This window comes from Schistocerca nitens, chromosome 2, assembly GCF_023898315.1.
Source record: "Schistocerca nitens isolate TAMUIC-IGC-003100 chromosome 2, iqSchNite1.1, whole genome shotgun sequence".
Classification (NCBI taxonomy): Eukaryota; Metazoa; Arthropoda; class Insecta; order Orthoptera; family Acrididae; genus Schistocerca; species Schistocerca nitens.
In genome coordinates, this window is record NC_064615.1 from 124699380 (window position 1) to 124843558 (window position 144179).

General features: G+C 40.2%; 1 protein-coding gene across 4 annotated transcripts; it reads right to left on the reverse strand.

Moving 5' to 3' along the window:
* Positions 1 to 59292: 59292 nt before the first annotated feature.
* LOC126235818 (transport and Golgi organization protein 11) lies at positions 59293 to 118211 on the reverse strand. 4 transcript variants are annotated; one of them, XM_049944667.1, is made up of 5 exons: positions 118088 to 118211; positions 117298 to 117502; positions 93907 to 93998; positions 74024 to 74157; positions 59293 to 60129 (listed from the first exon to the last, which is right to left on the reverse strand). In XM_049944667.1, exons 2-5 carry the CDS (start codon positions 117500 to 117502, stop codon positions 59919 to 59921), a joined length of 642 nt encoding a protein of 213 aa, XP_049800624.1. In that variant the 5' UTR covers positions 118088 to 118211; the 3' UTR covers positions 59293 to 59918. The 4 variants fall into 4 exon arrangements, with proteins under 4 accessions (XP_049800624.1, XP_049800622.1, XP_049800623.1 ...); XM_049944665.1 differs by lacking the exon at positions 118088 to 118211 and adding an exon at positions 117915 to 118081; XM_049944666.1 differs by lacking the exon at positions 118088 to 118211 and adding an exon at positions 117768 to 117905.
* Positions 118212 to 144179: the final 25968 nt, after the last annotated feature.

Consider the following 144179-nt stretch of genomic DNA (forward strand, 5'->3'; position numbering starts at 1 on the left):
TGTGTGTCTGAGGGATGACAGTTGAAACACCACACTCTTCACAATTTACACACCCAATTGAGGTCATAGACTGTGGGGATAAAATATTCATTATTGAGAAAAATGGGAAGCAACATACTCTATCTGTTGAGTGTCTCAAGCCTACTTACTCAGAAGACACTCCATCCACAGTAGTGAGTGACCCAGTCAGAGCTGTTCCTTCACCATAAAATTTAATGCATGATGCATCAGATGCGAGACTGCAGGTGCCTATTCCAGAACCTTCTAAAAATAAGTTAATGTATATGCACTCTGGCATACAAGTAACTTTTATCAGTTGGTTAGAGTAGCTCCTGGGTTTTCTAATTCTATCAAGTGAGTAGCTCCTAGGTTTTCTAATTCTGTCAAGTTAAGGAGTTAACTGCATGGGTGGAAAAAATGGGATATACTGCAAGACCTTCCAAGCCACAGCTCTTAGGTGACAGTCCATATTCTGGTCATGGTAAAAGTGTTCTACTATGTGCAAAGTCTGTTACTCCAAATTAAGGGTTTTCGCTTATAAACTGCATACATATTTGTTGTGTAATCAAATGTTCATAAAAGAGCACCCTCCCCTACACAACACTGGTGTGAATCACCCTCTGCCATAAGAAACTGGTATGAAACACCTTCTGCCAGAAAGCACCACATGAGCAACCATGAAACGAAGGAGGACATTTGCCACTAATGGCAAAGCATCGTTTTCACAATGCTAGGAGACTTTAATTTATCATAGTTCAGGCAATGTGCACAAAATATTTATAAATTACACTCAAAAACCTTTCTTGTACATCAGTCTATCTATTAGCAAAAACTGTATCAAAATCCCTACAGTGCTTTTTGACATTAGGGCAAAATACACACAGATATCTATTTATATATGTATAGAAGATAGAAGTAGTATATAAAGGACATTTCTGGCACAGATGAGTCAGAGGATTTGCTCATCTACTATCCCTCTCTTTCCTGACAAAGGCCAATTGCCCTATGTATTAAATGGTGGGAAATTTAAATTTTGATGGGCATAAATTGTCAGGATTAGATAAGATTCAGTTTTCGTTTCATAGCCCTAAAAAAAAGATGATCCTTGTGGGTGTGGAATTTGGCAGAAAGTATCACATAGAAAACATAGAAAATTTAAATATAACACTCACTTCGCTGATAATTTGCCAGGAGATTGTCAAGATACGTGAATACATTACAGTAAACTGGAACTGCTAATAATGCATTGGCAGAATGAAACAGTTACATACTTTTAATAAATTTTTTATACACAAAATACCTAATGTTGACTGCTGTGACCAGGTGCTGACAAACTGAAATCTAACAGACATTTTTTGAAGCTGGTCTAACAGTCCCTGTTAAGATATTGATCTATACAGCAGAAGGAGTTGCCTATCAAAAAGTCTTTCAAACTCTGTTTAAACTGTGCTTTATGTGAAATCAAGAGTTTTATGGTTGTTGGCAATTCATTGAAAATGTGTGTTCCTGAATACTGGACCTAAATCTATGTTTGACTTGCTATTTGTTGCAATTTTTGTATCATCTGCAAACAAAACAAACTTAGCATCTGGCAATGTAACAGACGAGAGGTCATTAATATACACAAGAGAAAGCAACAGACCGAAGATGGAACCTTGAGGAACACAACATGTAATTAATTGCCAATCAGATGAAGACTGATTGCTTACTCAACAGGTATTTCACAATGACAGCCTTTGTTTTCTGTTAATTAGGCAAAACTCGAATCATTTTGCAGCACTGACAGTGACACCATAATATTCTAATTTACTTTTGAGGTTGCTGTGATTCACAGTCAAAGGCTTTTGAGAAGTCACAGAAAATGCCAGTAGCCTCTAATTAATTATCTAATGAATTAAATACATTCTCACTGTATGTATACATAGCCTTCCTTATATCAGAACCTTTAAGGAACCTGAACTGTGAGTTGGACAATATCTTATTTGCAGTCAGATGCTTGAAAAATCCAGCAAGAGTGAAATTGGTCGTAGTCAGACAGTACCTCGTTACCCCCCGCCCCCCTTTCTTGTAAAGAGCTTAGCTTCAGCATATTTTAATAAGTCTGGAAATGTTCAGCTGTTAGGCGATTGATTACACAAACAACTTTAGATAGAATGTAGCTCACATGAGCTCTCTCTGATTAACTTCCTTAATATGTTATCACATCCATTAGAATACTTTGATTTTAAGGATTTTATGATGAATGCTGATTTATGGGATGAGTGAGAGTTATTTCCGTTATACTGAAGTTAGACTGGTCTCAGATATTCCATTGCACTGTCTATTGAATCTGATAACCTCCAGCTGCCAGTAAAGAAACAAAATACTTGTTTAAGAGGTTTGCAACACTACAAGCACTTGTTACGAATATCTCATTTATTTTTAGAGGTATTTGTTTCTTTTCCTTTCTGGCTCCACCCATACCTGTCTTCAGTATATTCCACACAGTTTTTACTTTGTTGTCCAATTCAATTATCTTTTTCTCTTAATAAAGCTGCTTAGGTTTCCATATTACTTGCTTCAATGTTTTGCAGTGTTCTTTGTAATTTGTTACAATGCTAACACCAGACCTGTTGCTACATAAGATGCAGTTTCCTTTTGTCCCACATAATACCTGGGAATACTGGGATAAGCTCTGTGGTGTCAGAATCCAAGACTTGGAATATATTGGGAGAGGCTCTATAATATCACAATCCAGCTCACACCTGTTTGGCTACTTATAACAGAGTAGAAATCTGGTATACTGCTGCAGTATTGGAACACTGGCACTAGCTCTATGACATCTGTCAGGCTATTTGTAATAGTTTGGAATTCTGACCCAGTCTTGAGACACTGAAACAGGTTCTATGTTGACAGGATCCAAATTCTGGAATACTAGCACTATGATGTCAGAGACAAAGGATGTTTATGCAGGTCCAGGCCTATCTACTGGCCTTGATGACATGTTTCTGACACCAAGCTGCTATTCAGCCAATGGTGTATGGTCACTGCTTCTCCAAACTCTAAGTTTGGAAGCCTCTTTATTTAAACAAACACTAAGAAGGGTGATTTGCACCTGCTGCTCCTGTTACCCTTCAGTAACTGACTGGTGCTGGCCTATAGCATCAATGGCTGGACTGTGGTGCGATGAGTCTTGGCATTGCTCTGACTTTGGGGCTGCTGACACTGCCAAATGCTGGGCAGGTCACAGCCACCACCGGACACTGGACCACTAGCGCCACGGCACGCCAGGGCAGCCATCACCACTAAAGTTGGGAACTCTTAGCAGAATGAGTGGCTTGTGCCATCACCACTGCCGCTGCTGTGACATTACCATCGTGCAGCCAGTCTCACCACAACAAAGGGCTTGCCGTCCAACTGCGAGTAGGCTGCATAGTCAACTACTGATGCAGTGCATGATGTTACACTAATGGCCCTCTCTACCACCATCCTGTCACAGACCGTGCATGCTGGTGGCCTACAGCTGCTACATGAAGCCACCCGGCACACTAACTGTCACGCGGCGATCACAGCAATGGTTGCCAGACTCATCAGTAACTAATTATACCCTTCAATGCCACACTGCGGCGGTCACAGCATCTGTGTAACCAGAGAGACATTCATGTAATTGGAATCTCTGACATATCATATCCTGTATGCTCAGCTTTCACCTTATTTATAGTTAGGTGTCGAGACAGAGGGTATTTGTGCAACATGCAAGTTACTGCCACATATTTACACCCTACAGTACGCGTTTCACAAGGATTCGCTATTTAGGCATTAACCAGCCTGTTGTATATGTAGCAACCATGCTTTTACTTTCCATATTATTCACTCAAAAGTAATTCCTACGCTATTTGTATCAGGCTCACACGAAAATTACACTTCTCAGGAATCTGAACAAATATTTCACGTGACTGATGAAGCCTGGCAATATCACACTCAGATGTGTTGATGAAAAAACACATCGATTCTAAGATGGTAGAACACAATCAGTGAACAAAGAAGCTTGAAGATGTTAATCGTACGTCAATAGTGTCTGTGTTAGGTCATCATCCAACAAAAAAGAGATTTAAGCTGTGTAATCAGTGTAGTGCGAGTGGTTTACTCATTGATTCCACACAAAGTTGTGGTAGCATGTGCACTCAACACACATAATCTTCTATCCTAGCAAGGATTCTAACATTAGGTTCCTGCCCCTATATATACAGCTGCAAGACATCAATCACACACTTTTTTTCCCTGGAGTTACCGACATTGCATTGCGAAATAAGTATATATACAGTCGATAAGTATTGCCTTTACTTTTCAATGTGCAATCAGGGAGGTAACATCGGCTTCATGAATTGCCAGGCCCCACCTAAACAGTAAACATCATGTACACATGATCAATTTTCTTGGGTAAATGTGTAGGAGTAGTGTACTGTGGACCTGTGGCTTAACTCGTTTTATTTTCCCATTTCCAGATAATGTTGAGGTGCACCTTCTAACAAAAACATCTCAGCAAGAGTACATATTGATTTTCAGTATGTCTTTCAGCCTAAACTCGAGTGTGTATAAACGTGTTAGCTTAGGAATGCTATCTGATAGTGAATTCAACCCAGTAGTAATTTATGTGAATCCACGTATTGCTGTAAAAAGGTATTACTAAACCCTACACAGTGGAGCAAGCTGTATGACAACTCAGTAGCCATTGCAGGCACGTTAACTCCAAGTACTCAAACACCACCTACACCATATTAGATGATCACAAGATCAATGCTGCTAACTTTGTACAAACGATAAAAACTGAAAACAGAACGGAATCGACTCATATGCTGCAACAGATCTTCAAGAATTTGATGAACAGCAGTTCTGCCACACAGCACACACTCGACCAAAGATTGAGCAGTCGGCCTTACGTTTATAACTTCTAAGACATATTAAGGACTATTTACAGGCACTTTTGCGGCAAAATTAGAATCCCACAAAAGAATGTGTAGCTCAGTATTTCCATACATGTAGAACATTAAAACACAGAACTTTATATGACTTTACAAGACTCGAAGTAGTCATAGAATTGTGATCTCATTTGTTTACATACACACTGATCATCCAGAACATTATGACCACTGACCTACTATCGATATAAACCCGTCCAGGCGATAGTAGCGTCATCTGGTGAGGAATGACTGCTAGTCAGACACACATATGATGCATGTAGTATCAGTGAGCATGTTGTCTGTGGGTAGGATGAGGAAGGAGCGATTCATCTGAGTTTGAGTGAGGGCAGATTGTTCAAAATGGCTCTGAGCACTACGGGACTTAACATCTGAGGTCATCAGTCCCCTAGAACTTAGGACTACTTAAACCTAACTAACCTAAGGACATCACACACATCCATGCCCGAGGCAGGATTCGATCCTGCGAACGTAGCGGTCGTGCAGTTCCAGACTGAAGCGCCTTCGGACTGCTCGTCCAGACCAGCCGGCAGGGCAGATTGTGATGTCCCAGAGGCTCGGCACGAACATTTTGGAAACTGCACGACTTGACACGTGTTCATGAAGTGCTTAGGTGAGTGTCTCCAACACGTGACGAAACCAAGGTGAAACAACGTCCAGACATCATGGGGTTGGGTGGCCACTCCTCATTACAAATGTCAGACATTGTAGGCTGGGCAAACTGGTAAAACAGGACAGGAGACGGTGGGGTGGAATTAACATCAGACTTTAATGGTGGACAGCGTAGATTTGCACCTGAACACACAGTGCACTGAACATGCGTAATGATGGGCCTTCGCAGCTGATGACCCATGCATGTGCCAACGTCAACATCATGACATCCACAACTACAACTGAAATAGGCATGTGACCATTGACACTGGACGTTAGCACAGTGGCAGAGCGTTGCATGGTCTGATGAACCCTGATAAATTCTTCATCATGCCGATGGCAGGGCGCGAATCCATCGTCTTCCTTGGGAACAGCTCCTTAACATCTGTGCTGCAGGATGGAGACAAGATGGCGGTGGCTTCATTATGCTCTGGGGAACATTCACATGGGTATCCATGGGACCAGTGAAGCTCGTGCAAGGCAATATGACGTCCAAGGAGTATCGTACACTGGTTGCATCATTGTACACCCATTCATGACGACCATGTTTCCCAATGGCAGTAGCATTTTTAAACAAGATAATGCGCTATGTCACAAGGCTTATAGTGTGATGGCGTGGTTCAAGGAACGCAGTGGCGAGTTCTAATTCACATGCTGGTCACCCAGCTCGCCAGATCTCAGCTCGGTCGAATACATCTGAGCACTGTTCGCAACTGGGGTGCGCTCAGCTCTTCTAAGGTAAACTGAGGAGCTACTTGATTGAGGAAACTGACAACGGCTGGAGAATGACACAGCAGATGGTCAGTAATTTTGGGCCTTCCGAGACCTGTTTGGACAGAGTTTAGTTTTTTAGTTTAGTGATCCAAACAACCAATGAGTTTTGATAACTTCATGAAAAGAAGTGTGTGATCGATGTATTGGAGCTGTATGAGAGGGGCAGGACCCTGCAGTTAGAATGTTTTCCACAATAGAATATTGTGTCTGTTGAATGGACATGTTACCACAGCTCCTTGTGGGTCAATGACTAAACCACTTGGGCTACACTGATCACACAGCTTAATCACCTTTTAGGTGGATGATGGTCTAATAAAAACACTGTTAATGTACGATTATCGTCTTCAAGCTTCTTTATTCGCTGATTCTGCCAGCTTTGAATCAATGTATTCTTCGATCAGTATATCTGAATGTTCATGACGAATTATCTTTCTCTGATGTCAGTAGAATTTGTGAATCATGTGGAACAGATTTTCAGATTCCTGACAAGTGAAATTTTCGTGTGGGCCTGCTACAAATTGCGCTGGAATTCCTGCTGAGTGAACAATATGAAAGGGAAAAACATGGTGGCTATATATACTGATCAGCCAGAACATCATGACCAACGACTTACTGTCGATATAAACCTGTCGAGGCGATAACACTGTCACCTGGTGATAAATGACTGCTGGTCAGACACACACACGGTGCCTGTAGTATCATTGCACATGCTGTCATGAGTGGAATAGGAAAGGCGCGATGTGTATCTGATTTGAACCGAGGGCAGATTGTGATGGCTTAGAAGCTTGGCGTAAGCAATTCGGAAACTGCAAGACTTTTCGGGTCTTCAAGAAGTGCTGTGGTGAGTGTCTTCAGCATGTGGCGAAACCAAGGTAGAATCACGACCAGACGTCATGGCATTGGGTGGCCACCCCTCATTACAACTAGGCTGGGCAGACTGGTAAAACAGGACATACAGCGAAATGTGATGAAGCTAACATCAGATTTTAATGCTGGGCCAAGTATAAGTATGTCTGAACACAGCACACCGAACAGTCCTAACGATGGACCTCCACAGCCGATGACCCATACATGTCCCAATGTTAACACTACAACATCTTCAAGTATGACTGAAATGGGCATGTGACCATCAGCACTGTATGTTGGTGCAATGGCAGAGTGATGCATGGCCTGATGAATCCCGATACCCCGACGGGGGGCGGGGGACTTGAATTTGTCGATTCCCAGGGGAACAGCTTTTTGACACCTGTACTACAGGACAGAGGTAGGCTGATGGTGGCTGCATTGTACTTTGTCGAACAATCACATGAGCATCCATGGGTCCAGTGGAACTCGAGTGAGGCACCATGATGGCCAAGGAGTATTGTACACTGGTTGCAGACCTTGTACACCTCTTCACGATGATCATGTCTCCCAATGGCAGAGGCATTTTTCAACAAGATAATGCATCATGTCACAAGGCCAGGAGTGTAATGTCTTTCAAGTAAATCAGTGGCGAGTTCCAATTGATGTTCTGCCTCCCCCCCCCCAACTCTCCAGATCTCAACAACATCTGGGACATAATTGCAAGTGGCTTCAGAGCTTATCGCCACCTCTCCGGAATTTACTGGAATTAGGTGACTTACGTGTGCAGATGTGGTGGCATCTCCATCCAGCGACCTACCAAGGCCTCATTGGTTCCATTCTGTGACACGTCGCCACTACCATCTATGCAAAACGTAGATAAACTGGCTATTAGGTAGGTGGTCATAATGTTACGGTTGATCAGTGTATATTGCACGCTGGTTACTGCCTAAGTAACGAATCCATTGTAAGGTGGACATAGCTAGCACATTTATATGAACATCCTCTGCCTCGACACCTATCTGTAAATAGGGTGAAAGCCAATCAGACAGGTTGTAACACGTCAGAGTGTTGTGTCACATGAATACCTGCCATGTCGCCCACTCACTAAGACCAGCACAGTGTTGTTTCAAAGACTACTTTTAGTTACTGATTGCTCTCGCAGCCATTTCTGCTACAGGAGTGTCATCACACAACAGCTAGCTCAAGGGGTTTCTTTGTGCACCAGCTGGGGGCGAACAGCGTGCACAGCTGGCAGTGGGATGGTAGGGGTAGGCTACTAGAGCTACATCATGCACTGCATGAGTAGCAGACTTTTCAGCTTGCCCCCAATCAGGCAGTAAGCTCATTGTCATTTTGGAGCACCTGCTCGATGGTAACACCACAACAGGGGCAGCGGAGATGGTGTACACTTCTCACTGAGTTACTGAGCGATGAGCTCTGAGCCGGAGCGATGATAGCTGCCTCAATGGGCTTCAGCACTAGTGGCCCAGTCTCCAGCAGTGGTTGCAGCCTGGCTGGCATTAGATGGTGGCAGCAGCCCTGACCTCAAAGTGACGCCAAGACTCATGGTCCGGTGCCAGTCAGTTACTATGGGATGTGCTAGTGGGGAGAGTGGAGGACAATTCTCAATGTTTGTTTAATTAAAGATGTGTCAAAACTTAGAGATAGGAGAAGCAGTGACCATACTTTTCTGAATTAATAGTAACTTGTCAAGTAGACCTGAAGACAGGCCTGTGCAGACATCCTTTGTCTTTGACATCATAGCTCCAGAACTTGGACTCTATTGTCACACAGCCTGTCCCAGTATCTCAAGTCTAGGCCAGAATTACACACTGTTATAGATAGTCCAAAAGGTCTGAGCTGGATTATGACGTCATAGAGCCAGTGCTAGTATTACAGCTCTGGTGGAGTATGCCAAAATTTCATACTGTTATAAAAAGCCCAACATTTCTGAACTGAATTGTGACGTCATAGAGCCTGTCCCAGCATGCCAAATATTGGAGCCTGACTTCATAGAACTTATCTCAGTATGCCCTGTTTGGCATCTTGCACTTTCAATTTCCCGTCAATTTGTTCTTAGTACAAAAGTCCCGCTTCCACAGGAAACAAAGTGGTGCAGTGGGACTATTATTGTTTTTCCCGCCAAAATTTTGAATTTCCCGCCAAAATTAGAATTTCCCCTATTTTATGTATAAGGTAGTTGGCTTTTGATTGGGGAGGGAGGGGTGGGGCATGAGGAATCTCATGACTCGCCGACCATGCGACACATTCTGTGGCAGGGCTCTGTTTAACTACTGATAGATAGTAGATACAGAAATACAAGACAGCTTTGAGGATTTTCCGATTACGCTGGAACTCACAATTATTTTCGTCGACAGCTAATATGCAGCATGCAAAACAGATGTCTCACATGCCTGTCAACTACAAAGGACCCAATTAAAATTGATTTCATGCTCTGGCACATGCTCATTATGGCAAACCGAACATTTCTCCTTACTAACAATGGAGACTAACATCAGGTGGTAACTCCTGGGGTTTTCTGACCAAAAGTAGAGCTTCATTTGTAGTGAATCAACGAAGATAAGTTGCTAGTCTACAGTTTCAAATTCCAGAAGTGGAAGAGTTTGATAAACTGGAGATGGGTTGCTTTATTTTATTTTGTCTTTTCTAGTTGGACAGTAACTTCTGTATATACTAGTACCGCAGACATTTACCTGCAAACAAATAAACAATTAATTATGCAACTTTATTTTTGTGAGGTGATAATTAAAACTTTATGACTACCCCTTGTACAACTAGAAAGCATGTTTATCAGCATTGAAATCGCAAGACAAGTTTGATCAATTTTTGTTTGAGGGTCTCTCCGACTTTGATCTTAACGTTTTTTGCGAGTTTTTCTGAAAACTGATAAATCTGATAAATAATGTGGTTTGTACTATACAGGATGAACATTAATAAAACCCACAAACTGCAGGGACGGATTCCTGACCGGAAATGGAGGAAAAAAGATCCTGTTAACATGTGTCCAGCAATGAATTGTTGCCATGATAGATGGTGCTGACGAATGACATTTCCTCTGGCGACGTGCCGTGTGTTGCTTGTGTGTTGCAGACTGTGTGATTGACGCAGCGTACTGTTAGCAGCAGAATGGTCCGGTATTAATGTCGGGAACAAGACGAGATGGTGTTTGTGAGCGGCCAAGCAGATGGAAACGGCAGAGAGGCACCACAACTATACTAAAACAAGTACCCTCACGGACACCAACCACATCACACATCATTGCAAGTAGAATTATGTCCGTCTTTGTGATGATGGGTGCTTTCAGACAAGCGAACGTGGAAGGAGGCGACAGACTGTGCGTACACCAGACTCGGAGGATCAGGTTCTACAGCAGGGGTGGCCAAGATTTTGCTCGCGGCCCATGCCCGGACCCGAGTGACTAAGCGTTCAGCCACGCTTCACATTTCCTCCACCGCTGCGCTACGCTGTGCGATTTCATTTTATGTTTCACATAGATCACAAACAAAACAAGTTTTCAGTATTACTTAATTCTTTTTGGCGCACTGAAGACATGAGACAATTTTTATCTGGTACAAACTGTCGGCAGACGGACAGAAGCAGACAATTTAACTGGAGTTTCGCACTCGAGTTGCCACGTAATCGTGAATTAGTTTCATAATCGAAAAAAGGTCTTTCACATAACTATGTCGATCTAAATATTATAGCACTTCCGCGACCTCATTATGGAGACGTGGAAAATCTACCTCAGGAAAGCAATGACAGTTTTCATTCAAACTGGAAGCATTTTGCAAGTCAGTCATTTACGTCTGTCCATGCACGGTGGTGTTTTCACCTGAAACGGCAAACGGTCTCGAAAACAGCTCGAAAAGAGACTTAAGACTGACAGTGTCCTCAAAATCTTTATAAAACTGTCCTTTCAATTCTTGCAAGGCTACAATGAGTGGTTTCTTTAACGCCAGTGCGCTTAAGGAACTTGCTTCCTTTGTGAGAATGTGTCCCTTCTACAACGCGATTTGCTTTATAAATGCATCCCCATTAAATCAGAAAGAAGTTACCTTGCAATGTTTTACTTTGGGCGGTGTGCAGTCAAGTTCACTTGAAATGTGAAGTCTGCAATTCATTCTGGATGTTCTAATGTTCGTTCCTGCACTAATTTTTCCTTCATAAACTCAACACTAGCCAGTTTTAAACAGAAAAATTGCTCCAGCCATGCCTCTTGACTTAACCAACGTGCTTTGCAGTAATACATGAAGTCTTCACACTCTACGTTTATTTCCACTGAAAGCTGTTGCAACTGACAATGGAATAATGGGTGCGAATTCAGGAGTTTTACTACTCGTTCCACCACTTTTTTCAAGTGCTCCTTGCCTGCAAAGTTAGGACCAAGTGCTTCTGGATGTACAGAACAATGAATCCCGTCTGTCAACTGCTGTAATTTTTTGCTCTTTCATTGTCATCTAAATGTTTAAATTGTGACAGACTTCTGTTGGCTTCTGTCTCGGGTTCTTTGGCCGACGTCTGTTTGATGAGTTTTCTGACGTTTCACCAGCGCGAGTGGCTGGCATTGTCGAAGCTTAACCCTCCATCGCTGGTGGTGAGCTCGAGTGGAGCTCGCGACCGCAGATTATATGAACCTGGCGTGCCCATGTCCAATGGCAATATCAGCCACTCGTGCTGGTGAAACGTCAGAAAAATCACGAACCAAACATCAGGTGACGAACCTGAGGCAGAAGCCAATAGGCAGTTCGTCAACAAGTGGCCACAGAAGCCTCAACAAAGTTGTGTTTAAATTCTCTCTGCGTAAGTCGTTTCATAGCAAGTAAGCACTGCCCGTTACTTAAGCAGATTGATAATTCTCTTCCCTCTCTTTGTCATTCCCACTCATTTTAAAACATAGTGTCGACAGATCGCTTGCTGCTTCTTTATGCGCAAACAGCCAGTGGACCTGTGAACGTCCTTCATACCACGAACAAATAGCGAAGATTAAACAGCGCCGACACCACGTTTCTGCCGAACTGGAGAGTAGTGCCGACCGAAAAATGCCGCACTGCAATGCTAAATGAAATGTCGCGCTGTTCTGGGTATTCCCGAGAGGGACCAAGCAAAGCTGAGTGACAGGCCAGGCCTTGGTCTGCACGTGGTTCACAAACGTTGCACTCGTGGAGTTTGGCATGCCGTGGCCAGCCCTATTCTACAAGATATTGAGACGAACCCTAGTACAAGCTCCAGGCAAGCGGCCCGCCAACGTGGTGTAAACCAGAGTATGAATATGTGTAGCCTGCATGACAACAGCTACTATCCCTATGACGATTGCAAGGATTATCAGTACCGGATTTCCCTCTATTTAAAGGATTTTGTCATTGGTTTTTGCATGAAAATCGTCCATTTCACAACCCATGTTCATAGGATCTTTTCTGCTCCATTTCCACTCAGAAATCCGTCCCTGCAGTTTGTCGGTTTTATTTAATGTTCACGCTGTATATATCCTTACCAATTATTCTAATGAAGAAAATCCTTTCCTCCCTTTCAAGAACCCCATAGTCTGCAAATACCTAGAGGACACTTCACTGTGGTAATGGGCATTGTACTTAAAAAACACATTACCACCACCAGTATCCACTTTGAAGCATTCATATCAAAGCAAAAAATAACCCACTGCCACCCAGGCATATAATAAACTGTAATCTTTCCTTAGCAATGACAACTACAACAATTTATCCCCAGTATGGATCATATTTCATATTTGTTAGAGCGACTCATGAAAAAGGTTGCAAAATTTGATTATGATATACCAGTGGCTTTCTTTCATTTCGCAAAACTGTCAGAAATATCCTAATTTTATGACTGGTAAGCCCTACACTCACCACTAAGGTAGTGGGGCTACAAGGTTGCGGCCCCATATTCCATTGTTGCCAGATGTATCCAAGATAGCGGCGATGACGTCATCTAAGATGGCGGTGAGTAGACTTGGCAACACTGCATGACTTCATCCAAGATGGCGGCGATGACACCATACAAGATTGCGAATTTTGGTGGGAAGATAAGTCAATTGGGTGACCAGAATAATGCATCACACCACAGTTATATCTACTAACCTAAGAAAATCGCAGGAAGACAGGTCACTTGGCATACCTCCATTAACCCAAGTCACACAACCACCAGCTCATCCTAGGAACCGGCGGGGAAAGGACTTGTCCTGTGCGAGACTAAGTCTTTATTATTATGCACGCACTATTTATTAAAACAATTAGAGACAGCACCACCATACAATGTGTTCACCACAAGGTCCGGACTCTAACTTTCCTAGTATACAGTACCACCACCAGAGACATTGTTGTCTGTTCTGTGACGTAATCCTAAGATGGCGGCCATGACGTCCGCTGATGACGCAAGTACCATTATCCAAGATGATGGCAAACAGTGTGTTCACCACAAGGTCGGGACCTAGTACACAGTACCACCACCAGAGGGCGTTGTCGTCCATTCCATGACATAATCCGAGATGGCGGCCATGACAACAGCTGGTGACGCAAATACCGTTAACCAAGATGGCGGGAAACAGTGTGCTCCCACAAGGCCTGGACCTAGTACACAGTACTGCCACCAGAGGGCACTGTCGTCCATTCCATGATGTAACCCAAGATGGTGGGATAAAATGGTGGGAAACAGTGTGGTCACCATGAGGTCTGGACCTAGTACACAGTACTGTCACCAGAGAGTGCTGTCTTCTGTCTGTGATATAACCTAAGACGACTGTCTGGAGGGGGAAATGACTTAGCCTGCACTGGGATGCTGGAGAGGGGAAGGAGTTGTAACCTCCCAACAGATAAAAAATATATACAATATCCTCCCAATAGTAAAAAATATAATTATATCCAGAATGAGATTTTCACTCTGCAGTTGAGTGTGGGATGACATGAAACTTCCTGGCAGATTAAAACTGTGTGCCTGACCAAGACTCGAACTCGGGACCTTTGCCTTTAACGGGCAAGTGCTCTACCACCTGAGCTACCGAAGCACGACTCAGGCCCGGTACTCACAGCTTTACTTCTGCCAGTACCTTGTCTCCTACCTTCCAAACTTTACAGAAGCTCTCCTACGAACCTTGCAGAACTAGCACTCCTGAAAGAAAGGATACTGCGGAGACATGGCTTAGCCACAGCCTGGGGGATGTTTCCAGAATGAGATTTTCACTCTGCAGCGGAGTGTGCGCTGATATGAAACTTCCTGGCAGATTAAAACTGTGTGCCCGACCGAGACTCGAACTCGGGACCTTTGCCTTTCGTGGGCAAGTGCTCTACCATCTGAGCTACCGAAGCACGACTCACGCCCGGTCCTCACAGCTTTACTTCTGCCAGTATCTCGTCTCCTACCTTCCAACAAGCTGTGGCTAAGCCATGTCTCCAGAGTATCCTTTCTTTCAGGAGTGCTAGTTTTGCAAGGTTCGCAGGAGAGCTTCTGTAAAGCTTGGAAGGTAGGAGACGAGATACTGGCAGAAGTAAAGTTGTGAGGACCATGCGTGAGTCGTGCTTCGGTTGCTCAGATGGTAGAGCACTTGCCTGCAAAAGGCAAAGGTCCCGAGTTCGAGTCTCGGTTGGGCATACAGTTTTAATATTCCAGGAAGTTTTATAATTATATCATTCACATTTAGTGTATCCTCCCAACAGAAAAATTTCGTAACCTACCAACAGATAAATTTCGTAACCTACCAACAGTTTATTATTCTGTAACCTCACAATAATTACGTGACTAACCTCTCAATAAAAAACGTGACTCACTTATAACCTTTCAATAACTGTGAATTTAAACTGGTAAATTTTGGACATCAGCAGTGCTGCATCATGGCCCTGAAAGATCATACTGAATAAATTGAAAATTCTTACCTCCATAAGGTCGCCGGGTAACGCATATATATATCTGCTCCTACAAGAAATTTTCTGGCACAGCCCAGTCCAATGATGGCCGATAGATTTGTCATGTATAAAAAGAAACAACTGATTTTTCTTTACAATAATCGGGATGACCTTGGATTGGAGAAATTAGTAAATTCTTTAAATTGAGATGAATAATTGTCAAAAGTTAATTTTTATAAAAAAAGATTATTATTAAGAGATTTTTTTTAAACATTTACATGGAACTTAATATTACAATTGTACATATGCGTGAGGCTGCTTTTACCTTATACTACAACGCTCAGGCACTGCCATCGCTCCCCACGACCGGCCCAGCCAACTCCATACACACGACTACTCGCTACTACTTACTCCTACTGCTACACAGTTCCTACTGCTGACAACACTGCTCTCTAGTCTGCAATTCTCTTATAGTTTACATATCGCAGGCAGTGCGTGAACAATCCATCGAAATGACATCTGCTCAAGTGCACTAGCAACAAATCCCTTAATCATGGACCTCTTACAGAGTGTACTTTATTTATTTTGGAACAGTTTATTTAGGGATGGAAATGATATAGTATATTTATCACACTGATACAAAACACATGTTCTGACATGCTTGGGATCACGCCACACAGCCCACAACCTGTAAACTACTCCTAAATAACGCACTACAAAAACTCCTAAATTACTGAAATAATTTTAGTACAGACATGCAAACTCCTCCTAAATAATGCAGTAAACTGATATGCAGAAATGAAATCAACTTATAAACCGTCCAATTAACGCATAGAACAGCCGACTCACCTGCTCACAAAATAATGCAACAGACACGCAAACAACATACGCAGACACCGCCAGCTGCCCCCTGTTCATTGGACCACACCGGAGGCTATCGCACACGCTCCCAGAAGTCAGGATGCACGGGCACCCCCCACGAAGTGACGCACAGGTGCCCTTTCGGGTCCCGTAAGCATGAGGCGACGATATCCCTTTTATACTTGACACCTGAGAAATACGTTGCTGATGGGACCGGACAGGACCAAAGACCTATTTGCAGAGCGCGCCATCGCCGCCGGAGCCACCGCTGGATGCAAGCCATCACGAGCCACCACTCTCACGTCACTGCTACCTGCAGTGAGCAAGGGAAAGCTGCTTCTGTTTTCGGGTATACAGTTAGAGTTCTCCCAGTGTTATACTGATGTCACAGAACTCCAGTGTGCTCACACCAGTCCCAGAATAACCTCAAATGCATTCTTCCTATGCACCGATGCTGGCGCAATGGCGCATAGCTGCGGTGGGGGTCCAGCGCGGAGAGAGAGATGTCGCAGTGCGTCCAAGAATAGCACAGGGTACATTTCTCCTAGCAATTCTAACGGCACAGCCCGTCCGTCAACGAAATCACCCGCCAAACTGCTGCTGCTGCAGCTGTTGGTGTGGGATGATCCTCTTAATTACACAGGTATTGATCCACTACAGAGGTCAGTTTAAAGTTCCATCACCTGTACTTTAGAAGGATGATCGTATCCTGCAGGCTATGCTGTAAATCGCAAGAGATGCTCCCTGTGGCCCTGTCTCATTCTTTCAAACATTATTTGTTTCTGTTGTAGCACACTTTGTTTATTGCCATATATTTTGTTTTTCTGCTACGACTTCAAGGTCTGTATCAGGTTCTAAACTGACATTAAGATGTTCTGATCCATGGCCTCTTGCAGAAAACTAGACATCACACGATGTATATCATATTATTACTGTGGCTGCCATAACATGCCAGACACACACACACACACACACACACACACACACACACACACACACACACAGAGGATGATTTTACATAAAAGAGAGTTACAACATAAGCAAATTGGGGGAACTTTTGCGGAGTTATGGAGAGTTTCTGAACTGCTGTCCAAAAGTGATTCACGAGCCCTACATTTAAACTCATCTGTCACAGTGACGGAGTACCTGATGGCTCGGCGTTCCATTTCGACTGATTCCTCACATTGCAGTCACATATCCGACTGCTGTTTCAGTGCTATCCATCCCCAGAACGTGCTGTCCCTCCAACAAAACTTTTCTCCAACTCAAACAATGTCAGTCAATCATTATGTGGTAACCAACAGCGTGCCAGTGGACGGATGGGATGGAAAAGACACCATGATTGTACTCTAATAATAGGCATCACAGTTGATAGTGCGAACAATTTTAGCAATTTTACAGTAATTTCAATACTGACCAATGCTGCGACAGCAAGCTTCCAATTTCAGTATCACAGCTAAACCACCCCTTCTCCACTTTGCGAGTGTCATTGCGAACGTGGATAGATGACTGTGCAGTATGTCCATTCAATGTTAATTCTCGAACACAACAGCACTCTACATGTTTCTAATACCTCGAGCATAGTGATTAATTTACGATCTATCTCTCTGCGTATGGGAGTCACAGAGCATTCTCGCTGTGTCGGGGTAAAATTAGAGTGTGAAAGACCCTCCTCACAATGTCAATGACCAACCCGCCCTGCAGCACCATTACCGATTTAATCTGCAACCGACCAGAAGTAGACCACCACTTTCCACGTCTTGCGAATGAATGGAGCTTAGCCGGCTGCTGTGACCAAGTGGTTCTAGGCGGTTCAGTCTGGAACCAAGCGACCGCTATGGTCGCAGGTTCGAATCCTGCCTCGAGCATGGATGTGTGTGATGTCCTTAGGTTAGTTAGGTTTAAATAGTTCTAAGTTCTAGGGGACTGATGACCTCAGATGTTAAGTCCCATAGTGCTCAGACCCATTTGAACCATTTGAATGCAGCTTGCTGAGTCCTCACCCATCCAAGTGCACAAGATTTCTCGAGATGCGATCATGTCGAGGAGGTTAGCACTCCTTATCAATTTATAGTAACAGATTTGAAAGTGTCGTGATGTAATAGCAGACGGTTAAGAAAAACAAGAAACAAATGATTTTTACGTGTGATGGACCTCCAGACGAATGGAGTTCGAAGCATTTCTATGTAAATCAACCAAGCTATCGATTTTAAAGTATTATTTCAGAGTCTAGGATCTGTACCTGGAAGGCACTGGTAAGAGCAAACATAAACACACGCACTCCTAAGGCTACAACGTTCTGCACTTGAAATGGGCTATAATGTTAGATCGCTTGCATTTTCTACCTATCAGTCGTATGGCGTATGGAATGTAGCGCTGTTAATATTCCAATGTAAGAAATATATTTAAAGAGAAAGACATGCATCCTTCTTCCCAGTTTCTCTACGATAAACTATGTTATCGAACCATAACGAAAAAACTACTTCCGTAAAACATTTGCTCTACTTGATACGAGCACAATGTAGCATTCGGAGATGTGTAGCATCCACTGTTCACATCTGATCACGGTTCAGAAATTATACTATGCCTGCATCAGCCCTATATAAAATGATCATTAGTAATGGGGGGTACCTCTGACAAGGAAACAGATAAACGCATAGAAGTAGCGCCAGACGTGAAAATTACGAGTAATTCCGCAACTAACTCTGTCAGGTAAATGTATATACGGGAATCGATGTGCCTCACAAGCACCTATAACGTACAGGTTTACCGTTAACGATCGTAAGTAGACAGTGCTTTAAATCACATACAGAACACATGGCTGTATACATGTCGAACACAGGCTATGTCACGTGACTCATTCATCCTGACAGAACAGTGGAAAAATCGACCTGCAGCAACTTCTCCCTCTCTAGAACCTGTCATCAGTCTACAATTAAATCGTACCTCGTTACAGCTCCATCTCGATTCGATCTCCCAGTCCACTCTCTGTTATCCTTAAATCAGATGCACGTACGTTTAGGGGCGGATGGTTCTCTGTCTTCCTGAAAAGTGTCAAATACAGTAATCAACTCGCGTGTATCACTGGTAACTCAATAGACATACAGTATAATGCTGCCTCGACAAAGAAAAATTGACTGCTTCCCTGATTCTCTTCACTTTCATGTTGATGTCTTCTCGGATTCCTCTTGTTGCCACATGCTTGTTCCCATGTACAAATTGTTCTGCGCCAACCAGAAGATATGCAAGTAACTCCTCAATTTTCCTGCATTTCGGTGTATACTCGGCCAATTTATACCTCTTTCCGCATCATTTCTTCGCATATCTATCCATTTTTTTTACGTCAGTTCTATCCATGCGATCATGACATAACCTCTCGTTCTGTATTCTAAAACTGATTGTAAATACAGCACAGCTGCCAACACCTAGCCCAAATGCACTGATCGGGAGGTGTAGTATAGCACTGTACTCGATTGTATCCAGTCACCTCCACATTTGGAGAGGGTTTGCTCTGTTTTCTGTATGTCTGAGTATATTCATGTGTTGCAGTAGGGTTGAAGATCAGTTTCACGATCTAATATTCAAGCTCCTGTTCTCAGTGGGAGAGCAGTGTAATTGAGTAAGAGTCTTTCCATATTTGACGATATGTAGGGGCACTTTGCTGGGTTTAATGATCAGTGCAATATGGCGATCTGAATAAAATTGTTTTTTCTCCACAGAAAATCTCGTCTGCAGAAAGTCCACACCAGCGGCATCAAGAATTTGGAGGCTAAATTCGATAAGAGCCAATCAGAATTATCGATTTATTCGCACAACATCCTTTGTGCTGGGGTATAGCAGTCTCTACAAAGCAGTGAGAACATTTGCGTATGTTGAAAGCAGGAAGGGTAACAGGTGTTTGATGGGGTGCTACGTTAGGACCTCGAGAAAGAATGCATTTGAGGTTACTCTGCGCTATTTTCGTAAACAGGTTCTGTTAGGGCAAGAATTTCAGTGCATACAAGTTGAGACATCAAGAAAGCGAGCGTCAGCTATTTCTGGGACATTCGGTTCTTATTTTACATAGCCATGTGACATCAGTATAGATTGAGAACCTTGTTAGTTGCGATGGTTTGTAGCAACCCGCGTGCACTTCGCGGCGTTGCTTCAGTCACGCTGGGCAGTTAAGCACGGTTAGAAGCGTCTCGCATTTCGCTCTGGGAACAATGCACCCTGTGCTATTTGGTGACGTCAGTATCCCCAGGTATCACATCAGCAATGGTAAAACACACATGTTGCCTAGAGATGTCTCGCATATGGGACCGGCTGAGTGCACGTTGGAGTTCTGTGATATCAGTGTAACACTCGGTGAACTCTAACTGTATACCCGAAAATAGGAGCAACTTCCACCTGCTCGCTGTTGGTAGCAGTGGCCTGAGAGTGGTGGCTTGCACTGGCTTGCGTCCAGCAGTGGCTTGAGGCTTCGGCGCGCTCTGCAAATAGGTCTTTGCTCCCGTCCGGTCGCTTCAGCAACGGTGCATAGGTGAACACATATTTCTCAGGTGTCAAGTATGAAAGGGATGTCGCTGCCTCATGTTTACAGGCACCTGTGCGTGGTTTGACAGCTGCTGGAGCATCTTGGCTTCTGGGAGCATGTGCGGTAGTGTCCTGTGCAGTCAAGTGGACAGGGGGATGTGGGCAGTGTCTGCGTCCGTTGTTTGTGTGTCTGTTGCATTATTTTGCGAGCAGGTGAGTCGGCTGTGCTATGCATTATTTGGACAGTTTACGAGTTGATTTCGTGTCTGCATATCAGTGTACTGCATTTTTAGGAGTTTGCATGTCTGTACTGAAAATTTTTCAGTAATTTAGGAGTTTTTGTAGTGCATTATTTAGGAGTAGTTTACAGGTCTGTGGGCTGTGTGGCGTGATCCCCAGCATGTCAGAGCATTTGTTTTGTATCAGTGTGATAAATATATTATATCAAATCCATCCCTAAATAAATTGTTCCAAAATAAATAAAGTAAACTCCTTCCTCTCTCCAGCAGCCCAGCGCAGACTGAGTCATTTCCCCCTCCAGACAGTCATCATAGGTTATATCACAGAACAGATGACAGCACTCTCTGGTGGTGGTACTGTGTACTGTGACAGTTGGAGTCTGAACATCACGGTAAACACAATGTATGGTTGTACTGCATCAAATTGCTTAAATACATACAAAATAATAAAGACTTATATCCAGCACAGGATAAATCCTTTTCCCGCCATTTCCTAGGTCGAGGTAGTGGTCAGATGACTTAGGTTAGTGGAGGTCGCTCAAGTGACCTACTTGGTCAATTGATTTCCCTGACCAATTAATTTCACTGTTTGGCCTATGGTTGAAGTTCATGGAATACAGCATGGTGAACACAGAGGTGAGGCTTAAGTAATTATTGGTGTGCTATTTATTATTGTCTTCTACCACTCAACATGTCAATGCTAATGCCCTTTCCCACTTGTCTGTGGTGACTGACATTCAACTATAGAAGCATGAAGCCAGGTAATTTCAAAAATAAATGACACTTCCATCACACCTTAGAATATTTACCCACTACAGCCCCTGTTTATTACATGAATTCCTTAGTAGTGCAGAAAGAGTGGGCAGAGGATAATTAGAAACAGATGAATTTATTTCACACAATTGAACCTACAGAGAGGTTGCATCCATCAATTGTTCACAGTGAACTGAGGACAACTCGAATGAGTAAGATATTCTTCCCTATGGGATGGCTAACGAATATGACTCAAAAAGGGTTTCATTTGTGCGATACTTCGTGTCATCTATGGCGAGGTCCTCAAAAAGCACCCCACCCCCTCCACTTGCAGTGTTATGCACTGGCAGGAGGAGGCCGACGAAGGTCCCAACCACTCATGTATTCTTTACGAAGTTGTACATGAGCAGCCATGCCATGGCTAGTTGCCAGGCGGCACATGGCTGGACTAGTTCTTGGTGAAGGAGAGTAGTAATGGTGCCAACCCCCTCCCCTCCTCCCGTTAGTCCAGGTGATACCGATTAACGTAGAATAGGGCCATAGCAAGATTGCTGGTGGGTGCCGAAGTTCTTGAGTTGTGGTGAGGGAAGGGCTGTTCATGGCGGTGATGAATGAGTTGGTGTGTTGTCACCCCCTTCCTTCTCTGTGATGTTCTCTCTCTGTCTGAGTGGTGCTTGTGTTGCCTGTGCTGGGCGCTCCTTGCAGAATACAGGCAGGGTTGAGGCGATGAGTGGAAATGGTTACTGGCTTCCTGTGTATTAGTATCTTGAATGTGTTTCCTCCCCATTTTGTTACCTGATGTAGTCCAGAATACGGTGGCTTCAGAGCTTGTCTGACTGTGTCATCTCATAATTTAACATACTCTTAGTCTGCTAGAGCCTTGTGCTCGAAAGTGTTTTGTGAACTATGGGCATGAGGTGGCGTTGTTCTTATGGATGTAAAACTGTATGTCGTTCCACCCTCTAGACTAGAGCTGGTACCTCTGTAGTGGCTGGTGGTTGTACTGGAGATGTGAAATCTGCTGGTAGGGCGAATGACTCACCATATAAAAATTCTGCTGGCGAAGCTTGAAGGTATTCTTTGAAGGAAGCCCAATAGCACCCAGGGTAAGAACTCTGTCCACTGGCCCCCACGGTACATAATGTAAGTGCTGCCTTGAGTGTTCAGTACCACTGTTCCACAAGTTGGTTGCTCGTGGGTAGGCCGTGGTGTGGTACTGCTTGGCACTGTGAAGGTTACATAGCTCAGAGGACAATGGGGACTTGGACTGATGGCCTGTTGATTGTGGAAAGAATATGCTGGTAACTTTCTGATTCCAGTAGTGGGCCTACCAGTTCGAGGTGCACATATTGTAACCATCCTTTCGGTATTTTGTATCACCCGTGCTTCGAATGTGCCGTCGACTGGTCTTGTAGGACTGTCAAACTGTGCAATTTTCGTCCGCAGTTTAGCAGTCTTGCTTCACATCAGGCTGGACAACACAATCTGGAACAAGCTTAATAGTAGATTGTATCCCCAGGTGCGACAGTTGGACTTCCTCATAGTTAGCAATGGGCAGAGCTGGTGTTATGATACATCGCACCAGACTTACATGGAGAGACTGTGGATGGTGTGTTGCTCCAGTTTCAATCTTTTAGAGGTTCGCAGATTTGCAGATCCAGTTGAGCTGTAGTGAGATCTTTGTAAATGATGTTAACCGACAGTACATTGACTTGAGACAGGTAAGAGCAACATAATCGAGCTATTGGTGGTTCCTTCACCACAGGAGTTGACAGATGAGCTCTTTCTGCTGAATTGTAACCTAGCACAATTGACGGAGCGTCCTAGAAACTGTCCTTCCTTTGTCGAATCTGGCATTTGTCTTCATTCATAAATACTCTGCTATGATCAAGGGATTCAAAAATAGGTTTAAGACGTTCCTCAAGTTCGTACAAAGGCGCCAAAAAGACCAGAATATTTTCTAATACGAGAAACAGAACAGAATTTTGAAGAGAATTTTATCGACGAAGCGGTGCCAAATCTGGGCTGGATTTTTAAGCCGTAATCCATGAACAAGAATTGATAGAGCCCAAACAGTGTTATTATCGCTATTTGGGCTATGTCTTCAGAAGCCATAGGAATTTACAGCTACGGTTTTTTACAGTCTAGAGCACTGAACACGGGAGCGCTTGACAAAGTGTGAATAAATTCTTGGATATTCCGTACTGGGTAACAATAACGTAATGTGCAGGCATTCAGGGCTTGGTAATCACCATCCAGTCTGTATCTTCTGTCTTTCTTTGGAACTAGATATGTGGGTGACGTCCACGGACTGTCCAATGGCCCGACTACGCTTAATTTCAGCAATTTGTCAATAGTGGTTTTTGACGCTTGTAGTCTGTCTGATGACAGTCTGCATGCTTTATGGTAGATTGGTGGGTCTTGTGTGGTGTTAACTTTGTGCACTGTGTCATGTCTGATGTCTCTCTGTTTACAAGTTGTACACATTGTATGGAGAACAAAGGGAGCACAAATAGTATGTGCATGCACACTGTTGAAAGCTCATCATACTAACCTGTATTTTTAGTGAGTCATGTGGTGCAGCATACACCAACTGTCTGTATGTGCAGCCTGTCCACATGTAGGTGGGTGCTGTCTCATTCATGCCAGGAATTTGGGGACAATGGTGGTATTCCCGCTTTAACTGCCTTAGATAACATTATGTAGCATCCAGCTCCCTACATAACGAATGTACCTGAGCTCCCATCTCGAAATTTTCGTTGTGTAACCTGAACCTCTCACTTTTTGTTTCTTTGTAACTACTCATCTCCACTTTTAGCTCAGATTCCAAAGCCCACTGGTCGTTAAGTAGTTGTATGCAGATAACATATGTAAGGTTTGAAGGAAATGTACTGCATTAGCCCCATCTGAAGCTGCAAGTGAATGTGCTAGTGGACTGCCAATAATACTGGGTAACGACTCTCCACTGCTCATTTGCCTGAGGATCCCTAGTTTTAGGTTAGGGTACAGGTGAAATCAACCGAGGAAATCAGCACCCCAGATCGGTTCACAAAACATCTGCAATCAAAAGCTGCCATGTCAATTACTCATGCAAACTGTGTGTGTGACGGTTCGCAACAGCCTGATGCAAGTGTTTTTGTGGCACTCAGTTGGATGACATACATTGTATGTACCATTTGTAGCGTTTCCCCAAGAATGGTGCTCACTCCAGAGCCAGTTTCTATAAGGAAGTATCGACCTGTTGCACTGTCTAACACATACAGTATACCACTTTCATTTGTAGAGGGGGCAAAACTAGATTGGCCCACTTTCTTTAGCTGTAGGGGCAGTGTTGTGGGTTGTTGGTTTGATTTGACTTGATTTGATCTTATCAGAGAAGCAAAAACAACATTGGTCAAGCCCGCTGCTGCCTGCACTGAAACATTTTATTGTGTGGTATCGTTCCCTGTGTCTCTAGTATAGCCAACCAATGCTCTTGAACAGTGCAAGGAGATCCTGTACTAGTACTTTGCAGACATAATTTCTTTGGGTCTGATTGATCCAAATATTCTGTGTCTTTTGATCACCAATGTCTCACATTCAAATATCAAATGTGATGTCGTTTCCTTGCCCACACCACACATTCTACTTTTGGGTTCTTCTTCTGTTATCCCCATTATATGTAGGTGTTTTCTGAAATTCACATGGCCTGTCAATAGTCCAACCATGAGTTTCATTTCTCTCCTGTTCAAGCCCAGGAATGAGAGACTTCTCTTAGGACATGGCTTCGGCATCTATACCTTGCCATGTTTTTGCTTTTGGACCTTAGCCCAATATTATACATGCTGTCTCCTTGTCCAGTCTCGTAGTTTTATTCTGATCATCGCCTTGGTGATTGTCAGGACAGGTTCTGGTCCAATAAATGGTATCATCGTCCCTATCCTGGCCAACCTATCGGTTTACTCATTACCACTAATTCCTGTGTGACCAGGGACCCACAATAGGTTTACCCTATTGCTTTCTTCTAGCTCCACAAGGACTTTGTGGCATTCTGCCACGACCGTTGATCTTGTTGCAGAGGCTGCCAGAGCTTTCAGGGCTGCTTGGCTGTCTGAATAAATGAAAATGCTACGACCTCTGTAGCACCTCCACTAATTCTCCTCCACACACACCCTGATAGCAGATTTTTCTGCTTGAAACACAGTGGCCATCTTACCTAGAGAGATTACACTCCCCAGTCCCATCACCTTGGTCTGTTTTCGAACTGTCAGTGAACCAGACTATGTCCCCATTATGGTGTCGAAATTTGTTCTCCCAGATGTCTCTACTTCCAATTACTAGATTGAAAATCTTGTTGAAGCAGCTGGGAGTTATTATATAGCCGGCAGGTATTTCCCCAACCATACCTATGTCTATCTTACTCAGTATTTTAGTGTGAGATCCTGGATACCCCAGTAAGTTCCAGTTTTTGCCAGTCTTTAACCTGTGTGCTCCAGCTGCTGTCTCAGTCTTTACTCACAGGAATAATGGGGGCGTGTTCAGCATTGTTCCCATCTCAGCAGTGGGTGTGCTGCTAATTCCGCCTGTAATGGCTAAGCAGGCCAATCTGTGCACCTTAGCAAGTTATTTAGCAGCTACCTGCTGTTTTACCTTTTTACACCACACTGTAGCCCCATAAGCGATCATAGGTTTTACTACCATGGTGTATATTCAATACATACTCTTGGGGCTTAAGACCCAGTTTTTACCACAAGCTCTCCTGGTACTCATTAGAGTACCTTTCACCTTGGAACAGGTGCTCCTTGCGTGAGGGGTCCACGATATTTTCTCATCCAGGGTTACCCCTAGATATTTCACTATTCCCTTCATTGGTAGAGTTTCATTGAGAAGCTTGAGATTCCAGTATGTGTGTTGGATCTGCTTCCTTGTAAATGGTACTACAACCGTCTTCTTAGGACTGACCCTTAGATCCTGTTTCCTGCAACAATTTTGCACAATGTTCAATGCTCAATGTGCTATAACTCTGACTGTACTTGAAAACTTGCTGAGTATTACTATGTCAAGATCGTCTGCATATCCCTGGCAAAAGTACTGTCTAGACTCTAGAGTTTAATTTTACAATGAGTTCATTCACCACGAGGTTCCACAGTGGAGGGGACAGGACCGCTCTCTGTGGACAGCCTCTGGTGGTGTTGATTACAATTTTTTCTTCCATCATGGTGGTTTCTAACTTTCTACCACTGAGCATGGCTCTAATACACCTGCAAAAGGTGGTCTCCAAGCCATGCACCTCTGCTGCCTTAACTGTAGATTTGAAGGTCGTATTGCTAAAAGCCCCTTTGATACCCAAGAAGATACAGAGGGCTATTTCCTGAAAGTGTAGTGCTTTTTCCACCTTCCCAGCAAGTTGGTAGAGTGCAGTTTTACGCGATTTTCTTGGTTGGTATGCATGTTGGTTTATGTGTAGCAGGATCCTAGTTAATCTCCTCTCCCTAACATGCACGTTGATCAGTTTTTCTGTTTTAAGAAGAAAGAAGGACAGACGGATTGGTCTCACATCCTTGGCCTTGGTATGATAAATTCTCCCTGGCTTTGGAATGAAGGCAACATTCACTGCCATCCAGACATTAGGAATGATTTCTGCTGCTAGGCTAACCCTAAATAACCTGCATAGGAATCTTATTAAGTTCACTCCTGCTTGTCGCAGGAGCGCTGGAAAAATTCCATCTGGGCCAGGTGACTTGAACGGTTGGAATGTTCCCACCATCCATTGGATTTTATGGTCAACACATTCTCTGGCAGATTCCCAGTTCTCCCTTCGAATACCTGAAAACCGATATCTCACAGGGATTTCGTCATGGTCTATGTTGTCTGCTGCAGTACATTGAGGAAAATGAGTCTTGAGGAGTAGTTCCAGCGTTTCATGCGCTGTCCTTGTATACTCTCCATCCTCTTTCCTTAAAATTCCTCCTGAATTAGTTGGTATCCTACTGAGGATTTTGTGAAGTCTGGCCTGAACAGCCGTACCCTCTAGCTCTTCACAGAGTACCTTCCAGGACACCGGCTTTGCTTGCTTACTTGCAAGATTGTATTTGACAAGGGCCTCCCAATATTCTGCCCATTGTCCTTTCCTTCTTGCAAGGTTAAACAGTCTTTGTACCTGTTTCTTCTGTGATTCCAGGTTGTTGTTCCAAAAGGATACATTCATATTCATGCACTTCTTGGTGACTGAGCAGTTGTCATGGCATGAAGTCATGATGACAGGAGTCACTGCCTCTGCTACCTCCTCAAAATCTACTGGATTCCTTATCGAAGTACTGACTTCCGATAAGGTCGAGTCGAGGTCCCTCCTATATGCCTCCCACTCCGTTTTCCTGGGATTCCTATAGGACACGGTCTGTCTAATGACCATTTCAATCTCGAACTTAATATACATGTGGTCTGAAGAGGATGGCTCTAAAGCCACATGCCATTGTTTGACATAAATACCCATCAAAGAGGAACCAAAGGTTATGTAAGTTACCTCTTCCCTTCTTATATTCCTAAATGTAGGTTCCTTGTCCCTATTGAGGATCTCTAAGTTGTTAGCTAGGAGAAATTCTAGAAGGTACTCATCTCTACTGTTGGTGTCAGTGCTGCCCCACACTAAGTTGTGGACATTAGCATCACATCCAACCAATAGTTGGTCGCTCTGTTGTCCACAGGCCTCTGTCAGACTCCTCACCTCCTGAGAAGGAGGAGCACTGTCCTCGTAACGAAGGTATGCTGAGGCCATTACAAACTCCCTCATGATACCTTCCTCACGAACAAAAGACTGCCATCAGCATGAAGGGAATTCCATATTTTACATAAATGTATGTTCTAGAGTTTCTAATATTTCTAGCATAAACCATCTTACCTGCAGTGTTGCTGAGGCCTGATACACCTCCTTTATACAAATAGGGTTCCTGAATCAGGGCCCTGTCCACTTCTTGTTTTCCCAGAAGATGACATAGGGCAGCAGTGGCCCTTTACTGTGTTGCAGATTTATCTGCAGCACATTCAGTCTTCATCTTGCCGCCATTGTCGCTTCTGGCGTCTTTGATTACCCTGATGGGGACCTGCAAGAACCCCAAGGATAGTCTCAGGTCCTGTTTCCGCATTGCTTTCAGGGACTTCTCTCTGACTTCCAATCCTCTGTGGAGACTTTCGGGTTTTGAGACCCTACTTTCTAAGTCAGAGTTTCTGGAGGTTCCTTGTCCCTTGTCTCTGGAGAGGTTCCCTTAAGGAGTTTTGGCACCCAGATTAATATCTTTACAGCCTTGAGAAGCTCAGCTGCTGTCTTTACCAGGGGCTTCACATCCTCTTATGGTAATATTAGGGGCACCTTTTCCTTAAGTCCGTCCACTGTACCCACCCCCTCACAGACAAAGATAAGAGCACTGTGATCCAGGTGAACTCTCCTGAATTTGGGTCCTGGACCAGCGCTCCCCCCCCCCCCCCCAGGCATCTCAAAAAAGCCATCTGCACGACCTCCTCCTATAGGTCTGTTTCCCTATTTCTTGCCTTGGATTTTTCTGGATATGCTTATCCTGAGAAGTGAGAGTCTTAGAATCGTCTCTTGTTCTCTTACTGCCTGCCCTTAATGTAGAATGGATTTGTACACCCCGTTCGCCCTGGGAAGTCTTTTCTTGGAGGTCTTGGGCTCAAGCACTTTTAATTCCCTCGACTTTTGTTTAGGAGGCCACTCTTTTCCTTCCTTTAGCTTTTTCTCTCTAAGAAGTATCCTCCTCTGAGCCCCAGACAAGTCTTTGATCTTAATTTGGCCCAACTTCTTAGTAACCATTTCCACTTTTTGAATAGGTCTGTTCCCTGTTCAGCTTAGGGGATGTTTTCCATCGGTCCCACCGCCAATGTTTGTGTGTCTGATGTCTCAACTTGCCCCTCAGTATTGCTACTTTCTTGCATATTCATTTTGGTCCCACGAGAGTTAGGGATCTACTTGGTCCACACTATGGAAATCCCATGCGGTGCCAGGCTCATTACTCAGGGAGGTCGCTTGGTATCCCTGAGGCTCCATTCACGGCACATCTTCCCATGTGCCATGCACCCCTTGGTATGGATCGCATCACACCTTGGGTTGGGTATTGAGGAGTTGGGAAAGGACAAGGAATGGACGTGAGATGACAGGTCGTTGTGGGACACACTTAGTCTGGTCCATCGGCCAAGACCTTACTGACCATACATTCCTACAGCCGCCTTAGCCTTTACGTTCAAGTGAACACACAAGCCTCTTTACACACATAGACAGTGCTACTTCAAGGTGGTGTCCCCCAGAGAGGAGAGCGCCTGTTCCTGAAAACATCTTGCATTGTGGTGATAGCATGAGGTGGAGCAGCTGCATGCCTGGTTGCTGAAACATGAGTGAAATCAACACAGCCACAGCTCTTAACTGCTGTGGATTATGTTATTGTGTCCCATAGGAGTGGCAGTCATGGCTGGCCAAAGGTCATCACTCCAAGAGTGGTCACTTGTGACACCACTCTCATGCGCGTATGGGTCTTGGCGTCTCCTTGGAGCTGCGGCAAGCATGTCAGCCAGGAATTTATTGGTGGTGTTCCTTGTTGTACTTCATATCTGAGTATTGTCACTGCTGTGGGACTGCGAAAAGTCGGTCAGCCAGAAATCATTTGTTTTTCCTTGTATCGTATTTGTGTGAAATTACTGAGGTGGTAATTTAATTCACCAGAGCATGTTGTCTGGCATGACAGTTGGTTGTCAATTATGTAGATGTCTCCACAACTGAGTGGTGTTCTATTGCCCATTCTTTCCTTGTAAATTATTTATCATAGCTGTTCCTCCAGCGTCTTGATGAGTCGGTGGAGCAACACTGTCTTTGCAATGTCGAATTTACCTTTGTCTGGAGGTGCTTGTACGACATCAGTAGCAATGTAGACATAATTCCCTTTGCTGTTTAGTAGGACCTGAACTTGAAAGTACCATCAGCAGTTACATACCTGTATAGTATGAATTCGATGATTGTGAATCATGTAGCCAGGTGTTCAGATCGGAAGATAGGTAGTTTAGGTTGAAAACCCAATCGTATATGTGCTCCACAGAAGTACTGTTCGAGGTCGATGGTGGACAAGATCCCATGGTTATGTGGGGCGGCGAGTAAGGTTCCTTCACTGGTTTAAAGCTTTGATGCCGTCTTTATTCACGTGAGGCTGGCAACTAATTTGGTGGTCAGCCAGAAAGCGAAGGGAAACATACTGACTTTAGTTTCCAGTGTGCAAGGCCACATTCCGGTCCAGCCCACTGAAAGAAAAGTGTCTATTTCCCGTTTCTTTGCGGGATCAGGACTATGACTTCAGTAAAAGTTTAAAGTTCCAATCAAGATTTAATTTAATTAAAGTTTCTCACAAACAATACTTAAAATTGCGTTATGTTCAATTGAAAACAAGTCTTTCTAATCTAACAGCACCTTTAGCAGTTCAGAGGTGACCTCTATGGTAACTTCCTACCAGATTGTTTTTCGCCCTGACTAACATCACTCAACTGAAAGTTCGCAATAAATGTTCAAAAATTAATGCTCGCAATAAAAGTGGAAATAAATTCACCACTTGCCACACGGAATTGAATTTCCCACGGACGGCACACTAACAGTTATTTTATCGAATTCTAAACGATCCAGGACGGTGTACAGTCTTCGCGAGTTCACTATCCGTTTTCACTGCCAAATACGCTCTTGTCACAGCTCGGCTCTGACGTCATCCGAGGCAGAGCGCGACCACCCCGTTTAACTGGCGTGGACCTCACAGTGCCTGAGAGCGAAGTGAACCTTTCTACTGCTTCAGGGGCTGTATTTATAAGGTGCCGGTGCGGACTGCTGAGAAAACATCTGTTGTCTCTGTCTATTTGCATACTGCGGCAGTCTACAAACGACCGCTATCTCGGGCACATAATCTTTAATAATATAGTTACCAATTACTTCAGAAGCTTCTTAATTTTTGCTGGTATGCAGATAAGCAGTATGAAAGTACATAGAAAGTTTCAGCTCGCTAGAATGAAAACTTTGCTTAATAGTATTTATTTAGTGGATCTAACGGTAAATTGTTCCTTCTGAACCATACCTTTGCTAAGACTTATATCAGTTGCTATTTATGTTACAAGTCTTAAACTTGGTGTAGCTCTATTATTTGATATATTTGATCATCTGGTTTAACCAAAATCCTCTATCATTAAAATTTCAAGTACTTAGTCTACAGCACTTAGGTACATTTTAGTTACAAAATTAGTTTTTATTTAATTACTCAAAAACCATACGAGGTAGATTAACGTGGACTCTCTGCTATTATTTTTTGGGTGTACTGAGGCATAAAACAAATTTTCAAGTTTCTACGTCCATTATTTAGCGCCTCTGATTTTTCCAAAAAACGTGGATTCTGGCGTTAATTTTTGTTTTATGGTTTTGGAAACCAGCATCACTTATTTATAACTTCTGACTGCACCTTCTGACCAAATTCTGGCTTCCTAGCGTCATTATTTAGCGCCTCTGATTTTTCTCTTAAAACGGCATTTTTCCGTAAACTATTGAGTTTAGGACATTAAGACTTGGTATTTGGAACATTATTACATTAAACTATAATTTAACAAAGTTTTAAACACAAATTTTGATTTTTAATTTCATACTAAATGGTCGTGCAATACTTGTGCGCTACATGCAGACGCGTTAAGGTGACGTGGCGCTACTGGCAGTCCCGGCGCACTCGCTCGCCTCTGTATCTCACACATGATACAGCGCTTGGTTTGCTTCAGCTCGTAATAGGCGCAGGCGGAAAACCTTAGAGTTTCTTGCATGGCCCAGCTGGCTGGGCTCCGCACTGAATTACGAAAGGATCTGCCTCGGTCATTCCTGTCACTGATAGACCAGTAAAATCAAATGAGGTATTGTCATTCAGACATGAATTAGTTGCCAGAATACCGTTTTGCGAGGAAAGATTTGCCCTATCATCGAAATCACCAAGGATGTCAAAATGTATTTACCATTGTTTGAGTACATGTTCATCTTTTTGTTGCTGTTAGCAGTAAGACAAAACATAAATTCACTTCCATGATTCACACCAATTGTTGTCTGATCATGTCAGAAAAGAAAATTATATAGGTCACTCTTAAACTGCCATTCTGCACAAATTGCTCGAGAAAATGGCAGTCGTGAAATGACTCCATTGTTGAACCTAACACTTGATCGCAAAGTTCACCTGATATGTCAAAATAGGTGCTGCTAACTATTTCAGAGTCACCACTGTAGGAATTCTGGTGTAGCAGCTGGATGCTGGATGCTAGTGAGTGGGGTTGACACGAGTTTATTGCTACAACAGAGTGTACTGACAAATGAGTCGTATACAATACAATTGTTCACAGTAGTGGTGGGCAGGAAATCGCGTATCTGTTAGAAATCACAGTGACTGAGAAGTCACATATATCACAGTAGCAACTTTACAGAATCTAACTGCGATTTCAGTCACAGTTAGCAGTCGCAATAAGTATTTCACATTCAAAGACGTGAGCCATCTATTGGTCGAATTTAGCACTGTTTTCTGCGATTTCAGTGACAAGTCGCAACTAAGAGTCGCAAGTAGCATCTAAGAAGCGCGGTTAACAGTGGCATATGTTAGCCAAAGTTCGTACTACGTCCATCTCTGCGGTACGCTATGGAGTCCAACTGCGATTTCCGTGACAAGTCGCAACTAAGAGTCGCAAGTAGCAACTAAAAAGCGCAGTTAACAGTGCCATCTGTTGGCCAAAGTTCGTACTACGTCCATCTCTGCGATACGGTATCGAGTCTAACTGCGATTTCCATGACAAGTCGCAACTAAGAGTCGCAGGTAGCAACTCGAAAGCGCGCTTAACAGTGCCATCTGTGGGTCAAAGTTCGTACTACGCCCATCTCTGCGATACACTATTGAGTCCAACTGCAATTTCCGTGACAAATCGCAACTAAGAGTCGCAAGTAGCAACTAAAAAGCGCAGTTAGCACTCCCATCTGTTGAGCAAAGTTCATACTACGCTATTCGCTACCGAGTCAAACTGCGATTTCTGTGACAAATCGCAACTAAGAGTCGCAAGTAGCAACTAAAAAGCGCAGTTAACATACTTTTCCTAGTGTCATCTGTTGACCGACGTACGTACTTCGCTATGAGAGCCTTGTGCCTCACGAGATCGATGTGCTGTGTGTGCATATGAAGGGCTTATTTCAATAGTGGTACAAGTCCATTTTTGTTCATTTTGAGATAAAGAGTCGTAAAGTTAAATGAGCGCTGAAAAATCTGCAGTTGAGATACCAGAAATATTCAAGCATATGGCTTCTTGCTAGAGATGTTTGTTTGGATCACTAATTTCAGAAGCATTATAGACAGAAAAGTGGAGGTAATGGACTTGTACCACTAGTGAAATAAGCCCTTCATATTATATGACGACATGCACATTCAGCATCAGTTATGGTTGGTCAAATACTGCTGTGACTCTGAATGTATTATATTAATAAGAAGCAACATTGCCCTTTTCTCCTGAAAATATCAAGTAACGTAACAAATGTGTTTGATTCTGCTTCCAATATGACAGTTTTGGTTAATACTCCACATGCCTACAGGACTTTGCAATGTTAACACAGCAGAACTTAGACATCTGTATAAGTGTAGAGAAATGAAAACAGTCATATGAATGCCTCACTTTTGTTCCGCCACAGTTCAAGACTCGGGAGAAAAGTTTTACACCTGGTGTTCTACATGGCAACTTCACACACAAGAACTTTTTGCCGACACTACTACCACCTACATAAGTAAGCTTTTCCTGTGTTACTTTCAAGTAATGCACTTAAGCTATTCCTGATTTAACTGGAAGATCTGTACTTCCCACTTTTATATCAACAGCCTCAAAATGCATATTGTAGACTTCGGGATATGTTACAGGTCAGTGTCACACCAAGATTGTGGAGAAAGGGGGGGGCGGGGGGCGGCATGTCGCTCTCCAACAAGTGTTTACCAATAAGTAAGTGGCGGAAAATTATGGGTATAGGACGGCTTAAACATGTGGAAAATGAGATTTTTATTATTCACTCACTGTATTTGACATTTATTATTCCTTTAAAATCGCACAACAACTTCAATAAAACAAAGTTTAATCATTCACACACTTATTTCACAATTATTTCACTTTTAAACTGCAAATCCTCTAAGAGCTGCCTTGAATCTTCACGAGTCTCTCCCAACAGCCTTGATGTGGATAGATACGTACAGCAACCAGTAATCAGAGTCAGAACTGTGTCTGCAAAAACACAAGGATTATTAAACAATTTTTGCTGATATATAATTGACAGAGTAGATTGCTAATATTTGCTATAATGAATATCACATTTGCAAGAACGATCTCACTGAAGTACGAGGGTCAGTCAAAAAGTAATGCCTCCTATTTTTTTTCTACGTTTAATTGTCAGGAAATTTAAATGCAATTACATAGGTTGAAAACCACAACATTGAGGATCATTTTGTCATTTTTCAATGTAATCTCCGCCCATCTCTACAGTTTTGGTCCATCTTTGAACAAGGGCATGTATCCCAGCACGGTAAAAATCACAGCTCTGCTTCCTAAGCCATTGACGCACGGATGTTTTGACGGCCTCCTCATCTTCAAAATGAATCCCACGATGAGCTTCTTTTAGTGGCCCGAACAGATGGAAGTCTGATGGTGACAGGTCAGGGCTGTATGGGGGATGAGGCAAAACTTCCCATCCAATTTTGACAATCTCGTCAGAGGTGTGACGACTGGTGTGTGGTCTTGCATTGTCATGCAAAAGAAGAACATCTGCCATTGATTTTGTTGGGCGAACTCGCTGAGGACGTGCTTTAAGTTTTTTGAGGGTTGTGACGTATTGAACAGAATTTATTGTGCATCCCTGCTCCAAAAAATCAACCAGAATCACACCCTCTGTATCCCAGAAAACTGTTGCCATAACTTTCCCTGCCGATCGCACAGTTTTGAATTTTTTCTTCCTCGGCGAGCTTGTGTGACGCCACTCCATTGACTGCCTCTTTGATTCGGGTTCAAAAAAATGCACCCATGTTTCGTCCCCGGTCACAATTTTTTTCAGAAACTCATCTCCCTCCAAACGGAAGCGCTGCAAGTGTTGGGAGGCTATTGTTTTCCTTGCCTCTTTATTCTGATCGGTTAACATTCTTGGAACCCACCGTGCACAAACTTTTGAGTACCCCAATTGTTTAATAATCGTGATCACACTGCCTTTACTAAGAGAAATAATGCGACACACTTCATCTGCAGTCACCCGACGGTCACCACGAATGATGTCATCAACTTGCTGAATGTTGTGTGGAGTCACTGCACTCACCGGCCTGCCGCTCCGCTTTTCGTCAGTCAACGGTGTTTGCCCTTCAGCTTCCTTACAACGACGAACCCATCGTCTAACAGTGCTGACATCCACTGTCACAACACCATACACCTTCTTCAGTCTTTCATGAATGCGTATGGGCGTTTCACCTTCTGCATTCAAGAATTCAATCACACAACGCTGTCTCAAACGAACATCGATGTCGGCCATCTTACAAACTTCTGCTGTGCAGCCACCTGTTGACACAGAAAGTTACTACTGCAGTGGATTGCAGAAGAAGGTTTGAGGAATGGCGCCAAATTCAAATTTTTCACTTAACTTAATTTCTTTAAGTAGAAAAAAAATGGGAGGCATTACTTTTTGACCGACCCTCGTACTTAAGTCCATCGAAACGGTTAGAAACTAACCTCTCGTCTGACGAAAACGGTCTAAAGACGCAGTCGCAATTTCTTCAGATCTGTTGACAATGATATTTTGAGTTATCACTTTACTGAGTGACTGAAATGTAGTTCAGGTACCTGTGAACATAACAATATGTTAGAATTCATTTTCTAAATACGAACTATTACGGTACTGTACGGCTACTTACATATTAATTACACTATTAATATTTTCACAGTTGTTTCTTTAATACAAAATTAAAGCCAACGGAAGAAAAAACGTAAAACATACTTGCCAATGACAGGTTGTTGCGATGCAATTTTCTGTGTTGATAGATGTAACTTTTTCATACAGTGGTAAGTTGCAGAAATCGCAGGAGTCACAGAAATCACAGAAGTAGCAGAAGTCACAGAAATCGCAGAAATCGCAGAAGTCACAGAAGTAGCAGAAATCGCAGAAGTCACAGAAGTAGCAGAAATAGCAGAAATCGCGGAAGTAGCAGAAATCGCAGAAATAGCAGTGGCGGAGGGATACACGACCTATGTTCCTTAACTGCGACTCTTAACTGCGTCAAATCGCAGTTAAGAATAACAGATACTGAAAAGTAGCATTCACAGAAATCACTGATATCGGAAAATCGCAGTTTAGCCCATCACTAGTTTACAACAAACTGAGGTCGACTTCAGTGACAAAGATATTCCTTCCTGCAGGAGGACGAAGTAATATCGCTGCCAAAGAGTTTTATTTGTGTAATTTTTGCATATCGATGTTGAGGTCCACACAAATTTATATGGAAACATAAAAAGATTGCTTTGATTAAGACATTTTGATGTTGGAGGCTGTGTGGGAATGAATTACTGTGATAGTATCAACATACAGAGAAAGCTTAAAGCTCAAAACTGTGACTTATTTATAAAAATAGACACAGAAAACTTAAAAACCGTGTGTGTGGTACAGGATATCATACCAGCCCCAATGTAAATAGATGTCTCGATCTTTCTGGTTAAATACTCTTTAAAAGCATTTATTAACTGAATCAGTTTCAATGTCTCCACTGTCGATTTTTTGCCCCACATTTCCAGAAGTGATTCGGTCATAACACTTTTATTTGCGTATCTCTTATAGGGACCAGTTTGCAGTATTTGTGGCAGTATGCTTAGTACCAGTATCCTTTCAAAGAAACAGTTGTATTCATTTACATCTATACGATACTCTACAATCCACCGTGTGGCTTGTGACAGACGATACTTCACGTGTCACTGTCCTCAGTTGAAACTTTCCTTTTGTGCACTCACACAAGTTTGTCTTCGGTATATTGATATTTCATGTTGTCCATTATACCTTCATTAAAGTGCAGGTCCAGAAGCAAGCCAAACTTATTAATCACCCCCTAATAAACACTGATTCATCTCCATAATTTATTATGGGAATTACACTTCTGGAGTGCAGCACACACACACACACACACACACACACACACACACACACACACACACACACACACACACATATATATATATATATATATATATATATATATATATATATATATATATATATGAGATAGGTGATAAGTTAAAATATGAGGACTTCAACAAACTAAATAATATGCTTGATACAGGAAAAACATGTTGTTTTCATTAAGCAATGAATAAATTGTATTTTTATATTATTTATTTTATTTTGTTGTAGATGTCATGTGCCAGAATTTGTCTGCCTGCAATCAAGATTTTTAAAAAGCTGTTCTCATTCATGTTGAAACTTTTCTGGATTTCCTTTAGCCACACTATCGCGAACAACTTCATAACGGTGTTAAAGACGCTGATGATGTGCAGTCAACTCAAATCATAATCATTATAACATTAAGATTTATTCTGTTAATCTTAGCATGTTTTTTACGACTAAGCAGCTATGATTTTGAATAGAAAGTTTAAAACTGTGGGCAGCAAATCGTCTGTTGCGTTTTATTGATTATTGATGTTGCCTCTGAACTTCAAACAAAGTAATGACATATATATATATATATATATATATATATATATATATATATATATATATATATATATATATATATATGTATACACACTCCTGGAAATGGAAAAAAGAACACATTGACACCGGTGTGTCAGACCCACCATACTTGCTCCGGACACTGCGAGAGGGCTGTACAAGCAATGATCACACGCATGGCACAGCGGACACACCAGGAACCGCGGTGTTGGCCGTCGAATGGCGCTAGCTGCGCAGCATTTGTGCACCGCCGCCGTCAGTGTCAGCCAGTTTGCCGTGGCATACGGAGCTCCATCGCAGTCTTTAACACTGGTAGCATGCCACGACAGCGTGGACGTGAACCATATGTGCAGTTGACGGACTTTGAGCGAGGGCGTATAGTGGGCATGCGGGAGGCCGGGTGGACGTACCGCTGAATTGCTCAACACGTGGGGCGTGAGGTCTCCACAGTACATCGATGTTGTCGCCAGTGGTCGGCGGAAGGTGCACGTGCCCGTCGACCTGGGACCGGACCGCAGCGACGCACGGATGCACGCCAAGACCGTAGGATTCTACGCAGTGCCGTAGGGGACCGCACCGCCACTTCCCAGCAAATTAGGGACACTGTTGCTCCTGGGGTATCGGCGAGGACCATTCGCAACCATCTCCATGAAGCTGGGCTACGGTCCCGCACACCGTTAGGCCGTCTTCCGCTCACGCCCCAACATTGTGCAGCCCGCCTCCAGTGCTGTCGCGACAGGCGTGAATGGAGGGACGAATGGAGACGTGTCGTCTTCAGCGATGAGAGTCGCTTCTGCCTTGGTGCCAATGATGGTCGTATGCGTGTTTGGCGCCGTGCAGGTGAGCGCCACAATCAGGACTGCATACGACCGAGGCACACAGGGCCAACACTCGGCATCATGGTGTGGGGAGCGATCTCCTACACTGGCCGTACACCACTGGTGATCGTCGAGGGGACACTGAATAGTGCACGGTACATCCAAGCCGTCATCGAACCCATCGTTCTACCATTCCTAGACCGGCAAGGGAACTTGCTGTTCCAACAGGACAATGCACGTCCGCATGTATCCCGTGCCACCCAACGTGCTCTAGAAGGTCTAAGTCAACTACCCTGGCCAGCAAGATCTCCAGATCTGTCCCCCATTGAGCATGTTTGGGACTGGATGAAGCGTCGTCTCACGCGGTCTGCACGTCCAGCTCGAACGCTGGTCCAACTGAGGCGCCAGGTGGAAATGGCATGGCAAGCCGTTCCACAGGACTACATCCAGCATCTCTACGATCGTCTCCATGGGAGAATAGCAGCCTGCATTGCTGCGAAAGGTGGATATACACTGTACTAGTGCCGACATTGTGCATGCTCTGTTGCCTGTGTCTATGTGCCTGTGGTTCTGTCAGTGTGATCATGTGATGTATCTGACCCCAGGAATGTGTCAATAAAGTTTCCCCTTCCTGGGACAATGAATTCATATATATATATGTTCTTTGCAGCAGTTGTTTTATGATATACACTCCTGGAAATTGAAATAAGAACACCGTGAATTCATTGTCCCAGGAAGGGGAAACTTTATTGACACATTCCTGGGGTCAGATACATCACATGATCACACTGACAGAACCACAGGCACATAGGCACAGGCAACAGAGCATGCACAATGTCGGCACTAGTACAGTGTATATCCACCTTTCGCAGCAATGCAGGCTGCTATTCTCCCATGGACACGATCGTAAAGATGCTGGATGTAGTCCTGTGGAACGGCTTGCCATGCCATTTCCACCTGGCGCCTCAGTTGGACCAGCGTTCGTGCTGGACGTGCAGACCGCGTGAGACGACGCTTCATCCAGTCCCAAACATGCTCAATGGGGGACAGATCCGGAGATCTTGCTGGCCAGGGTAGGTGACGTACACCTTGTAGAGCACGTTGGGTGGCACGGGATACATGCGGACGTGCATTGTCCTGTTGGAACAGCAAGTTCCCTTGCCGGACTAGGAATGGTAGAACGATGGGTTCGATGATGGTTTGGATGTACCATGCACTATTCAGTGTCCCCTCGACGATCACCAGTGGTGTACGGCCAGTGTAGGAGATCGCTCCCCACACCATGATGCCGGGTGTTAGCCCTGTGTGCCTCGGTCGTATGCAGTCCTGATTGTGGCGCTCACCTGCACGGCGCCAAACACGCATACGACCGTCATTGGCACCAAGGCAGAAGCGACTCGCATCGCTGAAGACGACACGTCTCCATTCGTCCCTCCATTCACGCCTGTCGCGACACCACTGGAGGCAGGCTGCACGATGTTGGGGCGTGAGCGGAAGACGGCCTAACGGTGTGCGGGACCGTAGCCCAGCTTCATGGAGACGGTTGCGAATGGTCCTCGCCGATACCCCAGGAGCAACAGTGTCCCTAATTTGCTGGGAAGTGGCGGTGCGGTCCCCTACAGCACTGCTTAGGATCCTACGGTCTTGGCGTGCATCCGTGCGTCGCTGCGGTCCGGTCCCAGGTCGACGGGCACGTGCACCTTCCGCCGACCACTGGCGACAACATCGATGTACTGTGGAGACCTCACGCCCCACGTGTTGAGCAATTCGGCGGTACGTCCACTCGGCCTCCCGCGTGCCCACTATACGCCCTCACTCAAAGTCCGTCAACTGCACATACGGTTCACGTCCACGCTGTCGCGGCATGCTACCAGTGTTAAAGACTGCGATGGAGCTCCGTATGCCACGGCAAACTGGCTGACACTGACGGCGGCGGTGCACAAATGCTGCGCAGCTAGCGCCATTCGACGGCCAACACCGCGGTTCCTGGTGTGTCCGCTGTGCCGTGCGTGTGATCATTGCTTGTACAGCCCTCTCGCAGTGTCCGGAGCAAGTATGGTGGGTCTGACACACCAGTGTCAATGTGTTCTTTTTTCCATTTCCAGGAGTGTATTTAACTACTGTATGTTATGTTTAATAAATTGTATTTATACACCATATTTTGTGATCCTGAGTTTCTGGATAAGGCGCTGGAACAATTGCAGTGCATGCCAATTAAATAGAACTGGTTAGAGAAAGATAAAATGGATGTTATTCAAAATTTTGCGACAGCTACATTGTGTAATTAATGCCTACTATAATGCAGGATTCTGCAAGCATGACTTTCCAAAAGCACACACAATCCTTAGTCTGATTGTGGTGAAACCCCACCCTTCTGGTAGGACAATCCAGTATTGTGCTTCACCCAGCCTGAGAGCCTGTTTGCCTTCGCCTCCATCACCTTGGACGAAATTAAATGTACTTATGTGGTGGCTGCAATTAACAAACAAATGGCTAGAGAAGTTTTAGCCACAGTGTAAATGAATTAGGTTCTGTGACTCTGCCATGCCTGCTTCAGAAATGATGCATACACCAGAATATGTTAAACTAAACGATGGAGCTATATTTTTTCTGTGTGGCGCTAAAATACAGAGCTCACGATTTTAGTATTATGCAGTGGTCGAGGTCAGTGAGCTCCTCGTTGCTAGCGTTACTAAACACATATGAAAGGTACACACACTAGAAAAAGAGAGATAAAAAAGCATGGAATAATTAACATACAAAAGGTAACAAAAACAAGGAAAAATGGTCCGCGCTTCGCGCGAATAAACCCAGCGCCTCTGGCGGCGCGCGCGGAACTACTGATCCATGCGCGAATATTTGACACACACACATGGCAGGCGGCTGCGGATCACTGCATCAGCCCCCTCAGCGGAACCGGAGCGCCATCCAGAAAACGTGCTGGGAAATGAACATGACGGCCAGATCTCGTGTTGCATTGTGTAGCAGTAGCTGCTGGCGTAGTCGATTTGGGTGACAGGGTCATTTCTGTTGCTTGGTTGGCGCTGGAATAGGAGGTGGCTGAGGCAATAGTTGTCTGTTCACTGGGGGCGGCTCATGGAAAACGTAGACCGGCTTGACTCCGTCGATAGTGACGGTGGCACGTTTCCCGTTCAGGACAATGTCCAGTGTGCTGTTTCCTCTACTGACAACCTGGTGTGGGCTGGTGTAGGCCGGCTGGAAAGCCAGTTTGATGCTGTCACTATGTAGCATCATATGAGAGCATGAGCTGAGGTCCTTGTGCACAAACAGTGGGCCGGTGCCATGCCTGGATGGCTGTGGGGGTCGTATCTTCTGTATGTGCTCTCTGAGATGCCCAATGCACGTAGAAGGATCCACTTCTTGTCTTGAAGCTGCTTCTACGAAATCACAGGGTAGCCTCAGCATTTCGCCATATACTAGCTCCACTGAGGAACCACCCAGGTCGGATCTGTATGTGTTTTGGAGTCTGAGTTGGACGACTGGTAAAACCTCAGTCCACCCAGTCACATGGCACATCAGGGCTGCTTTTAGGTTGCGATGCCATTATTCCATTGCTTGCCGGGTGGTAGCTAGTTGCCCAAAGATGGTTCATGCCACAAAGTACTGACAGTTTAGCAAACATTTTGGACTCTAACTGTCTGCCTCTATAGGTGGTGACATGGAGAGCGCAGTCAAACCGCAATACCCAATGTGACACAAAGGCATGCACCAAGGTTTCAGCCAAGATATTATGTATTGGTACTGCTCTTGGCCAACGAGTAAATCTGTCGATGAAGGTCAGCTGGTAGCATTGGCGGTCTGAAGGCGGCAGTGGTCCGACGACGTCAACGTGAATATGTGTGAATAGCACTCTGATGTCAGGGAAATTACCTACTGGCGCATGAACGTGTCTGCCGACTTTCCTGTGTTGGCACTGGAGACAATGCTTAGTCCACACTCTGTAATCCTTTTTCCCTCCCCTCCACACAAAGCGACCTAGAACCAGACAGAGCATAGATGTCGTACCTGGGTGGCTCAGGCTGTGTATGGATGCAAATGCTTGCCGTTGGAAGTTTGGAGGCAGGTATCTAGGTGGCTTGGCCATGGACTCATCGCAATACAGTTGCACACTGGCGCCAGAAATATCTATGGGATGCAGTTGCAATGAAGTCTGTGCATCTTGTTACAGGTCTTGCAGCTCTTGGTCTGATCTCTGTGCTTGTGCGAGAACTGCGTAGTCCAGTGTGGAGACGCTGCTGGCGCGAAAGAGACAGTCCATCAAGATGTTGTCGATCCTGGAAATGAGTTGAAAGTACACTCCTGGAAATGGAAAAAAGAACACATTGACACCGGTGTGTCAGACCCACCATACTTGCTCCGGACACTGCGAGAGGGCTGTACAAGCAATGATCACACGCACGGCACAGCGGACACACCAGGAACCGCGGTGTTGGCCGTCGAATGGCGCTAGCTGCGCAGCATTTGTGCACCGCCGCCGTCAGTGTCAGCCAGTTTGCCGTGGCATACGGAGCTCCATCGCAGTCTTTAACACTGGTAGCATGCCGCGACAGCGTGGACGTGAACCGTATGTGCAGTTGACGGTCTTTGAGCGAGGGCGTATAGTGGGCATGCGGGAGGCCGGGTGGACGTACCGCCGAATTGCTCAACACGTGGGGCGTGAGGTCTCCACAGTACATCGATGTTGTCGCCAGTGGTCGGCGGAAGGTGCACGTGCCCGTCGATCTGGGACCGGACCGCAGCGACGCACGGATGCACGCCAAGACCGTAGGATCCTACGCAGTGCCGTAGGGGACCGCACCGCCACTTCCCAGCAAATTAGGGACACTGTTGCTCCTGGCGTATCGGCGAGGACCATTCGCAACCGTCTCCATGAAGCTGGGCTACGGTCCCGCACACCGTTAGGCCGTCTTCCGCTCACGCCCCAACATCGTGCAGCCCGCCTCCAGTGGTGTCGCGACAGGCGTGAATGGAGGGACGAATGGAGACGTGTCGTCTTCAGCGATGAGAGTCGCTTCTGCCTTGGTGCCAATGATGGTCGTATGCGTGTTTGGCGCCGTGCAGGTGAGCGCCACAATCAGGACTGCATACGACCGAGGCACACAGGGCCAACACCCGGCATCATGGTGTGGGGAGCGATCTCCTACACTGGCCGTACACCACTGGTGATCGTCGAGGGGACACTGAATAGTGCGCGGTACATCCAAACCGTCATCGAACCCATCGTTCTACTATTCCTAGACCGGCAAGGGAACTTGCTGTTCCAACAGGACAATGCACGTCCGCATGTATCCCGTGCCACCCAACGTGCTCTAGAAGGTGTAAGTCAACTACCCTGGCCAGCAAGATCTCCGGATCTGTCCCCCATTGAGCATGTTTGGGACTGGATGAAGCGTCGTCTCACGCGGTCTGCACGTCCAGCACGAACGCTAGTCCAACTGAGGCGCCAGGTGGAAATGGCATGGCAAGCCGTTCCACAGGACTACATCCAGCATCTCTACGATCGTCTCCATGGGAGAATAGCAGCCTGCATTGCTGCGAAAGGTGGATATACACTGTACTAGTGCCGACATTGTGCATGCTCTGTTGCCTGTGTCTATGTGCCTGTGGTTCTGTCAGTGTGATCATGTGATGTATCTGACCCCAGGAATGTGTCAATAAAGTTTCCCCTTCCTGGGACAATGAATTCACGGTGTTCTTATTTCAATTTCCAGGAGTGTACATTGGGCAACGTATTGCAGTTGATTGTGTTGCCTCGGCGAGCAGTTCAGATTATTTTGTCGGAAGGCAAATGTCAGCGGCATGTGGTCTGTAAATATTATGAAGGCGTAAGCCTAGATGTGAGTATGAAAGTATTTGATAGCCTCGTACATCACCAGCAGTTCCCAGTAATACGCACTCCATTTCTTTGGCGAGTGGTCAGCTTTTTAGAGAGGAAAGCTAGCAGCTGCCAGACCTCATCAGCGCGTTGTTGAAGTACGCCCTATATCGCAGTCTGGCTCGTATCTACAACCACAGCCAACAGTGCATTTGGCTCGACATGTGTCAACAATTCCGCATCCGCTATCGCTTATTTTGTTTTCTCAAATGCCGTGATCATGTCGTCCTTTTAGGTAATTGTCGAATTGCCTTTAGCCTTCAGTCCCGCCAGCGCAGCTGTCAGTAGCTCTTGAACTTCAGCCTCATGCGGTAGATGCTGCTGATAAAAGTTCAGCATGCCTAGGTAGTGTCTTAATTCCTTACATGTGGCTGGGTGGGGCACTGACGGATAGCCTATATTTTGTCCGGCAACGGTAGTGAGCCTGATGGAGTAATGCAGTGGCCTAGGAAGTCAACTTGCGACTGTCTGAAGATACACTTCGCCACGTTCAGCACAATTCCATACTCACTTAGTTGTTGAAAAGCGTCGACGAGATGCTGTTCTTCTGGCGAGAGTAAAAAGAACAAAACTTCGTCCAGGTAGCGAAACAGAATGACAGGCTTCGCAGCACTGAATCGACGAACCTTTGCCACGTTTGCGCCGCATTCTGGAGACCGAAAATCATAAATTTTCTTTCAAATACGCCAAATGGCGTAATAGTGGCTGTCTTTGGTATATCTTCGTCGGCCACTGGAATCTGTGTGTAGGGCTTGGCGCAATCTAGTGCACTATGCACACAAGTGTTGCTCAACGCGTAGTTGAAGTTGCACAGCAGAGGTATTGGGTACCTGTCAGGTATTGTCCAGGCATTCAGTGTTCTGTAATCCCCACAAGCCCGCCACACACGATAAGGTGTAACAGTGAAGACCAGGGGCTGTCAAAAAATGGCTCTGAGCACTATGCGACTCTACTTCTGAGGTCATTAGTCGCCTAGAACTTAGAACTAATTAAACCTAACTAACCTAAGGACATCACACACATCCATGCCCGAGGCAGGATTCGAACCTGCGACCGTAGCGGTCGCTCGGTTCCAGACTGTAGCGCCCAGAACCGCACGGCCACTCCGGCCGGCGGGGGGGGGGGGGGGGGCTGTCAGATGGATACATGATGCCCTCTTTGCTCATGTTATCAAACTCGGTCTTGGCTATCTCCAGACGGTCCGGCGACAATCGATGTGGTCGGCAGGATTCGGTGGCCCCTCAGTTGTCTTGATATAGTACACGGTGTTGTGTCTGATGTCCTTCGGTATGCCAGGTGGTTTGTTAACTCTGGAAAGTCCTTCAGTAGCGCAGCGTATTCATTGTCAGTGGTGGTAATCAACCAGACAGATTGGGTGGATATCTGGCGCCAGAAGCCCGCAGCCGTCAGCCTGGTGGTCTGGTCTTCAAGACGGGTGTTGATCATATCTGGCAAAAGGTTATAGTACACCAAGAAATCCGCTCTTATTATTGGTTTGGCCACGTCTGCCACCGTGAAATTCCAAAGGCACGTGCAGCGGAGGCCAAGATCTAGATCTATTCCGTTCAAGCTGTACATTGCAAAAGGCGAGTTATTTGCGGCCACCAGGCAGAACGATGTACACAGTCGGCATTGATGTAGCATTGTACGTGGGTATGGAGCCAGTATCAATCAAGTACTTACAGCCGGTGTGTCGATCACACAAATAGGTGCTGTGGTGTTGCCCAGCAATCGGACGAAGTGCCTACGTTCAATTGCCTCTGTCATTTGAGAACGCGTACGGTTTGGTGCAGTATTGCATACGTTCCTCAAAACGGCGGTGGTACCAGCACACGTCCTTCTGTGCATCAAGTGATGGTGCAGGCGAGCAGGACGTGGCCCTGCTACGGGTGTCTCCTGTACCTTGGCTGGCTGTGATCTCCACCAATGCTGCAACACGCTACTAGGTGACTAATCTGCTGCATCAGTTGCAGGTTCGCTGTTAATGCATCATACTCAGCTTGTGGTGGCTATACCCGTGCACTGTGCGGCTGGCACCATAATAGGCTTGGGTGAGATGGCAGTCAGCACATTGTTGGCCACTTCTGCCATGGCGTCTAATGACATCTCTGACTGCGTCTCTGACTTTTAAAGCTGGAGGAAAGCGACTGCTCCAGGTTGTACACAGCAAATGATTGGGTATGGAACCAGCGTCAATTTTACTTCTAGGATACCACAGGTGCTGTGACAGTCATCAGTCTCCAATACCTTCTTCTTGTGATGCAGATATGTGGCGGACAACATGGCTGTCATCCTAGTTGCAGACGGAAAATTCATGTCTATTTTGGCATACCATTTTAGTCGACTCAATTTCCAAATGTTAGTTACGTTTTTACATTCATGGCCACCACTATGTATGTACACTGGCGGAAAAAAATCTCATCAGCAAGGAGTTGTGCAATGTAAACGAAAGCTGGTTGGTGTGTTTCTACATGATGCTTTTCAAATTTCGCGCCAGTCACATAGGAGTTAGGATGCTAATCAGGTTTGCCTTAAATACATGCTGTAATGGTAGTGAGTGTTAGTTACTTTTTGACTGGATGTGGTGAGCTGATGTTAGTCATTAATGCCTATAAGGCGATAAAGACGCCATTATCAACATATCATTGACTTTGAACAAGGTCATGCAATACGGCTGTGAGAAGCTGGATGTCCCTTCTGCGATACTGCAGAAAGACTTGGCAGTAATGTAGCTGCTGTACATGTTTACTGGCATTGGTGGTCATGAGAGTGTACAGCCGCAAGATCAGGCTCTGTACAACCATGTGACATTGTACTGCATCTACAGCAACAATATGAGCAGCAGTTGGCACCACAGTGACACAACAAACTGTTACAAATTGGTTATTTAAGGACAGCTCCAAGCCAGACACCCTGTAGTGTGCATTCCACTGAGTCCAAACTGCCGCCATTTGCGACTTCAGTGGTGTCAAACAAGGCCTCATTGGAGGGCAGGGTGGAGGTCTCTTGTGGTTTCTGATAAAAGCTGATTCAGTCTCAGTGCCAATGATGGTCATGTGTCAGTTAGAATGATGCCAGTTGAGGGTCAGCAACAAACCTGTCTGCATACTAGAGACACTGGACCTACACTTGGGAGTTATGGTCTGGGGTGCAATTTTGTATAACAGCAGGAACACTTTCGTGGTTATCTCACATATCCTGATAGCAAATTTGTACATCAGTCTGGTGATTCGACCTGTTGTGCTGCCATTCATGAACAGCATTCCAGGGGGTGTTTTCCAGCACGATAACACTTGTCTACATACCTCTGTTGCAATATAACATGCTCTACAGAGTGTCAACTTGGCCTGAACGATCACCAGATCTGTTTCCAATTGAGTACATATAGGACATCATCGGACAACAACTCCAGCATCATCCACAATCAGCACCAACTGCTTCTGTGTTGACTGACCAAGTGAAACAGACATAGAACTCCTCCCCACAAACTGACATCTGGAAGCTGTACAACACAATGTGTACACGTTTACATGCTTGCATTCAGCATTCTGGTGATTACGCCACGTATTAATGAACCAGCATTTCACATTTGCAATGGCTTATCTTGCACTTACATTGATCAGTGATCTTGCAAAGTTAATGACTTAAATATATTACCTAGACAAACGCATTCCCAAAATTTCAATGCTTTAGATTAATTATTTTTTGATTTGCAATTTTTTCCATCACAGATAGATAGATAGATAGAGAGAGAGAGAGAGAGAGAGAGAGAGAGAGAGAGAGAGAGAGAGAGAGAGAGGGGGGGGGGGGGGAGAGTTTATATATAACAGGTAATCAAAAAAACATGCTATTTATCAGACATGTGCTAAGTTTACACAGAAGTGTGATGTTTGGTCTGCAGCAGGCCAACTTCTTGTGAATGTGTTTTTGGTAACCTTTCAATGTTTAGAATGTAAGTACTGTTCATGAAATTGATTGTTCCAGTCAAATGAAAATCCTTGAGACAACTCCTAGGCTTTCATTTCATTAATCTCAGTTTTGGGGGGGGGGGGGGGGGGGGAAGATGAGGATCTGAACAGGTGTTTTAATCAACAGAGGGAACTGTTCATTATGAAAATTCTTGTAGAAGATTTAAAATCTCTCCACCACAGAGATTTAACACCGAAAATCAATGTGCTCCTACTGAATTAAGAGGGGCACCTTTTTAATATACACTACCAAAGGAGTTGCAAAAATATTATTCGAAATGGTTTAAATCACTAAATTTGTTATCATAGTTTTCTCTCAGAGCCTTTAAGCACACTAACAAATCCATGGAAATATCCAATCAGTAACTCCTTTTCCAATTTTTTTTTAACTTGCAGTGAAGGTAACATTTGGGAAGGGGGCATAAAAACTTGGAATGTTGCTTGACCGACAATAGTAATTTTTTCTTGCAACTCCTAAAGGGTGACAAATACAGACAATGGTAAGGGTCATTTCTGATGAAGAAAGAAGGATGAGAACCAAGAGAGTGAAGAAGTACTGGGCTGCCAGGAAACTGAAAAATTCTTTCTATGAAGTTCGCTAGAGTGGTCCAATGAAGATCATAAAATGGTATAATAATAGTGATTAGAAATGTTGCTTCATATTATATTTCTCTAGCGCCATTATTTTATATTACTAAACAATACTGTAAGGTGTACTTCATATTTCAATTAAAAAAGTGAAAAGTGATCTTCCTCCCATTGTGAGTCGAAATGCAAGGATTCATTAGATTTTTGCTTTGAGGATCTGTAATTCTCCATGGGCACTTGATTTTCACTGTATTATTTCCACATCTGAGATCTTAAAAACAGACAAGGTTAGAAGACCTCGTTAATTTGAAATGAGTAGGGCAAAGAAGGGCTAGTGAAGTGGAGGAAAAGGCTTGGGCAACTGATGAGAACACAGATGTCTGGCCCCAACAAATATGGGCATCCTGGTTAACCAAAGGCACTGATAAACGTCTCTGTTTAGTAATTATTTTACACAGGTCCCATATACTTGAGCAATATTCTAGAATTAGGTGCACGAATGTACCGTAAGCAGTCTCTTTTTTTTTAGATGCCCTATAGTTTTAGGTGCATCCTGCTTTAAAAATAAGAAATTAGTGTCCTTTTCGACTTGAGTCTTCAGTTTTCAAATATTGCACTGTCGTCTCTCTAATTTCAAACTATTACATAATAGTCACTGTTATTGGAAATGTTCTGCTTCTATTATCAAACTGGTATCTGTAAACTTGGAACAATTTAATTCTTTCACTGGCATTGGCCTTTAATGCATAGAAAATATATGATGCTTCAATATGTGTATGCCTGGAAACTTGTGAAACACTTTCAGAACTTCTTGCACTTATCTAATTACTCCATTTTTGAATAATACCATTGTGAAGGATTACAGTATCTGGCCTTCTTTACTTATCATTGGGGAGCAGATTTTTTGTTAGTTTTTCTAATGTGCATGTAAATAATGAGTACGAAGTTGGCAAGTTCTTACTTTCAAAGAAAGAAATGGCATCAATCACTTCCAAAATTGCAATGAATGTACCAACTGAAGATATAATGAGCTGCTGCTTCAATTCTTCCACTAGAATGGCTACCACAATGTAGTGTGAGTAACCTTCATTTCACATGACATGCAGCAAAGCCAATTCACATTGGCTGCCATACCACGCCACAGTCACATTAGGGTGCATTTACACTGTCTGTGACACCATGTTGACTCACTCAGCCTAGTACCACAAGGTGAAAATGAGGTTATGAGTTACCATGTGTGATACGAAAAGTCTGCCTTTAGTATCAGAATTGAGGATCTAACAATGATAAAGTTTATTAATAGCCAACACAGACCTCATTACATATGTTCTTGATCTGCTTTGTGTGGTCAAGTGCTGAGAAGTGAAACAACATTGAAACATCAAAATTTATTTGTTAGAGAAAAATATAAGCTATATGCTCATGCATCAGACAATATTTGTAAGGGAATAAATAGAGCCCGTTTACCTTACTCATTACATTTTTTCCTCACATAACTAATAATGTCATAAACAACTGTACTTTCTACTTCATTACAGCTATTTCAGTTAAATTGTAATTTAGTGAAAATTTTATATTCTTATTTACATACAGTGTGGGTGTCAACACTGTTCTGTCACTGTCTTTCAGATATCTAACCTTGCTTAAGGCAGAACACTCAGTGTGTGTGTGTGGGGGGGGGGGGGAGGGGGGGGGACATTTGTAATTTGCCATGGAACATTTGTAATTTGCCGTGAAAACAAAGTGCAATAATATAGTAAAGATAAAGAAAAAACAAAAGTACAAAATTCACTGCTATAACATGAATCTACGCAGCGAAAATGTGTTAACTTCGATGTTAGGAGACGACGATACCATCAAACCTCTCTTCCCGGGAAATAGGCATGACTTGGTGGTCCGTTGACAACACGTGTGAATGCAACCATCTGAAATGTATTGTGGGGTATGTTATGATGTGATATGACAACCAGTGTGAACTGGCCTTCATGATGTGTACAGATTGTAACAAAGATGACAGAAGCCGTGTACAGACTTCAGTGATCGTTCGAGACCATGAACAACCGTATATATCTTTGATGACATGGTGTTGTGAATCTAAACTGCAGAAGCCATTCTAGCAGATGAATTATTAGTTAACTGTATCTTCAGTTAGTACATTCACTGCAAAATTTGGTAGCGATCTTTCTCGCGGAGGTTGCAAGCTTTGGTAAATCCATACACTTCACTATTGTTCAAATCATACCTCTAAAAATTTTCAGCGGTGCATGGCACAAATAAAATTCAACCTTATACCTACCACCCTGCTAACGGTCTCGTCAAATGATTCTACTGATAAAGGCCTCACTCAGATGCTATACTGTAGAGCACTGGACTGACAGCTTCTGTATTTCACAGAGTCATGATTTCTCTTGTTTTTCAGATTAGAAACAACTTTTGTAGCACAAATTTCATTAGGTTAAATTGTTGTTTGGTGTTACTTACAAATTCCAGTGTTTTTAGTCCACATGTCTGGTCCTGGAGATGTGTTCACTTGATCCCCATGCTCCAGCTGGCATCATTTATTACAATAAATGTAAATGGAAAAGCTATGATAACTGCGACAGAATTCTCTTGTTTAGAAATATTGCCACCAGGGAGCAGGGGTTGGAAAGTTGCGTCACTGAAGTTGCACTACTAAAAACTGGGGGTTCACACATGCAATTGCAGTATGCCACTACCTGTGACGACACTTTTGTGGCGTGTGCAAACACGGCTTAACAGACTCGCAATTTACAAAGATGAAGATGAAGATGAAGAAGAAGAAGAAGAAGAAGAAGAAGGTGGTGGTGGTGGTGGTGGTGGTGGTGATAATAATGTGGAACTCGGCTTTCAGTTTCTTCTAGGGTGCAGTTCATACGTAAAAAAAAACACCACACAGCAATTTTATAAAAAGGCATGACATTTGAAACCTCTCTGACTGATAGGCAGTATTGATACACCATGGCAAATTTAATACCAACATTAATTGTTCATCTGTTGCGTCATACATCTACACACTTATGCCAGCCATTACTCCAGCTGACATTCATTGGGTCTGAGACAGTGTCTAGCATCCAACATGCTACCTATGGTTGATTCCGCTACGACAGTGGGTACACTCAGCCTTCGACCACCACAGCCTTTGCTTTGAGTAACAAGTGAACAAACCTCCATCTACCCAAATATTACTGACACTTGGATAGGGGAGGGGGAGATGTTGGCATTATCATCTGTTATATTTTATGTGCAGTGATTACTGACCTTGCATCGTTTTTGAACAAATGAACGATATATAGACTTTCTTTGCAGTTTCTATGCAATATAACTAATGTATGTTGTGTGGACTGAATTTTATTTCACATGAATGCCATCCAAACTGGGTTTAATTTTGTAATTTCTATTTGTAAACAAACTTGTTTCTATTAAGTTCTGGCAGATTAAGCATGAATACTGCCACAAAAAACACATACTGATATGAACTCCTGGGGATTACTGAAGAACGGGATACAACCCATTGGCTTTGACCAATGATGTCAGAAGTTACCAGATATAATGTATTGTGCAGATTTAACAGCAAAGACGAATGTTGAGGAACAAAGGAAAGCAGGACAGAGAAAACAGATTTTAGACATATATCACGTACATCCATGCATATTTCGAACATAATTTTGGGTATATCACTTCTTTGAATCCTAGTATCCTATTCTTCAATTGACCTATATAGCTCAACTGAAGATTGGGACAGTAGTCAAAAAAAAAAAAAAAAAAAAAAAAAAGACAGATGTAACGTTAGCATAGACTACCTCAGTTGACATACATAAGTTGTATCCTGAATTTTGGTTGATATTTATAGGTTTACTGCAGTATGGGATACAAATTTAATGTATGTCAACTTTCTCGCCTTTGCTAGCACTGGTATCCTATTCTTCAGTTGAGCTATGTAGGTTAATGAAGTACGGTATACAAATTTTCCAGTTGTTGCTTTTTTCACCTCTGTTTCTGCTAGCATCCTATTCTTCAGTTGATACTAGTACTAGCGAAGGCGAAAAGACCGACATACGTAAAATTTGTATCTCTTACTTCAGTTGACCTATACAGGTCAACTGAAGAATAGGATACAAATTTTTCATATGTCGCTTTTTTTTTACTTTGCTAGCACTGGTATCCTGTTCTTCAGTTGACTTACACAGCTTAAATGAACAGGATACTGTACAGGATGCCAATGTTATGTATGTTGGTTTTTTCATCTTCGCTAGCAGTAGTATCCTATTCTTCAGTTGACCTATACATGTCAACTGAAGTACGGTATACAAATTTTACATACGTCGAGCTTTTCACCTTCGCTACCACTAGTATCCTATTCTTCAGTTGACCTATATAGTACTGGATCCAAATCTTATGTATGTTGGTCTTTTCGAATAGCGACATATATAACATTTGTATCCTGTACATACTACTTTCGTAGTTCAACTGAGGCAAAGGTTGCCAATGTTACTTTATCACCTGTACTGGAGTACATGATACAAATTTTTCGTATGTTGGTCTTTTTGCCATTGATAGTACTAGTATCAACTGAAAAATATCTTAGTAATACTAGTACTAGCAAAGGTGAAAAAACCGACAAGTGTAAAATTTGAATACCATACTGCAGTTACGATAAGTAAACCCACACCTAGAAACAAAAACTTTTATTTCAATTTACAATAACGACACATCACTACGGAAGATAACCGATTTATTACCTACGACTCAAAAATAAAGATATTAATATCCATGAGTTAACTATGATGTCATTGGTCAAAGCAGACAGTTTGTATCCCATTCTTCATATCACCCAACACCTGTGTTGTGTATCTTAGTTTTGCACATGCACAACAACTACTTCTGGGCCTGTGACAGCTGGGGCTAGTTGATATGTAGCTTACGCAGTGTGTTAAAGTGGTTAGCAACCAAGAGAGAATTTACTGTACTGGCACACACTGAAAATTTTGAGCCCAAGTTGTGTGTTGTATGGTCAGACTCTTTTTAGGTCTGTTTTTGGTTTTAAATGCATGCTTGTCCTGTATGACAACAATGGTAAAATTCACTGTGACTCATTGCTTTTCAACTTTCTGAGGCGGTGTTCTATCCTATGTAACGTCTTTCCAGTGGGCACACAGCAGTAGAGACCCCTACATTTAACAGCCATTGTAAATAGTAGATCATAATTAAAGATGACACACACTGCAAACTACCTCCTCAGAGATACTAGGAAAGACTGTGTATACACAACACCAACTATTCCCTTAGAGCAGCTAAATTATGGGTGATAGCTGGTTTTCTGCCTATCTAACTAAACAGTGTCACACTAAGAAACCTGGGGAGTCCATAATGAAACAGGAACTCCACAGTGCAGAATACTTACTATATAGTACCACAGGTATTGGTACTGGTATGCTCTTATGTGTGTGTAAATGATCTGCCATTGCATACCCAAGAAACTAAAATGGTCATCTTTGCTGCTGATGTAAGTAATATGTAATCAAACCAATTGTAGGAGCTTCAAACTTGAAAATATTAATACAATTTTCTTGAAAATTAATAACAGGCCTTCTTTAAAGTGACTGTTACTGAATTTAGATAAAACACAAAACTTGTAATTTTTTACTGTGAAATGCCTGAGTGCACTGTTGGAAATAATGCATGAGAAAAAACCAGTTAAACATACTATTTAAATTACTGTGTGTTTTTATTTATAAGAACCTGAACTCTAAGTAACAAGTTACAGGTTGTCTTATCCATCAAAGCTCTATTAATTTTGCATTGTGTATAATAAACTTTGAAGATGCAAACATCAGAGTGGAATTTTCCTATTCAATTTGTCAATGATGAAAGTTTTCATAGCACAGAAGTATGGAATGAAGAGAATATGAAGTGTCCACATTGGAGCTCATTGACAACTCTTTAGACAGCTGGACATACTAACAACCACCTCACAGTACACTTAGCCCCTTATGAAGTTTGCTAACAACCAATCACAATTTAAAAAAAGTCTTCAACATAATACAAAATGAAGAAGTGACCAACATTATCCATCACACAACATTAGTGACATACAAAGGAGTAATTTATTCACACACAAAAATCTTTGACTACTTCCTTATGGATGGAAAGAATGTAATATATATTAAAGGAGACACACGCACAGAGAAGGGAGGGGGGAGAGGGGGGGCAGAGGGAGGGAGGGAGGGAGGGAGGGAGGGAGGGAGGGAGAGGGAGAGAGAGAGAGAGAGAGAGAGAGAGAGAGAGAGAGAGAGAGGTAGGTAGTTTTGGGGGGGGGGGGGTTGCTCATGCATTTTTCCACTAACAAATGTTAACAAGGCTTCTTATGCAAATTAGTAGTTTTGTTTACGGTACTTTGCTACACTTTATTACACCCAATTAATTTCTAAAATTTGAAATGAAATTAACATTCCCATATGTAAATACGACCTTAATGTAAACACCACTGGTGGACTCCTCCTCAAAGTGTGAGAGCCCTGGAATTCCCCATCCAAACCTCTAAAAACTGGCATACATACCGAACATAAAAAACAATGGAATGAATTAAATGCACATACCACACCACTTCAATACACTGGAGGAAATCAATAATGACTCAACAGAGCACCACACAAAATGTCTTCTGCAGTTTTAGGAAAGAATGACAAACTCCAAGTACATCTGCCATCCAGATGTAACACTTGAGACCAACCCAAAGGATAACCATGACATCCTGGAGCATTACTATGAGAAGTTTCACAACTGTAAATGTCATGCAGAACAGCTGCAATTCAACACTTTCATCCCTAGCCAGAAATCATATAGCTCGATTCACAAACAGACACACATTAAAAATAAAATCCCTTGGAAAATTGTACAACTGTCCTGATGCTGAAGATTGGAGGCAACTTTTAATTCACTAATTACAAACCGTTATTGTTAATGGCTGGCACAGAAGTTATAGCTGTAGATTGGAAAACAGTTGTGAATTACCCACTATACAAAAAGGTCACAATGCTGACCCAAACAATTACCAAAAAATTTCTTTACTGTCATCCACAAAGAATTCTTACTTCCCCTCCTTAGGACTTGATTTGTCCACACCTTCGAGTTCATTGTGCTATGTTAATATCTAGTACTAAAAACTATAGTTGTAATCAATCCTGAGATTGGTTTGAACACAATGTTTTACTACGCATGGTCATTGTGGAGGCGGTATGCTGCTGTCTTCCTGTCACCTTTGAACTCACTGATCCAGCCAGTTATAGGGGGACCTACAGTTTAATGAGGACTCCAAACCACAGTGCAGTTCAGCATTTTTCACTACAAACGTTTCCAAAGGTGAAAGAAGTGATAAGTGACAGATAATCCTCAGAGTAACCAGAGATCGGACCTGAGGGTTTTGGATCAATAGTCTGGTATGAGATAATAAAAAAGAAAAAGGTAGAAAAAATTACCTGAAATAAATATAGGAACTCAAAGTATACAAATTAACAACACATTCTTTGTCTTTACTGATAACATAGCAAAAATTTCCTAGACTCCATTGAACCAAGACACATCCTATAAAAGCCTCATGAGATCATTATCAAAACTGGCCTACAGACCTGTTACACAGTACATGCACAGCTGGAGTCACTTATGATGAGTAGTGGCATCATAATATAGGTGAAACGCTTCAACTATTTAGGTAAAATTATTAGGAACACTGGAAATATCGGAATCGTCAATAAGAAACACACAAGAAGAACTGTGTAACGCCTACACAATCATCTGGAATATACACAAAAGGCAAACATTTACCACTGTCAGTCAGACATTCTCCAGGAAGTTCTATGCAGTTGAACATCATTAACTTTAAAAGCAAATGCCATCAAGAAAGTGGAACAACAGATACTGAGGAAAATCTTTGGAGACAATGTCCATGACAGTATATGGACACTTTTAAGGCTCGGAAGAATTGTATTTTCTTACTGGATTATTTTGTTTAATTGCATGGGAGATGTCTGCAATCTTTAAGAACATACACCAAAAACATAAGACTTAAGATTCACCATCGTAAAAGGAACTCAATAAACCAAGGTACAATGGCTAGCTGACAACCAAAATGATCTTACGGAAGGTGCTGTAGATCAATTGGTAACAACACTGAAAAAATACAGACATGAAAGTCCAAATAATTGAAAGAAAGGAGCCAAACTTTAGAATGATTTATGCATATTTAATTTGAGAACACAAAGTAATTAGACTGAAGAGCCTAAGAAACTCGTACACCTGCCAAATATTGTGTAGGGCCCCCGTGAGCACGCAGAAGTGCCGCAACACGATGTGGCATGGACTCTACTACTGTTTGAAGTAGTGCTGGAGGGAACTGACACCATGAATCCTGCAGGGCTGCCCATAAATCTGTAAGAGTACAAGGGGATGGAGACCTCTTCTGAACAGCATGCTGCAAGGCATCCCAGTTATGCTAAAAAATGTTCATGTCTGGGGAGTTTTGTGGCCAGAAGTGTTTAAACTCAGGTGAGAGTTCCTGGAGCCACTTGGTTGCAATTATGATGTGAGATGTTGCATTGTCCTGCTGGAATTGCCCAAGTCCTTTGGAATGCACAATGGACATGAATGAATGCAGGTGATCAGACAAGATGCTTACATATGTGTCACTGTCAAGAGTCATATCTATATGTATCAGGGATCCCATATCACTCCAACTGCACAAGCCCCACACCATTCCAGAGCCTCCACCTGCTTGAACAATCCACTGCTGACATGCAGGGTCCATGGATTCATGTGGTTGTGTCCATACCTGCACACATCCATCCACTCGATAAAATTTGAAACGAGACTCGTCCGACTAGGCAACATGTTTCCAGTCATCAACAGTCCAATGTTGGTGTTGATGGGCCCAGGCGAGGCGTAAAGCTTTGTGTCGTGCAGTCATCAAGGGTACACGAGTGGGCCTTCGGCTCCGAAAGCCCATATCAATGATGTTTCATTGAATGGTTTGCACACTGACACTTGTTGATGGCCCAGCACTGAAATCTGCAGCAATTTGTGGGGTTGCACTTCTGTCAAATTGAATGATTCTCTTCAGACGTTGTTGGTCCCATTCTTGCAGGATCTTTTTCCTGTCATAGCGATGTTGGAGATTTGATGTTTTACCGGATTCCTGATACTCGCAGAATATTCGTGAAATGGTCGTATGGGAAAATCCCCACTTTATCGTTACCTCGGAGATGCTGTGTCCCATTGCTCATGTGCTGACTATAACACCATGTTGAAAGTCATTTAAATCTTGGTCATCTTTCATTGTAGCAGCAGTAACCGATCTAACAACTGTGCCAGACACTTGTTGTCTTATATAGGCATTGTCAACCACAGTGCCATATTCTGCCTGTTTACATATCTCTGTATTTGAATATGCATGCTTATAACAGTTTCTTTGGCCCTTCAGTGTATGTGAAACCCAGTGAAAGGATGAATTAGTTTTGCGAACATAACAGGAAAGTTAAAAGCTAATTAATAGTTCACACACTCTTTTAATGGTCAAACACACAAAAGTGGGTGGTGTAATAAAGATATCTGTATCTAATACAACAACACACAATATCAAGTGAAGTATTTTCACAACAGTCACTGTTTATGGTGTCATCAATACAGCCATACTTAATAGTCGAAACTGACCAATGGCAATTTTAGCAAGGATTAAAATTCTTTAATTATTTGATTAACGAAATTCTGCAAGGAAAAGTTGCCATGTTGCATTAGAATACATAAAAAAGTTTATTTTTCAACAATTGTCACTGACATTGACTTCATATTTACAAAGATTTACACACATTTCTGATACACAATGGAATGAAAACATTTTATATCAGAAAACATTATAATTATTTGTGGAGCTGCTGTTTTGGCTTGGCCCAATGTATTCAGACGTAGAAATCCACAAATAGTGTTTCTTTGTAAGCATAAAGGTATTTTCCCACCAAGCCAACTGAGCTCAGTTTTGTCATGGAAAGGCTAAATACACAAATTTATCATTAATGTTCAAAGTCTAAGAACAAAACTACTGCAAACTAAAATGCACAAAAATATAAAAGCTATATTTCCAGATTAATAAGCAGACAATGTTTGGAGTCAAAGTCAGCCTGATCACAGGTGCTTAGTGTCATTATTCAGAATCACAGAAACCAACACGGCTTACAAAAATTAATACTATTTTATTACAGCCTTAATTTGCATAAACTGTCACAAGCCTCATGGATATTTATTTGGTGATACATTAGCACACTATATTCACACCACCTTACAAGTAATGCACCTTTGGATTTACATAGCTTATTAACAAGAACAGTTTCATTCTTTAACAGATTATTTACAGATTACTACTGTGAGCGATTTAGCCATATTAATGTTTTCAAAACAATGTATGCGAGTCCACAAGCCAAAATAATTTTTTCACGCTGCTGCCTTTTAATATTATCCAACTCTATGGCCATGACACGACGATTTAATTTAGCCATTTGTCGTCTTAAGTGGGTGATTTCTTCATTGTAAGAAAGACCTTCTGCTGGTCCTATTGGTGGTGTGGCCTCCCTGGAAATTATTTTATTTGTACATATTTTTCAGTATTTGTATTTAAATACAAAATTTAATGCAGTAGGATACTCTATCTCCAATAAATTATCAGTTAACAATGAAAATATTTTGGAATAAATAACTTTTAAGTCATTAAAATAATTAAAACTAGGCTATGTCATCCACTTACTAACAAAATGCTGCCTGTATTCATTACAACTGTGAATTCTGCATATTGGATTACAAATTTGTCAATAGTAAGATTCACTCCTTTGGTAACTACATTACCCAGATTAGTTTTTATTTATCTGCCAAGAAGGTGATTACATGCAGAGTATAATTTCAAACTAGAAAGAAAACTGGGAGTGGCGTTTTCTTTTTTTTTTTTTAAAGCATACTAGGATAACCTTCCTCTGACTTGTATTTAAAAGGTTTGTGCATGTGATATCAGGTCTACTCATTTTATCAGTCTGATGAAATAAAGAAAAAAATATGAAACGGTTTAAGCATTTTATCATCTGACTATGAAGCAAGTCAGTTTTGCTTATTGTGTAACACAAGCCAAATTCATAATTAAATACTACTTCTCAAGAATGAATTTTCACTCTGCAGCAGAGTGTATGCTGAACTGAAATATCGTTGCATGTTAAAACTGTGTGCCAGACCGGGACTCTGTCTAGGACCTTTGCCTTTCACAAGTAGGTATTGTACTGACTGAGCTATCCAAACACGACTCACGAACTGTGTTCACGGCTTTGCTTCCGCCAGTAACTCTTCTTCTACATTCTAAATTTCACATTTCTCTTACATACCTTGCACGACTATCATTCCTGAAAGCAGAAAAAAAAATGCAAAGAAATGCCTTTTCCACCATCAGCAAGATAGGCAGGAGGAAAGGTACAGGCAGAAATAATACTGTGGGGGCAAGTCACAAGTTGCGACTGGATAGCTCAGTCGATAGAACACCTGCCTACTAGAGGCATTCATATCAGGTCTACGTCTTGCCTGGAACTCAGTTTTAATGTGTCACATAGATTCAAATTCTACTTTACATTATATTATTATCACTAGAGTCCCACAGCTTTCATTTTATTCACTGTCTCAAGATTTAACGTATGCCTGGTCTTAAGTAACTAGAGGTCTCTCAGGAACCACTAAATTTTAAGTTTAATGATAAACGAGAGTGTTCTAGTACAGTCATGATAGCTTAAACAGAATAACTGTTCAACATAGTAATGGTTGAGCACAATTCCTTTCCTTGGAATTCTCCAAAATGGCTTGCAACACTGGATTCAGTAGTTGTTAGTCAACAGAACCTACCATGTCATTCTTAAAAAGGGAGCAATCATCAGATGTAAATTTAACTTGAGGTATATCACATGGAGTGTTATACATTACAGTTCGCAATATACATAAATAAGCTGGTGGATAACTTTGGAAACTCCACAACACTCTTTGCACATGATGATGATGATGTGAATGGGGGGTCGCAGAATCAAAATTTTGCAACACTAAAAATCAATGAGTATATGTGCGAAGGGATTTGGAGTGTATCACACACACAAAACTACCAATTTGAAAGGCAGATGCCAGTCTGACAGTCACTGGAAAAATCTGGTGGAAATTTAATCCACCCACTAAGGAAGTAGGTTACAACACCTAAATATGTTGTCTTGCTCAGCAATTTGGATAACAATTAATAGTAAAGATTAATACATGATCTAGGAAATCCGAAAGAAAAGTGGTGCATTTCATTTCATTACGGGTATATTTAGAAAGCATAAGAGCAATTCATATTTATCGCAAATTGGTCCAGAGTGGGCCATAATGTTGTGTAATGTGTGTCAAGTCCTACTGTTGGGTAGCACATTGGCTATTACATTGTGGTCGTGAGTGAAGGCATGACTATTCACTTGGAACCAGCATCTCAACTTTTCATTGGTTGATGTCCACCCATGGTAGCTGAGTGGTCAGCGCGACAGAATGTCATACCTAACGGCCTGTGTTCGATTCCTGGCTGGGTCGGAGATTTTCTCCGATCAGGGACTGGGTGTTGTGTTGTCCTTATCATCATCAATTCGTTACCATCAACATGCAAGTCACTGAAGTGGTGTCAAGTCAAAGACTTGCACCAGGCGAACGGTCTACCTGACGGGTGGCGCTAGCCACACGGCATTTCTATTGGTTGATCATAGCATGGTCTTATATGGTAGCAGCTGCCGATTGGTGAAAAGCTAAGAAACAGAAACTCCACTGCAGCCAACATTGATTTCAGTGACTTCCACCACTGTGAGCAATCATTAGTGCAAGGTTGTGTGTTGTTATGAATAGTATTTTGAGCAGAAGTGTGTTCACCCTACAGATTGGTTATTATGCAACATCATTATTGATTCAGTAGCATTTAAATGTGATCTCTGTCACATTTAATGAGTTTTAAGCTCATGACTTACATAGCAGTCAATCATAAGGAATACTGCATAATATTTCATGACTGTATTTTGTGTTGTGGTAAAGATTTCAAAGCTGAATAAATTAATGGCACTCCTTAAAAAGAATTTACATGTTCTTTACTGGAAAGCAGATTTGCATTTTTCCCAGAACTGTTTCACTGCCAAATCATAAACAGTACCTAAACCACACATGATCTTCAGCGAGAGGGACAGCAACTTCAGGAGACACAAGGTGAGCAAATAGCATCCCGTAATGTAGGTGTGACGTACACATCCAACATGGACTGTTTGGCTGTTGCCACCGGTTACACTGTCACAGCTTTTAGAGTAGAGGTGTTACAAATACCATGGTGATGTTCAACCACTATAGTGGTACATGGTGTAAGTGAAATCCTCACAGGTCCTGCAAAATCAATTTGTCAGCAATACGGCAGATCATCTGTGTAATACTGTAGACTGTCAAGGTATCTGAATATGGTGAGGCAGATTCCTAACCTCCATCTGGTATTACTGACCACGCATGTAAGTTTACCCTAGAAACCTTATAGGCTTAAAAGACAGACAGCAAAATGGTGATAAAAACACACAGAAATGGTTGTGTCAACTACAAGCATCAGCTATGCTAGACGGAAAAAATGTATCAACTGTGTAAAACGACTTACTGTCAGGGCATGAAGGTGTTATCTGCATCCATTTGATCAAACAAGCCCTAAGTTAAAAGGTGATCCTCCTGGCGAGAGGATCCTTGTCACAAATTTTAACTTATATGCACAGATTTTCTTAACCCTTAAGTAGTTGCATAGGGTCTATGAGCACACAATACTCCATCACACCATGTGATAATTATTTAACATTTTATGCCATTTTAACATCATGATGATTTCAGTGATATTTTGATCATCTTTTATTTTCAAATAACCAATTTTTTATCATGTAGTTTTAGTAACCTTTTAAGATAGAGATATGATACTTTACACATTACCTGGAATAAAATGTTCAGTCTTTGTCATCTTTATACGGCATGGTTATCACTTTAGTATACTTTTTACATCCATGTTTGGAACAAATTGCAGACACTGTGGAATGCTTACTTTCATTTGCACTTGGGCACTCGTGACACCTCCTCTTATTAGGTAGTGGCAGCTGGTCTTCTTGTTCACATCTTTGTGTGCTGGTACCAATTCCTCTCTGCTAGGTAAAGCTTCATTTTTTGTCATAGAATCTGATATTTATATGAACTGTTCATTGTTTGGACAATATAGTCCACTAATAAGTCCTCAGGCACATTCTGCAGAAATTCACTTCTTGTAACTTTATTACCAGGGCTCAATTTGTACAGGATGTGTGAATTCTGAGCAGGTATGTTTACCAAATGCAAAAACACTGCTAATAGCCATCTTTTTCTTGTTCTGCCACCACTGTAATAACAACATAACTGATGACAAATGCCTACTCCACCTTTCGTATAATTATAAAACATTATAACTTCCAGTTTTTTTTCTAAAGGCCTGTATCTTAATTGATTTTTCCATCATTATGGATCATAGAGATGAGTACAACAGATAGAAATATTGTTGGAACATATGACACCATTGCTACATTTTTTTTTTTTTTTTTTTTGTAAAACTGCACAGGTGTGAAGCTACAGTTCTTTGTTTATTGGGCAAAAATTGTAGGGAAAGACCTGGTTTGTTCTCTCATAATACTCCTACTAATGTCAACCTTTTTTTCAATAGAATTCTTGCAAGTGGCAGGCTAGTGTACCAGTTGCCAGTAGTTATATTTCTGCCAGTACCTTCTTAAGGAATAATAAAACTGTGAACTATTTTTGCAAAATTGTTTGGTTTGTTGAAAGTACCATCAGGCTTTGTGCCTACATATATTTCAAAGGCCATTATGACAAATTACTCTCGAGTCCACTAATGTAAAAAAGCTTTAGGTCGCATTTCTTTGGCTCTTCTGGCAAATTTTGACATATTTTGACATATTTACCTTCCAATGGTGTGGTAAGTTCACGCACAGCAGCTAACCTGTCTAGTCTTTTTCCTCTCATCTCTAATTCTTTTGCCATCTAAGTGAATACAGCAAAGTACAAACAGGAATCTTCTATATGGCATAGTAACTGTCCACCCGTATCCCACATGTATTTCAAATGGAGATGAGAAGCTGCATATAGCAGGAGAGCTAGAAACACACTCATCTCCATACGGTGAGTATCTTGTGCATCACGAGATCCATCAAACTGCCTACAAATGTTCATTATATACATGTTAGTGTTCATAAAAATATCATCCACCAACTTATCATGAAATTAAAGAGAGATGATTTCTGCTGGAGTCTTCACCGCTGTAGTCAGCACTAAAGCAGCCGGCTTGGCTTTTGTGTCTTCCCCTGTGACTAACTGGTTTCATATGCCATTAAGTCTGCCCATCTTTATTCATACTGAAATCATTGCTAGCAATGAATTCAAAGATTTGTCACTTGGAGAGGCAACTACATCTGAATCCGTATCGTGCCAATTTATTTCGATGATGTCCTTTCTATCTTCTGAACTACCCTCAGATATAGACTGTTCATCATCAGTTCGTAACAGCTCTGACAATCTCCTCATCTATGAGAAACTTGGACTTTTCTGAAATGATGTGAGAAACAACAATGAAACCTTCCATGTATTCAATGAACACTTCCTAAAACATGCAATTGACCTGAAAAGAAGTAACAAATTTACTTCTGAGTTGATGCACATCAAAGACTATGATGGTGATCTTGCGCTCATGTCTGGTCGCTTCTCTGAAATATTGAACAGCACAAGTGGTCGTGTTGGGTTACTTCACTGAACACTGGAGCGACACAGGTAGTCCAGTCGGGTCAAAACACGCACAAAAAAAAAAGACAGTGACAGTGGTATTCAGCAGAGCTCAAGACACGATCATATAACAATGGAATTTACGTGGGACTGGCTACCTTTGTTTCTCACCACGCCAAAGACCAGGTACAAAGAAAAGACTCAGGTCAAATTAATCTGACGCGAGCACCTATGACTTTCTGTGAGAGAAAAGCTAAGTGAATGATTCCTTAAAGAGTTCTAGGGGACTTTTTCCAACAAGATTTCAATATGCAGATGAATAAATAAATAAGAAAAAGGCTACCAGATTTCCTTCTAATATATTGTTAACCATTCCCAAGTACAATTCTATCAACAAAAATGAGAAAGACATGGAGAGAGGTAGAGAGAACAACTATGAGGTATCCTAAATGTGTTTTGTTTTGCCTTCCTTCAGAAAGTAATTGTTTCAAAAAGTTTACACTCGGCAAAAAATTACTATTTTGTAAGTTTTTAAAAACCGAATGAATTTTTTTAAAAATCATATGAATATTTTTATCATTTTTACATGATAGATTGCAACTGAACACACTATCTTAGCAGATTATTGTAATGAGAACAATGAACAATATTGTGCACTATACAGCACAATGGAGTAATAGTAGCGGTAGTGGTTGTTGTTATGTTCATAAAGTAAACATTAACATTTGATTATTCACATATTTTTTTCATTATTAACAAACTGATGTGTTGTATGGTACATGTGCTGCAACAATGTTTATGCACCTCTAACAATTATTCATAATTATCTAGGGTACAAAAAACTGCACTAAAGGTGGTTTGCTCCAATTGACTGTATAAATCTAGCTACAGACCCTTAAAAGCTATGGCCAAGCATTTTCCTGGGAATTAATATTAGCTATAAACCTACAACCATCTAAATGCACGTTTTAATACCTAAGTTCACACTGAATCCCACAGCAGTGACATTTTCCATAGCATAAGGTTATGTAATTATCGCAGTTTCAATGCTTCAGGCGGCACCCTCATCTCAGACCTACTTACCCTAGGTTTACTGGTAATTTTTTACAGGTTGTAGATCTAACAAATTAATTTAGTGTATTAGTATTAAATCAATTATGCAGGTAGATCAGTAACAAAGGAACTGTAAATAATCAGAATTTTTGTTAAGCGTAAACAAAAGTACCTTGCAAACATTGGCCTTCACCAAAATTTATTTAAGACGGGGCAAAATTCTGAAACTATCTTTATTGTTTTATGTGTCTCGTGAGTTTGAACACTTCGTAATATTTATTTATTGGGACACAACAGATACACAAAACCTTAATGTTTCTCAAAGGAATGATAGGCATCCACTCAATATTTTCTGAAGGTATATTACTTTGATATGTAAAGGGTAAGTATTTCATCAGCACATGCACAGTGCTTTTTGCTACTTATTATTGGCACCACCATTTTTAGTTAGTGATCCTAAATGATGCCTTTATATTATTAAAATGAAGTGTATTGAACCCTTACTGAACTGTTTGCTTTGTTTTAGGGTGCAAAAATAACTAGGGTCATAAGTGCCAGTGTCAAAACTGTAGAACATGAAGATGAAAAAGAAGTTAAAACCAGCTACACATTAAGCCAAATCAATGGAAGGAAAGAGAGCTAAAAATAGGGTCTTGGAGAAAGGTCCATGCCACAGAGACAACGGAGGTCCTGAGCTAAAGATTAAATCTCCTTCGCCATATTGATACAACAGATGGAAAGTAAAACGGTCGACAGCCTGTGCTTCATTGCTAAAACTCCTGATAATTCACAAAGCAAACATAAATGAGAATGTAAGTGGTTAAAAAAAGGGCATTCTGTCATGAAATGGCAAACTGTCAAAGGGTGAGGGCAATGAGCAAAAAGTGGTAGGGGATCACCATTTAAACAGCCATGGGTAAAAAGGCTGTGCCCAATACACAACGTAGATAAAATGATTTCCTCACAGCAAGAGAGTTGAGAAGAGGTGGGGAGAGGTTTAAATCCCTGGAGTTTGTTCGCATGAAAGGAAGACCAGTGAGGATGCCAAAGTGACACCATCTGCTGACAGAAGCAAAACACATGAGATCAGAGGTAATGGAAGAACTAGCAAGTCAAGGAATGAGGACTACAGCCTTCGCAGCAGTGTCAGGAGCCTCATTTCCTGTCAGACCGATGTGACCAGCGACCCACATAAATATGGCAGTTGCTCCATCAAGACTGAGCAAGTGAAAGCTTTCCTGGACCCGTTGCACTAAGAGATGGACAGTGTGCAGTGCGCACAGGCTCTGCAGGACACAGAGTGTCTGAACAGATGAAACAATTGAAAAGCCTGTGTCGCCGGATGTACTGTGTGGCCTGATAAAGGGCGAAGAATTCCACTGTGAATACTGGGCAGTGTTCTGGAAGCAGATACCAAAAATCGTCGGTACTAATAATGAAGGCACATTCAACGCCAGTCAGTCCAAGAGCCAGCATTGTACACAAAGGTATTATCGCAAAGTTCCATGCGAAGCTCCAGAAACTTACGGTGACAGAGCGAGGCTGGAGTAGTGTCCTTACGGAGCAAATGAATTCAAAGGTGAATACGGGCCGCTGCATGAAGCCAAGGTGGTGAAGGGTTCACACCCTTGGGAAAATGGCAAGGCAGCATGCAGTTAAGCTGCTGGAGCAATAGCCAAAAATAAACTCCAGGATGTAACAGAAGAGGCATGCACCCCATACTGGTGATCAAAGGAGTCATTGAAGGAGGCGGCACAGAATGGGTGGCCAGGCATTGTAGACAAACAGTATACGTATCTGCTGAGGAGAAAAATCATGGCGGTACGACAGCAGTAGTTCGGCAGTGACTACATACAGGCACTCAACCGGGCTAGTTTAACAGGAGCCAGTGACCAAATGGATGCCATGATGGTGGATTGTATTGAGAGAGGGTAAGATGGATGGACGTGAAGATGCATAAATGAAACACCCATAGTCCAGTTGCGAATGGACAAGGGACTGTTACAAATGGAGAGGATGGTCCGATCCGCTCACCAGAAAGTATCACTGAGGTCACTTAGGACATTGAGGGACTGCATACAGCAGGTGGCAAGGTAAGACATGTGGAAGGACCAAGAAGGTTTCCTATCAAGTATTAGCCTCAGGAATTTCATAGTTTCAATGATTGGAAGAGCAACAGGCAGTGGAAGAAACCAACTGCACCGTCAGAAATTCATACAAAAAATTTTGTCAGTGGAAAAGGGAAAGCCATTTTCAATGCTCCATGAGTAAAGACAATCGAAACGAGGCTGCTGACGTCGCTCAAGTAGATAGGTCCGTGGAGAACTACAACAGATGGCAAAATCGTCAACAAAAAGGAGCCGGAGATAACTGGCGGGAGACAGGCAATAATAGGCATAATGGCAATACCAAAGAGGACGATGCTCATGATGGAACCCCGTTTTCCTGGATAAAGGTGTCCGACAAGGCAGAAACCACATGCACCTTGAAAACTTGGTCTTTTAAAAATTTCTGAACGAAATGGGGCATGCGGCCTCGAAAGCCCCACATGTAGAGAGTACAGATGATACCAGTCCTCCAGCAGGTGTCGCAGGCTTTCTCCAAATCTAAAAACATGGCCACAATCTGGCATTTCCACAGAAAAACATTCACCACATGGGTTGACAAAGTGACAAGATGGCCAACTGCAGAAGAGCGCATTCAAAATCCACACTGTGCAGTGGTTAATAAAATGCGAGACTTGGGCCACCGTACCAACAAGACATGACTCATACTTTCCATCACCTTGCAAACATAGTTAGTGAGGGAAACGGGGTGGTAGGTAGAAGAAAAGTGTTTGTCCTTACTGGGCTTAGGTATGGGTATGACGGTGGCTTCACAACAACATCTGGGAAATGTGCCCTCTGCCCTGATGCGATTGTATGTATGAAGGAGGAAGTGGTTGCTCACAAGAGAAGTTTCGCAAAATCTGAATGTGTACATCTTCTGGCCTTGAGGCGGAGGACTGGGATGAAGTGATAACATGAACGAGCTCCCTCATAGTGAAGGCAGCACTGTAGCACTCTCGATTCTGAGAAGAGAAGGGTATTGCTAGAGCCGCCTCCACTCGTTTCCGATGGAGGAAGGCAGGGTGATAGTGGGTGGAGGTCCAAATCTCCACAAAATAGTGGCCCACGGTGTTGGAGATAGCAATAGGGTCCACTACCACATCATGTGCTAAGGTCAAGCCAGACATTGGGGACTGGATCTTTGTCCTAGAGAGTTGTCAGAAGTTGGCCCACATGATGGCAGAGGGAGTGGAACTGTTAAAAGAACTAGTAAATGAAATCCAGCTAGCTTTCTTGCTATTCCAAAGAATGCTACGACACTGTGTATGCAACTGTTTGTAACAAATGCAGTTTGCCATCATAGCACGATCATTAAAAACATGGAAAGCACATGCATGAGACAATCTCACGAGGAGGTTGCACCATCACCACTGCAATTGATGCAGTGGAGAAAATGGAGGTGGACAACCACCTTTATGAGCATCCCTATCACAGGTTACACATTTGGCTGAGTGGGGTTGTAACGAAGACACTGGTAGCAGCACATCAGGTTTGGAATGCATGGTCAGACTGTGACCACTTGATAGCCTGCTTTGTTCTTTTATGTCAGCACCACTCTACCAAAATTGAGAAAAAGAGAGCGCGTGGACACTAAGGATGCATCTACCTTTTTCATCACCCGATGAACTGTAAGGACGCCCCTATCATGGAGGTACATTTGGATTTCTGCCTCGGTCAGACCTTTGAGCACCCTAGTGCAAATAACACCACAGGAAGAATTCAGTGTTCGATGGTCCTTGACACCAACAGGATAGCTGAGGAAGAGCGAAGCTGCAAGCAGTTGTCGCGCTTGAGAATCAGAAGTAGTCTCCAAAAGCAAAGTGCCATTGTGTAAATAAGAGCAGGATTTCACAGGGCCAGCAACTGCATCAACACCTTTCTGAATAATAAACTGATTTCCTGTAGCAAAGGACTGACTGTCTCCAGTAAGTGAAACCACGAGGAACTGTGGTGCAGCAGGGAGGGTCTGTGAATCTTGAGCCTCATTCCGTTAGTAGACACTGGCTGTGGAGAAGAAGATTGGCTCACTGAGAGAAAATCCGCTATAGTTGCCAGCATCTCTGATGGCACGCTCTGCTTCCAAAAGAGGGGTCCTCCCTCAGAGGGGAGTGTACCCTCCTTAGGTGATTGTTCACATCTCAGATCACACCTCTTGAACACTTGACAGAGGGACCAATTGACAATTTAGGAAGATACCAGCTCAGGCAATCACCCATCCCCTCTGGGCTTGGCCTGTACCAGGAGGTACATGTGAAACCTACCTGTCGACCCAGGACTGGCAATTATGCGTTACCCAGTCACCTGATATGAGACAGGCATGTGGGCTGGCCTTCAGGAGTGCACAGGGAGGAAGAAGAAAAAGAGGAACCTCAAACATTGAAGCAGAGAAAGAATAGGAGAAGGGGAATGAAAAAAGAAAAGAATGAAAAACAGTGCAGAGACTCTTCTGATGTTGGCTACTGAAAATGCACAACATATTCCCAAAAACATCCAAGATATGTTCCCCAAGGGAGGGGAAAAAGAATAGCAAGGACTTAGACATGCAGCATGGAAGGGAAAAGATGCTGCACAGGCTGGGGCCCCATGGCAGCCAAACACGAACCCGTCAAAGAGCAGCAAGCCTCCTGGGGGTACTGAATTTTAACACTATCTGTAACACTAGTAATAAAGCATCACATCTAAGTGTGTAAATGAATTTCTTACTTTTTTCCAGGAGTTCCACTTTTTTAAATGTTTGACATAATTACAACATTAGTAAATGTATTTTGGAAGCTACATTTTTCAGTTGTTTGTGGTAAAGTGCATCCTTTGCCCAACAACTGACTACTTGAATGCTTTGTATTCTGGCTCAGTGACAAAACCTGCATAATGGGTGCAATTTTTTCCATTTTACATTATGTGGATGTCACACCTGAGATATTTGTGCCAGTAGCTACTATGACTGAAAGCCTTATCAGACATATCATCACATGCTGCTTCCTACACACAAATTTGTAGGATGCATCACGCTACATGCATGACAATTTTTTTACTGTAATGTAAATTGACAATGCCAAAGGAAGTGAAATTAAGGTAACCACAAAATTGTGAAATAGAAAGACTAATTCAAAATAAAACAACAGCTCTCACAGAATAAATCCCAATTGGCCTTCAGGTCCAGCTCTAAATAGCCTAGCACTGAACCAAAACTGTCTTCTACGTCTACATGTCTACATCTACATGGATAATCTGTAAATCACATTTAAGTGCCTGGCAGAGGATTCATTGAACCACCTTCACAATTCTCTATTATTCCAATCTTGTATGACATGCGGAAAGAACAAACACCTGTATCTTTCCATACAAGCTCATATTTCCCTTATTTTATCGTGGTGATCGTTTTTCCCTATGTAGGTCTGTGTCAACATTCGGAAGAGAAAGTTGGTGTTTAGAATTTTGTGACAAGATTCCGTCACAACGAAAAATGCCTTTCTTTTAATGATGTCCAGCCCAAATCCTGTATCATTTCTGTGACACTCTTTCCCATATTTTACGATAATACAAAACGTGCAGCCCTTCTTTGAACTTTTTCGATGTACTCCTCCAGTCCTATCTGGTAAGGATCCCACACCATGCAGCAGTATTCTAAGAGGACGGACAAGCGTAATGTACGCAGTCTCCTTTGTTGATCTGTTACATTTTCTAAGTGTCTGCCAATAAAATGCAATCTTTAGTTGGCCTTCCCCACAACATTTTCTGTGTGTTTACAATTTAAGTTGTTCATAATTGTAATACCTAGTTATTTAGTTGAATTTACGGCTTTTAGATTAGACTGATTTATTGTGTAACCGAAGTTTAACAAATTCCTTTTAGCACTCATGTGATTGACCTTTCACTTTTCATTATTTAGGGTCAACTGCTAATTTTTGCACCATTCAGATATCTTTTATAAATCGTTTTGCAATTTGTTTTGATCTTCTCACTCTCTGGCTTAGGAGCTTATTTGTAGCCTTGCCCACTGGACTACTGAATTCTTAACTGTATGACTGCATGTTGCACTGCGTTGCACCCTGCAAGATCGAAGCTTTGTCAACTTCTACAGAGGATATGTTTTTGACTTTGAAATTTCACACTTTTCCACAGTTTTCTAATGCAGAATATGGTAAGAGTTTTTACAACGTATATGAGCAGATCAATAGTATAATATGGTTTACTGTACTCCTGTGACACAAACTGAATGTAATCTCAGCAAACCACAAAGGGTTTTGTCTGTCCACAGATAAAGGTAAACTACCATTGTGATTAAGTTGTGCAGCAGGAGTGGGTATCCTTGCGCCCTAGCAATTAGCACAAAATTCTGGGTTGGGCATTGGATACTGCTTAATAAGCAAGTGAAAGAAAACGATTTTGGACTATTTCAACAATGTTCTGTAAAGTTTGCATCCTCCTTGACTGCAGTCAGTGACAAGGAAATGGCATAATTTTCAGTGAACAGCATGCCAACTAAACACACTCATACTATGTAGTGACTGCTAAATCCACACTATTTTTCTTGTGACTGGAAATGATAAATATGCAGTTAGTAGAATCGCAGATAGTTATTTCCAGAAATCTATCAGAATACTGACATGAAATGGTGCCTGGGCTGATGGGCATACTCTTCATTTATGCAGGTAACACTGCAGTGACTGCACAGCTTGAGCATGGTAGAATCTATGAGAGAGTAACTTGAAGCTTAAAATGTTCATTACCTATGAATCTAGTCATGTACAGCTGCTTACTGGCAGGCGGTAACCCAGTATATTTTATGCTATGAAGAGGAACACAACACAGCTAACAAATACAGCACAGTTTAACAATGAAACACTGCAGTTTGAATTTCCATTGAGAAACTGCTCTTGTTCAGTTCATCTCATCACTGTATTGTTCAATACAAATGCAGAAACAAGGCACTCCAAACCCGTAGTGAAACTGCTTAAGTGATGTTGGTACGGGCAGCTCCATCCAGCCAACATTTATCTGGATGTAAACAGCTGTTTCCATCACCAACCATGTTTACATAGCGAGACAGGATGTTATTACTGTGGCTGTCTGTAACAATCATCCTCCCAACTGGCTAACCAGCTGCAATGTCAGTGCATCAGACTGGGCAACCAGAAGAGGTCACATATGGACCAGCCCAGAAAATTTTTTTCACTTTATCTTAACTGTTGGACTGGGCATCAGTAAATAAAGAGGACTCAACACTATCTGGCAAGTAAAAGTTGGAAAGTTGTAATGGAACTGGCTGAAGGGACACAAGCGAGCAGTTATGAAGTAGGAATAGCACATTTTGTCCAACATTATGAAGGCTGGTATGCATGTATTAGTAGTTTTTGAGAGACTGTTTTAACACAATCACCAGATGAAAGCCTTCAACATCAAAAAGTGTTGCTGTGTTACATAAATGTGTATTTAATTCTACTAAGCTAAAACAATCTTTTTACTTTTCCGAAACACTTGCAAACAAAACTTACCTGCTAATTAATTTCTGGTCCACACGTGGTTTAGGTTTAACAAGTGCACCAGGCTTCTCTGCAGGTGCCTCAGAAGTGAACTCAAATGCAGAAGGAAAAGGGTACTCATCAAGCCTTATGACTGATGGAGGAGTCTGAAATGAAACAAATGTTATTCAGTAGAATACTAGTAGTCGTACTGACACATACAACAGCTGCACTGGATGGAAGAAAATCTTGAAACCATGAGTACTTTTTTTTCCTCTTTTTTTTCACAATTATAATAAATATTGAAGTGAATAAAAAATGTGAAAAAAGGGCTTCTCTGAAATTTTGTACTTGAGTTTTACTCTCACCCACTGTAAAATATAAATGTGCAGGTATTAACAAAACCAACAACAATAATAATGATAATAATAACAGTAGCACCTAAAAGGGAAGTGGAGGTTGGAAACCAACAGAACAAATGGAAAGCCAGGATTCTTACTGGAAAAGTTCCTCCTTCTTCTGAAAGAACTTTGTCATCAGACACTACCTGGATTGTATTTTGCACAATAAGACTGAGGGACTTATGGCATTATTTGAAATATAATGCAAACTGATAGACATAAAACTGTGAGAAAAACATTACAAAAAAAGGGCATGCACAGGAAGTGTCAGTCAGGAGGTGAATCAGATACACACACAATGAATCAAACACATCACCATTTTATAAACACAGGGTGAACCAGAAGGGAAGTTACATGCTTACAGGAGTGATAGTAGTAGTGATTCTCAACAAAAAAAAAACTTCATATGGACATATGCCCTATTCTGAATGGTTTCTGGCATAGAACACATTTAATATTCTCCAGGAGTAAAAGTTTGTGCGAAGAGAGTGTGAGAATATTGAAAATCTTGTGTGACGCGCATATGCTGTAGCTTAGGTAATTTCTGTATGCCAATATGACGTAGTTTTCTGACTTGATAGACCACAAATTGCTCATCTCAACTTCCTCTATACTGTGGTACATTGTAAACAATGGCAATGTTTGAATAATACAGAGAATAAACAATACTGTAAATTAACTGTGTTTTATCTTTGAAACCATTCAGAATATGGCATGTGCCCAATGAAGTTTCTTGTTCGGGATCATTAAAACTATCACCCCTCAAAACATATAATTATCCTCCCGACTCACGCTGTATACTCCGTATCCTATTTTTTTCTCATCTAAACAACACTGTGATATTTGGATGAATCATTAGAGACGGAGCACAAGCTCGGATTTGGGAAGGAAATCAGCCATACCCTTTCAAAGGAACCATCCTGTCATTTGCCTGAAGTGATTTGTGGAAATCGCATAAAACCTGAATCAGTACAGTCGGGTACAGGTTTGAAATGTCGTCTTCCTGAATTCGAGTCCAGTGTGCTAACCATTCAGTACCAATAAGACTTTTACAATTATTCTCACTGCATTTCTTCTAAATCAACATATAAAGAAAACATAGAAAATGCAATGAATTAACTACCCCAAGTTTGGTATCTGCAGGGGCGATGAAATACACTATGGCAGTAAAACATTCAAGGAACTTCCCGAAAATGTACAGGCCTATTGTCTGAGAGGGTCTTTAACAACAGAATGCTATTTTTCTGCAGGCAGAAAATTCACATTCTGTGTTTTGATTTATTTTGGTTTACAAAAATTTAACTGTTCTTGATGTTATGACACTTTGTGCACATAAGGCAGAAAATGTGCAAAGATATGTTACTCGTGGCAGATTAATCTACCAAGTCCCGTACGAGTTCGGGCATAGCGTGTGCGTTCGCACAAGAAGGTCAATGGCCGGGAAGCCATATTTTAACTATATATGAACGTAGTATCTGTTCCCGAAAGAACAGTTACCGTGGATGACCATGCATCTTTCTTAGAAATGAAATGATAATTAAATGGACACCCTAGCTGCAAACAGGCGTTGATCTACTTCATTGGGGACATGTTGAAAAGTAATGAGTATGATGGGCAAACATCTATTAGGCGCACTACGAATGTAGTGGTGTGGACATGTTGGGAATGTGGATCTCACGGGGAGCGTGCAAGGGATAAGTCCCTGCAGACGCACTATCCTCTGTGCCCGCGGTGGCTCAGATGGATAGAGTGTCTGCCATGTAAGCAGGAGATCCCGGGTTCGAGTCCCGGTCGGGGCACACATTTTCAACATGTCCCCAATGAAGTACATCAACGCCTGTTTGCAGCTAGGGTGTCCATTTAATTATCATTTCATTTCTAAGAAAGCTGCATGGTCATCCACGGTAACTGTTCTTTCGGGAACAGATACTACGGTCATATATGTAACGATGACCAAGAACAAAACTGAGAAATCTATTTATGTATACATACATGTATGTATGTATGCCTATACACAAAGAAAAGAAGATTTATTGAGAATGATGCAAAATTTTTAAAAAGAAGTACCAAAATGGAAAGTTCGCAAATTTTAAATTTCACTTAATATACCAATATACCTTTTGGCCCTGACCCGTATGAATATGAATGTCAATTTGTACAATTATTTTCTTGGCTTGATTTCAATTTTCTGGCTCATAGCAACTTACGTCAGTGGTGTGGGTCTCTCTCTGTTGATAAAGCTGCACTGTGTGTTCCAAATGTTGGTGGTATACCGCTCTACAAAGAAAATTCAGAAGGCAGAAAGTGTTGCCGCAACAGCAAGATGATATACTTCATTATTTTTTTATTATACTGTTTCAATTAATGATGATATCAATCTTTTCTTATCAAAAGCAGTGTAATAACCATACCCCACATACCATTCTTTGTATTTATTTTGAAACTATGCTATTTATTGTGAGAAAGACAGAAAGTATCACTAGCATGCAGGTTAGTATTTTATTTAAATTTTATCATTCACCTGTTCAATCATGCAGATATTAATTCTGAGTTAACATATATTAATTAAAATTCACTTCCACATTAAAAAGTATTTAATGCAAGTCGAATATTATTGCTTTTGCTTCTGCAATGCTAACTGGTAAAAATGTTTTGTCCAAAAGAGAAATACATATTATCTTGAACGAAACATCTGACATCAGTGAACTGCCTGAAAACGGCAATGCTGGTGTTGATAGTACATTACAACTGTCAGTGAGTGATATAAAAACATTTTCAGACAAAAGCAGTGATGAAGAAAGTTGTTTCAAAAGCAATAATGACGCAAACATTTGTTGCTGTGCCAAAATTGCTATCAGAGCACCAATTTTTTGGTGCATGTTCACAACAATGTGTAATACTAAAAAGAGTACCATGAAGTAAATACTCAAGTCTTCTGAACTGATGACAACACAGTGGAGAGAGAAGTATTTTGTTGAGAGCAATTTTCTTTCTGCTGCTCTTCCCAGTGCAAAGTTGAAGTACATGTTAGTTCATGCTACAAACCTTTTTAATGTTTATTGTACCTCACATACTGGGAATACGGTATCTTTCTTAGCAGCACTAGTCTCAGTATTTCTCTGAAGATTTCATATCACAGTTTGCAAAAAGTGGTAAATCAGTACTTATGAACCATGTTGAGTTTTGGTTTAAATTTAATAAAGAGAATGATATAAGAATCAGTACAGCCCCTTCAAATTTGTGTCAAGATAGTTTCAGAGCCATGAAAAGACTGCAACAGGGTTTTAATGCCATCTACATGTTCTGGAATTCAGTCAAAATACAAGGTGCTGTGCTGGTAATCAACAAATGAAGTGTTACAACACTTGGTTTAGGGCAATGAAATTGATTCTGAATGTCATTCTCCACTTCCTCGACACAGCTACAGTGAACTGCTTGATGGAATACAGAATATCTGCAAATTTAAATAAAATTCCACCGAAAGAAATTACAGACTTGATAAAATTTCAACTGGAAATGAGAACTCCAATGAAGAAATGACCATTTGTGTTTTAAACCACACAATTTTTTTCTAGCAGTTTCACACACAGAGGTAATATAAGTGCGTAGTATATCGTATTATTGTCAATGATTTTTCAGTGATTGTTTTCTAATGGCTTTAATTAATTATTTAAATTTATGTTCTAGTATATACATAAATGATAAAAGTATGTGATTATATATGGACAACATAAATACACTCCTGGAAATGGAAAAAAGAACACATTGACACCGGTGTGTCAGACCCACCATACTTGCTCCGTACACTGCGAGAGGGCTGTACAAGCAATGATCACACGCACGGCACAGCGGACACACCAGGAACCGCGGTGTTGGCCGTCGAATGGCGCTAACTGCGCAGCATTTGTGCACCGCCGCCGTCAGTGTCAGCCAGTTTGCCGTGGCATACGGAGCTCCATCGCAGTCTTTAACACTGGTAGCATGCCGCGACAGCGTGGACGTGAACCGTATGTGCAGTTGACGGACTTTGAGCGAGGGCGTATAGTGGGCATGCGAGAGGCCGGGTGGACGTACCGCCGAATTGCTCAACACGTGGGGCGTGAGGTCTCCACAGTACATCGATGTTGTCGCCAGTGGTCGGCGGAAGGTGCACGTGCCCGTCGACCTGGGACCGGACCGCAGCGACGCACGGATGCACGCCAAGACCGTAGGATCCTACGCAGTGCCGTAGGGGACTGCACCGCCACTTCCCAGCAAATTAGGGACACTCTTGCTCCTGGGGTATCGGCGAGGACCATTCGCAACCGTCTCCATGAAGCTGGGCTACGGTCCCGCACACCGTTAGGCCGTCTTCCGCTCACGCCCCAACATCGTGCAGCCCGCCTCCAGTGGTGTCGCGACAGGCGTGAATGGAGGGACGAATGGAGACGTGTCGTCTTCAGCGATGAGAGTCGCTTCTGCCTTGGTGCCAATGATGGTCGTATGCGTGTTTGGCGCCGTGCAGGTGAGCGCCACAATCAGGACTGCATACGACCGAGGCACACAGGGCCAACACCCGGCATCATGGTGTGGGGAGCGATTTCCTACACTGGCCATACACCACTGGTGATCGTCGAGGGGACACTGAATAGTGCACGGTACATCCAAACCGTCATCGAACCCATCGTTCTACCATTCCTAGACCGGCAAGGGAACTTGCTGTTCCAACAGGACAATGCACGTCCGCATGTATCCCGTGCCACCCAACGTGCTCTAGAAGGTGTAAGTCAACTACCCTGGCCAGCAAGATCTCCGGATCTGTCCCCCATTGAGCATGTTTGGGACTGGATGAAGTGTCGTCTCACGCGGTCTGCACGTCCAGCACGAACGCTGGTCCAACTGAGGCGCCAGGTGGAAATGGCATGGCAAGCCGTTCCACAGGACTACATCCAGCATCTCTACGATCGTCTCCATGGGAGAATAGCAGCCTGCATTGCTGCGAAAGGTGGATATACACTGTACTAGTGCCGACATTGTGCATGCTCTGTTGCCTGTGTCTATGTGCCTGTGGTTCTGTCAGTGTGATCATGTGATGTATCTGACCCCAGGAATGTGTCAATAAAGTTTCCCCTTCCTGGGACAATGAATTCACGGTGTTCTTATTTCAATTTCCAGGAGTGTACACAGTTCAACCACCAATCGCAGTCCTATGTACTTGAGAAACACACAGTATGTATTTTAGAAGTAAGCCCTAAGCCATGTGACTGTGTGGATCCTCTTCTCTTTTTTTTTTTTTTCTGGCAATTGTCGACTATAAAACGAATTAAAACCAGAAGCTCATGAAGTTAAAAATAAAAATGTTTTAGAATTGAAAGGGATATTGACAAGGCGAATAAACTTACCTACTAGTTTCGAAACTGTTATCATATCTGTTAGTGTGGAAACTATGAACAGAATTACTATTTTGGTTCTGATTAGCTGTGATCAGAATACTAGCAGAATTTCAGAGTTACCTCCTGTTTTGTAGTTCAGTCTGTTTGTTAGTGAGTATTTAGTTGATGTTAAAAATGACTAAAAATTTAGGTTTCTTATAAAATATTCATTTTCTTTGATGATGAAGAATTTGGAATTTATAGAAAATGTTTCAGGATGTGTGTGGTGCGACATGCGTCATGAATGCACTTTGATTATTTTTGTTAGATTTAATGAGTTCTAACAAACTGAAAATTCCTTCCAGTTGGCCCATTGTACATCATGTCACAATCATCATACCTAATTTTAAATATTCGAGTTTTATTTCACAGTTCCGGTCGATGGGTGGTGTGTCATATTTCCAATATTGTTTTCAGTGAAATCCAATTCAGATTTTCACATGTTGAAAAGTTTTCACTATTTTATTTGAAATGTTACTACCTGTATAATATAGAAGAACTGTGACATTAGTCTTTTATTTAGCCACTTCTGTATCTACTAATACTGATGGCGATTGACTTTTGCTTTATTTTCAACTTTTGTTTGTGTAGTTCTTTAATAATTTGTGGTTCACAATTGTTCATTTTGTTTAAAGTTTCACGTATTTTTATTTCTTTGTTAATCTCATCTTCATCTTGATGAAGATTTATCATTATCTATACCCCTGCATGAGAGCTTTTATTTATTCATTACTGTGTTGCATGATCCACTACCTATTAATGTGTCTGTAGCTGCTGGTTTCTGAAAAATTCCGAACTGTGCAATGAATCACTTTTCTTTACTGTAACATAAAAAAGTTGATACATTTATTTCCTTCGACTACACTGGTGAAGTTGATTTTATCATGCATATTATACTTGTGGATACATATTAGAAATATTCTTTGTACCATTCAACAGGACTGTCAGGAGAGTTAAGTGTCAACCAGCCAAACTTCCTTTGTTTTTGTGTTCAAGAAACTCAACCAAAATAGTACACAAAATATGAACTCTTTTGTATAAGGAATAATACACTTTTATTAACATAAGCAGAGCACAGAAAAAGATATTCTGTAAGAACTTGAGACTAGTTTTCTGTTTTAGATTAGCACTATTCAAGATTTGTCTCTATTAGCAAGCAAGTTCGAAAATGCTGTTGTTAAAACAGTACCTCTAGTACTCTGGTGCCAACTCTGACAGCTATCACAAACGCATTAGTTTACAATCTTACCATTAAACAGTATGTTCAGAGTTTATGCTCCTCTTTTGATGACCTGATATGGGTTTGGGTATGGATGTTTTAGCAATTTTTTGACACCGTCTGTTCGCAATATGACGTATGTGCATGTTAGCAAGTCACGAAACACTTAGATAGGTGTCATTCTGTGCCCTTACGCTTGACGAGGGTGGATGTGTGTGAAATGTTCCTTCAAGTGACAAATGAAGCCTGAATGGTCATGGTCAGGTATCTGCATGGAACCTGGGTCACTGAACTTGCCAGACAGTCGAACTGCTTTGTCATAAACAAACACTGCTGGCGATGAAACTAAGTCAGGTTTATATGTGGTGCAAAGACCACGCGAGACTGTGGGTAAGGCAACTGTCCAACTAATTTCATGGAATGTCAATGGATCCTTTCAAGAATGGTGCTAATGTTTGGTCACACTGTTATTCACTGAGTTGCTGCTGATTGTCCTATGATGGAGAGCACCACAGAATTTACTATGCTGAGTAAATAAATCCAACTCCAACTGTCGGCTGCAGTCTGTGGTAATGTGCAGTAGATAACAAAAGCACGAAATTCAATTTGACACATAGGCAAAGGTACCTGCTGATATGTTGTCAACTGGCATAACTTCTTGGCAGTGAGTGAAATGATCAATTGCAGTTAATAACTAGTGCTGATCATTTCATGGTGGACATGGACCTACTACTTTGATGTGCACATGTGTGAAGCATGTTGTGTTATCTGCAAAATCTCCAAATGGCGCATGAACAACAAGAATCTTACTGTGCTGACACTGAAGGAACGCACGAGCCCACTCTTGACAGTCCTACAAAACGATCTGAAACCAGATGAGTTGATGATCTGACACCAGGGTGGCACATGCAAAGAAGACTGCCAAAAGCGTGTCTGAGGTATGCGGGTGGCAGAAAAGGACGAGACATTCCACCTGAAATGTTGCAATACAGCTTCATCTCTGAACTGGGAGTGCCAACCAGTTGTAACTGAAGGGTGAGTGATTTATCATTTCGTAGTTTCTGGAGTTCCTGATCAGACTCTTGCGCCTTTGCATTTAGGACAAAACCAAAAACATTTGTTACACTGCTAACTCGAGACAGACAGTCAGCAATCACTTTGTCAGAACCCGGAATATGGTAGACGTTGGTCTGAAATGGGCAACAATCGCTATGTGGTTGTATTTTTGTTGCTCTGTCTGAAGGTTTAGACCAGCAGGTTGGGAACTGTAAAAATTGCAAATTCTCTGGCTTCCAACTGGGGCGAAACTACTCGATTGGTTCAGAGAATTTATGTAAAGGCTTTTGCATAGTCCGACATATAAAACACAGTCACACGCACCACATAGATCGTAGCTACAATCTCTTAACAGGGGTACCGGAAATCTGTGTGGAATTGTCCTTGCATTAAGCGCATGATAATCACCACACGAGCGTTATGCACCACACTTCTTGGGTAATAGATGGAGATGTGACAACCATATACTGCTGGAAGGTTGAACAATACCTTCCCAGAGCACTGAGACAAATTCTGCTTTTGCAATAGCCAGTTGATCAGAAGCTAAACGCCATGCCATGAAACTGGTGAGTTATTAGTCATTTTGAAATAAAGAACAATATTGTGTCATACCTCTCTTAGGGTGCCTGATGGTCACATTATGAGTGGAATCCTTTCAAACGACTCAGCATACTTGCTTTCTCCTGCCTGCACAAGCTTGGCACTGTGTCGCTGTACTGCTTCAGAATCCAGCAGTCAGAAGTCCACTGATACTAGCAGCGAGTCTCACATTCGGCAGATGATTATGCACCAGGAAGTCAGCTCCAATAATGGGCAACAGTGGTGTAGTCTGAGTCCAGCTCAATACATTGTGTAGGTTGGTTGGTTGTTTGGGGGAAGAGACCAAACAGCGAGGTTATCGGTCTCATAGGGTTAGGGAAGGATGGGGAAGGAAGTCGGCCGTGCCCTTTCAAAGGAACCATCCCGGCATTTGCCTGGAGCGATTTAGGGAAATCACGGAAAACCTAAATCAGGATGGCCGGACGCGGGATTGAACCGTCGTCCTTCCGAATGCGAGTCCAGTGTGCTAACCACTGCGCCACCTCGCTCGGTACATTGTGTACCCCAAGTCGCTGCAGATGAACTGTTTGTGCCAGAAAGACAGAACCAAGTTGGTGGCTGACAATTGTAGTGTGAAGTCCCAGGATAAATGCACAAGTCTGATCCAGTGGCCACAAGAAATTTTTGTATAGTCTTCTGATCATTAATAGAGAGAGGGGCAGATTTCAACCAACAACTGGATGCACCTATGTCCGACTGCCACTGCTATTAGAGTAGGCACAAGGTGAGGTGCAAGCACCATTCAGGGCCGAAGAGTACGTCGTGGAATGACTACATGACCTCCTGCAATAAGATCCTCTGTCATTGCTGAAGCTGCAATGAGAAAACAGTCCACTTATTTGTTTAGCTAGAGCAACGACCTTATCTGAGATGCAATCAATCTGCACAGGTCACTGTCAATGATGAAGTACTGTTGCACAATGCCACTATTGCATTGACTGGTATTATATATTATTGCATCTTGAATTCCATCAGCCACATAAGGGACAGTGACTAATGGCATTTCTGCCTGTGTTGCTACTATAACTTTACCATGGGCCGGAAGATGGTGCTCCTACACGTACATAGCAAGTTGTCAGGTACAGTAGCCTTGCTGCTTAGGCGTCTTAGGTATCATGACTTTCCTTTCTCCGATATCTTCCTGTTTAGAACTATAGATATGTGCTCTTCTTGGAGGGTAGGAACTCTAAGAATCAATTTCCTCTTGAGTTTGTGACAGGAATCTTCTGCAGGAGGAGCAGTACTTGTGTCTTCCACTCCAGTTGCGTAATGGCGGTTGAGCTGACTGACCATCAGAGCAAATTTGTATAATTAGTAGCTATAATGTGTAATGGAAGCTTGCTTCTATCTGGGCGGGGGGCGGGGGGGGGGGGGGGAGGGGGAGCTGGACTGTGAGGCCACAATAGAAGCAATCAGACAAGTTACAATATTGTCTGCCCACTAGTAGACACTCGGGCTTGCATTTTCATGAAAAAAATCCTTGTTTACTCTTGAGTGTTTGTATGACTATTTCTGGTCTTTGTAGGCTGTTCACACCAGGCGATATTGTGTTTTGGTCACCAATGTCAGCACGGCTAAGTGTTAGACGTATGAAATAATTACATTTTCATGTTCAAGCAACTCAACCAAAATGGAATACGAGATATGAGCACTTGTGTACCAGGAATAATAAGCTTTTATTAACATAATAGAGAACAGAAGAAGGTCTGAAAGAACTTGAGACTATTTTCTGCATTGGATTAACGTTACTCATGATCTGTATCTATTAGCAAAGAAGTTTAAGCACACTGTCACTTTCACAGAATGTCGCTTGAAACACCAAGTTGAAATCAACTGCCAATGGTGAATAACAGTTCCCCTGGCATTTTATGTGCAAACTCTTTGATAGTTGCGATGTATACAGTAGTCAACAATTTTGACTGTTACAGGACTAAGACGTCAGTGATGTAACATTTGTTGTAAGTGACTATCAGCATTATTGTTTAAATTCCTTTAACTTCTTCAGTATGGTTTATGAATGTGTAAGCCAAGATTCCCATCACACAGCTTCCCATGGCAAGTTTGTCCAGCTAAGAGTTATAAGTAGTTATAAGAAATAGTAACAACAGCTGAATAAATTCACAGATTTCACCCCAGCTAGTTTCTTGTGCTTAATTAAGTTATTTTAATTATATCTATGGTTTCCTTTATGGGAATGTTTGTATAAAATATTAGTAATATTGAATAAAACCAGTTTACTGTTGTGAGGAATGCTAGTGTTTTTGAGGTACAACACTTAAGTCTTTTGGACTAACCTTTTATACTAAAGTATTTACAAAAATTCTATACTTTACCAAATTATTTCACAACCGATTGAAACATTATCTGCACCTTTCAAAGTAAAAGGTTTTGGTGGTACAAATTAGTTACCTTATAGACATCATTTTACGTAAACCATAATAAATGCCACAGGCGTCAAACATTTTTTTCCAACTGTACTTTTCCTAATATTTCATGGAAATTTGTTGTTCACTAAATTGGAAACTATTATTGTGTTCTAAACATACAGCTGTAAGCGCAAAAACTGTAGAGGAAGACAGAGATTGGAATACATCCAGCAAATGATTGAGGACATAGGTTGCAAGTGCTACTCTGAGATGGAATGGCTGGCACAGGAGAAGAATTCGTGGTGGGGCATCAAACCAGTCAGAACACTGATGACTACGAAACAGTACACTTTTTTTTTGTAAAGAACTGAATATTTTGTAAGAACTAAATATATGCTGTTTTTTACACCTGGTATATTTTAGAATCCTGTTGTTGTTGTTGTTGTTGTGGTCTTCAGTCCTGAGACTGGTTTGATGCAGCTCTCCATGCTACTCTATCCTGTGCAAGCTTCTTCATCTCCCAGTACCTACTGCAGCCTACATCCTTCTGAATCTGCTTAGTGTATTCATCTCTTGGTCTCCCTCTACGATTTTTACCCTCCACGCTGCCCTCCAATACTAAATTGGTGATCCCTTGATGCCTCAGAACATGTCCTACCAACCGATCCCTTCTTCTGGTCAAGTTGTGCCACAAACTTCTCTTCTCCCCAATCCTATTCAATACTTCCTCATTAGTTATGTGATCTACCCATCTAATCTTCAGCATTCTTCTGTAGCACCACATTTCGAAAGCTTCTATTCTCTTCTTGTCCAAACTATTTATCGTCCCTGTTTCACTTCCATACATGGCTACACTCCATACAAATACTTTCAGAAACGACTTCCTGACAATTAAATCTATACTCGATGTTAACAAATTTCTCTTCTTCAGAACCGCTTTCCTCGGCATTTATATCCTCTCTACTTCGACCATCATCAGTTATTTTGCTCCCCAAATAGCAAAACTCCATTACTACTGTAAGTGTCTCGTTTCCTAATCTAATTCACTCAGCATCACCCAACTTAAGTCGACAACATTCCATTATCCTCGATTTGCTTTTGTTGATGTTCATCTTATATCCTCCTCTCAAGACACTGTCCATTCCATTCAACTGCTCTTCCAAGTCCTTTGCTGTCTCTGACAGAATTACAATGTCATCGGCGAACCTCATTTCTTCTCCATGGATTTTAATACCTACTCCGAATTTTTCTTTTGTTTCCTTTACTGCTTGCTCAATATACAGATTGAATAACATCGGGGAGAGGCTACAACCCTGTCTTACTCCCTTCCCAACAACTGCTTCCCTTTCATGCCCCTCGACTCTTATAACTACCATCTGGTTTCTGTACAGATTGTAAATAGCCTTTCGCTCCCTGTATTTTACCCCTGCCACCTTTAGAATTTGAAAGAGAGTATTCCAGTCAACATTGTCAAAAGCTTTCTCTAAGTCTACAAATGCTAGAAACGTAGGTTTGCCTTTCCTTAATCTTTCTTCTAAGATAAGTCATATGGTCAGTATTGCCTCACGTGTTCCAGTATTTCTACGGAATCCAAACTGATCTTCCCCGAGATCGGCTTCTACTAGTTTTTCCATTCGTCTGTAAAGAATTCGTGTTAGTATTTTGCAGCTGTGGCTTATTAAACTGGTTGTTTGGTAATTTTCACATTTGTCAACACCTGCTTTCTTTGCGATTGGAATTATTATATTCTTCTTGAAGCCTGAGGGTATTTCGCCTGTCTCGTACATCTTGCTCACCAGATGGTAGAGTTTTGTCAGGACTGGCTCTCCCAAGGCCGTCAGTAGTTCTAATGGAATGTTGTCTACTCCCGGGGCCTTGTTTCGACTCAGGTCTTTCAGTGCTCTGTCAAACTCTTCACGCAGTATCGTATCTCCCATTTCATCTTCATCTACATCCTCTTCCATTTCCATAATATTGTCCTCAAGTACATCTCCCTTGTATAGACCCTCTATATACTCCTTCCACCTTTCTGCTTTCCCTTCTTTGCTTACAACTGGGTTTCCATCTGAGCTCTTGATGTTCATACAAGTGGTTCTCTTATCTCCAAAGGTCTCTCTAATTTTCCTGTAGGCAGTATCTATCTTACCCCTAGTGAGATAAGCCTCTACATCCTTACATTTGTCCTCTAGCCATCCCTGCTTAGCGATTTTGCACTTCCTGTCAATCTCATTTTTGAGACGTTTGTATTCCTTTTTGCCTGCTTCATTTACTGCATTTTTATATTTTCTCCTTTCATCAATTAAATTCAATATTTCTTCTGTTACCCAAGGATTTCTACTAGCCCTTGTCGCTTTACCTACTTGATCCTCTGCTGCCTTCACTACTTCATCCCTCAAAGCTACCCATTCTTCTTCTACTGTATTTCTTTCCCCCATTCCTGTCAATTGTTCCCTTATGCTCTCCCTGAATCTCTGTACAACCTCTGGTTCTTTCAGTTTATCCAGGTCCCATCTCCGTAAGTTCCCACCTTTTTGCAGTTTCTTGAATTTTAATCTACAGGTCATAACCAATAGATTGTGGTCAGAGGCCACATCTGCCCCTGGAAATGTCTTACAATTTAAAACCTGGTTCCTAAATCTCTGTCTTACCATTATATAATCTATCTGATACCTTTTAGTATCTCCAGGGTTCTTCCATGTATACAACCTTCTTTCATGATTCTTAAACCAAGTGTTAGCTATGATTAAGTTGTGCTCTGTGCAAAATTCTACCATGCGGCTTCCTCTTTCATTTCTTAGCCCCAATCCATAATCACCTACTACGTTTCCTTCCTTAGAATCCTAAAGTTTCTATTTTGCAACTTTATAAAATAACATTTACCATTATTTTATTCCTTTGAATTTAGTAATAGTGGAAAAAAGAGAACTTGACACAAAATTGTTAACAATACAAAAACTGAATGTCATTACAGTAAGTAATTTGAACAATACAGAACCTGTAAGAATTTCATGTTTTAATACTGTATATAGAACTGAAAATGCATCAAATTATCAGTCAATAGCATCAACATGTGCATCAGTCCTTGTTTCAAGAGTGCCTACAGCAAGTCGTTTGCGTGTGTTGTTGGTCTCTAAAAAGTACTCGTTAGTGCTAAAAATCTGAATGGTGTATTTTTACTGTTACAAGTTAAAACATGAAATAAAACATGCCATTATATTGTGAAAACATGTCTTCACTTTGTTAGTAAGAAACAAAGCTCTGCATCATCTCCTAGCAAAATAATGAGCACTGTATTAACATCACTGATCATGTAACTTTTTTGTAAATCATTGCTCTTTCCTTGAACTTTAAAAATGTACTACATTAGTAATTTGTGAAGAAAAGAGCGGTGCATAATTTGGGTACAAAACCACAAGAGTTGTTTTTCACATAATTTTGGAAAGAGGACCATTTCATCAAACACACAGAATTTATTCAATAAATGAGTTTTTTGCATCTTTTAAACCTATGTTTTCAATTTCTTGTTAATACTTCACAGTGTAGATTGGTCAGTTCCCAGTTTGTGATTTTCTCCACTGTTACACTACATTTGCTCTGAAATAATTGAAAAGTAATTTTGTATTGGTTTACGATGGGGAGTTGTGCCTTGTCTAGGCCATTTTTGTGTTGAACAAAAGATTATTAATCACACTACTATGCAGCTTTATTCAGAAGATCCTGCTCTGCTTTTGTGAAATGATTATCTGTCAGCTTTCCTACATGTCCGAAAATTTTGAAATGTCTGATTTGTGCTGACCATCTTTACAAATTCTTTTCATTCTATTGTGAACTATGAGATTACTTACTTTCTTTATACATTTCTCTCTATCTTCCTAACTCATAATATGTGCATAACGATTACTTTGATTATTAAGTCACATTGTACTGGACAGAGTGTTTTGGTTAGCATTAAACACTTCACATACAATTGGTGGTTGAGTCACATCTTATGTTTAAACTTATCTCTAATTTCATACTTGGTCCACATAATTTCACTGAATCTTTTCATGTGTTACCAGTTTATTAGTCAACAAAAATTCTTTTTCCTAGCATATAATTCGATTCCTTTTGTAATACAAGGCTTTTTTTTATATCATATCAATGTTCTTTTCTCAGGAAAGTAGCTTTCAAACACTGACAAAAAAACTGTAAATAAATACATTAAATTTGGAGCTGGGATATCAACATTATACAGGGAGGGCCACTGATAGTGACCGGGCCAAATATCTCACGAAATAAACATCAAACGAAAAAACTACAAAGAACGTAAGTCGTCTAGCTTGAAGGGGGAAACCAGATGGTGCTATGGTTGGCCCACTAGATGGCGCTGCCATAGGTCAAACGGATATCAACTGTGTTTTTTTAAATAGGAACCCCCATTTTTTATTACATATTTGTGTAGTACGCAAAGAAAGAAATATGAATGTTTTAGCTGGACCACTTTTTTCGCTTTGTAATAGATGGCGCTGTAATAGCCGCAAATGTCTAAGTACGTGGTATCACGTAACATACTGCCAGTGCGGACGGTATTCGCTTCGTGATACATTACCCGTTTTAAAATGGACCGTTCACCAATTACGGAAAAGGTCGATATCATATTGATGTACGGCTATTGTGATCAAATTGCCCAACGGGCGTGTGCTATGTATGCTGCTCGGTATCCTGGATGACATCATCCAAGTGTCTGGACTGTTCGCCGGATAGTTATGTTATTTAAGGAAACTTAAGGAAACAGGAAGTGTTCAGCCACGTGTGAAATGTCAACCACGACCTGCAACAAATGATGATGCCCAAGTAGGTGTTTTAGCTGCTGTCACGGGTAATCCGCACATCAGTAGCAGACAAATTGCGCGAGAATCGGGAATCTCAAAAACGTCAGTGTTGAGAATGCTACATCAACATCGATTGCACCCGTACCATATTTCTATGCACCAGGAATTGCATGGCGACGACTTTGAACGTCAGTGTACAGTTCTGCCACTGGGTACAAGAGAAATTACGGGGCGATGACAGATTGTTTTGCAAGCATTCTATTTAGCAACAAAGTGTCATTCACCAACAGCGATAACATAAACCGGCATAATATGCACTATTGGGCAACAGAAAATTCACGATGGCTGCAACAAGTGGAACATCAGCGACCTTGGCGGGTTAATGTATGGTGCGGCGTTATGGGAGGAAGGATAATTGGCCCCCATTTTATCGACGGCAATCTAAATGGTGCAATGTATGCTGATTTCCTGCGTAATGTTCTACCAATGTTACTACAAGATGTTTCACTGCATGACAGAATGGCGATGTATTTCCAACATGATGGATGTCCGGCACATAGCTCACGTGCGATTGAACGGTACTGAATAGCATATTTCATTTCAGGTGGATTGGTCGTCGAAGCACCGTACCATGGCCCGCACGTTCAGTGGATCTGACGCCCCTGGATTTCTTTCTGTGGCGAAAGTTGAACGATATTTGCTATCATGATCCACCGACAACGCCTAACATGCGTCAGCGCATTGTCAGTGCATGTGCGAACATTACGGAAGGCTAACTACCCGCTGTTAAGAGCAATGTTGTTACACGTATTACCAAATGCATTGTGGTTGATGGACATCATTTTGAGCATTTATTGCATTAATGTGGTATTTACAAGTAATCACACTGTAACAGCATGCGTTCTTAGAAATGATAAGTTCACAAAGGTACATGTATCATATAGGAACAACCGAAATAAAATGTTCAAACCTACCTACATTCTGTATTTTAATTTAAAAAACCTACCTGTTACGAGCTGTTCGTCTAAAATTGTGAGCCATATGTTTGTGACTATTACAGAGCCCTCCACCATAAAGCGAAAAAAGTGATCCAACTAAAACATTCATATTTCTTTAAGTACTACACGAATATGTAATAAAAAATGGGGGTTCCTATTTAAAAAAACGCAGTTGATATCCGTTTGACCTATGACAGCGCCATCTAGCGGACCAACCATAGTGCTATCTGGTTTCCCCCTTGAAGCTAGACAAGTTTTGTTCTTTGTAGTTTTTTCTTTTCACGCTTATTTCGTGAGATATTTGCCCTGGTCATGATCAATGGGCCACCCTGTATACTAACATCCAGTCAGCTTCCTGTAGAACTGCCTAACATTTCTTCTGCCTGTTAATTACTCTGTTATCCATGATATCACTACATAGTAATCGGTAATTTATCAAGTACGGCTAGTTGTGCAGCATCATTATGGAGGCCATTCACAACTGGGCAAACTTTTATATTACTCACGCAGTGTTCACCTACAAGTGAGTTGTCAGTTACTGTACTGTTTACCTCTGCAATTCTGGCTAGAAAAGGAACAACAGAATTCTGGTTGTAAGTGCTGAATAATACTTCCGTAACTTTTTCCTATCTGCATCTTCCAGAAAATTAACATTAAACTCTCCATGGACTATCATTTCCTTTCTTTTGTTGGCTAGGTGACAGTAACAATTCAAATTTATAAAAATTACAGACAATTTTTCGGTGAAGATCTACATACTGTAATAATTTAAAATTACTTTTCCGGTAGTAACAATTCACAGGCCTAGGCTTCCAATTGTTGTTTTGATGGTCACTATAGCTACACACAAAAATATTGACTTGATCTACTTATTGAAACTGTCAATTTTTCTGCTGCACCTCACTGCTCACACTAGTTTCAGCCCTTTGATAACACTGTCACGTGTCTTCTCACAGTCTACTACAATGAGTAAATCACACAATGATTGAAGTACAAGATCCATGTTCTCAGTGCTTTGCATGTAATGGCACTGTTTAGCAGAGCTCATATTAGATGTCAAACTGCTCAAATAACAAGTAACTGATGTGAAGCAATGGATTTATACCCCTTCAAAAGGAAAACTATTTCTCATATGCTGAACATATTAAAGAGGCTAATGAAGAGCACAATTCACCTTTTATGACTGTGTTATAAATCATCTAGTGCACCCAGAGAGCAGAGAAGATACGGACAAACCATACGTTATCGATTTAGAATTTGACAGAAACCGACCATCAATGTCTTGAACAGCTCAGTGTGTTCCATGGTCAACAGTTCCCAATAAAAAACAGGTCCCTGGAGAATTTAAACTACCACTGCTTCTAAAATCAGCATGTTTAGCATTAACATCATTTTAAAATTTCATACAAGGGTCTCAAAATCGAGACATAAAGCTTGCAGTTCTACAATCGAAATGGGGTACCAAAGCTCCACTAACAGAAATTATAAATCAAACCTTCGAAACTGGTTGCTTCCCTGATTGTCTGAAACATCCAAAAATTTTACCAGTTCACAAGAAGGGTGATATAGGAAACATTGTGAACTACAGGCCAATAGCCCTATTGTCATCCTTTTCCGAAGTGATAGAGACAATAATGAAGAACAGGCTTATTAGCTATCTAAGCAAATTCAACCTCCTCTGCAATGATCAGTTTGGTTTCAGGCCTGGCAGAGGCACAGAATCTGCAATAGCACGAACCACAAAAACAGTTTTAGAAGCACTAGATGAGAACAGCTATGTAACTGATCTTTTCCTAGACCTTTCTATGGCATCTGACACAGTTGACCACCAGAAACTGTTGCCTAAGTTAGAGGCACTAGGAGTAAGGGGAGTGGTTAACAAATGGTTTCATTCAAAACAGTTGTCAGTAGAGATCACACATGTCTCGAGTGAATCAAAGTACATTGAGAAAAATATATCAGATCCACAATATATCAATATTGGGGTCCTCAAGGAAGTGTATGGGACCCAGTATTGTTTCTGGTATATATATAAATGATTTCCCACAACATATCAGCCATGGAGAGAAGATATTGTTTGCTGATGACAGCAACATATTAATCATCAGTAAGACACCAGCACAAATGCTGGAAAGTTCTACTGAAGTGCTGAGGGATGTCTACAAATGGTCACAGGAAAACAAAGTAACCAACAACGTAAAGAAAACAAATACACTATGCTTTAAAGTGAATAGGAAACAGAGTCCCTTAAATTTAAAACTAGATAACATCTCCATAGATGATGTGCCTACAACAAAATTCTTAGGGTTGCACATTGAGAGCCAAATGAAATGGAATGAACATGCTATGAAAGTCTCAAAAAAGATATCCATGACATGTTATGCACTTAAAGAGTCCTTGCATCCGCATGCAGTGGTGAATGTCTGAGAAATGTATAATTTAGTTATGTTCATTCAGTATTCAGTTATGGTATAATTTTCTGGGGAAAGAGTGCTCAGAATTTACAAAAAGTATTTAAAATGCAAAAGAGAGCAGTATGAATTACAACGAAAAGCAGTAAGTGGGCCCACTGCAGAGAACTTTGCAAAATGTTATAAATTCTAACTGTTCCTTATGAATTTATATTCCAAACCATAGTGTATATCAAGAAAAATACAGAAAGGTATAGTACAAATAGCAGTTTTCATAACTATAGTACAAGAACAAGTCAATGTCTTCACATAGACATGAAAAATAAACATAAGACTTAAACTTGTTTGAAGATGTAAATCTGTATAATAAACTGCAGCAGAAAATAAAAGAAACAGATAATATGTACTGCTTTAGGAAAAAATCTTAAATTTTATTTGCAGGAACACTGTTTTTATACTATATGTGAATTCCTTAGTGAAAATGATTGTAAATAACTTATAACTCACAATGTTTAACTACATGTAACGAAAAACTGTATATACAAATATGTGAATGTATACATTTTAAAATGTCTATTGATAAAAAAAAAAGAAAGGAAAAAAAATTGGGAACATGTGATTTGAAGAGAACATTATTTCTTACCTTCACTCTCACTGATTCTTTCAAAGGCATGATGCTATTTTCATATTCAATTTCTCTTGGAATTCCTTTGATACCTATGTGTTGCTCATTTCCTGTTAAAAATATGACAACCACAAAGTAAACAGGGATTCAATTTGGGATACTAGCAATTACTAATTGAATAATCCAGTATTACATTTTAGAGAATTACAGCTGTTACTGCTGCATTATCAAAGCTATTCTCATGAAATAGGTTAAAGTGCTTAAAAAGAAATGCCATAAATATGTATACACAGCAAGACTTAAGAAGAGCACCCACCCACAAACTGGGACAGACTGCATAAACACAAATAAAAATAATATCAAATAAGTACCTGATATGGAAGTCTTTGGAAAAGAAGTAGTAATTTCAAGTAAGGTCGGAAAGAATATGTGAAACACATTGGTTTTATGTTTATATATATGTTATTTGAAGCCAAGATCACTTGCTGCGAAACAGTTTATTTCATGACCAGTTTCAACAGTAACTAGCTGTCATCTTCAGATTCTTGTATCTCCCAGAACTGTAACTAGACATCAGTCTTATCAATGTATTGAGAACATGCTCAAATTATAATAATACAGTTCCACACTGGTTTGTCAAATACATAAAACATGCCAAGTAAAATATCCATAGCACCAGTAAGGAGTGCAGGAGAAAAAAACTGATACATCAATAATGAAGACCTGCTGATGTCGACGAGACTGATGTACGGTTATATTTCTGAGTGATTCTGAGAATCCAAGGATGCTGACAGCTAGTTACTGTCTAAACTGGTCATGAAATGAACTATTTCACAACAAGAGGTCTTTCTTTCTAATATTATATATTAGATAACCCCAACAACACATGTAAATTATATTTACATGTTTGTTAGTTCTAAGTACCAGTCTCCCAATGAAGGAAGTGTTCGAAAATATACAAACATGGGTCAACTTCTCTGTTTCAACGGGCCCTGCTTCTGTTTCAATGTTCTTCTGTCATGTAATCATTTAACTTTTCCATTTTGAATACACAAGTTTAATATTAAAGTTTCATTTGTGATTACACATTATATAGAATCATTCCTTCCATTACTACAGGTTTGTAACATACATTCTGTATCACAACCACCACAATAGCACAGTTCCTACAAAAAAAACTCTAAAGAACTTGCAAAACTTCGTGCTTCTATTTCCAGTTACAGACTTTAAATATACCAACATATAAACCGGAACTGAATGTCACAATAAAAATTACATGAGAAGTTATCTCAGCATAATGAGTATTACATGAGGTTTTGTGACTGCAAACCAATGACACTGCCATCCTGCGCAATATTTTGGGCTGCCAACAATTCAGCCACCTACAGGTGAGTTTTACACTGGTTATTGCTGGAAATTTAAGGGGGGGAGGCACTGCCATGCATGGTAAAATACCAGTGGTTACAGGTGTTGGAGCAGCACCTTTTTTAGGATAGGTAAGACAGAAAGATGTCAAGTTCTACGAGAGGTCAGGATTGAAACAAATCTTCAGTTTAGGAAAGAAATTAAACAGCACAATTCTAGCACATTGGATCACCAATCACAGCTATCAATTATAAATTTTCACCAATCACCAGAAATTTTATTTCCACCAAGTTGTAGCTCAGTCCTAGGTAATTGCATTGATGAATTAAAGTCACCCAACCCAGTTGACATAATCTGCCTCTCTGAACACCGTGTGACCACTGGTATAGGAACTAGGCCTAAGCACAATGAGAAACTCAGACAGGAGAGTACTGCAAATGTTAGAATAAGGAAAGGTTCTCATAAAGGTATAATTAAAAATAATGTAAGTATATTTCATCAAAATATTGGGAGTTTAAAGAATAAAGTAGATGAGCTTCTGGTTTGTTTAGAAGATTTAGAAGCTGAGAATGAAATAGATATACTATGCCTGTCTGAGCATCACATTGTTACTGATATGGATAAGGTAAATGTAAGTGGATATAAGCTCTCTGCACATGTAATGAGAGAAAATATGGAGAAAGGAGGAGTTGCCATATATGTCAAAAGTTATCATTGTGCAAAAAGTATAGAAACAAAAAAGTTTTGTGTAGAGAAACATATAGAAGCATGTGCCTGTGAGCTTAAATTAAATAAAGGCACATTTATAATTGTAACTGTATATAGGTCCCCATCAGGAAATTTTCATCTATTTCTGAAAAATTTGGACTCCTTGTTGTGCTATCTGTCAGACAGGGGGAAGCAAATTATTATTTGTGGGGACTTCAATGTAGATTCTCTGAAAGAGGGTAATAGGAAAAATGACCTTGAAGTATTACTCGGTTCTTTCAATTTGACACCCGTTATTGATTTTCCTACTCGGGTGGTAAAGGATAGCAGCTCACTGATAGATAACTTCTTTATAGACCAAGATAAGTTTAACCAGATAAATGCTCAGCCTGTTGAGAATGGTCTTTCTGATCATGGTGCACAGCTAGTTACAATATATGACATAGCTCCATTCAGCAATACTAAACAGTCCTCCAAAGTGGTACGTTCAGTCAACGATTTAACAATTGCAAATTTCAGGGAAAGCCTACAGCAGTTAGACTGGGATGAGGTGTACCGTGAACCTGATGCCAATTTAAAATATAATTTATTTCATGACATTTTTGTAAATGCATTTGAAAACTGCTTCCCCAAGAAAATAGTTAAATATACTCGTAAGAAACCTTGTAAGAAACCATGGCTTACTAAGGGTATAAAAATATCTTGTAACCACAAAAGGGAAATGTATCTGACAGCAAGAAAGAGTAGTGACCCAGAAACTATCAAAAATTATAAAAACTACTGTGTTATATTAAGAAAAGTTATTAAAAAATCCAGGAGTATGTGTATCATGTCTGAAATCAGCAACTCTGATAATAAAATTAAAACAATTTGGAATATTATTAAAAGAGAAACAGGTCAACCAAGAGCAGAGGAAGACAGTATTACCATCAAATTGAATGAAAACTTTACGAACAAAAAGTCAGAAGTTGAAAATATTTTTAATAATCATTTTCTAAATGTTGTGGATATAGTAGGATCCAGGTGTTCATTAGAAGATGCTAGGCTGTTAATGGAAGAGGCCATACCTATGCAATTTGATACAATTGAAATCTCACCCACTTCTCCCTTTGAAATTAGGAAAATAATAAACTTGCTTAAAAGCAAAAACTCACATGGAATTGATGGCATTTCCAGCAAAATACTAAAAGCTTGTTCTCAACAGATAAGTAAGATTCTCAGCCACCTGTGTAATAGCTCTCTGGAACAGGGCATTTTCCCTGATAGACTGAAATATGCTATTGTTATACCTTTGCATAAAAAGGGGGATAGATCTGATGTCAACAATTACCGTCCAATCTCCCTTCTAACAGCTTTATCCAAAATTTTTGAGAAAGTAATGTATTCAAGAGTAGCTTCACATATCTGTAAAAATGAAGTACTAACAAAATGTCAGTTTGGTTTTCAGAAAGGTTTTTCAACAGAAAATGCCATATATGCTTTCACCAGTAAAATTTTGAATGATCTGAATAACCGAACACCACCCATTGGGATTTTTTGTGATCTCTCAAAGGCTTTTGATTGTGTAAATCATGAAATTCTGCTAGACAAGCTCAAGTATTGTGGCATGAGTGGGACAGTGCACAAATGGTTTAATTCGTACCTAACTGGAAGAGTGCAGAAAGTTGAAATAAGTAGTTCTCGTAACATGCAAAGATCAGCACATTCCTCAAACTGGGGAACTATCAAGAATGGGGTTCCACAAGGGTCAGTCTTGGGTCCTTTGTTGTTCTTATTATATATTAATGACTTGCCATTCTATATTCATGAAGAGGCAAAGTTAGTTCTCTTTGCTGATGATACAAGTATAGTAATCACACCTGACAAACAAGAATTAACTGATGAAATTGTCAATACTGTCTTTCAGAAAATTACTAAGTGGTTCCTTGTAAACGGACTCTCACTGAATTTTGATAAGACACAGTACATACAGTTCCGTACAGTGAATGGTATGACGCCATTAATAAATATAGACCTTAATCAGAAGCATATAGCTAAGGTAGAATATTCCAAATTTTTAGGTGTGTCCATTGATGAGAGATTAAATTGGAAGAAACACATTGATGATCTGCTGAAACGTTTGAGTTCAGCTACTTATGCAATAAGGGTCATTGCAAATTTTGGTGATAAACATCTTAGTAAATTAGCTTACTACGCCTATTTTCACTCATTGCTTTCATATGGCATCATATTTTGGGGTAATTCATCACTGAGGAATAAAGTATTTATTGCACAAAAGCGTGTAATCAGAATAATAGCTGGAGTCCACCCAAGATCATCCTGCAGACATTTATTTAAGGATCTAGGGATATTCACAGTAGCTTCTCAGTATATATACTCTCTTATGAAATTTGTTATTAACAACCAAACCCAATTCAAAAGTAATAGCAGTGTGCATAACTACAATACTACGAGAAAGGATGATCTTCACTATTCAAGATTAAATCTAACTTTGGCACAGAAAGGGGTGAATTATACTGGCACTAAAGTCTTTGGTCACTTACCAAATAGTATCAAAAGTCTGACAGATAACCAACAAGTATTTAAGAAGAAATTAAAAGAATTTCTGAATGACAACTCCTTCTACTCCATAGAGGAATTTTTAGATATAAATTAAGAAAAAAAAGAAAAAAATATTAAAAAACAAAAATAAAAAATAAAGAAAAACAAAAAACACAAAAAAATAAAGTTGTTATATTAACTTAAGTATGTTGTTAAATTAACCTAATTATGTCATGTATTGGAAAATTCGACTCGTTCCACATCATTACGAAATATCGTATTCATGATCCATGGAACTAGTATTAATCTAATCTAATCTAATCTAATCTAATCTAATCTAAACACACCAAGTCTGTACCAAAAATTGGCATGGTGTTGTCTGCCTATAGGTTACCACTGCATTACTGTCCTCTGTCAACAGAGGGATACTGCCTTTTTACATGGTGGATAGCCCTAACACGAACACTCTTACATACATATCACTATTAACACTGGCAGAATACAGTAGTGTGTCTAAGGGAATGTGCAAGTGAGGCAGGGACCAGGGAGGACTTATGATATTACACCCATTCCTCCAACCCAATGAAAATTGACAGTATCAAAGTCAGTCTTGATTAGACACAAGAATGCAAGCTAAAAAGAAATATATACCCAGTAACCATTTTGAAAGTATTACTCAGAAAGGCAAACTGGTTACGCTGCCAAACTTGGAAACAATCTGACCGTCTAACTAGGTACAGTCACATTCCAATTTAATGTAGTGTCTGTTTAATAATATATAAAGTTCTCCATTGAGCGTATTGCAGACGTGGCTACCAGTATATGCTACTCTTTGCTTGTTGACAATTCGCTGGAGACCAGTTATTGTTACGGTGCGAGTTAGTTGCAGTTGGGCTCTCAGCCAGGACAGAGTGAGCCAAGCTTGGATTGTGCATTTGTCAGCACTGCTCGGTGGCTGTCAATGCTTTTATAGCGTGTCCATGCTACAATCAGTTGTTGCTTAAGTTTCAGTGTAGAAGCGATCAGTAGCGAATTGTGACATGTAGAAAAATGCTGAATGTTATCAAAAGTGTTAATGTATACTGAGTGTTTGAATAAATTATGGTGACCCTTAGCAATCAATGTTCTCACTTGAAACAGTTATCATAGTATCCCTGGAGGAATTATTTAATGACATTAGCTGTACGGTAAGTTTCTTGGAGAAGTAAGGAGAGACTGCAACATAATATGGCAGGTCTGGAAGAATACCGACAGGGTCATTATAACGGGAAATCACAACCCGCTGTTATCATCATTAATGTTGCTGACAATGTGAATGAGGAAAGGAGTGATAATGCCTAGACAGAAGGCTACACACAGTGCAAGCAAATGTTGACAGGCAATAGTTTCGCAAGTCAATGGTGTTGAAATTATGGAAGGAGGGACACAATGCTGACCAGTGGGATAAGAATATCATGTAGAACAAAGAGGGAATTATATCAAAATGTTACAAGTAGTCACAATCAAGCTACAGTAGCCCATTACAAACAGTATTGTAAAACTAAAAATTAAACTCAGTCCGAACAGGCCACAAAAGCCCAACAGTACTTACTGGAAGCGGGTATGGAGGGGCACGTGGTCAGTGCACCGCTCTCCCGGCCGTATGTCAGTTTATGAGAGCAAAACAGTATTGTAAGGTGCTTGAAAATGTTATTAGGGAGGCTAAAGTGTGTAGTATGCAAACAGAATAGCTAATCCACAGCATAAAATTAAAATCATATGGTCAGTTGTGAAGGAAGTGTCTGGTCAGCAGCACAAGGTCGACAATATGAAGTCAGTTCATAGCAAAAATATTTCTGTTACTGATAAATCAGATATATGTGCAGTATTTAACAATCATTTTCTGAGCATTGCTGGTGAATTAAATAAAAATTTAGTTTCTAGAGGGAATCATATAACTTTCTTGGCAAATGACTTTCCCGAGATCGATGTCTGAAATACTCCTCTGTGATACAGACAAGGGAGAGATTGGGTCAATAAAAAAGGTCACTGAAGACTAAGGACTCTAAGGATATGATGGAGTGCCTAGCAGAATACTAAAGTACTGTGCTGCACATGTTATCCAGCTATTTAGCCATATTTGTAATTTTTCCTTCAAGAATAGTCAGTTTCCTGAATGATTAAAATACTCGGCAGTAAAGCCACTTTATAAAAAGGGAGAAAAGGATAATGTAGTCAATTTTAGACTTATTTCTATGCCATCAGTGTTTGCTAAAGTTATTGAAAAGGCTGTGTATGTAAGGATAATTTATCGTTATATATCACACGATTTTGTATCAAATGTACATTTCTGCTATAGAAGTCTTTTAATAACTGAAAATGCTATATTCTCTTTTCTCTGTGAAGTAGTGGATGGGTTAAACAAAAGGTTTCGAACGCTAGGCATATTTTTTGATTTAACTAAGGCGTTTGATTGTGTTGAACACAAAATATTGCTCCAGAAGTTGGACCATTACGGAATACGGGGAGCAGCTCATGATATGCTCTCTAGTATTACGGGTAACTCTAAAATATTTCTGTCTGCTGATGACAATAGCTTGGTACTAAAGGATGTTGTGTGGAACATTGGCCTGGTTTCAAATAGTTTAGTTCATGGCTTGTAGAAAATAAACTAATGCTAAATCACAGTAAGACTCAGTTTTTACAGTTTCTAACACACACTCCAACAAAGCCTGATGTTTTTATTTCACAGAATGGGCATATGATTAGTGAAACTGAACAGTTCAAACTACTAGTAAACTGTCATGGAAAGGCCACTTTCAGGATCTTGTTCAAAGACTTAAAGCTGCCATTTTTACTATTTGAAGGGTATCTGAAGTGAGTGATCGTTCAACATGCAAATTAGTCTACTTTGCTTATCTTCATTCGCTTATATCGCATAGTATTATATTTTAGGGGAAACTCTTCCCATTCGAAAAGGATATTTTTGGTTCAGAAACGGGCGGTTCAGGCAATAAGGGGTTTGGTTCAGAAACGGGCGGTTCAGGCAATAAGGAGTGTAAGTTTACAATCTTCTTGTTGACCCCTGTTCACAAGTCTGGGTATTTTGACATTGGCCTCTCAATATACATATATATATATTCCTCACTGTCATTTCTTGTTAACAATATTAGCTTATTCCCAAGAATAAGCAGCTTTCAATCAGTCAATACTCGGCAAAAATCAAACCTGCATTTGGATCAGTCTTTCGTAACTATTGTGCAGAAAGGTGTGCAGTATACCACAGCATCCAGTTTCAATAAGCTAACCCCCTCGAATTCAAAAACCTTAGCAGTAATCCACGCACTTTCAAATCTAAACTGCAGAGTTTCCTTGAAAAATTAAGCCGTTTCTTGTTGTATTGTTGATTGCATTTACTTAAACTTATGGATTGACTTTTTTTTTGGGTTCATAAACATTTTATTTTTATCTGTTATTACTTTTATGTTGTAATTTCACGTACTGACATGTTCCATGAACTTTGAGATATGCTCCTCAATTTGGTCCTATGGAACCTGACATGTAAATAAAAAATAAATAAAATGCTGAGCAAACAGGATTAAAGTATCTGTCCCAAAACAGAATAATTAAAATGCACATAATAAATATTTCATTGGTGATATAAGTAATTAGATAGCTATTTCTGTGATTTTATGAACTACACTAGCAAATACTCTCTTTGTACAAATTGCACAGCTTTTGTCACACAGAACTAGACTGGGAGGTCAGCAAAGGAACTGTGAACACCTATTTGATCTATGGAATTAGAATTTAAAAGGTGCAAGAATGAAGGACTCATTATGTGCAGAAAAAAGGAAGCAGAATTAAAGTGGCAAGTGGTTCATTTAGAGAAACTGTGGGTTCATATGCTCTAGACCGTAAATATATGTTACAAACTGAGACTGTGTGAGGATCATCAAACAGCAATTCATTGTTATGAATAGAGAATTTCATTTCACGTTCACTTCTTTGACTATAACAAGACTATCATGCAGAAATGCTCAGAAACAATAAAAAAAATTATGGTGACAAGGAAAGATTAACTTCTGACATTAATTAAGGAACAGCAACCTTCTCCTCTTTATTTAAATTATCAAATTTAGCAAAAAATTGTTCCCTTACTACTGCCACTGTACCACCTACATGTAAGTCCTATAGAACTTGTCTGACATCTTGCAAAGAAAAATATCAGTAGTCTCTCAATGTATCAAGAATCTCCCTCTCTAGTCAGAAAAAGTAACAGTTGATACTTTTGCTACCAATTAATAATGGTCTCGTGTTGCACAGCTTTTCGGCATAACACTACCTTGGCAACTTCTGCATCAATTTCACTACTTTTATACTTAAGATGCTTTTCAGTTGGCCTCATAAGGCTGAGCCGATCACCATCTAGAGCTTTCCAGAGAAGAAAAATTTGAAGTGTCACCAGGAATCCAATCCAGGACCTTTGCATTAAGAACCAGGAAGTGCTAACCTCTAGACGAAGCAGCCAGTTTGCTTTTGCAGGTGTGATATTAGCTTTTAACTTTGAGTCATTAGAAAACTAGAAAGGCTGTATTTCAAACAAAAAAAGTGTGTGGTGACTACTGAGTGAAACAGATGTGGAAACTGAAAATATAATTAAATAAATTGTCATAGTTTTAAACAGAAAATAATAATAATAATAATATCCATACCCAATACAACAAATATACAGAAGAAAACAGGAGAAAAAATTGAAAAATACATCCAACTGGCTGAGGAAGTCAAGGAAGTGGCATCAGGATAAAGTTGACATTATACCAATTATACTATCAACTACAGGAGTCATACCACACAATATCCACCAGTACATCAAGGCATACAGCTACATCCAAACTTATATATACAACTACAGAAATCTGTAATTATTGATACATGTTCAATTACCCGAAAGTTCCTAAATGCAATGTAACATATACCGTACAGTTAAAAGGAAGTCACGCTTGATCAAGGTCCGCGTCACTTTTCATTTTTAACCAGACATAACGTCTGAGAAAGGAAAGAAATAATAATAATAATAATAATAATAATAATAATAATAATAATAATAATACAGTAGAGTCTCAATAGTTTGAGGTGAACTGGACCGGAATCACCTCGAACTATCGAAAACTCGGACTATCGAAATTTAAATGGGAAAAAGAAATATTATGATATTGTAAGTAATACAGGTCAAAATATGAACTTTATTAAAATAAAAGTATTTACACATGGATTTGCTTTGGCAGAATAACAATTATTATTTATTTATAAGTAATAGTAAAGTGTTTCGTTTGGTGAAGCTGCAACGTTTCCTCACGGCAATGTCACGCCACCGTCTCAGGAGCAGTAGGTCAGTTGGTGTCGCCTCACGCTGTTCTTCCATGTAGCATATGGCGGCCTCGAGAGCAGCGTAGCTATCGGTGTGACTCATCATTGGTGCAGCCTCTGCCTCATCACTCTCACACTGCGATGGAATGTTAACCATGTCAATTATAGAAGAGTCTGTCACTTCCAACTGTTCGTCCGAATTTAACCACTCACCTACTTCCACCCCTTCTGCCTCTTCACACCCTGGCAATCTGCAATCTTCTGATTAAATTACACAATGGTTGATCGTCCTCATCTGCTAAATCTTCAGTTTCTGTGTCTGGCATACTTTCCTGTAGAATTTTCCTCCATGACTTAGAAATTGTGTATGACTATTTCGCTCCAAGATTTGCTAATCCAGTACACGGCATCCTTCAAAGTCACTTTCTTCATAGCTCCTACAATGCTTTCGTTGTCTTCATAATGCAGGATTGACTGTAGCAATCATTGTCAATACTTTTTTTAGACATTCCAGAACGCCCTGATCCATGGGCTGAATGAGACAGGTAACGTTTGGTGGGAAAAACAAGGCGCGGATTCTGTCGCACTGCAGTTCTACTGCACTTGGATGTGAGGACGCATTATCCATGAGCAAAATTGCTTTGCATGGCAGTCCCCTTTCTTTTAAAAAATTCTTGCAGTCAGGTACAAATGAGTTAAAAAACCTGTTTTTGAAGATTTCCTGATTCATCCAGGCATTATTCTGATGTGTATAGACAACCGGAAGAGCTGAGATGGATACATTCTTGAATGCTCTTGGCTTGGCCGACTTCCCAATCACAACTAGTTTTAGTTTGTGGTTTCCAGTTGCATTTGAAGCTGCCATAACAGTGAGCTGCTCTTTGCTTTTTTTGTGCCCAGGAGCACTTTTTTCTTCACAAGAAGCAAGTGTTCTCACTGGTAACATTTTAAAATTTAGCCCAGTTTCGTCACAGTTACATATTTCTTCATTAGACAAATTTTCGTCAGTTATGATTTTTTTAAACTCGACGATAAATTTTGAAACGGTCCGAGCGTCACCAGAGTGTTTTTCTCCACATACGTCTAGTTGACGCACTCCATACCTCTTCTTCCACTTGTCGAGCCAGCCCACACTACCGGCGAAATTGTCATCTCCTTCCGGCAGCTGGTTTCTGAAAAACAAAGCTTTTTCTTGCAAGATTGGGCCAGAAATCGGAGCACCCTTCTGTCTCGGTTGGGTAAACCACATGAGTAATGCCTCACTTGTTTTTTCGAAGTCTGACTTCTTTATACTTCTTCGACTGAGAGATTCGTGTGAGCATTTCTGTGAAGAAAACTGTTCCAATTTAAGTCTGTTTCTTCACCACTCACCAACAGTAACTTCACAGACACCATATTCGAGGGCAAGTTTTTTTTATTGTTTCTCCTTTGTAAAGTCGTCTTACTGCTTCTAATTTTAGATGCAAAGGCACAAATTTCCTCTTTTTTTTTTTTTTTTTTTTACAGCACTCACCTTTGTACGGTGTACAACGCAACACACAGTCAACAAACAAAACGACACACAACACTGCACAGTACAGATACTGGGAACTACAGCAGCTTATGAACTCCTCAGTTTTGATGGGTAGCAGCCGGCAGCAGTCGGGGTATTTCGTGCCATACTGACAACAGATGTTCGTGCAACAGGGCAGCGAGCTAATCGTCGGTGTTGATTGCATTGTTGTCTGCTTTGTCACTGAGCTGTACTCTCCCTATCTATCTTTTGCAATGATGTTTTCATTATTTACCATGTCAGTAAAAAAAATAAAAAAAAAGAGGAAACAGAGAGAGAGAGAGACTCGGATTATTGGAAACCCGAACTATCAAGACTCTACAGTAACAATACTAATAATAATAAAAATAATAATAATAATAATAATAATAATCTACAACAAATTACCAGCAAGAATAGTTTTATGGACACTTCCAATGAAGTAACATGAGATATGCTATACAATGTATTACCATTCTTGTTCTAAATGAGCTCCTCATTGAGGAGCAGGTACAAGCCTGTTGCGTGTGGCAGCTCTCTGTTTTTAAGTGTACTGAAGTATATGCTGTTACTGCCTCCTCTGCCCTCCCGCTTCTTGGACTAAACACGCCAGTGCTGCCACCTTGATCAGGTAACTAGTTAGCTTTGTCAACTAATAAAATGTTAAGTTATCATCAAACACCAATTGCGATCACTTAAAATCAAGTGCTGTGCCTATTCATGCATCATACCTTAAAGCTGGAACTGTTTTGTTTGTAGGAGGAGGGTGAGCATACTTGGCTTGCATGTGCGAGAAGTATAATGTAAAAAATTATTTATGTTCGACAAATTGTAACAATAATTAATTTTCAGAATTTAGAGGATTGAAAGAAATTTAGATAAGCAAGGACCACATGTATGATGAAATGAAAGTAACAATGTTTCATTACAGTTACTGTAATTAACAAGTTCCTACTTAAACTGACCCAATGAACATATTTTGCCCCTTGGTAATCCTGTGTCAGGATAAGGCAAACACTAAATGGTAAATGTCTGTTAAAACACCAACAGTTTGAACAAACAACAAATAATGGTACACCTCAGGGGCAAAGCAGCAAGGAATGGGAAGGACGGCCTTGTGCACTGATTGTGTACATGCGGAGGCCTTGTTTTTTCAGGTTATTCTGGCAGCCACAGAGGGAACAGGGTTTAATCAATTGCAGATAGTGGCACACTTTAGAGTGAATGATGCGTGTCATCTCTACTATGATATCAAACTTTGATCATATCAGTGAACAGAGAAGAAGGTTAAGAAGCAAGCCTTGCATACAGAATTCAACTAAGCTCACAATCTGCAGCATTGTCCCCAGAAATGATTATGGGCATCTGATTCTGAATCAGGTGGAAAGTCTGAACCAGACTCCAAAAGTTCTGTGACAATTTAGACTGCAGTGTCTTAGATTTGTGCCATAGGGTTGAGAACTGAACGATTTCCCTAAATGGGTCTGTGGTGCACTATACTTCAAGGGCTGCTACCCTGGTACCTGAGTGTGTGAGAGGTGCATACAAGTGACCCCCCCGCCCCCTAATCAGTCCATATATTTATAGCTGTAGGAGACCCTGAAGTATTTGTGTCAGATCTGAAGAACTGTTCCAAGAGACTATGAAATACTATTTAACAAGTGCCAAAATACAGTTAAGAGTCAGGGTTAGAAGCAGTGGTGCTCACACAATAAGCTGTCTGAAACTGATAGCAATGAGATTTTTTACGGCAAACTCAAATGCATACTGAAAGGATGGACCAACAAGAAATGGAGGTGGTGTATTTGTTGCAGTAGATAAGAAACTCAATATTACCAAAGACAGAAATTGAAGCTCCACGTGAGATCGTATGGACACGATTCAGTATCAAGGGTGGGCAGAGGGTGAGTGCAGAGATACTCATATTTTTGCTAACGTCTGTAAACTGAATTGTTGTTGCAGGCTTACAAACTAAAATGGCTGCCATTCAGTAAAGGTGAAAGGTAAAATCTTTCAAAAAGTGTTTTGAACTTCTCAATTATAGGGTAACCACATATAAAAAAATTAAAATATTTAAAAATGGTCGAACAATGAACCTAATTCTTTTTTGGACCACTTCATTTGGATTGACCCATTTTACAGTAGTTGTTGAGGGCTTCATGTATTGCCCTTTTGACTGTCAAATGCTTCATTTAGCATTTCACTATCTATAGCCCTATGCTGTGTTTTCACCTATTATGCAGTAGTCACTGTTTTGTTAAGTGTTTTTACAGGGACCAAGGTACCATAGTGTGTCCTCCCCATGTCCAGTGCTTGACCAATTATTCTTCTAAACTTACTCTACATCCTCCTTCCAGAGGTAAATGTTACAGGTTCCTCATTGAAACATGACACCCACACAGTGTCTTTATCTGGTTTGCAGAACACATGAATCTTTCTTCTTCTTTTAGTTCCCATTTGTGCTAAGGTAATGATGGTTGTACAACTGTTTATTGCTCAATGATAGCAGTTTCAAAATTGGAATTCCTCAAAGAAGATACGTCCGCATGTTGCCATTAGATCTAAAACATTTCCATAGCAAGTGGGCCTCTGATCTGTCTGGTCTATATAGCTTTCAGAGTAATCACTTCGTATGATTTTGCAAAGTGTCTTGCTATCCCACCATAGATTAGATTAGATTAGATTAGATTAACTTTCATTCCATTTCATCCATAGTGAGGAAGTCCTCCAGGATGTAGAACATGTCAGAAAAACAACAATACATGGCAAATATTTACAACTAAAACAAATAAGCTAATTTACCTTCCACAGGTCCCAAGTGGAATGATTTATTATTATTATTATTTTTTTTTTAATGAAACCATATGAAAGGATCATTTTACAACACTCATGTATTAAGATCACATTAATGCACAGAATTTAAAATTTAAGAAAAGTTCTTTTTATTTATAAGGTAATAAACATATAATAGAACTATATAATACTTATTTACAGTGAACACAGTACTGCGCCGTAATGGTGCAGAAGTTTGTGTGTGTGTGTGTGTGTGTGTGTGTGTGTGTGTGTCAGTTGTGACCCACTGTTTGAAGGTAATACTGTCTGGCATTTCCTCATCATATTCATGAAACAATTCAATAACGATTTCTTTACCAGGGCATTTATTACACAAACTCATGATGCAGTCATCACTGTTAGTGTCACAGACCATTAAATCTAGCCACTCCCTGTAGTTAAGATCACCGAGTTCTGCACCCGCAATCATCAATTTGACATTTTGATGATATAAACAAACGCATATGGAGTGTGTACCTGAGGATCCAGCCAAAATACACCACTTAGGCCAGAAGTCACAAAATTTTGACCTTCCAATTTTGCATTCAGGATGAGAATTTTGAAAGCTATATAAAGTTCATTTAAATCTGAAAGCCATAGCCATTTCTGCTTTGTTACTTCAATTCCATTTATAACAACTCTTTTGCTATCTTTGCAACCTGGGCACATTCAACCGTTATCATCATCTTCAAAAAAAAAAAAAAACTGCTGGAGCTTTTTGTTTCTTCACTTATACCTAGTCCTTTCTTCTTTCCTAAAACTGGAAGAATGTCTCAGTCTTTCACTAATTTTCGGGTCAGTTTAACCAAACGATGAGAAACGTTGAATTCATGAACTATTTTCTCTCTTGACCATGAGTCAGGGAGCAAACTTAAAATTTTAACTTTTTCCTCTTTAGATGTCATCGAACATTTAATTTTTAATATCTCTATTAAGCTCAAATATTCAGTGTCAGATGATGCTGGTGGTAGGTTTTCTTCTTCTTTAGAAATAATGTTGGTATCTGTATTATTAAAGCACGATTCCAAGTCTTTTATAATTTTGTCTGAAATTTGTTGTACCTTATTTTCAACAGCTGCTTTTCTTTTTCTGCTAATTAATTTTATTATTTTCGAATCAGGAGATAGGTCTAACTTAGAACAAGCAAAATCCAATATGGTAACAGCTTCCTCATTAGAAATAGAAATGTCATTAACAAAGGTACAATTCTGATTCTGGATTCACAAGAAATATTTTTGAGTAACAATTTGGGCACAGGGAATTTCCAGGAATCACATTACACTTCGCTTGGGAAGCTGTTTCACTCTCACATAACAAGGACAAATGTTCAAGTTTTATTTCCCTCAAAACTTTAGTAATAGGCTTTTTATGAACTTTAAGTGGATCACAGCACTTTCTTCCAAAAATGTGGTTGTATTTCAGAATACATTTCTTCTCATGATACTCACACACTGATGTTACAGAAGAACTTACTCAAAATTTAAACAAAGTTTGTCTAACTTCATCAAAGTCACTGGCATTTTTCAAGTTTTTTGAAACTGAACTGTAAACTGTTTTGTGACACACTTCATGTGCTATCTGTCCAACAGAGCACTATTCATCCATGTTATTGCATTCCATTTAATCTCTCAAAATTAATTACAAATTACATACAGAACAAACCACATAACACATTCTGCACTCTCGAAGTATGTACATCGACTCTAACAGAGGTTTCAGAACAAACTGACTACAACAATGCCACACCCAGCAATAATGTACTTCTTTATTGACAATAAACCTAAATGTAAATGGGCATTTTTATTACCACAGAACAAAAGTGAAAGCTCCTATTGTTCAATACTGCATTATTAAAAATAAATAAACTAAATGAATATTGGGTGATAATGTCACAATTAAATTTTATTACAATGAAACAATAAACCACTTAAATAGGCAACAGCCGTAAGATCAGTAGTAGAGTAATGTGAATTATTTCCTCATATTCAAAAATTCGGGACTAGTGTAGCAGGGGATACAACCCGTCGGCTTTGGACAATGACGTCACAAGTCGCCAAACGAGAAGCGATTCTTCTTAGTGTTGTAGCTCCCTTCAGTAGCTGATAAGTGTTTTTTGGCTTTTTTTAAAAAAAATCTCACGAGATAGAATAAACAGATCCACTTTATTAGCAATCAGTAAAAAAACGAAACTGAAACATAACAGCAAAAGCGAAAATGGTAAACTGCTCTCTGGCGACTTGTGACGTCATTGTCCAAAGCCGACGGGTTGTATCCCCTGCTACACTAGACCCAAAAATTCATATCTTTGTTTACAGTCAGATATCAATGTTGAAATTTTTACAGTACGTTGCTATTATATAGGTGGACAAACTGTGCAAAAATCATATTTTTATAATCAGTCCCACCTGAGATAACTAGCCCCAAACTTTACAAAAAATGAAAATTTTCAAATTTCAAAAATTCATAAAAAATTAAGGAAACGTTTGTAAGTGTTCTTGCTCTATATGAGGCTAGTAGTGTATGATATCTAACTACAGGAAAATAATAGACTGCCATAAACCACTCTTTGCTTGTTATTTTTGGGCCTAAATGGTGGATTTTTGAAAATTTGGATACCAAACTTGGGAGGTCATTTTGACTGGTTATTTTTGAATTCAGGGTATTTTGTGTAATAGACAATGTTGTAGAGGACACTTTTCTAAAAACAATCATGTCAATTGCAATGTTGCAACTTAACCCAGTGCACAGACATTCAAATTTTCGCTAATGTCTCCAGACTGAAAAATCGATGCGCGCCTACAAATAAAAATGGCCACCATCCAGTAAAGGTCCAAGATAAATTATTTTATAAAACTACTTGCACACACGTCTGCAGTCTCAAGTTGCGATTGCGTGTGGCCTTAATGGCCAAAAGCTATAATTGTGTGAATCTTTTTGTTGTGCCTATCGTGACTCAGCATCTCTGCTATATGGTGAGTAGCAACTTTCCTTCTTTGGTATTTTTACATTCCATTTTTTGATTTTTGTTTTGAACTTCTCAAATATAGGGCAATCACATATAAAAAAATTAAATATTTAAAAATGGTCAAACAACCATCACTAGACCACTTCATATGGATTGACCCTAGTAGAATATTATCAAAAGATCTTGCAAAAAATCCAAAGAAATTCTTGTCAAACGTAAAGGCTGTCAGTGGTGCTGAAGTTAGTGTCCAGACACTCATGGCCGACACTGGAACTTATAGTTAGCAAAGCAAAAGCGATGAACTAAATTTTCAAATGCTGCCTTACAAAGGGAAGTCTAGTAGTACAGCCCTAGTCTATTTCACACAACAATGTACAAATAAGTGATATCGATACTATTGTGAGTGGTATTGAGAAACGGCCGAAATCGTTAAAATTGAATAAATCTCTAGGGCCTGATGGAATACTTATCAGATTTTATACAGAATTTGCACCAAAATTAGCCCTTCTTTGAACCATAATATACAGTAAAATCTCCAGACAAAATACTGTGTCCAGTAGTTGGAAGAAAGTAAACATCATACCCATCTACAAGAAGCTTATCAGAGGTGATCCACAGGACAACTGTCCAATACATGACATTCATCTGTTGGAGAATCTCAGAACACATTCTGAGCTCAAACATAATGAATTGTCTTGAAGAGAACGACCTCCAGCATGCCAATCAGCATGGATTAAAAATCACTCACCTAGAACCCAGCTCGCACTTTTCTCACATGATACCCTGAAAGTCATGCAACTCAGAAGTTAGTTAGATGAAGTATTTCTTAACCTCCAGAATGCATTTGACACAATACCACAACATTTACAACAAAGGCACAATCACGTAATGTATCAAACTCTGTGATTTTATCTACAAAAAGATATTGTCTGAAAAAAGCTACACAAATATTCAATGAGCTCTTGATAAGAGTTCAAAGCATTTAAATATTCATAAATGTAAAATTTGAAATTTCAGAAAATGAAAAACTATGACTATATCAATAAGACAATTTGAATCAGTCCATTCATATCAATACCTGCGTGTAAGAATTTGTTGGGATATGAAATGGAATGCTCAAATATGCTAAGAAGACATAAAGCAGGTGGCAGCATGTTGGTAGAATACTCGAAAAATGCCATCAATTTACAAAGGAGATTTAGAAAACACATGAGCCATCCTAGAATACTGCATTCAAATATGTTTGGCACTTGGGAGTGGGTCATACTGAAAAACCTGATCTGGCAGATACTTCAAAATTTACCTCAACTATCCCGTGGAATTCTACCTACAAAATTTCAAGAACTATTATTACAATATGAATCTAGGAGTATGATTTGCATTACACCCCTGTAGGGACCGGGAAGAAAAGATCAGACAAATCACAGCAATGATTCTTTATACATGCAAATGGAATGTGGAGAGGCCTAATAAGTGCTACAAAGGTAAGTTCCCTCTGCCGTGCACTTCACAAAGTTTTGAAGACAAAATTTTTGGAATCAGACAATGATTTAATCCTCCAGCTAATAAACAAGAACGAACCTGCATCCCCTCACCTTCCAGCATCTCCTTCCCTCTGGTACACGCATAGTCCTCTTGACATAAATCGAACTACTTGGTTAGTATGGTGTGCTCAAACATACATCATCTCTTTCCAAGAGGCATGGAGAGTATTATGAAATGCCCTCTATTGCTCTCAAATTGTTGAGGGTTGTGGCTGCGTGCCATTTCATACCCCAGGTCTGATGCCTCAGTTTCAATCATAGGTCTTGCTCACAGTATTCCAAGCTAAAGTTTGTCTACTGTTTTTACTTCTTTAGCTACTCTGTCAGTGAGCTCATTCCCCGGTGTGTTCATGTGGCTCAGTGACCACATGAATGTTACAGTGGTTTCAGAGCTGTGGAGGGCAATAATAGGTCTTGTATGCCAGTTTCTGGAGTAGCACTAATATATTCCTTGTAAACAGCTCACAGAGTTGGTATAAAACAGGAAATTATTTGTTCACAGTTATGATGAATTGGTAAGCCAGAGATATGGCTACAAAATCTCCAGTGCATGCCCTCAGAAGAGAATTCTTTTGTGTCTCTGCATGTGCAAAGGCATAACCAACTCCACAGCTGACTTTTGATCCATATATGCAGATACATTTCAAATTGGGGTAGTAGTGGAAGACCATATAGAACAGGTGTCTGAAAACAGCGTGTTCTTATTTTCCTTAGGATCATAGACTGATCCATCCAAACCATTGGAGTTGCTGAGAGGGAGCTCTATGCATGCAGACAAGAGGGGGGAGCTTCTTGTCCTTCCACAGGGCCTTCAATCATACTTCAGCTGGTCTATGTATCTATGGGCAACTTGTAAACAGTCTTGAATTGTTGGTTGCAAGACAGACGAGTACCACAGATGGTTAAGCGTCTGACAGATCGTGGCCACACCAGTCACCAAGAGTTCCTGGCGACTGACTCGCAGTGGTGGTACACCACCCTCCACCAGAAGACTGTCTATGAGGCTCGTACGGAAAACTCGAACTGCCAATCGCACACTACTCTGGTGGACAAGTTTAGTACTGATGGTGCTGCCAATTTGTAAGCAACACATCCATAGTCCAAACAGGATAAGATACAAGGTTTATAGAATAGCAAACTATGTGTTCTGCTCCCCAGGAAGTGTTACTAAGAAATCTGAGGGTATTAAGTTTCCTCATGAAATTTGCCTTTGGCTGCCGTGTGTGTGGTAACCATAATGAAGGGTCCAAAAATTTGAAATTTTCAATGACTTCAATAAACCAGTGACCTACGTAAAGTTCCAGGTGAGGATCACAGTCCTGAATCTAAAAAAATGCAAAGTCCAAGTTTTAATGAGAGAAAATTGATATCCGCGATTAGGGGTCCAGTTTTGCAAATTCTAATCAGTTCTCTGGGGATTGAACTCTGCAGTGTGCATTGATGTAAAGCAACAAAACAGGCAAAGATTGTCTACATACACCGATAGTACAACCAAAGGTCTCACCGCAGTCATGATACCATCAACTGCAAAGGCAAAGACGGTTACACCCAAAATCCATCTCTGAGGGGCTCCATTTCATGTACATATTAGTTGCTGGTGACTCAACCCACATGGACTGGGAACAGTTGGAGGGATAGGAAATTCTGTATAAAAATGGGCAGCAACCCTACGAAAACCACTCATGCAGTGTACACAGGATGTGATGGCACCAGGTGGTATCATGTATCTTACACAGTGTAAAGAACACACTGATCAGACATTGGTGATGCACGAAGGCACTGTGAACTGCAGATTGCAGACTTAACAGTTGGTCTGTTGTGGATTGCAGTGTTCAAAAATTGCTCTGAAAATGGGATGAATGTCTAATGGGATGAATGTTAACTGGCTTTTAGACAAAACATAGTCGTTAGTTTATCAATTTTTAAAATAATTTACACAGTCTGTTCATTACGAATACTAGTCAGTAACTGATCAAAATAAAGCAATACTCTCCCCCCACAGGGATGGAAAATACCCTTCTCATCAAACAACTGAAAACCCTGAAAGTGCATTCTATGCTGACAACCTGTTGGCATGTAAGCATTCAATTGTGGACTTTACTGGAACCAGGGGCTGTGTCTCAACACACTGCTAAAACACTGTGGTGCTCTCATTCACTAAGTGGAACACTGTTCAGAGTCGAGGTTTTGAGCCTGTCAGGCAGTTAGGATGATAGTTACCGCTAACTGACACTTCAACGAAGTGTGCCACTAAACACTAAGAAATGACCTCAGGATCAGCAGAGATGTTGCCATAGAGAGAGACACCAACCAACTGGATGGAAGCAAATGTGGCAAAGTTCAGTCCGTACTTGAGACAATTGGCTATGGGTTCTCATAGATAATACATACTATTGCCTTCTCTAATTCAGTGTTTACAGGCAAGTGCCCAGTGAAAGTGAATGAATGTATTAGATCCTCTAGATGCTCTCTTGGTATTAACATGACTTTTAAAGCAGGAGTTTTAATTTTTAACATTAGGTAGTTGGATTTCTGAAAATCTTGTGCCCTGAATTGCAAAGTCAGCTGCAGAGTAAATAGCCACTAATTGACCGAGTTCAGCCATGTGACAATAGTAGCAATTACAGCCCGATTGAAGGAACATCAGACTAGGCTCAAGGCAAGGGGAGTTCAAATTACTTAGCTGCTGAGTCGTGCTTCACCTGAATGTGTGGTTCTACATCGATACTTCCAGGCTCAACCTTGCAGGGAATGGGGGCTAGATCGAGTGGAACCTGGCCTCACTTTAGATTTTTTCCTTCTGACCCCATAGGGTATTGGTTTCTGTAAAATCTTACTGTCTTGACTTCTGAGATGGAAGACGACAACCCTTTGGTACATGTCACAGCCTGCAGCTCTTTCAGCCAATGAATGGTGGTACACTGTCAGGTTGTTTGGTCCTGGGAGGGGTGGGGGCACTTCCTCAGGTGTCCTCTTCCCTAGTGACGGCGGAGGACAAGGTGACTCTGGCTGTGCCGGTGGGGTGGTGACAACTGGTGTGGAAGGTTGGGGGTTGAGGGAACAGATGTCTTCCCCCTCGATTGAAAAAGAGGTTTTGCTATGTGGCTAGGACTGGGAGTTAGTTTTTGACACCTTATAATTGTCATGCTATGTGTGGACTTTGTCACAATGTGTGACATGTCAAGTGGGTGGGGTTGTTCAAACTTTTTCTTAGAACGTTGCTATGGTAAAGGGCCAACAATTTTAAATCCATGGATTTTCTCCTCCTCTTGAAAACTCTACATAACGGCAAATGAGGTTAGAGTTATAGATAGTTACACATGTAGGAGGTTCTTCCCAAGGTTTGCCTAAGTGCATTATCCTTCTGCATGGTCCACAAATAACTTCACTACTACATTAATCTGATACTAGGTTTTCAAAGTACTCTGCAGTTCAATTTTCCCGACATGAGAAAAACCAAATCTCTTTAAGAATTGTTTAGTGCATTTCATACAGTACACATTACCCTGGTAGCTGCCTCGCATGCATAATGTATTTAGCAGTTCTCAACCAATGGCAAAGTCTACGCATTCGTGGCTTAGACTGTCACAAAAGTTCCATGTTCTTGCTAGTCCCTTTCACTTTATTTGAAACTATCGCTCCACAGCGAGTTCCATGTACAACTGGACACATTTTTAACAGCATTAGGAAGACTAGTCTCAACTAAATCTGTCAGTTGTTGGAAGAAACCAAGTAAGACTTCTCAGTCAATACAATCATAATTTTTATCTACCAGGTTCACAACCTGCAACTGCTTGCAATAAATGCTCTCAATTGCTATTTGGCTGGCAGACTAACTTTGAAATCTTGAATGAGCTCTCCCCGTCCATATTTCTGAAGCAGAACTCTGACCTACTAGAAAACAAAGAAAGCAAGAATTAAAGAAAAAAGAAGAACGAAAAAAAAACAGCAACATGTTTTGCCCGTACAAGGAAATCTTGCTTTGGATTGCAATGCAGATGATAGCGCAAACAGTTTTTTTCACGTGGAGATGAAGTAAATTTACTGCTGGCCTGCTCTTAGTCCTGTACATGTTCTCTTTATCTATTTGCAGTCAGTATGCTGTACTTTTGTTCCTTCCTTTAAATTCTCCATAGAATACAAACAGAAGTAAAATATTCTAACCCTCTTTTTAGAACACATATATAGTGACGTAAGGTTCAGCTGTCACTATTTATGGAAAAATCCGAAGAATGTTACTAGTGCAGCAGAGGAGGGAGAATTACATGTTCTCATTAACAAAGGGGTCACATGGTCACATTAAAGACGTGGTAGTAACTCAGTTGCACTTTATTTGGCAGCGAACTGCCGACTGCTCTGTTGCAGGATCTACCTAGTCATAGCCTGAAATAAGATTAGTGACACTATAGGAAAATAAAGAATTTCAATTGCCACTCCACCTGAATTCAAGTGGTGTATGTATACCATTAAAACATCTCGCCAAGATCTGCAAGAGAACTGGCGACACACGCTATGAATTAAATATATCTGAGTATATGAAATGCAAAGAAGTCGTGGCAGAATTCCGAACAAACCTGCTACAACTATCCTTTCTGGAACACGCATGTCAAAAACTTCGTTGGGCATTATGGTCGAATTGTACAGTTCATCCGACGAACCATCAATTCTTAACCTTTCTGGTACTCTCATTCGCTGATTAATGTAAGCTGTATACTCTGGATCATAAAGGGTTCCTTTCAGTTCATCTACCAAATGAATCGGTGATCCTTCCGTTGACATCTGTAAACACAAAGCGCATTTATTATTGATCTTAAATCGGCGAACTCATAAAAAGCTCTGAACCGTTTTCCGTATAACAAAATTGCACTCAAAAAAACAAACTAATCTTGGCGGTACGCTACTTTAAGATGCAGCTGTCACAATGGCAACACTGTTCATTTGAATGACATCAAAAAATCAGTAACTAGACACAGGGAAAAAATTTACACATATTTTAAACAAGTCACCTTAACCGTTGCTTGAACATTCAGTGACGATTTCGTACCTTTCAACAGGGATGTATACGAACAAGATACAAACACGCCACATGATTAGTTATTATCAACATATCTCGTACCACACAGTTAAAGAGAATTAATGAACGTACATTTATTGGCCACCAACAGAGGTAGTTGTGTATAATATTACTTACACTCGCAAAATGGATAAAAGTTACATATAAAAACAAAACAAAGGGGAAAGTCTAGTTCGGCGGACAACGTCACACGTATAGAGCTAACTCGATGATACAGCTTATTATTATCATCCAGCACTATAATGTTATTACAACCTTCCGCATTTATTTACCCATAACAACATACTTACTTCAGAGTAAGTAATTATGTGTACTTGAATCAAAGAGGCTAGAACCTCGACCCATACGGCGCAGTGCTACCAGCTCGATGCCGGATGCCACAATTTAGCGCTAAAAGTGAACCTCATGGTTTCACTATACGATATTGTTGAGCAGTGTAGTAATTATTTTGCAGAGGATGCACAATTAATTCACATTCTACATACACGTACCTAAGAGGCAAAGAATTTTTGTGTATAGCCACAGCCTAGACTGTGGTATAGCGGTAGTTTCCATCTCGATCATAGTTCACAGCGCCCTTAATACTTCAGAGTAGAGTCAATTAACAACACTACCCTCTACCACCTTACGCCAACAAACCAAAATTCTCGTGCAATAATAGGAACTGGGTTTTAAAAATCACATAGAAATTAAACAGAATGAACTGTAGTGTATAAATCAGCAGTCTACAATACATCAGTATCATCTAGAAATATAATCTCTAAAGCAAGCGAAAAGAGTGACAGGACGTCGACGGTAAACCTTCTGCTTACCTTCTGCCCTAGTATTTTATTTAATCCTTTATCTAATGATTGATCCATAAGTTCCTTAATTACCTAAAAAACAATCGGGTACCAAATCTTTTGCTTTTCCGTTACTAGATTCATATGTCACGAACTAATTGCTACTAATTACGACTTGTGTACTTATCATACTACAGTAAGTGCAAAATAGTTTTCCGAACACATACTTCACTGCAGTAAACACAAGATAGTTTTCCTAATCGTATAGATGTAAATACTTACATAGTCTGTACAGTGCTCCAGTTTATCAGCCAAAAAGGGGACGATATTCCGCTAACAGAGTTAACATGAAACTAAATAGGTTGAACGCTGGTTTAAACAGCAATGTATCCCGTTCGGATCATTAGATATTTATGACTATAAACATCTGCATAACATAGGACTAACAAGATCAACATTTCAACTTTTATATGGAATATCACTTGAAGTTTCTGTCGTTCATGGTAGTAAGTGGACAGTACAGCCACAAACAGTATACAAAATAATTAACATCAAGTGCCTCCTCACTACCTGAGTTAATTAATTTGTTACACTAACATGTGTATGATAAAGTATTAAAAAACAGAGTTTAGTGAGGTACGCAGCAAAACATGACAGAGTTTAAATCTCATCCGAATAAATTCTCTCGCTCTTTCTCCCATTTACACGAGTGCCCCCCCCCCCCCACACACACACACATACGCACAGCCTCATAATATAACAAGTGTTTAGGTTATTTGCTTCAGAAATGCCACTGAACTTGGCATCGTTCAACTTTTAGTCTGTCTTTAACAATGCGTTAAAAAGAAGCGTGTTAATCAGTGTTAGAGAGTCTGGCCTTCTGTCGAGCATCACGCTTCAAATCTGAAAATCGGACATAGTTTGTCCCTTGGTGACCTTCACTCTAATTGTCATCTCAATTTTTTATACTACCATTCAATTAACAGAAAATGTTTTTATTTCATCTTCTTCTACTGTCATATTAGTTGAAGTTAACTTCTACACATACATCAACATCTAAATTCATACTCCGCAAGCCATCTGACGGTGTGTGGCGGAGGGTACCTTGAGTACATCTATCGGTTCTCCCTTCTATTCCAGTCTTGTATTGTTTGTGGAAAGAAAGATTGCCGGTATGCCTCTGTGTGGGCTCTAATCTCTCTCATTTTATCCTCATGGTCCCTTCGCGAGCTACTGAGCGTCTCTTTTGTAGAGTCTTCCACTGGAGTTTATCTATCATCTCCATAACGCTTTCACGATTAGTAAATGATCCTGTAACGAAGCGCACTGCTCTCCGTTGGATCTTCTCTCTCTCTTCTATCAACCCTATCTGGTATGGATCCCACACTGGTGAGCAGTATCTTTTGAAGTTATATGCAGTGTTAGAATCAAATTCTTTCACCAAGTCTTCTGGAAGTTCATAATGGCAACAATTTTTGTTCCTTCCTTGTAACACACATCTTAGTGTCAACACAGCATTTATAGTGTCAATCCCTGTTTGATTCCGTTATTTGGTTTTCAGTATGTTCATTGCAATGAACTTCCTTTCCACTTTGGCCTTACTATGAGGTAAAGATAATACTGCCACAGCCTGATTACTCAAGTCCTTAAATGGGTCAAAATCTGCTGCATCTCGAAACTGTTACACTCGTATTTCAGCCCAAAATGCCAATGTATCTTCTTTGTTGTTCCAGGTTTGGTGAGAGATATTTCGTTACTGGTCAACGATTCTGTCAAAAAACTTCTGCCAGTTATGTAATTTTCATTCTTTTGTGTATCTTCAGCGTTTCTCAGAGACTCAGCTGAGGCATTACCATCAGTGTTTTCACTTTATGAGGAAGACGCTGCTGTAACTGTTTGGGAAAGATTGACAGTAAAACCTATACACTTCTCCCTAACTAATCGTTCTTCACCTGTATCGACTTTTAGGTCTTTTATTTGCTTTCCAAGTAGTATCCACGATATGGTGAAGGATCGAGGTATCCTTCAATGTCACTGTTACTAATGTCTATTCTTGATCCAGGCATCAGCACTTTGATGCATGTAGACACCAGAAAGCTTAACAGAGTTGCAAGGAGTTTGGTTGGATCTATTTTGTCGTCCTTGAACTGTTTCACAGCTGCACCTCTCCTAAGAAAAATTTGAGATATATTAAATACACTCTGTTTTTTCCATCAGCATACTTTGGATGTAGAAGATTAGCAGTGTAGCAGTTTTCTTTAGAGTTTGAGAGCGAGGAGTGCTGCTTTAGGTCAACCCATTGTTGAAATATCCTAGTCACAACAGCTTCTATTCAAAGTCATCTTGTTACACACAACTGCAGAACTTTTAAAGGAGCCTCTCCATAATTAATTGTTTTGTAGATTCTTCAGTACTCGTCTTGCTGATGATTTAATGAATCGTGACAACAGCCTGGGGATTGATAAAAATTGGAATCCTATTATTAAAATGATGCGGTCACAACGTAATCGACATCCTCAGTCGATACTAGCGATTAGTTTGTTCCTACTTCACCACTGAGGGAAGCACACACAACTTTGCTGCCACGCGCATGTCACCTCCTAATGCATGAGGCGTTAACCGCCAGTACGATTCGATTGCGCGAAATTCGCTATAAATACCATGACTGCATCAGGTCTCTTCATTACTTCGTCTACTCACATGAGGATGGGCGGACGTCTGTGGGACGAAATATCATGGAAAAATGTTGGTGGGATCCGGCTGCAAACCCGAAAATTACTGGAAGTACTCGTCTTGTCTACTCGAGGACTGAGAGAACCAATTATAATCTCTTTTATCAGGAATTCAGTATGTCATGGAAGAATTTCCTGAGATGTTTATGAGACACTTAAATGGAGGGAATGACATACACAACAAATACGTATTAAATGCGGTAGCCCATACTCATCTTTCACTATTTTAAAGGGACTGTTATTGATCCACATATTACTGATGCATTATCTGTACCAACACCAATAATATTAGCAAATTTCAGTTTTTTCTCAATTAGTGCAACTAACACATCAGCAATGCTTCTTACCTTTGCGTTTTCCAAACTAATTAATCAAGGAAATGTTGATGTAATGTAATTTTGTTTTTCGCTGAAATAGCACACTACAATTTCTAAATGTTTATGGTCAATGGTATCTGTAGATTCGTACAGAATTACACGAAACTTTTTTTCTGCAATATCTTTATGTAGTTCATCTGGAAGTGTGGTTACAAAACAGTTTTTATTATTTCTGTGCAGTTTATACTATGCAACTTCCAATCCGCCAAGATGATCGCATGTAACAATGGAACAATGTTTTGCAATGAATAACGATATCGTTCCTTTCACCTTGTGCACAGCTTCTAATTTTTCATCAGTACTTCACAGCTTAAAATCTAATAGCTTTTGCTACTTAGAAACAACCTATGCCTGAACTTTCTGAGGATGATTTTTTGTAACACTGAAGCTTCTCAATTTATGTTTTTACTTAAATTGCAATAAGTGAGATGGACAAAATTCCACATTATTTAATTCTGAAACTGCTGAGTGAAACTTAACGTACTGGGACTACTTTCTCTTTACTTATTCTTATCATCTCAAAACTGACCCACAATATCCTGGCGCAACACAATGTGACTGCTCAAGAAATGATAAACTGACTTCAAATAATTAATACAAGAGAATGACCCTGAATTAGAAGAAATCCTAACAATAACCCATACATTTCATAAGTTACTTACCTCCATTAGACGAACTACAGCAATGCTGCAAGCACCAATACTGCCAACTAAATAAAAGATTGTAACTACTGAAGGTTCTAACTACTAATAGGCATGTGGTTAGCAAAGGAAAGATTTTGTTGGAGAACAAACAATGTATTTACCAGATTTTACCGTACTCAACTGACAACCAGTTCAAAAAAAGTATATAATCATCAGAAATAAATCTCCATGACAGATACACATTCAGATCGTCCGCTCGTGCTAATACTGCAAACCCCCAACACTGCTAATTATTAAACTCTAACCTCCATCACTGCTGACTACTGAAAACCAACTTCCATCACTGCTAGCTGTTCACCTCCAACTGCTAGTCCAACCAGCCACAGAGTCTCTTAGAGAGTGCCCATAGCACTGTCAGAATTATTAATGCAGAGTGCTACATAGCGCTGCCAACATACAAACACATAAACAGGCTACTTGCATAGCCCCCTGCTCCTCTCAAAAAAATTTTGCTAAATGTTTTGGGCAGTGGCCAAAACGAATTTGTTAAAATTTTGTCATGTTAACAGTATCAGATAGATCAGATGCACAGAATTAGTAATATACCGTTGGTCAATAAATCAAAAAATTCACCTCACAGTCCCTAAAGACAGTCCTAAGCATTCATCAGAAGAGTAGTCTATGACAGTTTTACGCACAAATTCTGGGCAATAAAAAAATGCACACACAAGTAGTGGACCTTAATGCTGTCTTGAAGAAGTAGTGTTGGCCTCCCATCAGAAATTTAGTGCTGACTCTTGACATAAAGACACGAAGATTGGTAATGGGCCACAACAGAGCAAACCCACAGCAGAGTCAGTCGAAGTCTTGCAGAATATTGGTAGAATTGGTAGGTCATCACAGAGCAGAACCACAGGTGCAAAGCCACTGTTGTCTTTGTAGAGATTACGGTAGTAGTGGGCCACCAAAGAAGCAAACCAACTGCAGTCCTTGTCGAGATGGCTAGCATCCATCCGTTGCGACTGTGTGGGTGCACAGTCACAACTGAAGAGTCTTGATGACAATGTAGCAAGTCCATGAACCACCACTTGTGCATTCACTAATGTTTCTTTTTTTTTTTGCAATATCCTTAGAACCAGGAACGCTGTTAAAAAGTCACTTGCTGAACTATCAACACACGTGCAAGCACTAACACAGTCATATGACCTGTGACATTTTATACATATACTATGTCCAACAGACAAAATGTATGCAGTTAAATGAATCCATACTATTTACTTAACTTGAAGGACTGGTGTCTATACAGTTACAGTTTTACAGCATAAGAATACAATTACAAAGGTAAAGAAAACATCATTACAGTAAAGAACATGATAATACAGATAACATTTGTAGTAGTACAGGCTTTACAGGAAGAATAAAAGTAAATATATACATGAGTATTACACAAGTTATGACATAAGTAAATAAAGGAGAAATGAGAGTATCCTTTGAAACATTAACTTGACACATGAGCATTAAAGAAAACATAACAGAATAAATAATGTCTGAAAATCTTTCTAAAGTAAAAAAACAGGTTAGATTTGAGGATAACAGTATTCCTCATCATAGTGAATGCCGCTTATTATTAGAAGGAAAAAAATTCAACCAAATTTATCTTATCAGGTAAACACACAGATACAGGAAAAACACAGACAAACAAGGGTGCACACAAATACATAGCGGAGTAACAAAATTTTGTACACTTTCAGAGACAGTGAATAGTTACAATTGAAAGAAAACAGCAATCAGTCTCTATTTTTAACGAAATAACCAGGTTTCAACACTACTAGGAGTGTCTTCTTCAGAATTTAAATCAAAGAATGGTCTATAGCATGGTCACAGAATTATGACTAAAAATGTATGATACAGAGTATAAGTATGGAATCGTCGTGAAAGACTGGCAGTACTTATATGGCATTTATAAAATGATAAACATTCCAAAAGGACATTAGTCACAAAGATATTTAAGATAAAAAACTGTGATGGCGAACCACTAAGGGCTGCTCGTTACTTACGCGGTTACAGGTTTCAGTCCGTTTGCAACCTGTAACCGTGTAAGTAATGAGCAGTCCTTAGTGGCTCGCCATCACAGTTTTTTATCTTAAATATCTTTGTAACTAATGCCATTTTGGCATATTTATTATTTTATAAATGACATATAACTTCTGCCAGTCTTTCAAAATGATTCCGTATTTATACTCTGTATCATACATTTTTAGGCACAATTCTGTGACTATGTTATAGATAATTCTTTGATTTAAATTCTGAGAAAGACACTCCTGGCAGTGTTGAAATCTAGTTAATTCGTTAAAAATAGTGACCAAGGGCTGTTTTCTTTCAATTAGAACATATTGCAGTAACACAAAAGGAAAGGACAGGGTTTGTTTTCAGTGTAATATTTAGTACTGCGGTAGTTGTGGTACTTCATTTCCAGTCAAAACTTCGTTTTCCCACAGATGTTTCTTCTTATTTGAACATTTGTTCCCAAAAAAGGTCTCATCTATCTGTAATTATACTTTCATAACTTTTTTACCTCATCACCTGTTTCCTCATCATTTGTTTCCAAGAAAGCCCAGTCCTACCTAAACCTGTTGCCACTATTCCCTACATCTGTTCATTTCCTCTATCAAAACAATTATTCCTCATTGAACAATACTCTTTGGCCAAACCTTTTTCATATAGCTTCTCAATGCATTTCTTCCCAACTCATCATAACCCATTTTATTGTATAACATATCCCCTCATAATCTAACTTAAATCTACTGAGCTCAGATATATAAACTAGAGAATGAGGCAATGCACCACCACAAAACAATTAACATAAACAACAACAATAAAAATGCAAAGTAAAAGCAAGCTGCAGCATATTTAAATTAGCAAAGCAAATGCAACATTTTAACTAGTATAAGGCAATATACAGCAAACAAAAAAGATAAATCAGTGGTAAAACTGGCTTATTAGAGTAATACAAGGTAAAATTCAGTAGGACAATGTCTGACAGGTAGCAGCAGCAAATACAATAACTTATACCTAAATATAAGAAAGCACAAGCAGAAAAAAATATTACAGTAAAGACAGCAATGCAGATAAGGGAAATGTCTATTCACATCTTAATGTCTATGTCACATCTTGACACTAAAGTGGTGCACCCAACAACTTATTCTACAATAAAATACCAAGTCCTTGAAATGTCCTTTCAAGTGCTCTTTCTTATTAATCTTTCCTTTCCAAGTCCTCTTTTCTAAGAATGTGGATTACAAAATTATTATTTAATGGATCTGTTGAGAGATAGTGTTCACATTAGCATATTTATGAATTTTATTTTATAAAACCAATGCTGCATCGCAACTAGAAACCAAATATCAAATAAAATAAACAAATAAGTATAAAAAAAGCATAAAAACATCATTCACCAGCCATATGGCATTTTATAAGTCAGTAAAAATTGTCTCAACTCTCGTAGAAAGACACGTGTCATAATCAGGTGTGTGGACATAAAAATATTTCTCATCACTTCATAAGCATTTCAGTAAGCAGCACAAAGTATGAGTTCCACAGTGTAATCATATGTTTTCAAGTAATAGTCTGTCGTGTTTGTGGTGCATTCTGCAAAGAAATGTCAATGGCGAAGTCAACGACATCTTTTTTTCTACAGCTATGCAAGTGCTTGCGAGATTGCAGTGAGCTTCAGAGTGGCACAAGTAAAGTTGAAAGTCCACACAAAAATAGGTATTTTTCAAAGTGGCTATCATACAGCTGGGCACAGCAGAGCATTACATCAAGGTCACATACACTCTTTACCGAAATATTTACAAGACCAGTTTGAGCTAGAAGAACAGTTTCATGCCAATAAAAAAATTTCACAGATTGGTAATTTAGAAGAGAAGTATTTAGAAACGAATTCTCATGAATAACAGTGTCCGAAAATTTCCGTCGGTATTGTGGTATTCACATTCACATATCTACTCACTTTTCATAATGATCATAACCATATCTTGACATCATAATACACATCGTCATTGTAATAACATCATCATAACAGATCAATCAAATCTCAAAATCGTTGTAGCTTCCTTCAATAATCTCAAAACCTCTAAAGAAAATTCTCTGCTCGTTTCAGTAGTGCCATCTACCTCAAACGTACTTCAAAAATCATGAACCCATACAAAATACATATCTCAAAGTTCTCACTGTACGACAATGGTTCCGAAAATATATGAACAGTTCCCAAAAGACAGAAAATGTACAATCTCATAAGTGTGAAGTAATCCAACTGTGTAATTACCTAGACATACGCCAGTGACATAGTAAAAAAAAGTTTGTCTCTCTCAGTTAAAAGATCAGATAGCTGTGTAGTTCTGTGTTACAGAAATATGGTACTGATGTGTAAAACTGTATAAGCAAATACCATATTGCCTAGGGCTCCTTGTGCTTGCCACACACATGGTACACAAAGTAGGCGTACACCCATGAGGGATAATGTAATTATACCCTCAGATGTTACAGATTTAAACTGCGGAATGAAATCTGTCACCGAAAACATTCTTTGTATCATATTTCTAAAAAATGTTCCAAGTACGAAAGGTAATCACTCAAATGCGTGTCATGTAGTGCAAAACTATAGTTCTTGCTGTAAGATAATTTCTCTCATTAGCTAAAGGTAAAAAACATACCAAGTGTCGTAGTTATCGTCGTTCATAAGCAAAGTTCCTCAAAAATCAGTGTACTTACCTTTGTCATATTCAAAAGTAAAGAGCTATGCGTGTAAAGGTCGTAGTTATTACGTTCATTGCCATGATCTTGAAAGTATTATACTGTGACATATTGTTGTGTTACGAATAATACCTGTCTCATTGTAGCTATGCCGCAAAAGTTATTACCAAAACATGTTTTACTTTCCAGAAAAACTGTCCAGAGGTAATACAGATACAGTGCAAAAGCAATAATGAAAATTATGTCACTCGTTAGTAGTATCGTAGTATAATCGTGCAGCTGTCAAACAAACCAAATACTGTGTCATCTGTGACCTCACAGAAAGTACTTTTAATAAAAATATCTTTTCAAGTAAACCAAAATGTTGCAGTTAAATCTCATTATTAGTATATCTTCCAAGAATGTAGACTTCACAGTCATGACATAATTGTGCAACTAACATGCACTCAATGAGACTGTGTCGTCCGTTCCCCATAGAAGTGGACTCATAAAATTAGTGTCTTAATATATTCCATAGGTTCTTGACTGGATAGTTGAGACGGCCGGTGTGGCTGTGCGGTTCTAGGCACTTCAGTCTGGAACCACGTGACCACTATGCTCACAGGTTCGAATCTTGCCTCGGGAATGGAGGTGTGTGATGTCCATAGGTTAGTTAGGTTTAAGTAGTTCTAACTTCTAGGGGACTGTTGACCACAGCTGTTAAGTCCCATAGCGCTCAGAGCCATTTGAACCATTTTCATTTGGATAGTTGACTTCAAAACATCACTGCATGCGAAGTGTGACAAAGCGTGATACTAACATCAAGTGGAAGATTTAATGGTAAAGACTGAGTCAAAGAGCATACTATTTCTCAATAAACGGTTTCACACGAGAAATATGGTGTAATCTTTTGTTAATTTGTTTGTGTGTGTACTCTAATAACCAATTAGGAGGAAAGCAATAAGAAAATTGATGAAGCCAAGCCTGTGGATGTGTATCATTATTCTTGAATTTTCTGAATTTACATGTTATGATGAAGAGCTTATAGTGAAAGTCATCATGTCACAGAGTCGCAAATCTTGGTTGTGAGTAGTCAGCAGTGATGGAGGTTAGAGGTCTTGTTACGGTTCCATGTCACGGTTTGGTGCGCCTTACTGACTCCTTTCAAGATCTCCGAAATAACGTGTATTATTGCTTTGTGACTTTTGTGTCCTAATCATATCTACTGTTTCCTTAATGTTTTCCTGATTTTTTACATGTTGCGTATTGGTAAATGCAACTGAGTCAGTTTTAGCCTGCAAGGTGTCGTGATTTTCGTGCACAATGATCTGCAGTTCCTTTATGTCAGCTTATGATTCTGTAATGTGTCTTCATGTTGCGAAAAGATAGGCTGAAAATGTTCACAAGTTTGTGTTTTTATATCTTCAGAATATTTCAATTCCATTTTGAGTGTCTCAGCGATTAAATCTTACATGTTTGTTCAAGTGTTTGATTCAATTGTGTCTTATTTTTGGGGCTCTTGCAGTATTCGTTCCTGATTTTGTACCATTGTGTCTAACTTTTGAAGCTTCTGGTTTATTTGTTTCTGAATTTGAATTAATTGCAACAGCAATGCACGAGTGATTGAAACATGTTCCGTCGTGTCTTTCGTCAGTGCACTTGCACCGGCAACATTCGTATTTTGAAAAGCAGAGAGTGTGTCTTGACTTAATTGAGGAAAGTGTAATGGAGCAAAACATGAACCTATGGTGTTTGCAAGATTTTGTTCTGTTATTTCATGTTCCTGAGGCAAACAGTTACCAACCGATCGATCGACTATAGTTTCCTGTTCACTGATTGTTTCACTTTCTACACTTTCATTTACTGCCTGGTCCATGTCCCTACGCACAATTATCAAATTACTGTATTAAACATTAGTCTATTCGTTACAAGGTGACAGTAACACACTACTCTCATCTTCACTGAAATTTCTCAATTTTTTTTCAGCCTAGTGTTAGGCTTTTCACACATCATGATTATCACACTGTTTTGCACAATAACACACAAAAAACACAATTTGAAAAACGAAAGTTGGAAGACACTAAAATAGCACTAAAAATAACCAATATCTAATTAGTTGCAAACACGACTTCGAAATATTTGGTGCAAATCCTTGTGCATGACACAACTGCTTTGCTTATTACAATACAGCACATCAATAAGAGACTACAACTACAAAGGAAATTCTATAAACAATTAAGCACTAGCAGTAAACAATAACTAATTTCTAATCATGCACTAATTATTCAAACTATGAGAAAATCAGAAGATTCCAGTGAGGTATCTTGGCAGGGTCGCCAGGTGAAACTTCTTAATTAAGTTTTTACTTAAATTGCAATAACTGAGATGGAGAAACATCTATGTTATTTAATTCTGAAACTGTTGAGTGAAACTGAATGTATTGAGCCTACTTTCTCTTTACTTATTCTTATCATCTCAAAACTGACCCACAATATCCTGGTGCAAAGCAATCTGACTGCTCAAGAAATGATAAACTGACTTCAAATAATTAATACAAAAGAATGGCCCTAAATTAGAAGAAATCCTAACAATAACCCATACATTTCATAAGTCACTTACCTCACAGAAAATCTCCATTAGACGAACTACAGCAATGCCGCAAGCACCAATACTGCCAGCTAAATAAAAGATTGTGACTACTGAAGGCTCTAACTACTAATAGGCATGTGGTTAACAAAGGAAAGATTTTGTTGCAGAGCAAACAATGTATTTACCAGATTTTACCGTAATCAACTGACAACCAGTTCAAAAAAATTATATAATCATCAGTAATAAATGCCAATGACAGATACACATTCAGACTGCTTGGTCACGCTAATACTGCAAACCTCCAACACTGCTAATTATTAACCTCTAACCTCCATCACTGCTGACTACTGAAAACCAACTTCCATCACTGCTAGCTGTTCATCTCCAACTGCTAGTCCGACCAGCCACAGATTCTCTTACAGAGTGCACACAGCGCTGTCAGAGTTATTAATGCAGAGTGCTACATAGCGCTTCCAACATACAAACATATAGACAGGCTACTTACAACATATGTCTTCTGACATCTTTTAACCTGGCGTAATATTCAGGATGGCAGTAAATGCACTGAGCTCTGATATCACTGGCTGCAACAGGTTTCAGTCAATATTTAAAATCTTTGATTGATTTCCACTCCCATTTATATCACTGAATGCAACTTTTCTTTCAAAATGCTGAACAAATTTTCTACTTCTCACGGTCTCAATAGTTTACTTAGAAGCAAAGCATACAGTGTTATCATATCCTATACAATGAGCTGACTGAACAACATTCCCAGTCTTTGTCATAGAATCGATACAGAGCACAGGTGCCTAGTATAGGTGGCCATGTACAGAGTTGTTACACAGTCAGAGCCCTCACCCTAACAACAAAATATATTCAACTTCATAAAAATAAGGAGAATATCTGAAATTTAAAAAAAAAAATGTTACAAATCTTTATTTGGCACCAATTTGGCTCTAAGCACTGAAAATAGTTTTTTGGTGCGCTCAAAGCTTAAAAGTCGATAGACTTAGTGCAAAAAGCACTAAGTTGGCTATACTGGTTCGGTGGTGCATGAAGATCTTTAGTAAGTGCTACAATCTGTAGAATGTCATCAATTTGTGGGCAGGACAACTGAGTACAGTTTAAAATTAGTTGGCCACAAAAGACGCACAAAAATGGATAACAATCTGGATGTAGTAACAAATATGAGTACGAATTAAATTTGGACTGAGGCCTGCTTGATAATTTTGACATGAAATGCCATGTGCTGCATGCAGGTGAAGTCTATACTTTGAAAAATCGTCCTGTCTCTTCAATTATATGTAAAGCGTAAGCTGTACTTGCAATGACAGACACAATAAAAATAAAGTTATTAGATGGCAAAACCAATTACAATTACAGTAAAGAATATTCCAATATTGTACACATGATACAGTGCCTCTAGTCTGTGAGAGAGGAATGTTAGAAGGCCTGAGTTCCAGCCACACAAATTAATAAAAATTAGGTTTGAACGTAAGACTCAAGTGTAATAAGAGTTATACAAAATAAGATCAGAAGACTAAAAATTATTCAGATATATTTCGTTCTCCCTTTTTCCATGCCAGACCCTCGCAGCTGAATGAACAACATAGACTACCTTGTTGCATAGAAGATCTTTTTTCCTGTGTAACATGTGAGCATGGAAAAGACATCCTAGCAACGTTTAAATCACTTACTCATTCATTGCAGTAAGTTTTTGTATGAGCATGAAATTTCCACATCAGTTTAAATATTTCACTATGGGAATTTTTAACTGTATGTTTCAACGAGCTACATAATTTGATATGTCATTTCTGTACAATGACATTTAGATGCTTATTCTGCTCTTCATTCCGTTTAATCTGAGAACAAAATATAAAACAGATATCCCTTAACGATAGGGCTACTGTCAATAAATGTAAGTCTAGCACAGACAACATACAAGTCTACCATGATGTTCTGAGATTGTAGCAGGAAGATGTCGACTTATTACACGATATTTCGATTGACAACTAGGCCATCTCCAGGTGAGTGATATATAGCTCATCCTACTGTCAGTTTTGGAGTTAAGAATTTGCATGAAACTTCATGGCAAATTAAAACTGTGTGTTGTGTGCTAGACCAGTACTTTAACCTGGGACCTTGGCATTTCATGGAGAAGACCTGGTCCAGCTGACCTATCATTAATTCCTCACTGATATATTTATCTTAATAATCCTCTTATTCTTACCAATTTCGATATGGAAAAAAACTTTAGAATGCATTTGGGTATCGAACATAGGTGGTCCCTACCCAGCCAGATGCCTACACCAGATGCCGACAGATGATGGTTGATGTGATCGGTATAGCAAGCAGAAACTCACAGATACCAATATTCGAATGCTAGTCCCTCTTAACAAAAACTATATTTATATTTTACTCTTATATCCAAACATCTATTTGGTTCCGTTTGTACAAAGTGTGTTCAAAATGAAACCAGATTTCTGCTATATCATCTTTATTGCTTACTGCTCATTTTAAGGATTGTCCTCCTAAGAACAGTGCTCTCTACTTGCAATACAACATTCCCATAGTTTCTTCCACTTTTGTAATGAATCGTGGAATGTATTTTCTGGGATGGCATGCAGGTCCTGAGTCTCCTCTGCTGTTTTAAAAATACGCCTAGGTCCGGAAAATACAATATATGGGGCACAATGGGAATGTGATTTTTTGCTAGACAGCTGTGTGCAAGGAGTGTCTTGTGAGCCAGTGCATTGTCATGATGCAATATCCAAGTCTGGGTTTTGCACAATTCAGGCTGCTTCCTGCACACAGCATCCCTCAAACATACTATAATTCCCTGAGAGACATCCTTGTTTAAGATCTGATGGACAATGCTTTTAAGTCAAAAAACACAAAATCGATGAACCAAATATCACCTTGATCTTTGACCGTCCTGTGACTGTTTTTTTTGGACAAATAGATCATTTGCACACTCACTATGATGACTGACTGTGCCATCAAAAGTGTCAGTAAACGTTTTGGTATGTTTGTAACAAAATTTTACAGACACGTTATTCTTCAAGCTCTTTCATTGTCACTTTGGCATTAATCCGGCGACTAAGGGTCAGAGCGAAATGCGGCAAATGGCAGTTTATTATCTAACCCTGCCATTAAGTGTGCTCAGCAGCAGCAGCATGTCCCCTCCGCTCGTTGTCAGGCTGTTTCAAAAGATCAGTTTCTTTTTGAACACTCCTCGTATTTAATATTCTGTACCATTTTTTCTGGATAGAGTACATAGGCACACCATATGTTCTAAACAGAAATTCAATTAGGTATGAAAATTATATACTCTGCATGTCTATGAAATATACTCGATTATTATATACTGTGCATGTCTATGAAATATACTGGATTACTTTACTATTGCATTTGTATTGGTTGTTTGTATTTTACTATACAACATTTGTATTTACTGTTTTGTAAAAGATAGATAATTTCCTCATTACAAAATAATGTAAAATCAATTTATTAAAAATTACTTGCAAATACATTCTCTTGACCTGTCCAATACCATATGTACAACCGTACAATTCTATGATTTGTATTGACTGTTTTGTTTAGGATAGATAATTTTCTCGTTACAAATGTGTTAAAATCAAATTCTAAAAATTACTTGTAAATATGCTCTCTTGACCTGTCCAATATCGTATGTACAACTGTACAATACTATGATTGCCTGGATCAATACAATACAATACATTATAAACACACTTACGATAATATAATGATTTTGTTTCGTTTCTTTATAGGGTTTGTTACCATTTCTTGGCCATCACCATAATCATACAGGTGGTATTACATTTCTTTAGTATGTACAGGTGGAAGCCCTCAGACACAACCAAGTGATCTTGCTCATATTTGCAGGCAGCTTGTGTACAACCTGAAATGAAGTATTCTGAAATATTTTGGCTCGTGTCCTACCCCTCAAGTTCATGTTGCACAATTGACTCAAAACGTGCAGTATCGATAGATAACTGAAAAATAAGCATTTTTCATCGTAATGGTGTCTGCAAATGCTTATTTCCCTAGAAATGAAGGAAGAAACTTTTATGACTGCTGCTTATAGGGCCATAAGGTAAACACTATGCAATGGAAGCACTGATGGCATAGTGAACAAGGTATATGGCTGGGGACCAGAGAACCCGTCTTCACTTTCCAAATGCATTCTGCAGTTTTTAAAATTTATATATTTTTTTTATCGAAACTGGTAAGGTATGTAAATCGATAAGATATAAACACAAGGTAGACCAATAAATTTGTCAAACGATTTGAATTAGTAAAGAATTAAAATTTTAAGCTTTGTGCTATGAAAACAGTTCCAAGTAAGGCTACTGTGAATTTGTCACTATGGATCACAGATTGCCGACTGTGCGATGGTTTGTTTACAATGAGGCATGGGACAGAATGCACTCATGGGCCCTTATGTTATCCTCGTTGCCTATTCGTTATATTTTGGTACTCTGAAAATTGATTTCCTCTCGATACAAAGCCAATTTTTGTTTTGTCGTGATTTTTGTGGTTGATATCAGTTGTTTGTTGCTTGTTACTTTCGTTATTTACGATAAATTATTTCGTTTCGTTATTTTTTTTTGTTAAAATTTCTAATTTCGTAATAAATGACGAAAGATTTAGTGAAGAAATGGGGCAACAGTGTGAACTGTGGGACATGAGCGTACTAAATTATTTGCCCTCTACTACATTTATAAAATTCATTTTCATACATACTGTTACCATGGTTAATATTTTGCAATGAGATGCTTTGCACTGTAGCTGCAACTTGAAGTGAAAAAAAAATACTTTTGATAGAATCAGATGGATTACTAAGTGGAATATGTTTGTAGGTTGTCAGGCATTAGTGATGTTTCATAAACAAATGGACAGAAACTTTCAGACAATAAAACAGTGGCCAAACGCCTTTGTTTGTGCAGCATGCATCAATTAATGTGTTAAAGTTGTTTATTTAAATATATTTTGTGGCAGGCTAATGTATTGTTTAGTAGCTCTGTGGTCTTTGTTTGAAACAGTTTTGCAACCATCAGTGGTCAATATTTATGTCATTTCGGTAGCTAAACCCAGTACAGGTAAGGAACTTGAACAATATCGATCGAAGTGCAATATCGAAAAGAACCCTTCATATCTTGAAGGAAAAGGTATTGTGGGAGACATGACTACTGCACAAAAGTTTGTACTCGACTGGGAACTAAACTTAACCCTACACAAACTAGTTTTTCAGGGATGTGATGACAGCTAATAACACTGTGTTCTTTAGAGTAACCCTGGGTGCTGTCTGATGTAAAAAAAAAGAAATGTCTGATGCTCTGACTTTCTAAAACACTTATAAAATTCATATTCCCTTCCCCAAGATCCTTGTATAGTATGTGAAATTCCCCTTCTGTACCACATGATGATATTTTTCGACCCAAATCCTTTTTGTGTTATTTTGCACTTCTGTCTTTCTTCTCTAATATGCAAGCTGTACCTCCAAACTACACTTCACACATAAAAAGAGTTGAAAATCATCTTGTGAATATCGCAATTCTCGAGAAAAAACACTTGAGGATAGCCATAAGAGTTGAGATCACATGATCTGAATTGACTTGACGTTCCTTGACGTGACGAACAGTGTGACTGATTGGTTGATTTATTTTGGCAAGGAAGATAAAACAGCGTTGGTCTAACCCACCACTGCCCGCACCAAAACCGAGCTTATTGTGCAGTATCTAGTAAAGCCAACCAATGCCCTTAAATGGAGCAAGGAGCCGCTTTACCAGTTTTTTGTTAGACACAATTTCTTCAGGTCTAGATGGGGGCAAAGACTCCCTTCATAGGGCCAGAACCTGTCCTGACAATTACCAAGGCTATGATCAAACTAGAACTATGTAACTGACTTAGAAAACAGCACGTAGAATACTTGACGTGCGTCTATAAACAAAAACATGGTAAGGTAATGATGCCTAAGCCATGTTTTAAAAGAAGTTATGCATTCGTGGGATTGAACAGGAATGAGATTAAACTCATGACTGGACTGATGACCGGCCATGGGAATTTAAAGAAACACGTACATACAATGGGTATAACGGAAGAAGAGCCTAAATGTGGTATCTGTGATGAGAGTGAAGAAACTGCATCACACATAATCTTCGAAAGCATGACATTGAAGAGTAAGAGATACAGAGTTTTCGGGACAGACAGTGTGATTACATATCGATGTGACAGTGGCGTGATGTGACAGTGCCCTGACAGCGATTGCCAATTGGCCTTGAGTCTCAACGCGATGGTGCCATGATGGCTAATGTGAATTGGCCTATATTGTTAAAGGAGAGACAAGATACGACAAATGCTAGTCGACAGTTAAACTGACATATGTTCGATTTGTCGAATCTCGTTCATGTAACTAGAAGGTGACAACGAGCATGCTCCAGCAGAGGACTCCAGTTGCAGCAGTTCCATGTACAACCAATATGGATTTTACGTGTACTACATCATTATCTTGGGCAAGAAAATTCAAATTAGGGCGTAAAATTCATCAGTGGCACACCACGAAATACATCTCACGAAAGGGGGTAGAAAATAATGAACTGGCTGGTAGGAAAGAAGGGTCGAGACTAATAGGTCTTAGGGAGCACGGATTATTCCAGCCTATGACTCGTGACTGGGGAAGACCTAGAACGACGAGGACACCTGCAAAGGACGCGGCAATTCTTCGTGCACTTGACGATAGCCCTAATGTCAGTGTCAGAGAAGTTGCTGCTGTACAAGGTAACGTTGACCACGTCACTGTATGGAGAGTGCTACGGGAGAACCAGTTGTTTCTGTACCACGTATAGCGTGTGCAGGCACTATCAGCAGCTGATTGGCCTCCACGGGTACACTACTGCGAATGGTTCATCCAACAATGTGTCAATCCTCATTTCAGTGCAAGGATGAGGCTTCATTCCAACGTGACCAAATTGTAAATTTTTACAATCGACATGTGTGGGCTGACGAGAATCCGCACGCAATTGTGCAATCATGTCACAAACACAGATCTTCTGTGAATGTTTGGGCAGGCATTGTTGGTGATGTCTTGATTGGGCCCCATGTTCTTCCACCTACGCTCAATGGAGCACTTTATCATGATTTCATACGGGATACTCTACCTGTGCTGCTAGAACATGTGCCTTTACAGGTACGACACTACATATGTGGTTCATGCAAGATGGAGCTCCTGCACATTTCAGTCGAAGTGTTCGTATGCTTCTAAACAACAGATTCGGTGACCGATGGATTGGTAGAGGCGGACCAATTCCATGGCCTCCACACTCTTCTGACCTCAACCTTCTTGACTTTCATTTATGGGGGCATTTGAAAGCTCTTGTCTACGCAACCCCGGTACCAAATGTAGAGACTCTTCGTGCTCGTATTGTGGACGGCTGTGATACAATACGCCATTCTCCAGGGCTGCTTCAGCGCATCAGGGATTCCATGTGATGGAGGGTGGATGCATGTATCCTCGCTAACGGAGGACATTTTGAACATTTCCTGTAACAAAGTGTTTGAAGTCACACTGGTACGTTCTGTTGCTGTCTGTTTCCATTCCATGATTAATGTGATTTGAAGAGAAGTAATAAAATGAGCTCTAACATGGAAAGTAAGCGTTTCCGGACACATGTCCACATAACATATTTTCTTTCCTTGTGTCTGAGGAATGTTTCCTAAAAGTTTGGGCGTACCTTTTTGTAACACCCTGTGTATTTGACGATGTTTATAAATCTGCATAGATTTAGGAAACTGTGACCACTCTACGTTATTCGTTGAAGTATCAAAAATTAACAAAGATATTTCATGTAACTAAAGCCATATGAAAAGGAACTTCAATGAAAAAATTCAATATATTTAGAAATAAGTTAAGTAAGATGAATGGCCTTACAATAGCTGCATTTCAAATAATAGTAACTTTAACTTAAATGGATAACTCATGGTATAAGAATTTCTAATGCCAGGAAGATGAAACGACACATTGAGCTGAAATATAATGAAAACAGTATGTTCATCATTATAAAGCTATATTTAAGAAAGTAGTGAAGGCAGCCAAACAACTGGCAAACAATATGTTCATTGTACAACATAAAAGCAAGACACAAGCATTGTGGTCGTTGTCAAATCAGAGTTAGGTTTTACAGTTAGTACTCATGAATTATCAGGGATTAAACTAGATAATAGCCTTATTGCAAATCCAGCTCAGATATTAGAGTGTTTAAATGAGTTCTTCATAAATGTGGCAAAGTCAGATGTTGACGTAGCAGAGTATTAGAGCATAGTAAATCCCTTTTGACGCCACCAAGAAGCTGCGTATCTTAGGGATTTAAAATAAGTCACAATAAAGGGTGTGGCAAATGTAATATTATCAATAAAAAATAAACACTCCGCAGGGTGGGATGGGATACCCATTCAGTAATTAAAAGATTGTTTGACATAATAGCACCTCCCCTAACTAAAATATTCGACTAAGCTTTTGAAGAGGGATGCTTTCCTGATGTGTTGGAGTGTGCCAAAGTCAGCCCTCTGTTCAAGAAAGGGTCAAGCGAAGCCATGGGGGACTATAGTCCTATTTCTATCCTTCCAGTCCTGTCAAAAGTGTTAGAGAAAATAGCTGCAAACCAGATCAAAAATTTTATTGTAAAAAAATCGTATTGGATTTCAACCAGAAAAAACTGTCCGGATGCTGTGAATAAATTTATCAACAAAATATGCAAATCACTGAATCAGAGGTGTGAAGTCACAGGTGTCTTCCGTGATCCAGTGTGCGATTTGTGCTTTTGCCAGGGGGGGGGGGGGATGTCTTAGGGGGTTACTATAATTATATATGTTACTAGCTTGGACCATGGCGCTACCCATGGTTAAACAGTTATTTGTAAACAGATGTTAATGCCGAAACTCACTATTCACGCGTATGCACTACCAGAAAAGCCATCCGTTGTTATATCTTTAAAAGTACATTATAGGTAAAGCTTATTTACAAAATCATCTACATACAGGTATATGAGGGGAATTCAAAAAGTAAAGGCACATTTGTGAAAAGCTGTACTTATTCTGATGATAGAAAACTGAAACATGCGTCATTTTTCTACGTAATCTCCCTACAGTTCAATGGAGTTTTCCCGACGTTTTACGAGTTTTTTTTTATTTCATCAGAAAATACGTTTATCGGTTGCATCTGTAACCAGTTTTGTACCGCAGCAATGACGTCTTCATCAATTTCAAATCTTCTTCTCTGTAGTGCTTCCGTTAAGGGTCAAAACATGTGAAAATCGCTTGCAGCCAGGTCTGGACTGTATGGTGGATGTTCCAGAACCTTGAATCTCAACTCCTTTGTTGCGTCGGCTGTCCGTTTGGCAGAATGTGGGCGAGCGGTATCTTGTTGCAGGATGACACCTCTTCACAGTTTTCAACGACGTTTGGATCTGATTGCAGGTTTTAGTTTCGTACGCAACACATCACATACATCATACAATACTGACCTCGCTCTAAAGCCTCGTTTACGCTGGGGCGACGTCTTGCAACATTGTGGCTTGCTACAGAAATGTGGCGTGCGTCATCTTGTCATTTAGCTCTAAATGTTTTGAATTGGTTAACTACTACATAACAAAATTAATAAGCAGACATATTAACAGTATTAATAGTAAACTTTCAGTGTTCGGCTCCACAAATTTAAATTATATGTAAAGTTTTACTCCAGTGCTTGGTAAATAAACATCCCAGGTTGGGATGCTTAAACTAAAACCAGAGAAGGGGATGGTCTGATGCAGAGTGGGGGGGGGGGGGGGGCGGGAATCCCCCCTCCCCCCCCTGCAAATCGCACACTGCCGTGATCTCACAAAGGCATTTGACTTTGTGAACAATGACTTGCTTATCTACAAATTAGACAAATATGGGGTTAAATGCAATGCTCTGAATTGGCTCACTTCACACTTGCACAACAAAAGACAAAGCGTAACTATCACTTCAGTGCAGTAAATTATTATTCTGAATGGAGTACAGTACAATAAGGTGTGCCTCAATGGCTGATTTTGGGGCCAATCCTATTCATATTCTATGTAAATGGCTTACTCATTAATATAAATTCCCAATCAGTTCTGTTTGCAGCTGACACTTCTGATTTAATTGAAGACGATGGTGCAGAAATAGTTCTGAGCTTCATTGTAAGCACACTGGATACCTTATAAAACTGGTTCCAGTTAAATGGGTTGAAACTGAACATTTCAAAAACCTTTTGGTATATTTCAAAACCAAACAGTCAAAATATGTGGAACTTAAAATACAAGTTGACACATTCAAATTTCTAAGACTAAATGTGGAGAAGAGCTAAAGCTACATCACACATAATGACTTCCTATCAAATAAACTAAGCAGTTTTGCATTTGCAATGCAAATACTAGCAAATTCCACTGATGTGAGTACATGAAAAATTGTATATCATCGTTATTTTGAATCTGTTGTGAGGTATGCTATAATTTTCTGGTGAAGTTCAAATAGTGTATCTCAAAGACTGAAACTGCAAAAGAAAATTGTCAGAGATATGCATACTACACAGCAAACAGAGCCTTGACGCCTGTTATTTCATAAATTAAAAATCCTAACTGTTCCCTCCACATACATTTATGAAATAATAACCTCCTTACACAGCAGACAAAAATTATTTGATGAAAATCATTCCAACCCCACATATAACAAGAGAAATAAAAATAATTTTATGCTATTCATGCACCAGTTGAAATTATATGCATGGACTTCACAGTGTAAGGGGATGACAATATATAACAAGTCAATGGGCAAAGACATATTTAATATGAAACCAGAGATTTTAAAAAAGAGGCTAAAACAGATTCTATGGGAGAAATGCTACTATTCACTAGAAGAATTCATAGAGGGTGAAATGCTAATTTGAGTGAGGGGAATTAAGTGTTAGGTTTTAGTGTGTGTACATATAACAAAATTATATTATTATTATTATGTTCTTTGTTAACATGAACTGTTCTATGTTTGTGGTGAAATTTTACTGCAATTTTGATGTGTCTCCTGTACCTGAGCCAAATGATGTACATTATGTATGTTTTGAGACTAATAAACCACATACACAAAAAAATTCATTTTTCAACAAACAGATGCCATCTTGCTTATTACTGATTTGATTGGTGATTACCTGTTGAACACCAACTAAACAGGATGTGAGTATTGGATGAACATTCGATGCATGTTATATCTAAAGGAAGAGAAACAAATCTTTGTTGCAATAGGTAGGACACACAAAATAAAGCATTTCTACATGGGGAAATATTCCCTCCCAGTGTCATGAAAATTGCTGCCCAAAGTTTTCCTATGATTACAAGAAACTAATGACAAATTTGATCTTGGGCTATAGAAGAGTTTAATCATTTAACTCATTAAAAATGTTAGTGTCAGTTGATCAAAATCTGGGAAATTGCCAAAAGCGTTTTTCAAAGCATATGTCGAGAATGTTTTAAAACTGTACATTGCTCATAAAAAGTTTGATGCTGGATTCTTGGAATGGACAAAATAATATCCTCATGTATGTTACCATTTTTATAAATGACAGACACCAACTGATTTGCGTAGTAAAGGTGAATTCACACTTGCCGGAATGTCACCATCATGTTTGTGAATGTCAATGATCAGAGGAATTCATGAGCATTGACAGTACATGACACGTCAATGTCAATAGAATGTCATGATGTTACAGGTACTTTGTAAAATACTCACCAGAGGCGCTATCTTGTAATTTGTGGTAGATCTTCATAAAATGCCGAAATTTAGTTTAAAACAGTTTGAAGTTATTGTTGTTGCATTTGATGATGAGGAACAGAGAGAAAACAGAATCTAGGATAGAAAAATGTTAAAAAATCGAGACTGTGAAGAAGAGTCTCGCATTCTTTACAAGGAGCTGCGAGAGGAGGAGTCATTGTTCTATAAATATTTCAGAATGTCTAAACAAAGGTTTTTCTTGCCTATTAAGTAAGATACAAGTAAAAATTAGGAAGAGAAATTCAAGATTTAGGCATCCAATATTACCTCAACAGAACCTGATGATTTGCCTATGGTATTTCCTAATGGGCCATTTTAGTGTAGGAGAGGATGGGGAGCGTTGGGACACTTTTTCTTTTAATCTATTTGAGGCAATCCTTTTAACTGTGTTCAAATTTTTTATTTCAAATATTGTTCTTCATTTATTTCTAAACTAAATACGTTTTTTTTATTTTTGTATGAAACATTATATTAGTAGTAAATACAAATAAATTTATGATACCCTGAATTCTGTCTCAAGCCTCCCCTAGAGAGGGAGACTTGGGACAGTGGGGTGGAAGGGTTGGGACATGTACAAATAGACATATGAAAATATACAATAATCACTTATATATTAATGAAATAAACTGCATTGATACAAATTACAATGATCATTTTCTGAGTGAGTTCCTATCATCCATTCTGAAATCTATTCAAATTTTTTTCTGGAAAAAACAGTTGCAGTCCTCTTCTTTCAGATTCTCCTTTTTTTCAGTGGGTTCTGAAAGACATGAACAATATCTTCCTTGCTGACATTTGAAATGTCATCTACATCATGATACATAAATTCACAACTACTATGTTTTCTTCTCAAAAATTTAATTTTGCTGTCATCACTGAGAATATTCATTATGCAACCCACATAATGAATATGATTTAATTTTGTGACACATAGAACAAGCACATACTTTCCTTAGATTTTCCTCTTCTTGTTCTGAATCTGAGGACATTTCAAAAGTAGTATCATTGCCGTCATCACGTAATTCGTCCAGATCTTTACTATTGCTAGAATAAGTCAGCTTTCTTCTTTTAACATTTTTCTTTGCACACTTATTTGTTTTCCTCTTCAGAAGCTCTCCTTCTATGCTGATTTTTTCTGGGGTGTCTGTCAGTATGCGACTTTTCGCTGCTTTCCGATTTCTTCTCACAATTTTTCTCATTGGAGCTTTTGGAAATGGCCGTATCTGCTCAGGTGATACAAGTTCAGTGTGGTCTGAAGTGTCTGTGTCTCTTGATATTACTTGCTGTTTGCTGCTACTTGAGCTGGGAGATGGAAACTCCACAGCAGTTTCAAATGTTGATATGATGCTAAGTTCTTCATTAGGAGAGGTCAATCTGTTACACTTGAACCAAGAAAGCCTACCTCAGAAAATCTCTCAGAGTCAAAAGGACTGAAGCCACTCTTCCTAAAGCCTGACAATATGTTTCTTGGTGAAAATGCCTGAGTGATTGCATTGGTTGATATTACAGATATGTCATATACAGAAGTGGTTATCCTGGGTTTCACAGCATCCAAGAGTCACAGCCAGTGTTATAATATTTCTTCAGGGGCTCGAATATAGATACATCTGAAGGCTGCAGTTTATGACTACAGTGAGCAGGTAGTGTGAGAATCACAATGTGGTTGTCTTTGAAAAAACTTAAGGATTCAATTGAAATGTGGCTCAAATACAAGAAGTGTTGGGTTCTCTGCATTGGAGAAGAACATTTCTTGAAATGATGCAAATAGTCTATAAAATTAGTGGCATTTATCCATCCTGAAGGATTTGCAGCACCTCAAGATCCGGGTAGAGAACCACTGAACATATGTTCTTTGAAGTGGATTATAGGAAAAATGTAATGTGGTGGAATGAACAATCTACTGGCTGAAATTGTTGCACAAAGAGTTACTAATTTACCTCTTTCTGCTGATGTTGCCTGGTTCTCTTACTTGCTTCCTCTTTCAGCAATTACATTTTGTGGTGCTTGCACAGTAGTTAAGGATGTCTCTTTGCAATTATAATGAAGTTTGTCTAAAAAATTTATCTTTTTAAAACAGATCTCAAGTTATCAAAAAATTCTGTGACATTCTTTTTATTGAAACTTGTCCTATGAGAAAGACTAGTATCTTCTGGCTTTCGTAGTGACAATCTTTTGTTTCGTTTCATAAAACCTTTCATCTGGTCTTCTCTTGCTATTTTATTAGCTGTCCAACCTTTGGGTATAGAGTGAAATTTTCTATTTGCAACAGCAAACTCGTATGCAAGCTTCCAAGCCCCACTTCCTTTTAATCCATGATTTAGTTTGGCAGATGTAATTAGATACTGAGCTAGGATGGCCTCTTCTTTATTTGTGAAGACTTGAGAATGATTATACAGAGAACTGTATTTCTCAATATGATTAAATTTACTAGCAAGATTTACTGCATACCTCGCTAGAGTTGATTTAGATATTCCATACAATTTTGCTGTTCTCGCAACCCTCCATCATTTTTGATTGCTTCTATAGCAGATTGTATTGCATCCTTATACTGTGGCTGTCTGACTGCTATTTTCTTGAAGACAGGTGGCATATTGATGATAAGCTCCCAAAATAAACTGTTAACAGTAAAGGAATACCAACTTTTATTAAGGGAGGGTTGGGACACTAGGGCCCAACCCTC

Coding starts and splice junctions, on each gene's coding strand:
- LOC126235818 (XM_049944667.1), bottom strand. CDS start 117,502: ATGTCAACGGAAGGATCACCGATTCATTTGGTAGATGAACTGAAAGGA. Junction 74,158..93,906: donor AAGAATCAGTGAGAGTGAAG/GTAAGAAATAAT, acceptor GTTTCATTTCAG/ACTCCTCCATCAGTCATAAG. Junction 60,130..74,023: donor GACCAGAAATTAATTAGCAG/GTAAGTTTTGTT, acceptor AATAATTTCCAG/GGAGGCCACACCACCAATAG.